This window comes from Capsicum annuum, chromosome 4 (genome assembly GCF_002878395.1).
Source record: "Capsicum annuum cultivar UCD-10X-F1 chromosome 4, UCD10Xv1.1, whole genome shotgun sequence".
Classification (NCBI taxonomy): Eukaryota; Viridiplantae; Streptophyta; class Magnoliopsida; order Solanales; family Solanaceae; genus Capsicum; species Capsicum annuum.
In genome coordinates this window covers 216,954,161-217,098,339 of record NC_061114.1, presented here as the reverse complement: position 1 = coordinate 217,098,339, position 144,179 = coordinate 216,954,161, and the positions used below count along the sequence as shown (strand labels likewise).

Genomic DNA, 144,179 nt, shown 5'->3' with positions numbered 1-144,179 from the left:
CTTGAAATTGAATGCCCTAGGGTTTGTTTTTTAAAGAAGTTTGAGAGAAATTGAAAGTGAGTATTTTGCCCATTGGAATGTTTAATCTCGTGTTTTAGGGATGAATAGGAGTGGGAAAATGACCCAAATACCCCTCTAGATGCAGATTTTTAAATTATTAAAAATGTGTCCAGCGACGCACAAACCGATGCGCTGCGTTGATGGGGTCGACGCGATGGTTAACGCGATGAGGTTGCGTCGGCTCACTGGAATTTGCACTGGGAGCTGGGAAAAATATCTATCGACGCGATAGGTGATGCAGCGCGTTGAGATCGCGTTGATCCACTATTTTGGTCACCCAAACATGTTTCAAACGAGGTCCAAAAAATCTGAAACTCACCAAAAGTAACCTATTGACACAGCTGATCATGATTCAACCTAAAAATTGACATGTTAAGGTCGTAAGGGTCGAAAATAAGTTCATGGAAATATCAAGGCCAAAATAAGTCTAAGTGTCAATACTTAACTTAAAATTTTCTAAGTTTGGGACCTCTTTTCATGCTATAAGGGACTGATCTAGGCTTGAAATTTTATGGGGTCTTACACTAAGATAGAAACTTCGACTAGAAACAAAGGTACTCAGGTCAACTCTACCCAACCTACGGTTTTAAGACAACCACACTAGCCCAATATGTCTAAATATACAAATCATGCTTCAAATGCTAAAAACACATCCCAGACATCAGTTTACATCATAACCACACTACAACTAATCTAAACTACAGAGGGAAAGTAATAGGATTCAAAAGAGGTATAAACATGCTATTTTACGGGTCCCAAGCCCGCATCTAAACTCCAAAGAACAACAATTGAGGCCAAGTCATCCTACTCATAAACAAGCCTAGCATCCATATACACACACAATATATATCACACATCATCTATGAAAAAAAGTAGATAGAAGCCGACCAGAACCCATACTTAGAAAACTTTGCACCAAGCTTTTTTTTCTTCTAACAAACCCAAAACAATCATTAAGTAATTCTCATGTTCCTTTTTACTCTTAGAATGAATCAGAATATCATCAAAAAGTACAATCACAAAAGAATCCAAGCAAGGTTTAAATATCTCATTCATCAAACTCACAAAAGTAGCTAGGGCATTAGTCAGCCCAAAAGACATCAGAAGAAACTCATAGTGCCCATCCCTGGCTTGAAAAGCAGTCTTACGAATATCGTCAGGCCGAATCCTAAGCTAATGATACCTAGACCTCGAATCAATCTTAGAAAATATGGATGCACCTTGTAACTGGTCAAATAAATCATCGATATGGTGCACATGATACTTATTATGAAAAGTAACTTTGTTCAACTGCCTATAGTCTATACATATACAAAGACTACCAATCTTCTTATACACAAACAAGACAGGATCACCCCATAGAGAGGTAATCGGACGGATAAAACCCTTACTCAACAAATCCTGCAACTAACCCTTTAGCTCCTTCAACTCAGTCGGAGCCATGACATAAGGAGGAATAAAAATAGGATGATTACCTGGCTCTAGATCAATATAGAAATCAATGTCACAGCCTGGTGTTATACCAGGAAAATCTGTAGGAAAAACCTCTTGGGACTCACACACCACAGAAACCGACTCAATAGATAAGACCTTTATGAAAGTGACCCAAATATGTGCTAGAAAGTTCAAGCAATCTCTCCCAATTAACCTCCTTGCACGTAGAAGGAAATAAGTTTCATTGGAGTGAGACAATAATCACCCTCCCACTCAAGTCTATCCATTTCTGACATAATCATAGTCATTATGTTAGCATGACAGTCTAATATAGCATGATACGGAGACAACCAACTCATACCCAAAATTATGTCAAAATCTACCATGTCTAGAATCATAAATTCTCCCAAGTTTGATATCCCATAAACATAAAGAACAAGAATGATAAACTCTATCAACAACAATAAAATCACCCACAGGAGTAGACATGTGAATAAGAAAGTCAAGTAGATCACACACTTTGTCCAAACCCACAACAAAATTGACAGATACATATGAGAAAGTAGAGCCAAGATCAAATAGCACAATAGCCACCCGGTCACAGACAAGAATAGTACTTGTAATAACAATGTATGATGCCTCTACCTTGGGCCTTCCTGAAAAACATAGATATGGGCCCCACCACCTTCTTAACAAATCAACCATCTCTTAAAAAAACTTATCTAAAGATGACATCTGAAGAGTAGAAATCTGCGGACCTGCATTCAAACCCTTCCAAAAGAGACAAATTCTCTCCACTTTAGTTTTCAGCAAGTGAGATGCATATCGAGACAATGAATGAAATTTAGCCTCATAGGCCACAACTTACATGTTCCCCTTCTAAAGATTAGCAAACTCATCCCTTTTTATATCTCTCAAAGTACGAGGCACATACTTTGCTAGAAAAAATGAGTAAAACTAAGTCCAAGTCAAAGGAGGAAAACCTACATCCCTACACTCTACATAAGCTCTCCACCACATCTTGGCATCCCTTTAAAATTGAAAGGTAACCAGTTCTACAACATACCTCTCAACCATACCTATCTTCGAGAATAAGAATGAAAGAAATCAGATACCAATTGAAATCAAGTAATAGCACGCAAGAAAGAAGAAATTGGATTTTCCTAGTGTCTTATAGACTCTCAAAGAAAAGTACAGACGTATCCATACCATTTTGCAAGACTCTACTAAACATGTTCTTGTACGATGAGATCGACGAACCTAAGGCTCTGATACCGACTTTGTCACTACCCAAAAGGCCATAAGTGACACCCACACTAATCTTCTTGTGGGAGAACCATCTAAATTAAATCATTACCCAATCACTTAGTCAATATTAAGATCATATTATCATAAAATCAACATAATAACAATAATCCAAAAATAATCATTATTGATACAGAAATCCATCAAACTACTTATTGAAATCCCCAAGACCCTAAAGTCATCGTATAAGAACTTCTAAACAATGACGATGTCTAAAAGAGATATCCAAAAATAAAGTAAATAAAGAATGTTTCATTGCCCAAAAGATGGACAAAAATAAATTGGATGACCCATGGCAGCCTGGAGACGGAGTGGTCGCCCTTGGATCAAGATCTGCTATCAAATTCTAGAGGTGAGGTCATGTCTGAGCCTCTAGAGTATTTTCTGCACTCAACAAAAGAAGAGTATAGGGTAGTATCAGTACAAACCACTATGTACTGGTAGGTATCATAGGCCAGCTCAATTTAATAGCATGTACACAACATAAATCAAATAACAAGTAAATAGGCATCATCACATAATAAATATTCAATGAATCAATAATACAGCACCAACAGGTCGAATAGTGCTCACAAACAGGCCATATAACCATCAAGAGTATCAGCCATACTGCAAACATCCACAGAATCAACACAAATATATACACACGTGCTATGGTACTTATTTTTGCCCAAATAGTCATGACCTACAGGGAACAATCTACGTTCATATACCGTACCGATGTGGTACTACACCCACCATATACATATTCATACCGACATGGAACCTGATCCAACATATACATATCCGTACCGGCATGGTACCCGATCTAATATATACATATTCGTACCGGCATGGTACTGGATCCTCCATAAACAAGTAATATCAATATCAAATTTACACTACCTCACAGCATACAATAAGTTGTACCAAGGTTACAAGTACACTTAAAGTCATAAGATAATTCCATCAAGTAAATCTTCAATAATCATTTGTGCACACCTCAACAATCCAAACATCATCAATTTCAAGCATGTCCGAATACCAATCAACAAGTATCCAATTTATGAGCATACACACAGTTAAATCGAGTCAAAACTCTAATTAAATCGTAACCTACCTCAATCGAAGAATCCAAATGCAAGCTGATTTGTAAACGCCTTGCCCTTCCTCAAAGTTTCGGAACGTTCAAAATCTGGTTATACCACGAGAACCAATGGAAAAAAGTAAAACCGTAAAGCTGCGTGCCCTTCCTCTTTTGGCTTTATGATTTTTTGACTGTCTATATGGTAAATCCTGCCCATTTAAAATCATTCTATTACTAACCACATAATTAAATAAATTATTATTTTGAGTCACTAAATAACTAATTAAATTAATTATTTAAAATACCTAAAACTTTTAATATATCCTCAAAATTTATTCGAAATCCCATAGAAATAAAACAAATATGTAACTTGACTAAAAAGTACGTTCCGGGCCTATTGGAAACATCAACATGCCGAATCGAGGTTTCCTTGACCAAAGATTGACTATGATCAATAATTTCACTAATGACATAAATTACTTTTAAACACTGCAAGCATTGGTACTACCCATCACATGAGTAAAAATTCACATACACCAACTATGGAAAGATCTAAAATAGGAAAGATGAGAAAATTTCACAAACGACCGGGAGGGTCGTTACATTCTAAAATAAAATTTACCACATAAATCACCTAGAAAATTTTAAAATCAAAGAAAAAAGACTCTTATAAAATAAAGCAACATATAAAATTTTAAAACAAAAAAAATGACTCGTATAAAGAAAATTTTACTATTTAAGTCTACGGAAAATTTTACTACCTAATCTACATATAAAGAAAATTTTACTATGTAAGTATGAAAAAATTGAAATAAAACAAAAAATTCTTATAAGATTTGAAGAACATGAAAATAGTGAACCCCAATCCTTAGACATATGAGTTTGCAAAATACACATCCCAGACATGACATATACATAACAATATGAAACACACTTGAAAACATAAAGATAAGACATCATATGCATGTCTAACATTCTTTCATATACAAAATCTTGTTATGTATAAGGGCTGAAATATACACAACTCATCTTGTTTAACAAAGCCATATATATAATGGTGTTATGTATAACATTGTTGATGCATAACATATACATAACTCTGTAATGTATATGACCTGAAATAAACAGCCCAGCAACGTCCGTTTCAATACATATACATAACTGATTTATGTATATGGGTTGAAATAAAACGTCCAACAAATGGCATAACTACAAATATATACATAACTCGCTATGTATCATAGTTCAAAATAACAATATGAATTTACTTAGTAATCTGACCATATACATTAAAAAAATTTAATGTATAAGAAGGCATCTCTAACCCTATACATAGTTATGTATAAGGTGTATAAGGATGAAATAACAACAAAACGCTTTTATATAACAATGTATAAGAATGTGTAATCGACAAAAAAATACAGATTCAGCAATAAATCACTATCTTTGAAAGACGCGATCATGATGATTCTTCACTTTTTATCTTATTTGAAGATTTAGCAACGGGCTTTTTAGAGCTTGTACGAGCAATTATCCTCAACTTCTTCATCTTTAGCAACAAATCACTATACCTTTGGAAGATGCGGTCGTGATGATTCTTTACTTTTTATCCTACTTAAAGATTTAGCAATGGGCTTTTTAGAGCTTATACGAGCAACTGTCCTCAACTTCCTCACCTTGGTAGGATCGTTTCGGTATTTTGATCTATTTTTTCTGAAACTCGGACCAGACTCCATTGTTATGCTTAAGTTTTGAGAATTATGCACGTGCAACAAGTAACTCATAGATTTCTAATTTAGTAAAGTTAAAAAATTTAAGAAATTAAACTAACCTAAAACTAAATTGAAGAAGATGATGATGTTTTATAAGGTTTGTAAATTCAAACGTAGAAACCCCTTAATTATGGTTGCTAAGGGTGTCAACAGACCGGAACCGGTACCTCCGAACCGATTTAATCGAAACCGGTATCGGTAACGACACAGCCTTATCGGTGTATTTTGTCAGAACTAGTACTACCAAAATTTGAATACCAGAATTTTTGGTTGATCCGCACCAGTCCATTGGTTATTAGTGTGGAACAGGATCGGACCGGATCTATACCAAAAAAAATACGTACTTCGTATTTTTCTAAAGTCATGTAAATTATATTATATAATTATAAACTTTATAATTTCAGCATAGATAAATGCATCAAATAAAAGACAAATTTTAAAATAAAATTAAGGTGAATAGCCTTTATATTTATTCAAATTTCGTACATTGTATATTTATTACAAATATTAAAAGAAAATCTAATCTACACAGCCACCTTCTAGGAAGGGTTTTGTTTGAATTAGATCTCTACTCTAGAATCTTATTAATATCTATAAGTTTCATAATATTCTAGGCGTAACTTATCTATTTCTTCGGCGGATAAATTTTTCAAAATTGGTCTTTTTCCTTGTTCCTCCATCGCTTTTATTCCATCATCACTATTTTTCTTAAATATTTCATCTATTTCGTCTTCAATTTGTGGCGGTAATTTTGGGAGTCCAAAATTTCTTCGCTTCGGCATTGATCCAATCACTAAATAATACCAAAATCTTCAAACTATCCTTTTGTCACGCTCCGAGACCATCCCTGGACGTCACACGGTGCTTAGGACCACAAGTGATCCCAAGCTAACCCTTGTACTAGCATATTGCTTGAGCTACTGATTTAAATACATAAAAATAAGAAGTGATAAGTGGAAGAGAAGTCTTTAGTTGAACATAATCACAACAAGACTATTTAAACTGATTAAAACTCTGGTTATAGAAAACAAAACTGGAACCAAATAAATCAACTCTGTTGACTGTCTATGAAGCCTCTACGAATACTGACTATAGGTATCTGGGATATGACCTCCAGCCATCCCTAATCAATACGACTGAATAAAGAAAATAAGATGCTACTCGAACTATGACTGACTTGAGTCCTCAAAGCAAAAGGACTCATCACCTGCTGACTGAAAGCTGCACACTGTTTGATTATGATGTGTGGGCTACAACTGATACCTACATTATGAGATAATTTAGCACATAGACATATATATGGGTCAGTACTTTTGGAATGTACTGAGTATGCAGGGATGAATGTATAAGTAAAACAATAATTGAATATACTCATAGACTTTCAAATAATGCATGCTAAGTGTAGATGACTCGCCTTGAGCTTGAATAAAACAAAGGCGATAAAATCATAAACATGAGTAAGGAAGCATAAGAATAAACTTTGTGAGCCATAACACTTAGTTCTAAAAGCTTTACTTTTTATTCTTTGTTTTGAGAGGTTCTTCTAACCGACATAAACCATGTGAGCTATCATGGAGTCCAACATCTTACCCATGTTGAGGAGAGTTGTTCTACCCTAACCATCGGAATAGAACCTTAACTTGAGTGATCACTATACTTAACCCATAATAGGACTTCAACCTATGGTGGCACGTAGTTTTGGGGCATGTGACCTTGGACTCATACCCAACTCGGTGGTAAATATTACTCCTATATTACTTATATACTCATAATTTTAGAAATCCACCTTAAAATAGCACAAGGTTTGTATAATGAAAACCATATGTGTTTCTCTTTGGTTTAAATCAAAAATCAAGAAGAACAAATATGGATTGCATGTCTTAGCTTAGGATCAAAAGATCAATCTCTACTTTAAGTCTTGATAGAAAAATCATCAAAGAAACTTAAAATCATAGTCTTCTTGAAATCTCAAAACTCATACTTGAGCTTTAGATCATATATACTTAAATTCTCAAAATTTCACAATAGAGCTTCATACTTAATAGTCATCTTAAAATATTTCAACAATCAAGTCAAGATAATGAAATTCAATTCATAATATAAATCTTCAAGTCAAAGTATAAATAGATGAGAATAAATATGCACATCAATACTTAAATCATCTTTGAAATTTTCACAAACTTAAAACAAGATAGTTTGGGTATGAACTCTAATTTGCAATTCATGTAGTCTTAATTTTAAAACAAGTTTTGGGCATAAGGATGAAAGAGTATCCTTGTTCATAAACCCCACATACATTGTTTGAAAGAATACTTGGAGAGAACTTTGAATTTGGAACTTCAACTTCTAGATTCTTGAGAGATGACACTTGGCTTTTTGTTCTTGGGGATGTAGGAGGATTTTTTATTTATTTACTGATTGATTAGGGTTAAGGGAGAGGATTTAATGTGTTTAATACTTCATTAAATTATTTTGACGTGATTAGGGATGGTTTAAGGGTGTGAAATAACTTCAACGCCCTTGATTTAAGTCAAAATAGAGCATTTTTGGCACTGGTTAATGACCTATGCAACGCCCAGCCAATCGCCTAAGCCAAAGTTGGCAGTGCATGGATAATCGCCTAGCCCTGGGCTAGGCGACACATGGATAATTGCCTAGACCTTTTAAGGGGGACGCCTAGCCAATCGCACACCCATTCCAGTAGCCTTAGGCGATAGTTAGGCGACGCACAACCCTTTAAATGGCCATAACTTTTCGCTCAGGTGTTGGATTAAGGCAAAATTGGTATTGTTGGAAAGCAAATTTGATTATCTACAAATTGATAGGTCTTAAGCTGCCAAATTTCATATATACATAAAGTTATACTCATTCAAATCTAACCCTTGTGGAATTGAACACCAAAATTTGGCCGAATTAAAGGCTCTTAGCTCACTTTGCTCTAAGTGACTCTTATAAACATCTTTCCCACCTCATAAACTCTCTTTACACTAGGTTAATGATTATGAAACATGGATTCAAGTATGAATCACGGGACCAAATTTTACACACGCAGGAACGAAGGTCCGATTTCTAGCTTAGAAACATACGGAGTGTTATACCTTTACTAACGAATATCGATGATCTCCGATCATGAATCTTCCTATGCTAAAAGCTTTCTCTGAAGCAACTGAAGAAGCTTGAGTTGCTAGCACATCTTGAACCACCTTTGAAAATTTTGAAAGTTGTCTGGTACGAGTCTTCCACCATGCTAAAAATTGTTGTTCTTCATTTGCATCTCTAATACTTTCCCGATCCTGAGAAATATACACGTCAAAATCATTACTTCTAAAACATTGAATACCAAGTTCTTCACCCATCTCGTCATCTAAATCATCATATCTACGTCTAAAAGTAGGAGGTTCGACCGGCACAATATTTTGTTCCATAACTTGATACAAGTTATATAAACTCCTAGCTTTAGGTACTATGTTAGCACAACAAGTTTCAATTGATGGCTTTTCACGAGGTCTAATTTCTAAATTATAGTAAAATTTTTGAACCATCATCATTAACCATGTTCTTTGTAAAATGGGTTGAATAAAGTAGCAGTCAAATAAATTTGTGGAATAGAAAAAAATATTTTTAAAATTTATCAACCATAGCTTCAATTGCCTCTTTGCAAGGGCAAATTTTTTATATTCAGAAAGTACTTTAGAAATAGCAGTAATAGTTACAAAAACAAAAGAAATAGTTGGAGTATATTGAGAAGATACTGTGTTCATAGATTGATAAAAAGTTTTCAAAAATTTACAAAGTTCTTCTACTTCAATCCAATCATCTTCACCTAGCCTTAAATTAGGATTTAAATTATGAGCAATATAAACTAATTGTATAGGTTCACGATAGACAAGAACAACTTCAACCATTTGATACAGAAAATTTCATCCAGTAGGAACTTCTTTGGAACTTTGCAATATGGATTATCACATTTTCCAAATTGCAATTTAAAATTATCCATTATAGACTTTATTTTATTTTTAAAAATACAACTACAAGCAATTCTAACTTTATAATAACTATTTTCAAACAACTCAACACCATCATGTACTATCAAATTTAAAATATGTGCAGTACATCTAACATGAAAATGATCTTCATACATAGGACATAGTCTAGTTTTTTAAAAATCAACAACTTTCAAATTATTAGAAGTATTATCTAATGTGCATGTCATAGTTTTATCAACAAATCTAAAATATTTCAAGCTATCCGCTATTGTACCAGCTATAAAGCTACCAATTTTAAACTCGTCAGCATATTTACAAGCAATAATTCTTTTTTGAATGTTTCAATGATGATCAATTCAATGAGCCGTGACAGTAAAATAATCATTAGCGAGAACATTATGACCCATATCAGAAGAAATAGATATTCTACCATCAAATTTACTAAATAAGCAATGAAGATAATGATAATGTTCAACTTGAAATTTCAAAATATCATTTTTAATTGTATTTCGTGAAAAAACTTTAAAAGAGGATTATATACTTGTTGAATAAAATGAATAAAACTGGAATGCGAAGGAAAACTAAAAGACAAACTCATAACAGCAACCATTTTCGCTAGTTCTTCTCTATCGATATCTTCACTATATATCGATGATGAACTTGGGCAAACCGGGTTAAACATGTCTAAACACGTTTGAACCATATTACCTCCTACAGATTTCTTGCGTCAATGGTGTACCACCTTTTTTTGCCTTGGCCTTATTTTCTAGACAAATAAATTCTTTATTACATCTCCTCAAATGCGTAGTTAGCAACCCTATTCCACCATTCTTTCCCCCGGTCAAATATTTTATAACTCTCTGGCATTTATTGAAAGTAGAAGTATTTTTTACCTTATCATGCTTCATAAATTTTTTAGGACGTTCGGTACCAGGGGCGGAGCTACATATAAGGTAGGAGGTTCATTCGAACCCCCTTCGATGGAAAATTATATTATATATACATGGTTAAAATTATTTTTTATGTATATATAGTGGATGTCGAACCCCCTTCGGTTAGTTTGTATATTCACTTCTAAATCTCCTTATTGTCAATCCTGGTTCCGACACTATTCGGTACCTTTGGCCCTAGTAAATTCTAGTAAAGGGGAAAGTTATTCACCATCTTCCAATAATTTCGTATTCGGACTAGTGGAGGTAAGGTATCACCTAAATCTAGTTCTTATATATCATCTTCTTCCGGTAAATCTTCCTCAAAATCATCATAACGCCTACTCAGGGTCTCATGGTCTAATTCCATACCGGTACCAACATCGAAACCATTAGGCTGTGATAAAGACTTCACTAAATCTAGGCGGTAATGAACTAGTAGTAGCACTATTTTTTTATTTCTACGAAAAATCTTACCAAAGATTATTTTTTTACCACTACTATTTTTATGGACATCCATAATTAAATTTAAATATAATTAAAATATTAAAAGAAGCAATATAAATATTATAAATCAAAAAATTAATGTAAGTAAATAAATATAGATACTAAAAATAAAAATATAGATATTAAAGTAAATAAAAAGAGATTAAATTTGGAACGTATGCCGTACGTCTGCGTAAAAGTAGACGTATACCAAATGTCAGACTTAAAAGATAATAATTGAAGTTTGTAATATCTTCAAAAAATCTTCAACTCCAACTAATACAATAACTATAAATATTAAGAGAGAGTATTAGAATATTAAGAGAGAGTATGAGAAATTGAGAAATTTGTGAGAAAAAATAATAGATATAAAAGGACATTTATAGTGGAAATTTTAAGGGGGTAGTGGGGTAATTAGGAGGGGGGAGGGGGCACAAAATAGCCGTTGTTGCCCCCCCCCCCCCTCCAACGGTTAAAAATACCTGGCTCCAAAAGAGTCGTTGTCATTTGCCAAACAATTAAAAAAAATTCAAATGGTCAAAACAGTCCGGTCGGCGCCGAAACGAAAATTATCGAAAAATTAATCTGCTCTGCACCGATAAACTTCCCAATCAAATATTTGTACTCTTCAGGATTTGGAAGAGGATCACCAACCCCACCCTTGAGCTTAATGTTTAGCTCAAGAGAACAAATTACAGAAGAGCAAACCATGTTTTTATAGAAAGTCAACAAGTCATGAACAAACTTCCTTTGATGAAACATAACACCTGATGAAGTACACATGATCTCAATACCCAAAAAATAATTGAGGACACCTAGATCCTTAATCCGAAAAGATGAATGAAGAAATGACATAAAAGCAGTAATTTTAGTGAGATCACAACTAGTGATAATAATGTCATCAACATAGATGGCAATATCACAAGAGAATCACCATTACCCTTTTTGAAGAGGGAATAATCATTGAGGGAATTTGTATACCCTCTAGAATATAGTGCATGAGATAGCTTGGCATACCACTTGTGACATCCCAAAAATTCAAGCCAATATTAGAATCATACTTTAAGTTTATGCAAGATCAAACCTCACCTTTTGATAGTTTTATTAGTGATTTAGATATTTATTAAGACCCCAAATAGCTCCTATCTTATAGACAAGTCAAGACATCCATTAGCGATTAAATTCTTGTGAAGTATATAACTATAGTCAACTTCAAACGAGCATAACTTTTGGTATACTAAGAATTTTTCAATTAAAGACCAACCAACAGATATATAATTGAATTATCTTTTCAACTATACTAATTTTGCCTTAATCCAATAACGGGGTGAAAAGTTATGACCAAAATACTAAAGCACTGTCAAAGTTGTCCAAACTACGACTCGTAATGTCTCATTATAGGTCATTAGGAGGGAGTCGCAATCTGGGCAGTAAAGACTGAATATAGATTTCTGAATACGACTCAAGTCACGACTCGTAGCTATACCTTACGAGTCGTGACCAAAGTCGTAAGAACTGCTTCCAGGCGATTTTCAGACGATTTCTAAGGGATTTTTTGGTCTTTTCCCACTCTTTTAACCCTAAAACTACGTCGTTTAAGCCATATTAAGGTTGAATAAAAAGGCAAAACAATTCCAACAATACAACACCAAATTACTCAATAAACACGCGATTTTTCTCTTCCCCCAAAGCAAGAAATTGGGATTTTTCATCTCCAAGTCTTAATCCCCAAACTTCAATTCAAGAATCAAAAGTAATCAGGTATGTGGGGTTTGAGTAAGGATAACCATTCATACTTGTGCCCAAAAGCTTTGATTTTAAAATTGAATTTATGTGTTTTCAATTAGGGTTCATACCCAATTTTCATATTCTTAAATTTACAATATTATCATGCGATTTGAAGTTTGATCTGCACAAGAAATTGACTTTATTTATGTTTTTACTTACATGATTTCATTATGATATGGTTTTTATTATTTTTACATGAAGTTAGAAGAGTTGATAAAAGATTTCAATTTGAACATTGAGTTGATAGTTTTATATGAAGTTTCTATGACATGATGCATGAATTTCAAGATTCAAGAATAAGTTGTTGAGTACAAGAAGGTTAAGCTTATAAGTTTAATTTACAAGTATTGTAACTGGATTAAAGTTTAGTTTTGATCTCATGATCATATTTAAGATTTGAAATCCACAACTTCACCCCATGAGTATGATTTAAGTAAAGGAAGCATAGTCGATTTTCAGTTTACAAACCCATATGCCATTTTAAGGGGGATTTAATAAGTATGAGCATATAAGTATATATTTTGATAGTAATATTTAGCACTGAGAAGAGAATGTGGCTTAGCGCATCCTATTCTCTAGGAACTACGTGCCACCATAGGTTTAGGGGCCTCGCCAAAGAGTGTCCCCACCCTTTTTTCCAATATGGATGAAGTTTAGTGATCACTTTAAGTTAAGGTTCTATTCTGGTGGCAAGGGTAGAGCATCTCACCCCCAAAATGATTAAGACGTTGGACTCCATGATAGCTCACATGATTTATGTCGGTTATAAGAATCTCCCACAATAAAGAATAAAAGATTTTTGAAACTAAGTGTAATGATCACCAAGCTTATTCATTATGCTATATTATTCATGTTTTAAGACCTTTCAGCATTCAGTTTTATTCATGACCAAGGTGAGTCCTTTTACACTTACCATACAAGATTTGAAACTATATTTAGTTTCTATTTTACTTATACATTCATCCTCATATACTCAGTACATTCCAATGTACTGCCCACATATATGCATTTGTAGCTACATTTCTTTATGATCCAGGTATGATTTTAGCCCACACATCATAATCAGATAGTTCATAGCTTCCAGCCAGCAGGTGATGATTTTTTTTTATCCGAGAACTCGAGTCAACTATAGTTCCAGTATCATTCATTATTCAGTCATATTGATTAGGGATAGCTGGGGGTCATGTCCCGGCTACCTATAGTCAGTATTAGTAGATGTTTCATAGACGGTCATTCAGAGTTGATGTATTTACTTTCAGTTTTGTTTTATATAACCAAAGTGTAAATATTTTAAACAATTCTGTATTGAGCATATTCATCAAAGACATCTTTTCTGCTTATTTTTTTCAGATCTATGTATCTTATTCAGTTGCTCACGAGTTATGCCAGTATCATGAGTTAGCTTAGGATCACTTGTGATTCTAAGTGTTGTGTGACGTCTAGGGGTATTTTTAGGGCGTTACACCACTGTGTTGAGGCTCTTCTTAAGGCATAAAGTAACTTCTGCAATTTGCATACTAAAGGAGCAGTAACAGCTTCGAAATCAACAGACAAAACTGAATGAAGCTTCATATAAACCTCCTCATCAAGGTCCTCACATAAAAATTCATTGTTAACATCTAAGTGGAACATAGGACACTTCTATTTCACAGCAACAACTACCAGGGTTTTCACGGTGGACATCTTCACAACAGGTGAAATTGTCTCATGAAAGTCAATACCCTCAACTTATGTATTTCCCCTAACCACCAATCTAGTCTTGTATCGTTCCATACTACCATCATTTTTGTACTTGATTTTGTATAACCATTTTCAACCAATGGGCTTTTTACTAGGAGGAAGAGGGACAATTGTCCAAATTCTATTAATGTCCAAAGCCTCAAATTCCAATCTCATGTCATCCTGCTATACAGGAATAGCAACAGCTTAAGAGAAGTTATGTGATTCAACCCCATCATGTCTCCCAGAAGTAAAAATAAGGACAATAAAAGAGCTAGAAGCCTGGCCAGCAGTGTGTCTAAGATAAGAAGAAAGGGATCAATCTTGAAGGTATTTATAAATAGAGTGGGATCGGGTAGCATGTCTCAAAAAAAGTGGGGAGGAGTGAGAGCGGGAGAAAAAATAGAAGGAGAAGAAGAATCAGGTGATACAGGTGCAGATGGTGCAGAAAAAAAGGGAGAAGTGGTATCATCAAAAGAGAAAAGATGAAGAGAGGGATAAGAAGGAGAAAAAGGTTGAGAAACAACAAAAGGAAAAATATGTTCATGGAAAATGGCATCTCTAGACACAAAACAAGACTTGGAGAATAGATTATATAATTTATAACCTTTCTTCCCAAATAGATAACACAAAAACAAATAAGGGACATGCCTTGGTGCAAACTTGTCCCTGTGAGATGTGGTGATAGGTGAATAGCACAAACATCCAAAGGCTTTAAGATGAAGTAAGTTGTAGGTTTAGAATAAAACATCTCAAATGGACTCTTATTGTTCAATAAGGGGGAAAGAAATCTATTAATGAGATATGTGGCAATCAACCCAAGGAGCCCAGAATCAGAGGAACTAGTGGTAGGTTCTGGAGGGATAGAGACTGCAACTTCAGCATATGCAGCATTTTTCTTAGTACCCATAGACTTAGTGACCTTAAAATAAGGTGGGAAACCACGTAATTTATAGCATTTATCAATGTTATGACCTGGTTTCTTGCAATACTTACAATCAGGCTTGTCTTAGTGGGAGTAAACTCAAAGTTTACCCTTGATAGGAAATAGGAGTTGTTCCTTACAACCCCAGTATCGAAAGAGGTAGACCCAAAAAAGAAATACAAGAATGAAATAGTAAAAACTTGTATTTGTTTCTCATCATTCAACAGTAGGCCATATGCAATAACAATAGAGGGTAGAGGTTTCATGAGGAGAATATGACTCCTAACTTAGGCATAAGTTTCATTCAGACCTAGCAAAAACTGATAAAATTTTTGCTCATCCTCATCTTCTTAATACAAGGCTTTAGCTCCACAAGTGCAATACCTAGCACATTTAGTGGAGATAGATGTTATCTCATCCTAAAGTTGGTTAATATGATTAAAATAAGAGGGAATATCCAGGAAACCTGAGAAATTTGCACAAGTTCCTTCCTCAACTCAAGTACCCTTGCACCATCAACTTTTCCATACCTATCTTCAAGTTCACTCCATACCTCACTTGCAAGATCAGAGTATTCTACACTTCTACTAATTTCCTTATTCAGTAAGTTAAGGAGCCAGGAAAGGACTAGGTCATTACATATTTGCCACTGCCTAGCTAAGGGAGAGTCAGAGGAAGGGCGCACAGAACTACCATTGACAAATTCCCATATGTTATGTATAGAAAGAGTTACCAAAATGGTGTATATCCAGCTAGCATACCCAGTTCCATCAAAAGAGAACAACTACAAGAGAGCCTCCCAAAATATCAGAGGAATGAACATAGACGGGATGACAAGGATGAGTAAAATCATCCTTGTGAAATTCGGTTCTGGGTAGTGCAGTACTGGAACTACTAGGGGAAGAGGAATTTAGAAGTCCATCCATTATATATTACCAAATAGACAGCATAATACCAACACAATACCAAACGTGTAGTCAAAGAGTAGAGTCATAGTACCAAAGGACCAAAAACAATAACATGATCTACGATAGGTTTGTCCACAAAGAAAAGCTATGACACAATAACAATGAGCGGAGAAGAATATCAGGTACTTTCGCAATCGAAAAGATAAACGCTCTTCGTAAATCTCAAGTAAAAATAGAGAGGAATATATTGAGTTACCGTCGTAAACTTTCGTTTCAACAGAATAAATCGAAGATTCAATGCAAACACCAAGCAAACCCTAGAAATTGAACAACGCAACCGAAACAATCAAGCAAAGCTGATCTAAAACAAAACCCAGATCTACCGACGTCTGCTCTGATACCATGTTAATATTCGAAGAACAAAATAAAAATTGAGGAAAACAACGGAAGATAGCAGAAGTCAGCAGAATTTTCTAGAGAGAGATCGAAGAGAGAAGACAAAGCATTTCTCATTATCTGGAAAAAAAAAAAAAAAGAACCGTCCAAGTTTCAAAATATCTTACTACCTATTTATATACATTTTACATGAATCGGGTCATAAGGAGAAAGAAATAATAAAATTATGGGTAACTTACATAAATAACAAACATTAAGGTGTTACTAACTTTTTGATCACAACTTTTCCTAATTACTTAATATACCACTTTTTTTTTTTTTTGGATACATATATTTGGTTTTAATACATATGTGTTTTAATACATTTTACAAAAAATGGTTAGCTAAATAAGGAAATAACAAAATATCCTTAATTGGAGAGTAAATCACGTTTCATCAGTTTTGGAAGCACAATAAACGTAAAAATTAATAAAAAATTAAAATATTCATCTCTTCAAATAATACTCGATTGAAAACTGCAATTTTAACAGAAGTTCTTCATCATGTTTTTTTCTTCTTCATCTCAATTGCACCTCGAACATGGTAACAAAACTTTAAAATTTTCAATTGATACATATGACAATTTGCTAAAATCTGAACACTTTTGATACTTTTATTAGCTAATACTTTTGATACATTGTTGTCCCTAGTTAAGTGTTTTTGATAATCTATACTTCATACTAATATTTGTTGATTTTATTAGATTTGATATATTTCAAGTCTGCTATATGAATTGGATACATTTGTTTGCAAATTTTGATACATTTGAAACATTATGATAGCAGGATTTCATTGTCATGTGTTTACACAACATAAATTTTTTTGATACGGTTTGATATATGTATTTGATTCATCTGTTTTGTATTAGTGTATTTGGCCTTGAAACATGTGTCAGTGTATTTGGCCTTGATACATATAATATTTGGCCTTGATACATATAGTATTTTGCCTTGAAACACATCAGAGTATAGTATAATGTTATGTTTTCTAAATAAAATCTACCATTTCACCACTTGAAGAACCAACAATTTTCTTATCAATTTGGGTAATACCCAAACTAAATGATGGTAAATCATCAAAATTCATAAAAATTTAAAAAAAAAATACAAAAGATGTATTGAAACTAAGATAAAGTAATCTTTCTTAAAATCAAGTTTCACATTTCACTCACTTCTTGAAAAGACTAAGAAAAAAATTCAACAAATTGACTTGAATATCATTTGTAGTAGATGGATGATGGAGAAAATTAATTGAAACTCAAATTTGGAGAGAAGTTATCAAGTATTTTGGGTGAAAATTTTTAAAAATGAAAAAGAGAGATTTGAGGCTAAGAAGTAGGAGTTTGTGCGGTTTTGAGAGTGATCTTATACATATATATATATCAAGGGTAAAAATCCAAAAAGTGTTATATTCTACTTCAGAGATCCCCACGGAAATCTTTTCCAAATACAAAAATTCAGTATCTTCCCCCGAATTAGTGAATTAGACAGGATTCCTTTGTCCAGAATAAGAAGTGGTGGGTCAATTTTTATAGATTTAATCATAAATGTGAAATACTTATACAAATAAAAATGCGGAAGAGATAAAAAAGATGCATGGGTCGTTTGTCTGCTTAGCTAGTCAAGCATGGGCTAATTCGTAAATAAAGAAAGGTTTCACCATAAATATATTTAATTAATTTTCAACTCTTAAATTAGAAAAAAATATTGAAATTTTGATTGCTTCTAATAAGGAAAGGTTTTACGATAAATAGGTTTAATTATCTCTTAACTCTTAAATATTAGGAAAAAATAGTGAAAAGATGATTTTGTCTAAAGCAAGGACTTTTAATGAAGGGCAAAAAAATTCAAACAACATTTCTAAGGCCCTTCACACTTTTAATATAGTAGTTTAGCCGCATGTGCGTCGCACATGTAACTTTTTGACTATTTAAAATTAGATAATTTTATTTATTACGAAGGTTTTTAATGCAGTGCAAAAAGTTAAAAATATATATTTTATTGAAAGCACGTATATATTTTACCATCAGAAGTTTCACGTGGTTAATGGATTTAATATATTGTAGATGTAGATGTAGATGCAGTTGCAGATTTAGATTTTGTGAAAAGCGAAGACTTTTAATGAAAGGAAAAAAGTTCAAACGATATTTCTAAGGTCCTTCACACTTTTAATAGATTATAGATTTGTAATAAATAGATATGTATTTGGTGTGCGTTGCACGTGTGCATCATATCAAGCCATCAATCGAAATAAAATATATATAAAAAAATTAATAATTTATTGAAAAATTGCAATTAACTTTAAAGACCAAAGATAAACAACTTTATGCATTCAGACAAGCGTGGAGTGCTAGTATCTTGATCGTCTCCTACGACGTGAACTATCACAAAAAAGATAATAACAAAAATAATAGATTATAATAGATCACAATCTATTACAAAACAATATGATTAAACCTAAACCTTTGCATAAAAATTCTTCAAAGCCTGACCGACTATCTATCTACCACCTGTAAACTATACAATAAAATAATACAATAATCGAGATATTAGAACAATACTATTAAATTCTAACCTTTACATAAAAATTCATCAAAGTCCGACTAAACATATATTTATCACCTGTATAAAGCAAAAAAAACTACAGATAGTAACAAAACAGAAACTACAATAATCGATATATTAGAACGATATTATTAAACGTAACCTTAACGCAAAAAAATTTTAAAGTACAACCGAACATTAATTATCTACAATAGAAACTTGAACAGAACAGAAACTGCAGGAAAATAATATGATAATAATTGAGATATTAAAACAGTATGATATAGACGACACCTTCAGAGCTCATCCAAAAAGTAGGTATAAAAATCTATAATCTATATCTATATCTATCTATAATCTATAATCTATAGTATATTAAAAGTGTGAAGACCCTTAGAAAAGTGATTTAAACTTTCTGTCCTTCATTAAAAGACTCTGTTTTACACAAAATGTCTTTTCATTATATATTTTTTTATAATATTTAAAATAAAGAGTCCAAATCTTAAAATATAAGGTAAAAAATTATATATGGTTAGAATTAGGATCCTATTTAGGTATGAGACACATCTATAAAAGTACATAACTTTCGGAAAAATTTTACAATATGGTTATGATGTATCATTAACATCAGTTGAAATTGCTTACTTCTATTCAAAGCTTTCTTTTTCTCGGAACAAAAGTGAAATTACTTTTATGTCGAGGGGAGGGCTGGTTTATAGTGTTGGCACTGCTGGATAAGTGATGATCTTGTAATCTATCCCTGAAGTATTATGCATCACAACATAATAATATTGATTTTTTTTCAATATTGTGATTTAATATGTTGTTAACCTTTTTATTTTCTTTTTTATAGTTTTAACTTTTTGGGTTCACGAGTAGGTTGGTATAATTAATTTACATTATATGTCGTCTTTACATTTAATTTATCCTCCTCTCCACAGTTATAATTTTGTCGACTAACCTTTATTCCTTAACTTTTTATTGCCGAACTTTTTAGCTTTTCTGTTGTGTGATTTGGTTTTGCTTTTTTATTTTTTTATTTTTTTGTTATGTGATTTGCTTTTGCTTTTTAATTTGTTTTTTTGTCATGTGATTTGATTTTGCTAATTTTAAATTTCTTTTCTTTTCTTGGATGGTTATTACATATTGTTTTATAATACATCGTATTGTGTCATCTATAATCTATAATTTATAATATATTAAAAGTATGAAAACCCTTAGAAAAGTGATTTGAACTTTTTGTCCTTCAGATAAAACTGTCTTTTCACTATTTTTTAATTTATTATTTAATTATTTATATTATATTAACTAGACTCATAAAATATATAGGACTCCTAAAATATATGGAAGGAGAATCAATTAATATCTTCTTTTGTAGCATAAAAAAATACTCCTAAAATAAGATTCTATTAAGGAAATACTTCTATAAATATTGAATGCACGTTAAACTAATACTGAACTGATTAGTTGATATGCTTACCGCTTATTTGAAATGCTTTCGCAGTTGCTACACCTATTATATTTGTTACTTAAGATGTGATTATCATTATCGTGATAATTTTATCGTTATTTATAGAAAATGTTATGTTTGACAAGTGTTTTGCTAAAGTTAGAAATATATAGGACAATTTGGTGAGAACTAAAATGCATTGTACTGTTTTGAATATATAGTACTTTTAAAATATACGAAAGGAGAATCAATTAATATTTTTCTTTGTACTGATCAATTAGAAAAAATACTCCTAAAATAGAATAGAAAAATATCCCTAAAATAACACTCTATTAAGGAAATACTTCTATTGAGATGCACGTTATTAAGGAAATACTTTTATAAATATTGAGATGCACATTAAACTAGAGAAGAAATCGTTTTACCTATTGAAAAAATATGATTGATGTTAATTTAACTTTTTCATTGTTTTTGTAACATAATAGAATTCAACGTGTGTGTGTATATATCTTTGTTTTCATTCAAGTCATTCTTTAGAGTCAAAATTTTCACTAGGACAAGAATTGTTTTCATCAAAACTGAAGTTTTGTGATCACTATTGTATTATTTTGTTTTAGTTTACAGGTTGTAGATGAATTTACAAGTGGTAGATGAATGTTGGTCAGCTTTGAGGAATTTTTTTAGGTAAAGATTAGGTATAATTGTATTGTTTTTATATCTCTGTTTTGAGATTTTTTTTGTGTCAATGTTAAGTTTAGTTATATTATTTTGATATCTCTATTATCGTATTATTTTGTTATAGTTTACAGGCGGTAGATGAGTGTCAGACGACTTTGAGAAATTTTTTGTGTAAAGGCTAGATTTAATTATATTGTTTTGATGTCTCTATTATCATATTGTTTTGTTGCAGTCTACAGGTGGTAGATGAATGTCGATCAGCTTTGATAAATTTTTTTGGTAAAGGTTAGATTTAATTAATTAAATTCTCCAAAAGATGTTGAATTTAATTGTTGTATTCATCTTTATTATTTAAACAAATATCTTATTTAGTGTAACGTTTAATTCAATAAAGTGGGGTATACGCGTGAAGCGAGTACACCTGAACTAGTATAGTTGATGTTATTACATAATTGTAGGGGGAAACTCAATTTATACAAGCCCAAAACTTTTTTCTCCAAAAAAAATTACCAAACTACGGAAATTTTTAATTATTCTGTTGCAAAAAGTACAAAATAAATTTCAAATTATTTATGGTAGTATACATTTGGTTATTAATTTTTAAGGTTTAATTAACATGTATGGTAGTATTTAGACAATTTGTTTAGGTTTAGCAAGTATTTTTCCGAGAATTTTTTTGTTTTGCCAAAACATGTTAGATTTTATTTTACCAAAAGCAAAACAATTATTATATGCAAAAATCCCTTATAACTCCTAATTTTACACAACATCTCTTACCACTTTTTAAGAGTCCTTATTTATTAATTCTCTTAATACCTTTTTGCCATATTATTCTTTTTTATCATATATTTTAGGACTCCTTAATTTATAAATATATTTTCCTCTTATAATATATTTTAGGACTGTTTAATTTTAAATATTATATGAATAATTAAATGACAAATTAAAAAAATAGTATAAGAATACAACACCCTAGTGATGCTATGTTTCATCGAATATAATCGTTTGGCCATGAAAATTTTTTCTTTTTTACGGAAAATTTTTCCGAAGTTGAAAAATGTGGTGTTTGGCCATGAAAATTGTGAAAACAATTCCGAAATATTTTTCTGAAAAGGGAAAACAGGTTTTTGGTGTTTTCCCAATTTTCCAACTTTTATTATTATTACACATAACCCCAATCTTTTAAATTTTTACATAAAACTCTCCTTATAACTATAACTAACTACCAACAAACAAATAAAAATAGGTTTTTAATTATGTCTTTGCTCTTTTCAATTATATTTCAACGAAAGACCATTATAGAAGTACTAACTTCACATGTTGTCTTTACTTGTGTATTCGTAGAACTCCTCCAGCATGTGGTGTTATGAAGCATTTAAACAAAAAAGTCCCGAAAACTGCTGCCAAGAAGTCTCAAATGTATGGCTACCTTTTGGACCCAGAAAAGCGAGGCTTACAGCTTACACAATAGAGCAACTTTATACTAATTATACTTATTCAATCTTTTCACACTTACATTATAATGTGCTGACATTGCAAGCAGAGATCTTCAAGTACTGCCCGATCTTCCAGAATTTCAATTATCGCTCAAACTTGACGACTATACATTGTCAGAAGCTAATTCAACATGGGATAGTGAAAAGTGGGATATACCTGGACAAAGCCTCAAAGAACATCTCAAAGATTGTGAAGATGGGGTAGAAACTGAATAACACATTTGGCATTCAACATTAATGTTGTCTTGTCTTGAAATATTTGTACATGTTTTTTTAACTATAGAAGTGTTGAGCAGAACTGCAAGGTTCAAATTACTTGCAAGTAGAATCAACACTTTGATAATATCTTCTCATGTATTATGCACTCAATGGTTAAGACAAATTAATTTCGATTTCTTTTTCATTCTCAAAATTGCGATTGTTTCCCCTAGTTGTGGTGTTTTTTGATACCCTAAACAACTTATCCTTCTGTTTTGGTTTGCTTAATGAGATTGATAAAGGATTAAATTTCCAATTGTATTATTCAATTGTAATATTTCAATTGGAAGTGTCTCTATATATAAGAATCACTTGTATGTTAGTAGGTAAATTTTAGTTGGGTGATTTTGATAGTTTGTAAAAGTTGGGGCATAAAATCATATTTAAAAAAGTTCTTACAAAAGTCAAAAAAAATAAAAATTAAAAAAATACATGGCCAAACACAACTCCAATTACAATTTCAACTCCAACTTCAACTCCAACTCCGAAAAATTTTAATTTTCATGGCCAAACGGCTACTCAAGTTTTCTAGCTTGCATTGAATTAATATGAACTTTATGGCGTTACGGTTGATGGTTTGCAGTCGATATGCTTGGGGTCCTTTGAGTATGTTTACCAACTTGACTAAAATTGTAGAGTTGGCATTGATATTGTATTAATGGAAAGTAGTATATATATAGATATAGATTATAATGTATTTTAGGACTTTTTAATTTTAAATATTATATGAATAATTGAATGACAAATTAAAGAAAATAGTAAAAAGACGGTTTTGTCTATTGCACAGATTTTTAATGAAGAGCAAAAAGTTCAAATCACTAAGGTGCCGTTTGGTTTGCGGTTTGGATGTAAATAAAATATAAGGTATTTTTATAAAATTATGGACAAGTTACTAAAGTATGTTGACATTCTCTTTCTAACTTAATACATGTTTAATTATTAAATAAAAAAATATTTTTATATTTAGCTAAAAATATTTGAAAATTTAATTTTTTAAAAAAATATAATTTCACTCTCCAAATATTAATGATACTAAATAATAAAAAATGAGAGTAATTCTTTTTCACATTTTTTTATGATGAATTTTTTTAACAAAAAATGAGATTATTAATATTTTATGGAATTTAGAACAAAATAAGTAATTTAACAAGAAATATTAGAGATTCATGCACATTTAAGAAATATTTTATTTATGAATATATTATAAGTTAAATTTATTTGAATAATTATTATGTTTATTTATACATTTTAATTTCTCTAAAAAATAATAAAAATGTCGACTCTATTGTTGAATTACATATTTTAAATTAAATATTTTTTTAATCACTTAAAAATTGATATTTTATATATCAATTAAAATGAATTTTAATATTCTATATTTTATGAGTGATATGTATTTAAATGAAGTGACATAAACAACAAATCATTTTTTACTTTAATAAACTTAAGTTGAAATTTTTTATTTCAAGCTAAATAAGATGTAGTAAGATTTTTTTTAAACACACACGGCATAATCATGGGAAGACACACGTAAAAAAATTAAAGCTAAATAACTAATCCTATCACAACTTATCCCAGCATAACTAATCCCGGTACAACTTGTTTTCAAACCAAACGACCCCTAAGGGTTTTACACATTTAATATATTATAGATTATAGATATAAACTATAGATATAGATTATTATATATATTATATTATTATAATTATTATTATTATTATAGATTATAGATATAGATATAGATATAGATTATCGATAATGATGCTTAAGTTTGATTATTTGTGTAATTTTTCCTAAAATTATCGGACCAAGCCCATTACAATAACAATAGCTCAATGGCCCAAAGCATTTAGTCTCCAACAGTATGTAAAGTTCACTTGGACAAAAAAAATTATTCAAATAAAAGGGGGGGAAAGGGAGAAGATAAACTTTGATTTTTCGATTACTGAATTCCAAAAATAAAAAAAATAAAAATAAAAATAAAAATATATATATATTACTGTACTATTAGACCGAAACAAGGAAAAGAATGACAAAAACAGAAGTTATTTCAGCAAAATAAGGAAGAAGAAGAAGTTGCGGATATCTCCATTATTTTATTGTAAACTGATTAGCAACTTTCTGGTAGCAGCAAACTGAAAAGCCTTTATACTTGGTGTCCAGGTGCTTGTTTTATTCTTGTTTTTCCCTAAAAATTCATGCTAATTTTTAATTTTGCTAGTGTTTTTCTCAATAGGCGACCTATTCTTTTTTATATATATGAAATTATTCTAGTGAGTTATTCTTTTCAAAAAGGGGATTTTATTAATGTGGTGTGGAAGCTGTAGTTTGTGTTCAATATATAGACAAGTGTGAATTTATTTAGTTGGAATTGCTTTCTCTATTCTTAAGGGATTATATGATGTCTTCTTTGTATTTGCTTAATTAAAAAAGAAAAGAAATATGATGACTTTAAGGGATTGTGGAATGTTCACAAAAGGAGCTTAGGTTGATAGAAATATCACTAGTTGTATTATGAAATACTTCTGTAAACAATTCTGCATTTAGTGGCCACTGTTATGTTAGGGGTTACAAGTTTGACAGTTCCAATAGGTTCGAAATGTGATGTATAACTTAGTTGGATAGTTTAAACGGTTCTGTAGCATTTTGGACCCTTGAGTAGACCAATATAGGATTGTGCAGATAGTGGTCTTCTGCGCTGCATTCTATATGCTTTCTTTATAAAAAGGGCGCACTTTGTTGTCCTTTAACTATGATCACAGTTTTTTAAGCTCCCTCGTTCAATTGCAATACACATATATACACACACGTTTTGGACAAGATCTGAATCGGTCATATTTATTGAATTAAACTATACATGGGCAAAGATAGCAGTGTTAACAAATCGTCCTCTCAATGGAAACAAAATGCAGGCTGAAATTCTTCTTCCTAGCTACTTGAATCGCAAATCATTCAGCTTGTTGTGACGTTCCCTGCTTCATCCTCAACACTAGAAGCAAAGATGGTAGGTGTTTCAGTCCATTCGCTGTGAATACAATTACCTTTTTGTGTAGTTTTGCTTCGATCATAGAGATTGATGGTTGATACACTTTCTTAAGATTCAGAGACACCTTTTTTCAGCTAGAACTCACACACTTTTGGGTGGCAGCTTCTTTGGTATACACATGTTAAAATTCAATTTCTTTGGAATATGTTTGGATGGGGAGGGCACGATTTTAAAAGAGCTAACTTAAGCATCGCAAATATGACAAAGCTCTTTCTCTTGAAATTTGAATATTTGACCGGTGAAGTATCGGGATTTATTAGTTAATACTCAATCGAGTAGTTGTGAACAATGATTCTGTAATACTTTCAACTACCAATTTCATTTGAGTTTTACATGATTAATTAACCTTATCTATTTCGAACATCAACATAATGCAGATCGCTACGCTTCAGTATCAAACGGATGAGTATCAGCACTGTTCTGTTACGAAGAGACATTGGCTTCTAAAGTTGTAAGTTCTTGAGATTCCTCTTTCCAGCTCCCTCCTTACACCGATAGGGAAGACAAAGGAATATTTATTCAAACTCTATTTGCTCCACAGTTTAATTATCACTACAACAAAAACAGCCTTTAGAGGCAGTTAATATTCACTTTAACTAAGAGTGCCAAAATTTTTACCCGCATTAGTTAATTGCCATTGGATCCAATGTCACTATAGACTTTAGGGGTATTTACAAAGAGAGCTAAAATGTAATTGTCACTAGTAAGTGCCTCTAAAAAACATATGTAGCGGCTATTAAGCTATTGCCATTAATTAATTGCCGCTAAAGATCAATTTTGGTGTAGTTTTAGTTGCTTTGAACTAATGTATGGATACAACAATAACAACATAATACCCAGTGTTTGGAAGATTATAAGTTACAAATGCGCTCTCGATGACACAGAGAAGGAACAAATTGTTTTTTTAACTACTCCTACTTCTGTGATTTCGTGTTTTTGAATGCAAGTAGAAATTAAACGGTTGACCTTACGAAATTATTAGTTCATCACATATGTTATGGAAGAGGGGACTCTTAAGAAAGCCCTACTTAGAGGAGTTCACATATAATCACTCATTTAACAATTGTTATTTCGGAAGTCACTATCTTTGTTAAGGAATTGAAATCAAGATGAAAGATGACTTTCTGAGATAATATCTCTTAATTGAGTGACGAGAAATCAATCCCTTATTCAGTGATCTAAATCCCCTACATAGGGTGGAATCTAACTACGATCCTTCCTCTTTCAGGTTGTTCTTGAGACGAGCATTTATCTTAGCATATAACAGGTGCAAACCGTGGACGACGGCAAGTGCAGAGATGATGTGCAGTCAGAAGGAAGCTATGGCGGAAAGGTAAATCATAAACCATTAGCCATGATTTTCCCAGATCAAGGTTGTTTTGGGGACGACCATTTATCTTAGCATATAACAGGTGCATAGCGTTGAAGCTTGCCCTTGCTGGTCGTCAGACGATAATTGCAGAGATGACTGCCACGGCGGAAAGGTAAATCATAAACCATTAGCCATGACTTTCCCCGATCTCCCAATTGCTATAGTTTAAGGATTTTCCAATGAACAGTTTATATTTGGGAAAGCAAAATAAGATCGAAATGTTGCCTAACTTTTTGCAGTTGGACAATGAGGAACTGCAATTGTTGTGCAACTGAGCAAGAGTTTGAAGAGGAGACTAAGACCTCATGCTTTACCAAATTCAAAGTACCGAAGTGCAGGAAATTGCATATCTTCAGCAAAAAACGTACTGAGGTAAATTGTAAATTATAATTACGCTTCTTTTTCCTATTTTCAGTTTCAAAGCTCTTAAGATTTGGCAGCGGATGTGCCTAGAGGATAAAGTTTTGGACTGAAAGTGTCTTTCCATGTAACATTATTAAAAGAATTTCGGCAGTTTCGTAAATAAAATTTAAGAGTTTTTATTTGAGAATATGAATTCATTCACTTTTTTGCTAGTTCCATGGACAAAAAGAAGTTTTCTTGAGAGGTTTTACAATGGAGCAGCTTGAAGCAATAATCACATCCTTCGAATCCAAGGTAAATATAAATTATGATTACGTTTCTATATCTTCATAGAACTTTTTCAAAGCACTTGAAAAATTCACAAAGCTTGTACTTGGAAGATAAAGTTTATAACTAAAGGTGCTTAACCACTTAAAATTAAGCAATGAATTTCAGCAGGTTCCTGAATCAAATACCAATTGTTCTTTATTTAAGTTTATGGTGTTAATTTACTTTTTTGTTAGGCTCATGGTCCAAAAGAAGTTCTAAGGAAAGATTTCAATATAGAGGAGTTTCAAGCAGAAATGACATCCTTGGGATTTGGGGGAGTTAACGAGCATTTGAAAGATGCCATTTGTAAATTAATTGTCCCTCTACATGCCTCGGACTTTATCAAGAGAGTAAGCTTTTTTACCAAATTATATATATTTTTGTAGACTCGACTATCTTACTATCAAATGTTTGACAGTTGTTTTAATGAATGAAAGGATTAGGATCCAACCGAAAAAAGGCCTTATTATTCACGGACCGCCTGGAGCAGGAAAAGCACTGGTTGCAAGACGCTTATCGGAAATTCTCAATGCAAAAGTGAAGGTTGTAATTTTAAGGAAGGTCCTTTATCTTGTTTTTCACTACTGACTTTCTGCTAAACTTCTTTTAATTTTTTTCTAGATTGTGAGAGCGCCGGAGATCATAGGAACTCTTGTAGGATCAAGTGAAAAGAATCTGAGAGATGTTTTTGCTCCATCAATCAAAGATTTTGAGCAAATGGGTAAGAATATGATGTCCCCTGTGTTTCTAGTTTTTCCTCTTTGTTTTTTTACAGCAGCAACAACAATAACACCTAGTGAAATCCCACAAAGTGAGGTAGGGGGAGGGTAGAGTATATGTAAACCCTACCTCTACCTCTGGTGGAGAGGTTGTTTCCGAAATATTCTAGGATCAAGTGAAGCAAATCAAAGTAATAATGGAAAGGAAGAACGGCAGTGAAGAAAGACATAACTAATAGGAAAGCAATGCGTAGCTTATATTCAAGGAACTGTAACATCTACAAGGTGTGATCATCTAAACATTGTAAACAACATATGATAACAGATTCCAAAAGCGAAAGATTACATGAATAGGCTACCTATTAACCTTCTACCCTTATCCACGGCCTCCACACCCTCCTATCTAAGGTCATATCATTGGTAAACTGAAAATGCGTCTTGTCCTATCTAACACATTTGTTGATGATTATTTCCTTCCAAAGTGATCTTCTTTTCATTAAATATCCGCAACCATTTAGACAACAAACTCTAGGTATGAAACAAAATGAAGAGGTTGCATAGTTCGCCAAGTATCACACTGGAAATATGTTTGTCTTGTTATTAATTTTTAGTGTCTCTGAAGGTAACGTATATAATGCTTATATGTTGTTGTTTAGATAGTAGATATGTTTGGTTATTTGATGATACACATTGCTTCGTTAGGTGAAGAAAGTCCTGTTCATGTAATAATATTTCAAGAAATTGATGCCATTGCAGGGGTAAGCATTTCCTTCATGCTTTGTTTGATTCTTTAGTGTGCGCGCGCACTTCTGTTACTGTTTAACTTAAATTTGGATATTGACATCAGAAAAGAGGAGCAACCTCGGTGACTGATAGGATTGTGAGCCAGCTGTCAACATTGGTCTGCTTCAAAACCCTTTATACCTTTCAGCTCCCCTAATTATGTGAACTACTTTTGCTTCCTAATTTATATATGATTGTCCAATTGTGCTTTGGCGAAACTAGGTTGATGGTTTTAACAGACAAACCAATCTGTTGGTTATAGGGACAACTAGTAGGATTGAATTGATTGATGAAGGCTTATTGAGGTATACATATCTCCAACTATCTCTCGTAATTTTATTGATTTTCTGTTCATATTCTATTCCAAATAGTCTTGAAATGGAATGTTAAATTTTGTCTTGCCCTCTATCCATATGTGTATATGTATATTTTGTATATCTTTAGTTGACATATCTGGGTGTGTGACTGTAGACCAAGGCGATTTGAGTTGCTCTTGTGAATAGATCTACCAGATGAAGATGCACGGTTGAAGATTCTGCAACTCAACTCCAAAAGGATGCAGGGCCGGATCTTTTTTGATAACGACATAGACCTTTCGGCCTTAGGTTAGTTTCATAGGATGCATTATTGTTTTTGTGTCCTAAGATTTGGGAACTGAATATTTAAGTCTTGAGACTGAATAAACATTTGATGCGCAGCTTCTACAACCCAAGGATTTACCAGAGTCGATCTTGAGGGTCTGTTGCATTGGCTCGTAATGTTGAAGGACGCATGTTCAAGTAAGAGGATATTCAAATTAAGAAGGTTGACGTCGAAATTGCCCTTAAAAGAGTTTGGTGAAGAGTCTTTGAAAAAGTCTTTTGAATAGGTGAGAGTAAAAGATTATTTTAGTGAACAGTCGATTCCCATCATTCTCAAGAATATACTCTTTTGTTAATTGAGCTATGAGTTCATAAGTTTTCTATATCTTTTTGATTCTTTTATTGCAAATTGCTGGATTTTCATCTTGAATCAGTTTAATTGGATGGAGTTGATGGTTTAAGCAATACGTTTTGTGGGTTTGAAATACAAATAGAAAATAAAATTGAAGAACTAACAATTAGAAAATACTTTTATACGTTATATGTCTATATACTAATTTAGCCAAATTCATCCTGTTTAAAAGATAGTATTGAATTTAGCTACTGCGGCACTATACTAAAGCTTTTATGCGTGTGGTCCGGAGAAGGAACGGACTACAAGAGCCTGTTATACGCCCTTCATCTAACATTTCTGCAAGGGATTGGATCCACGGCTTGAACCTATGACTTCCTAGTCAGATAACGTCAACTTTATCCATTACGTCTAAGCTCCCTTTAATATTATAATACTTATTTTTATTAAGTGAATGTTTGCATTATTTTAACGTCAACAATTAGTTTAGAAAAAATATTCTTTTTGTTTATATTTTTTATTGGTGAGGCTTGACGCTATTACGCGCACACTAAAGCTAGTGCCTAATTAGAAATTTCAAAATTGTATACATCTTTTGTACAAATACAAAATTTTAACCAAAATATAACAATTGGCAGTTAATTTTCCATATTATAAATACACATAAAACATGCGTATTCCTTCTCTTTCAATTTATGAAATTTTTTGCGTTTGAGATTCAAAATATATAAATAAACTTTAGCTAGTACTTTAAAATATATTTTTTATATTGGCATGAGAGGAATTAGAACATAGTACTTTCGTGCTATTGAATATTTAAAATATTATGTTGATTTTATCCAATTTAGCTTTAGAAATTAGTTAAAATTGAGGATTTGGGTGAACTGCTCCAGCTAAATCAGCCCACGGATTATGGGAGCAGAATACATAATTATTCTTATTAGGACTCTTATGTGCTAACTCCACGAGATTAATAATTATCTTAAATCAGGAGATATAATTATCTCAATCTACATGAGAATTAATAATTAGCACATAATTAGAGTCCTCATACGTAGTTGGTTTTGTCAAGAACTCTACTTGTGTACATTGTTGATCTTGCCTAATTAATAAATTCTTCTCCAAAAAGAAATATCATAATGGATATTGTTGATGGAGGAAAAAAAAGTTGATGCAGCAGTGGATCACATTTCCAAATTGCCAGAGCCACTTCTGCAGAAAATTTTGTCTTTCCTTCTTGTTAAAAATGCTGCACGAATGGGCGTATTGTCCAAGTCCTTTTATAGTGCGTGGAGTTCCCTCTCTTACTTAAATTTTGGCGATATTTTGTTCTGTGACGAAGGTACATTCCCAAAATTAGCACAAATTGTGGATCAAACTCTAGCAAATCGGCAGGAGCATAAGGTTACAATACAAAAGTTCTGGCTAATATTACCACCTAGTTGTCTTATTAGGGGTTATCATTTTCGTAATTGGATAAAGACACTCGTGGTTTGTAAAATCAAAGAGTTGACTCTAGATGTATGTATAACTGAAAATGGTTATGGTACTCTGCCTGAACCAATCTTTGATGCCAAAGAACTAGAAGTTCTTGAGTTACGTGGATTTAAGCTTGAATTGCCCCGCGATCAATATGACATTGTAAAGTTCGTGTCATCTTTAAGTGAGTTAAACCTCACTGATACATTTTTGGGCGAGCAATTTTTTCGAGCTTTATGTGCAAGTTGCAATTCTCTGGAGAATTTAACTTTAGATGCATGTCGAGGCCTAACCAGTTTACAAATTGCAGGACCTTTACCCAAATTGAAGAGGGTTTGGTTGAATTTTTCTGATGAAACCAAAATGCTTCGTATTGTAGCACCTAATCTTGAATATCTTCACATTAGGAGTGATCCTTCGAGTCTACTACAAGTAAATGGAATAACTGATTGTAAAGCCTTGAAAATTTTGTACTTACATAGTGTGGGTGTCAAGGACCAAGATCTCGAGGGCATTTTTGCAAGTCTACCCAATCTTGAAGCATTGTACTTATTAGGTTGCGCAGCTTTGAAGAAATTGAAGATTTCAAGTGATCGTCGGCTTAAGTGTCTTTTATTAGAAGGGTGCCTTAATCTTTCTGATGTTGAATTAGATACTCCTAATTTAACAAGTTTTTCATGTGGTGCATGGTGTGATAATGGATTTCTAACACTCAAACTGATCAGTGCTTCGGTTTTGCTAAAAGTTGAACTCAAGTTGTTCGAGGGATCAGAAAGTACATATGATAGACGTTGGTACTCAAAGCTCGTGAAATTTCTTGACAACTTCAATCAGGTGAAGGCTATTCACTTAAAGTGCGACACCGAAACGGTGATAGTTATACCAAAAAACATGAGAAAAAAATTGGTTTCCTCACTCTATGGTACTGATGGCTTGCATATAGAATTCGAGAAACTTTATAAGAATCATTACTCAGTTGGGGAAGTTCTTGATAGTTTGCTTTGGATTTTTCCTCAATTGGACACTCTATCTTTTCTAAGGGATAACTTAAAGAGTACCCTCAAGTTTATATATGATGATGATTCATTTGAAAATGAGAAAACTTGTACATCACTACTTTTGAAACGTCCGAGGCATAGAAAGTTGAAGGATGTCAAAATGGAAAACTTTGAATGTACAGATCAACAGCAATTGAGAGACTATCTTTCACGCAGGAAGGGACGTCGCTGCCACATCTGTGTGGGATCCGCAAAAAAGGCATAAAGACACACAACTGACAACATTTTTGAAGGATGCAAGACACGAACATAGAAGGTACATCACATATGCCTGACGTTTCCCAAGTAATGCAACCTTTGAGCTCTCAAGAAATACAGCCTTAATTTGAGTCCAAGAGATGTTTACTAGTTTCATCAGTTTTTGTGTCCTAGTCTTATTCAACTAATTTTATAAATTTGCCTTATTGGATGATGCATGTACTAGGAAGTAAGAGATTATTGAAACATTCGTTTTCCATGTTATTCATCTTGTTTACATTAGTGATTCTCTGGTTTCCCTCGGTAAGGTTTACTATCTTACTGCATCACAAGTTATATACTGCATTCACTCCTCCATCTATTAGTATATGATCCAATCACGATATCATAATGAATAATCTATGTTCAAATTCAAATCATTTATCGAGACCATTTATTCCTATTTACATTTCCATTCTGCAGACTCTGCTTATTTTACTATATAGTTTATTATAGGACGAAAAAATGCATTCTTTAATCGTTGCAAATATTGTTTATATATGCCATCATCTGGAGTATGTCCTAGTGGGGATAATAGGCCGATTTCTTATTTTCCTCTGTTCAGATGTGATGGGCTACAATTTTCTAATAGGTGAACTTCAAGATGGTTATAGTGCTGTCGTGTGGCTTGAATATCATTAGTAAAGGCAATCCATTGCACTAAAGCTCCCTCTATGCATGAGGTCCGGGGAAGGGTAGGACCACAAGGGTTTATTGTATTGCATTTCCGGCAGAAGTTGTTTTCCATAGTTTGAACCTATGACCTTATAGAGATATCAAATGGGCATGTAAGACTACACTAGGATGAGTAAAAATGTCAACAAACAGGCCGTTTCATAACTTACCCACAAGGGTTTATTGTATTGCATTTCCGGCAGAGATTGTTTTTCATAGTTTGAACCTATGACCTTATAGAGGTATCAAATGGGCATGTAAGACTACACTAGGATGAGTAAAAATGAAGTTGAGTCAACAAACAGGCCGTTTCATAACTTACCCAAAGCTTGCTCTAGTTTTACCTTACATAAAATAAAAAAATATTAGGACCCCTAATTACCATTTTTTTAATTGAAATTTCAAGTAATTACCCAACATAACAATAGCTTTCAAACACATAGTAGCAACTAAGGGAATATGGTATTTCCTCTATGGAAAAAAAAAAATAGAACTCCATGGACAGACAACACCAACAAAAAAGAGTAAATCTGGCTTGGGAAATGATTTTTGACTTATTTTGGTGGAATGAATGATAATTATGGTGGATTTTGATGGTGGTTATGTGGTATTTCCTTGTGATGGAATGATTGTATGTCGAGTGTATGTCAATCATTGATTATATGTACAATGGCATAAACATGAGATACAAGTAATATATCATAGTATGTTTGTCATGTATATCAGTATATCACAATATGTACATTGACATACACATGAAATATAAGTGACTACAAGTGATTCATCACGGTATGCTGTGTATATGCCGCTTGTATCTCATATGTATATCATTGTGTGTTATGTATATTATTTTATAGACACTGATACATAAGACATACAAGTGATACATGTATACGTCAAGGATCTCGTATATGTATTGCATACATATCATGTATAACAATAAGTGAACTAGGAGAGGAAGTTTTTGAAATCATGAAAGAGAACTCTAATAAAAGAAACAAAAAAGCTTTGTTCCTTCTCAGCTCACGCGGTGAGGGAGAACGTGGTTCAAGGTCTCATGCATCATCACGCAGTTTGTTCCTTTTGAGCTCCAAGTTGTTGATGTGTTCACCAAGCCACTGACAAAAGCTCATTTTCAACTCTTTCGGACTAAGCTAAGCTTCGCGAGTGCCACTGCCCACCTCCTTGGTAAGCTTTACTAATTTTTTGCATCACAAGTTATATATTGCATACATTCCCTCATCTATTAGTACTATAATCTATGTTCAAATGCAATCATTTATCGCTGCCATTTATTCCTATTTAGATTTGCATTCTGCAGACTCTGCTTTCTCTCTCAGGCATAATCTATTTTACTATATAGTTTAATATAGGACGAAAAAACGCATTCTTTAAACGTTGCAAATATTGTTATATATGCCATCATCTCAAGTATGTCCTAGTGAGGATAATAGGCCAAATCTTTCTTATTTTCCTCTGTTCAGATATGATGGGCTACAATTTTCTAATATGTGAACTTCAAGATGGTTATAGTACTGTCTTATGGCTTGAATCTCGTTAGTAAAGGGCAGTCCATTGAACTAAAGCTCCCACATAGCGTTGGGTCCCTAGAAAGGCAAGACCACAACGGTTTATTGTATTACATTTTTGGTAGAGGTTGTTTTCCACAGCTTGAACGTATGACCTTATCGAGGTATCAAAAGGCATGTAAGACTACACTAGGATGAGTAAAAATGAAGTTTAGTCAACAAACAGGTCGTTTCATAACTTACCCAAAGCATGCTCTAGAAATAGGACCCCTAATTACCACTTTTTTAAAAATAGAAATTTCAAGAAATTACCCAACATAATAATAGCAAAACGCATAGCAACCAAGGGAACATAAGTATCCATTGCTTTTAGGCTTTAAATTTGATAAACCCAGTCCCTTTCAATCTCTTCAATTGTTTCTCACCCTCCATTTCCTCAACAAACTCTCTATTCCTACGTCGTCGTCTTCCTACGAGGTTATATGGTATTTCCTTGTGGTGGTATAATTGTATGTCGAGTGTATGTCAACCATTCATTATAGATATAGATACAATGACATAAACATGAGATGCAGGTAATATACATTATAGTATGTATGTCATGTATATCAGTATATCACTATACGTACATTGACATACACATGAAATATAAGTGACTCAAGTGATTCATCACAGTATATGTCGCATGTATCTCGTATGTATATCATTGTGTGTTATGTATATCATTGTATAGACAGTGATACATAAGACATACAAGTGCTACACTTATACGTAAAGGATATGCTATATGTATTACATAAATATCATGTATACGATAAGTGAACTAGGAGAGGAAGTTGTTGAAATCATGAAAGAGAACTCTAATAAAAGAAACAAAAAAGCTTTGTTCCTTCTCAGCTCGCGTGGTGAGGGAGAACGTGGTTCAAGGTGTCACGCATCCTCACGCAGTTTTTTCCTTCTTAGCTCCAAGATGTTGATGTGTTCACCAAGCCACTGACAAAAATGAGCAACTCTTTCAAACCAAGCTAAGCTTCGCGAGTGCCAGTGCCCACGTCCACCTTGAGGGGGAATGAGAGAGATACACGAAGCAGGTTAGTCACACATGATAACTAAACTAGCCCTAAGCGCAATCTAATTCATAATTATGTATCCCTGGTATATTGTTAGTTGTATACCAACCATTTCACGTAAGAAAAAGATACACCTTGGTAGGACTCTTAAAAGCCGTGGCAATGTATAAATATACCTCTCTATGTAATGTAAACCCAATGAGAAAAGCCCATTATTTCTCTCTATGTTTCTGAATATTTCTACAACAACCAATTTCAAATTTCCAATGCCAGAAAATTTTATTCTTACTAGATAAGGATGTTCGTGCTTTGCACAGGCCCAATGTATAATTTTATATATATGTATGTGTGTGTGTATGTATATATATATATATATATATATTAAATTAAATAAATAAATTTTAATATACAACAATATCACTATCACGGACATATCATAAGATCCTAAATGTATGTTTTATACAACCATGGAAATACTATACTATTGGATGCTCACATGACGTTCACATGTTATAGTGATTGTTGTCTATTAACATTGGTACATATGCATTTATAAATTCTACAATAGCAGGCATTGTTTCCACCCCAAACTATACAAGAAAAGTCTAAGCCACACCTAAAAGATATAAGTGACCTATTACACACCTAAACTATATAAAAGTGATATTATTACCTCCCCGCTATACTCATTCTAAGACGCATTTCTTACACTCGTTTTAGGCGTGTCCAGCCTTTTGAATAACAAAAATAAATGGCTAAAAACATTAAAAGTACATCACTTTTAATTTCCAACGGATCTATTCTTATTTAAGCCAATTTGGGGCTCAAAACGAGGAAACCCTAATTTCCAAATTTGTCTCTAAAAATTAAATTGAAGATTATTTGTTTGAAGAATTGCTGACTAAATATTTTTAATCCTTCGATTTCTTTCTATATTGATGATTATTTTGTCTTAATTTTGATGCCATTTTCATAATTTTTTCTTCCCTCAAGTGTTGTTCAACGTCTCTTAAAACTTGTTTTCTTAATCAAGATACTTTAATGGCTAAGATAAGTTTGAGTAGACTTTGTAAGCAAGAAGAAGATCATAAGTTGGACGAGGTTCGATGCAAACATGGACATCTTTTGCCTTTGATGACTTCATGGACCTCAAGAAATCTGGGTAGATGATATTGGACTTGTCCTTACTATGGGGTAAGTGAGTTTTTTCTTCAAACATTGATCTTGAATAATGTATACGAATCTAATTGCTTTCATTTTAGAATGCTAGATCATACGAGTTTTGGCTTTGGAAGGATGATGCTATTGATGAACGATCGAAATTTGTTATTCCTAAATTGTTGAAAAGAATTGGGGAGCTTGAGGAAAGAGTTGAATTTTCGATAAATTGTACATTTTATGAACAGAAAATAGTTGATGACAAGACGACTAGGACAATCAAATCTGTGGAGAGCAAAATAGACATGAACAAAATAGAGTTGCGAATGGACAATCTTCAGGATGATTTGAAGATGATGAAGGCAAATAAGAAGAAACGGAAAATCAAGTTGGCTAAGTCCAAGAAAAGGGAAAAACAACTATGGACTACTCTCATTTGTGTATGTATTTTGGGTGTTAGTTTTCTATTTCAATTCATGATCTTGAAAGGAGCTCCAAGAAGACTGCCATAAACTAAGTTGCTTTGTTTTTGTTATGTTTTAAGGGGTTGGAATTTGTATCAATTATTAGGTGTTGCCTTACACAAAACTGCCAGGTTGTGTAATTAAATTATTGTGTAATAAAATTGTAAGGTTGAACTTGACAGTTTTGGCTTTCAATTATTAGGTGCTACCTTAGACAAAACTGTCGGGTTGTGTAATTAAATTATTGTGTAATGAAATTGTAAGGTTGAACTTGACAGTTTTGACTTTGTTTTCAGTGGTTCTTTATGTTGCAATTTGTATACAACATCACAACACTAAATGCAGTCACAGCTGCTGCACAAGCACAAACACAAATTTCAACAACATCACAACACAAATTTAACATTAATAAATGCAGTCATAGCTGTTGCACAAGCACAAACACAAATTTCAGCAACAATAAACTTACAACTGCATAATCATTAACCAAAAATGAGTGTAATTACATCTTGTTGTTAAATACATTTGCAAAAAAATCAGTACTATTAAACTAATTACAGTTACAAAATGCAGTCAAAGTTGCCACCAATAAATTATTCGAAAAGCAATCACAGTTGCCAACATCAATGAACTACTAAAAACAGTCTTAAATGCAGTCACAGCTGCCAACCCAGCTGCCAACATCAGTGAATTATCAAAAACATAGTCTTAAATGCAGTCACAACTGTCAAGATTTATACAAGTGGAACTATATAAATGTGGTCTTAAATGTAGTCTACACCAACTTCTCATAGAGATTGAACATTGAAGCTTTCTTGATTTAAGCGTGCAGCCTTGGACCTTGTTTGCATTTGTTTTTTGCCTCTCATTTCTTGTAGTTGCCTGAAGGTCATAGCTTTTTCTTCTTTCAATTTTACACCAGTTTTTAGTGTATATCTGAGATTTTCAATCACAACTACTGAAGACTTGGCAATTTTGAATCTCTCACTAGGCATTCCCGGCTATTCGAATGAAGAAAGTGTTAACTTTAGTAAATAAAATTGTAGTAAATAAAATTTAGATAGTAAAGGGACCAAAAGTAAATATAGTAGTAAACTTACATTAAGAATTGTGCATCCACTTTGTGTGTGAAGTAATCTCATTCCAACCATTCTTGGTCTGCCAACACACTAAAAAGAAAGAAAATAAGATATTTAGTATAAGGTAAGCATAATTAGTTCACAGCACTGCCAAATTAAATAAAATACCTTTTCTGTAGAATTTTTTGGTGGTCTACCCCTTCCGCTTCCAGTTGAACCTCTCTCTTTTTCAATAGTAGGTGTTGCACTTGGACCTGCACTTGGGACTGCACTTGGGACTGCACCAGCAGATGAACTTGGGCCAAGATTTGCATTAGTGACAGCAGCAAGTGCACTTGTTGGACATTTTCTTTTGTTGTGACCCTTGCTATGGCAAGTGCTGTATGAAATCTCAATCCCCATCTTGGACAGTTTTCCAATTATTTTTTTGGTTTCACCTTCTTCTTTCTTTCTATTCTTTCCAGGCCTACCTGGCATCTTACTAACAGGAGGTGGCATAAAAGAGATATTCTGTGATTGTGGTCATATCTTCATATTCAAAACTGATTGAATGAAGAAACTATATGTGTTCATGTAAGTTTCTCTATTGTACCAGTGAGAGTATAGTTTACTGGTTTCAGTTTTTTGTGGTGAAGAGCAACCACTGCATGAGGACAAGGTATACCCTTCAACATCCATGCTCTATAACTACAGTATTGTCTAGAAAGATCCACAATATGCCTATATCCTCTATCAAGCACCTCATACCCTATATTAAAATTTCATTCTATGTTGCACTTCATAGACCTTGTTGTATTATTATTTAGTGCTTTCATATCCATTGGAGAAATATCACTAATCCAAGTATCACAAAAATTCCTCACTTGTCCCATTCTTTTCATTATTTTTATCCTTATCTTCTCCAACATTGTAATTATAGTCTTGTGCCTAGCTCCTAATATCCATGCATTAAAACATTCTGACATGTTGTTGTCTACAACATCACACTTTGTTCCAAAGCTAAAGTAAATCTTGCTCCATCTCTATGGATTAAAATACATCAACTTATCTATTATTTCTTGCCTCTCCCCCAACATCTTCATATAACTAATGTTATCCCTAAGATTATCCTCCAACGTAGATCTTTCACACCTTCAAAAATATTTTTTCTTCTCAATACCTTTACGTATAACATCTTTTGACCAGTTTGCAAGGACATGTCTTGCACACATTCTATGTTCAACATTTGGTAAATATTCAATTACAACAATTTCTAATCCCTATAACAAAAATAGAAACAGAAACAATTACAACATAAACATAAACAAAAATAAAAACAGAAGCAAAAACAGTAATTTTTTACCTTTTGCATGTCTGTTATCACTGTCAAATTCGTCTCATCTCCCAGATGAAGATCTTCTTTTACAATCCTGATAAACCAACTCCGAGTGGTTTTGTTTTCAATCTCAACCACTGTCCATGCCAGTGTGAACATTTGATTGTTACCATCTTTACACACAACAACTAATAACTGCCCTTTTGTCACTCCTTTTAAAAACATCCATCCAAACCAATGCACTTCCTACAACCAGCTAGGAAGGACTTCTTTATTGCGTCAAAATATATGTAGAAGCCTTGAAACATTTTTCTACCATCTTCAAATGTTTCTTCATGAAGCTTCACTACTCATGTACTACCTAAATTTAATCTTAACAACTCATCTCTATAATCTAAAATTATCTCAAATTTCAGATTATAGTCACCCATCAATTTTGCAATAATCTTAGTTTTTGCTCTCCTACACACTGTTCATCTAACATGTAAATCCAGTTCCTTCTTAATAAGCAGCTGAAACTCAAAAATTCTAATATCGGATTGTTCCTTTATCGTCTTATTGAAGTGGCTGGCTAAAAACTTGGTATTACAAAGTTTGTTCCTATTGATAGGATCACACTTATGAACTAGATTGTAGGTCTTCACAACAAAGTTCATGAACCTAGAATCAATGCTAGCATAAAGAAGCCATGGACAACCAGTTGTATACCTAACCCTTACCCTTGTAGGTTCATTAATACATTTTTCAATTGCAACATGTTCAGCAACAACATATTTAGTAACAGCAGCTCTAAATTCATTAACATTTCCAAAAATAAGTCCTAACTCCCACACAATTTTCTGACAGTCTGAAATATATACAACTCTTTTAACTTTTTTCCTTCTTCTAGCTTTATCTCTATTTTCAACGTGTTCAACTTCATCTTCTTCTTCAGTTACATCATTTGAATTAGTTTTAAATCTGACAGCTTCATCAGATGGGTAAAAAGGTTTATCACCAGCTAACTTACCGTCCAAACTATTTCTATCACCACCTACAGATTCATCATAGCCAATATCTGGTTCCTTTCTTTCAGTTCCTAACTTAACATGTTCAGGAATTACTGGTCTATCTCTCCTCTTTCTTTTTTTTCTTTTCCTCTTTTCTTCCCTAAGACCTCTTAACTCTTCATCCATATATTTATCCATATCTGTCCCAAATCTCTACACTTCCATCAATAAATTCTACATCTGAATCTATAACATATTCAAAATATGCAACATGTGAATTAGTAGGAGCAGCAGTAGAACTACTAGGAGCAGCAGCTATAGGAGAAGAGACATAAGCAGTAGATTGGTCAGTAGGAGGAGAAGAGACATGAGCATTAGGTTGGACAAAAGAAGAAAAAGTATGAGCAGTGGTTGGACAGGAGGAGGAGAAGAAGTATGAGTTGCAGGTTGGTCAAAGGGAGGGGCATCTTCATTATTTTTAGATGTCATGTCAACATTCTCAATGTCACTTTCATTGTCTTCATTAAAAAACACGCAACTTTTTCCCTCCACATGCGCTTCCCCATCGTTACAAATTCTAAAAAAGATGGGGCCAACTCAGGTTCACTAATTATGTGACACACAAAAGCTTTCAAAACTTGGTCATTACCCAATTTCTTTGAAATGTCAATTGTGTCCTTGTATGACCTAATTTATTTTAAATTAGAACACTTAGGCAGTCTAACATATAGTAAGCATTGTTCCGGATTATACCCTAAATACCTTACACAATCCCTAAATTCAAAATAAGACAGCTTATCTACATCAACATCTAAAAATTCAGTAACTTGTCCACCCTCATATCTTTTTCCTTTTTTTCTCCTTCACCTTACCCTTATTAAATTCGCCACCATGGTAAAATCTCAAAGTGATCAGTTCAAAACTCACTTTATAAACCTGAAATCATTGACCACAAAAATACAATAAAGATACATGTCTCACAGTACACAAAAATAAAAAAATTATAGTATTTATGCAACAATTACAAGTATCACAGGTTATTTATCACATATTGAACCTCACAGCTCATATTGTTACAGATTGAATCACATAAATAAACTATAACACATTAATTTTAAAAATAAATTAAAGACAGCAAAAACCCCTAATTCAAAACCCTAGTAAAATCAAACAATTATAAATGTCAAGGGTTATATGATCACATATTAAGCATCTAAATAGGAATAAAATAAATTAATTTAGACAGATTAAATACGGCAAAATCCTAACTCAAAAAACCTAGATCTAATTTAGGAATGAAAATAAATCCTAGATCTACTATATTTAGGAAAGAAAAAAGCTAACATTTTAACTGAAAATCAGTAGTTTCTACATAAACGATCGTAACCCTTAGTTTTTATCCTAAATTGTACCACGTCCGTTGAAATCAACCGAATCAACTTCAACTGAAAAGAGATAAAAAATAATTTTTGCTTGTCAACAACAAAAAACACAGCAAAATTATTGTTTATCTTTTCTATCGGGTTTAAATTTGATAAAAAATTGAAAAGAAAAAAGAGGTGAATTAATTTTCTATCGGGTTTTTGCTCTCATCAGATGACTTTTCATTTGAATAGATGTTTTAATCAGGTTAGGGTAAAATATGAGAGTTAGGTCGGGTTGGATGGGTTAAATAGATGGGTTAAAAGAGTGATAGGATCGGGTTAGGTTTTTAATAAAATAGAAAAATTAGATTAGACACGTGGCACCACAAGAGAGCGAGCGGAGTGCACTCCACTCATTAAACTTGGGCATGGGTGTCGCAGGGAGGTAATAATATCACTTTTATATAATTTAGGTGTGTAATAGGTCACTTATATAGTTTAGATGTAACTTAGACTTTTCTTGTGTAGTTTTGGGTGAAAACGATGGCTTTTTTCTTCCTTCCTATTGTGTTCAATCTATTGAGCATTCATGATCAATACCTGTTAAATTAAATTTAATGATTAAATTAGTTTAGAAGTTCAAAATTTAAATATAAACACTTTTTTTCATTGAAAGAATGCATCTCTTTCCAACCATGATTTACAAATCATGATTCACATTTAGGTGTTATCCTTGAAGGATGTGTTGAAATTTCATTCAGTACAGATAATGATAAGACTTTTTTATTCAAAGAACACAAACATAAAGCTATTAGGATAAAAGTTTCAATTACCTATGCTAATGTGAACTATCTTTGTGAAAAATCAACATAAATAAGAAGGTATTTTGATGTGACTCCGTGAGGAAAGACAACATATTGTTTATAATTTAATAAAAAAATTAAATAAGTTGTACTTATACCACACGGTCAAATATAGATACGGACATGCAAATAGCTATTACCGAAGAGATGAAACTGCAAAGTAGACATTTAAAGACATATATATTAAATTAACTTTTAAATAATTATGCAAAATATTTTAAAGAAAAACTTAGCAGATCGTAAAATTAGGTATGATAACTAAAAAGAACAAATGATAATGGTTTGTCAATACTCAATAGTATAAGGACCAAAGTTCACATTTTGGTAGTAATAATTAAAGGCTCAACTATTTTCAACATATGTACATATCTACCCCAAACGCTGAGTATCTAATCCCTTCAAATCTGCACTCCCAATAGCCGAGCCTCCGTCGTGCCACCTCTTTGACGTCGTTTATCTATTTCTCCAAAAGCCTAAACTCCATTTTCATTTTTGTTTCAAAATTCAGCGAAAATATCGATGTCAAAGAGTTCGAAAATACTTCAATGCATTAATTTTTGTATGTGTGTTACTATCCAAGATGGTCTTCAACTAATCGAAAAATTCATGACGTTCAACCAACACATGAACCTCATTCTCAAAGAGCAAAATACATAATACAGATAATTTGTTTTACAAACACATACTGAAATTAAATTAAAATTATTCATTCTACCAAAAAAATGTATATTTACTAAGAAAATCTAGAAAATTATAGTTTGTTGAAGGAATAAATAAATGTCTGAAAAAAATAAATGAATGAGAAAGTAGAAAAACTTACATACAGATATATGAGAATCGAGAACTGATGAAAGGAGGTTATTGTGTAATACGAGGACACTTTTACCTATTTATTTGAGCCATCTATTCTATTCTAGAAATGTCAATCTAGAAGCTAGAGCCATTAATTTATTATTTTTTATTCTAGAAATATTATCTTGTAATGTCATTTAATGTCCATGTGGTTGAAACTATAGTCGCATAGATAGATACTATTTGTTTGGTAAAGCAATAATTCCCCAATCCTACTCCCTCCGTTTTATTTTAGTTGACTCTTTTAAAAATATTTCTTTCAATTTAGTTGTCCATTTAATGAATTCAAGAGGATTTTAATATGTTCTTCCAATAATACCCTTATCAATAAATGATTAAACGAATTGTATATGCTCAAATTTATATTTTCAAAGTATAATTAATAAGGCTCAGAAGTAGTATAACACTATGTTTTACTTTGTCGTAACGCCTGTTTATGAACATGAGCACTGCTTGATGGATGTTTTTTGTAGTTTGTTTTTGTAATAACTTTTTCATTACATGTTTAAGGATTTTGACATTTACTTTCTGCTCATGAAAGTCCTAAGCCGTGGGCCTATCGAAAACAACCTCTCTACTTCACCTGAGGTAGTGGTATAATCTGCGTACACTCTGCCCTCCTCAGACCCCACTATGTAGGAATACACTGGGTATGTTGTTGTTGTTGTTATAATTAAAGAGGTTAATTTGGTAAAATAGACCCCTAATAATATTTTTTCTTAATGGGTGTGTCATGTCCATAAGGGTCAACTAATACAAACGGAGATGAGTATTTTATTTATCGCCATTTCATCGGACACAAAATTTAAGAAAAAAATAATAAATTCATAAGATTTACAAAATTGTTAAAGTCACTTTAATGTTTACTTTTTAATTGTCTTTTCTTACTAAGTGAGAGACAATAAAATAAAATGAAAATAATGACATAAAATGGTTGTCAAATAAGAAAAGCTGACTTTTTTAGGACGAATTTAAAAGAAAATGGTTGACTCTTAAAATAAAATGAAAGAAATACTCCCTCCGTTTTATTTTATGTGACGCCATTTGACCGGACACGGAGTTTAAGAAATAAGGGAAGACTTGGTAAAATTTACCAAATTATCCTTTATCAAAAAATGTGTCAATATCTTTTTTCTAATTAAGTGAGACCAATAAGGGTAAAAAGGTAATTGTGCCTTTAAAAAGTTTCCAACTAAGGAAAGGCGAAACGTATTTTGGGATGGATTAAAAAGGAAATGATGACACATAATTTGGGACGGAGGGGGTATAATTTTTGACAGATTTTTTTGACATTTATTACATACAATGAAATAGATATAAAAATATATGCATATTGTAATGTGCATGTGGTTCAGCCATAGCTACATGACGAGATATTCACATGTGGTAGAGAAGTAGAAGCATGAAAAGATATTTCTATACAATTATTACAACAATAAATAGATATGAAATATCAAACATACCCTTAATTATTATAATAGATTTGAAATTCTAAAACTACCATTGGTCGTCCTCAACTCTCTTTTCTAAATAGTAGAAATTCGTGCCTTAATTAATTTTTTGATGCCATGTGGATTTTGTAATTTTTTTGGTTAGTGACACATGATTTTTTAACATATTTTTGAATATTTTACACATGCCATTATTTAGGGCTATTTAATAAAAAAAAATACACACATTATGTATTACATTAGATCAATGAATACAAGATGTGTGTCATTCATCACTTATGTCTTCCATGTCATAATTGAATTACACTTTACACATATATATACATTATGTAGTGTAATTTGTAAACATTAGGTGTGAATAAGTACTAATCTGGCCATTTCCACCCAAATGAATTTAGAATGTAATATAAGTGTTGGGTACGATGTAGTTTTGATTATTGATAAATTGACAAAGTGATATGAAACATGTCAGTCAAGCTGGTTCACAGACACACTGTCTCATGTAGCTGAACTTGTAGCAAAATCATCGATGATTAAAGACAAGGGTGGAAGAAATCAAGAACCAGATGAGTGGTTAATTTCGATAAACTCAAGAAAATAAACATATAAGAAGTTGAATTTGATTCAAACACTTGATGATAAAGGGAAAGCAAGTTGAGTTAAAAAAGGAGTCCTATGAAAAGAAGGAGTTTCACCTCTGAGCATATCCTAAAGAGTCCTGTGTGTAGAAGGAGAAAAATTTTGCAGATTGAAGAAGTCTACACAAGATAGGAAACATACTAATTGAAGGACTTTTTATTAGATCAGTAAAGTTTTTGATGGCTGACACATGAATGGACCATGTTACTTGATCTGGTCCAAGCATAGGAAGACAAGTTTCAGGTTTCACTGATAGATACAAACAAAGATTGCTTAAAGTCAGGAATGAATGAGTGAACCAAATTCTGATATACTCAAGTTACTAATCACGTGAGAAATTGAAGAAGTTGTGGTTGAGTAAAATACTTGAAGATAAGATGATTTACAGAGTTAGAGTTTGACTACAACACTAAGGTGACAAGAGTTGGAATTAAAGAAGGAGTCTCACCTGAAGTAGAACTCTATGCAATGAGAGTTCTGATTAAAAGGGGAGTTTCAAATAAGGAATGACTCTTTGGAGAGTTGTGCTTAAATAGAAGATGTATCATTCATAGTAACTTGCACACTTACAGAGATAGAAAAGGCTAAACACGAGCAAATTGAGAAAGTTCATATTTGATGGAATTCTGACTGAAGATTCAAGTGCTGCCAGTACAAAGGAACAGATTGATGAACTTGTTTCACAGGATTAAACTTTACAGTTCATGAGTTATTTTAAATGTATTGTTCTTATTGAGTTATAATTTATTGCTTTCCTAGATTGATTGTTTAGAAACAATACTGAGATGAGTTAACTTCAAGTTTGGGATAGCTCGAAGTGGGTTCAACAGTCAAGGGTGATTGTTGAGTTATAGGAATTACAGTTTATAATTTCAATTATTGAGTTATAGAAATTAGAGTTTATAATTCCAGTTATTGAGGTCTAAGAATTAGAGTTTATAATTCCTAGTTGTTGGTTACAAAAGTTTTGTAATCAATCGTTGTTGAGGCTCAGAGTTATTTAGTGAAGTTGGGGTTAAATTTTGTAGAGGTACAGGTCGTGGTTTTTTACACCTTTTTGAGCCGGGTGCTTTCCACATAAAAATCATTGTGTTCTTTTTTTTCTGTTTTACTATTTTCTTGGAACACATCAGGCAATCCATTTCATCCATAGGCAACTCTTACGTTAAAGTCACTGATCAGTAGGACACGTACTCTAACAAGTGGTATTAGGGCGAGGTTGTCTTAAAAAGGGTTAACACCTAAGACAAAAATCAATATGATTAATTCCGCACCACCTTATGGTTACAGTAAAGGTCAATCTACTATTAGACCTCTACTCTTTGATGGTTCTCACTTTATTTGGTGGAAAGCTAGGATGGAAATATTTCTTTAAAGTCCAGATTATGAATTATGGTACAGAATTATTGATGGACCAACAATTCCCATGAATATAGTGGATGGAAAACAAGTTAAAAAGGTAAGGAGTGAATTCACCCCAGAAGATCTTGTTGCACTCAAAAAGAATGCAAAAGCCCAAAACATTTATGTTTGTGGTCTTGGTCCAACCGAGTACAATAGAGTGTCTAATTGCAACACTGTTAAACAAATCTGGGATGCATTGGTGAATGCACATGAAGGCAGTAGTCAAGTGAGAAAATTCAAATCTATATTACTTTTCACTGAATATGAGGCTTTCAAAATGGAGAAAAATGAGTCACTACAAGAAATGATAACTAGGTTAAATTTGTTGGTAAATGAGTTATCATCTTTAGGAAATATTTTATCTACTGAGGAACAGGTAAAGAAAGTCTTGAGAGTCCAACCAAAGTCTAAGTGAAATGTCAAAGTTACAGCCATAAGAGAAGCTAAGGATCTCACTAGAATGTCCCTTGATGAGTTAGTTGGAAATCTGAAGACCTATGAGATGAACATGGAGGATCCAAATAGGTCATCTGAAAGCGATTAATCAGATGATGAAGAAGATGATAAAACTGCTCTCATGGCTATTGGAGATTGGGACATGGAAGATTATGATGCAAACTCTGAGGTAAGTATTCTTGAACTCAAAGAGAAGTTGCATTTATTTTCTAAAATGAAACTTGCTTCTTTAATGAGTGCTTTAATTGATGATTTCCAAGAATTAACTTCTGATAGGGATGAGTTATTCAACAATCTTGTAAGTCTCAAGTTTGATTTTATTGATCTAGAAACTTGTAAGAACACTGTTGAAAAGAAAAAATGCACTCTTAAGGAACAGGTTAGCAGACTTGATTCATCAAACCTGACCCTCAAATTTGAAGTTCTAAAACTGTCTCTTTTTGAAAAAAAAAAAAAAAGGTCAAGTGTGAGGAACAAGAAAAGATTGAGTCAAAATTGACTAAGATTAAACATAAATACCTTTGTGGAAAAAAAAGGTTAGTCAACTAAATCAAGAAATTTCTAAATTAAAACTTGATCTTGAAAGGGCTAATAGATGGACACATTCTTTAAGACTTGTTCATAAGCTAGGCCAAAGAACTTATAATGAAAAGATTGGGTTGGGCTTTTATAAAAGTTCTAATGCTATTAAAGATCTATGTTATAGTTGTGGTAATCTGGGACATCCAACCACTGAATGTCCAGTTGCAACAAAGATCAAATCAAGAAGCATAAGCCTAGCAAAAGAATCTGGTTCTATGTTAGCACAAGCTAACAAGAAAGTCAAAACTGGTCAGAGAAACAGGTCACATAACATGTTGCCTCGATGGGCTACAAGGAACCTCATACATTCTTTCTCTTATAAGAAAGAACCCAAGCTTGTTTGGGTTTCTAAAGTTAACCCCTAATTTGTTTTGCAGGTGAGAGTGAAAGGAGGCAAGCAAAATTAGTACATGGATAGAGCCTGCTCGAGGCATAAGACTGGAAACAAATAAAGTTCCTTCCACTTACCACATTTAAAGAGGGAATGAATCTTTTAGAGATGGTAAAAGGAGCACCATTACTAGATTTGAAAAGATTGGGAGAACTAAAACAAAAACCTTTTTAAAGATGATCAGATTTGGAGTACTCGTGCAAGGGGGTAGCAAGGGAGATTCTTTTATAAAAAATAAAAAAAATGACAGTGAAACTGATGAGCATGCACAGGAACACGTTATACTACCTGGTCCAACTGTTGTACAGACTGAGGGCATATTAACAGGGGGAACAACAAATCAAGAAATTGATGCATCAATAACAACAACACAAGCTGCTGATAATTTTGTTGGTAGTTCATAAGAATTGGTGTTGACAAAATAATCTTGAGATATCTCATGGGAATCAATAGCTTGAGACTATGGTAATCAAAGGAAGGCACATTTCACTCTTGAGGGCTATAAAAATGTTGACTATGTGGGTTACTTCATTGACTGGAGAAGCACCAAAGGCACTAAGTAGAGTACATTTTGAAAGGAATAGGTTAGACTTGGGGATGATTAAAATTGCATCAACTCTCCTCAATGATTGACTAGAATAACTATTTTTTCTTTTAATCCTATTAGCTAAAATATTATTCGATTCAGTCTTGCATATTTAGTTGTGTGTCCCAATTTCAGATTTTTGACTTTTCTAACCTAATTTTGTATTAAATTGTGCAAAAAAATAGGTACAATCAAGTAATGTGATCACAAAGTTCTTCTTATCAGGTATGCTCTACACTGACATAAGCATAGGTTGTCTAAGTTGAAACAGTTGAGTACACTTATTTCATTCCTCATACTTCATCCTCCCCTTGTCCTATGATGTTGATGAATTGGTTGACCAAATTTTCTTTGACTCTCTCCAAATGGTTGTGTACAAATGTGTTAATTCTACACCAAAAATTCCTTCTTCTCTCTCAACCAAAATATCAATTTGTGTATCATGAATTTGCCAAACTTGATCATCAATCACATGCAACATATGTTTTTGAAGAATGAAAAGGGATATGCTCTCCCTTTTAGTTCCTAATTAGCTATTTTTTGGAGGACTTCTCAATCCCAGTTCAGGTTTAACGTATAAAACAACAATGGATGTTCTTTAACAGATGAATCATGTTGCCCTACCTATTTCAATAAGGAGGGCTAACACTTATTTGAAATAATTGATAATAAAGAAATGATTTAGCCGAGAAAAAAAATTTGAGCTAGAAGCTGCACAAGACAGTGATGAAGTAGAATAAGAGGTCCTTAAGGCTAGGATCATGACTTTGAAGCTTGACCTTGATTGATAGAGGGATGAAAATATTGAAGTCATTCGTCAATTGACATAGTTGATATCACATGTTCCACCTTCCTCATCAGCTCCTCACTATTCGTATCCTTAGCCATGTTCCACTTTTATACCATATTTTTTTTATTAATGCTTAGTTGTTTTGCTTTGTTCAGTACTAGCTTAGGTTTAATGTGGAACATGCTCTGCCAGTTAAATGAAATGGTTATCATTGCTAAATTGACTCATAGTTTTGCTCTCTTTAATACATTACTATGTTGGATAAAGTCTTTGTCTGGTTGTTTTAGTGATAGCCCCAATGGCCATGAATAGCATAAAAAATCACTTTGGCTAGTATATTATTATATTGAAATAGTTTTCGATGATGCCAAAAGGGGGAAGATAAGAGGGTTTGCAATATTTATAACCCATTGACTAACTTGTTTCATTCTAGTGTTTTATATTTTAGTGCCTACAAGTGAAGATGTTTGAATGCACAAAGACAAGAGGTTTGTAATCATCAAAAAGGGAGAAGTTGTTGGGTACGATGTAGTTTTGATGATTGACAAAGTGATATGAAATATGTCAGTCAAGCTAGTTCACAGACACGCCGTCTCATGTGGCTGAACTTGTAACAAAATCATCGATAATTAAAGACAAGGGTGGAAGAAATCAAGAACCAGATGAGTGGTTAATTTTGATAAACTCAAGTAAATAAACATATAAGAAGTTGAATTTGATTCAAACACTTGATGATAAAGGGAAAGCAAGTTGAGTTGAAAAATGAGTCCTATGGAAAGAAAGAGTTTCACTTCTGAGCATATCTTGAAGAGTCCTATGTGTAGAAGGAGAAAAATTCTGCAGATTGAGGAAGTCTACGCAAGATAGAAAACATACTAATTGAATGACTCTTTGTTAGATCAATGAAGTTTTTGATGGCTGACACATGAATGGACCATGTTACTTGATCTAGTCCAAGCATAGGAAGACAAGTTTCAGATTTCACTGATAGATACAGACAAAGATTACTTAAAGTCAGGATTGAATGAGCAAGCCAAATTTTGATATACTCAAGTTACTAATCACGTGAGAAATTGAAGAAGTTGTGGTTGAGTAAAATACTTGAAGATAAGATGATTTAAAGAGTTAGAGTTTGACTACAACACTAAGGAGACAAGAGTTGAAATTGAAGAAGGAGTCTCACTTGAAGTAGAACTCTACGCAATGAGATTTTTGATTAAAGGAGGAGTTTCAAATAAAGAATGACTCTTTGGAGAGTTGTGCTTAAATAGAAGATGCATCATTCATAGTAACTTATGCACTTACAGGGAGAGAAAAGGATAAACACGAGCAAATTGAGAAAGTTCGTAATTAAGAGAATTCTGACTGAAGATTCAAGTGCTGCCAGTACAAAAGAACAGATTGACGAACCTGTTTCACAGGATTAAACTTTACAGTTCATGAGTTAGTTTAAATGTATTATTCTTATTGAGTTGTAATTTATTGCTTTCCTAGATTGATTGTTTAGGAACAATACTGAGCTGAGTTAACTTCAAATTTGGGATAACTCGAAGTGGGTTCAACAATCAAGGGTGATTGTTGAATTATAGGAATTAGAGTTTATAATTTCAGTTATTGAGTCATAAAAATTAGAGTTTATAATTCCAGTTATTGAGGTATAGGAATTAGAGTTTATAATTTCTAGTTGTTGGTTACAAAAGTTTTGTAATCAGTCGTTGTTGAGGCTCTGAGTTATTTAGTGAAGTTGGGGTTAGATCCTGTAGAGGTACAGGTCGTGGTTTTTTACATCTTTTTGAGCCGGGTGTTTTCCACGTAAAAATTATTGTATTCTTTACTTTCTGTTTTACTGCTTTCTTGAAACATGTCAGACAATCTGTTTCATCCATAGACAACTCTTACGTTAAAGTCATTGATCAGTAGGGCACGTACTCTAACAATAAGGAAAAGAAAAAATCTAGAGCAATAAGAACATATAAACACAAAATTTCACCTCATACTCGATTTTAATCCAATCCAAAATTATCTCATCTTTCCAAACTCTTAACACCTGGGGTCGCTTGGTAGAGTGTATAAAAATAATGCTAAATAAGGTGTATTAGTAATGTTTGCATTATTAATGCAAGTATTAATAATACTGGTATTATTTATGCAAGCATATTTTTTATACAACGTTTGGTTTGATGTATTAAAGTTAATTTATATTTACATAATTTTTATAAAAAGATGTTTGTTTACCAAAATACCCTTCTTTGTACACTCTCTTTTCAACGGGTAGAAGGAAATACAACCAACATTAGCAAGTAGCACCAAGCAGAGGCGGACCTACATATATTTTTGGGGTGCTTCGGCACCCAGTAAACTCGACGCAGATTAGATATAATTACATAAAAAATATACGAAAATAGGTATAAAACATATAAATACACCCATTGAAAAAAAGTTGGTTGGGTGCACTGACATTTAAGTTGATCATAAGCTTCTCCACTAAAGGGACGTTCGGGTTCGAACCTTGTTGAGGTGATTTTTTATTTTTTTTTTAATTTTTTAATTTTTTAAGCACCCACAATCCTTAAATTCTGGATCCGCCACTGGCACCAAGAGTACCCCGAAGGAGATGTTTTTCATCTCAGCTAAAATTATTGTAGCAATTTTTTTCTGGTTTAAATTTTTCTTCTTCTGATTTGAAAATGGACAATTCATTTCTTTTCTTGGTGTAGACAATAGACTATCATAGAAAAAGAAGGAAATGGGGAACATAATATGACAAAGAATTCTCTCTTTTCCATGGCAAAGTACAAGAGAGAGATCAACTTCTTAAAATGGTGGGAATTTAGAAATGGAAAATGTGATAATGGTAAGAGAAAAAAGTGAAAAAATATTTTGAGGGATAATAATGTCATTTAACAAGTTAATGCATGTATTTGGAGTCATTGTATTGCTAATACATAGAAAATGGTGTGTATTACTAACACATACCTCAATACATAATAGATTAGTTATACATATGCTAAAAAATGTACCAAACAAGGTACTAACAATACACATTAATTAATGCATGCATTAGTTTTCCAATACACTCTACCAAACGACCCCCTAATGTTTCTCTATCACTTTGACAAACCCTATTCCCCAATACGTAGTATGTTGGATATCGAAGGAAACAAGGAATATTTTTTTTCCTTTTTTAGTTTGATAAAATGTTTGAAAAATATTTTCTTTAGAAAAATAAGTTCCTTAAAAATGAGGAAAATGACTTCTTTAATGAAAGTAGGGAAAACAAGCTGCATAAGTGACATTCTATGTTTATTGTATTCTACCACCTACCCAATGCTGCCAACCTCTACCTCCGACAATCCCACCACTCTCGAGGCCCCATAATCTAGTTTTTTGCTAGATTACATATGAATGCTCTTGAAATAACAATTTTTTCTTACTTACCAAAACACTAGAAAATAAGCAAGAGATCAATTTATTTTCTATAAAACATATTCCTTCATACCAAACACACCCCTAATGTTAACAAGTCCTCTTTTTAACTAAAATGTTTCAATTAAAAAGAAAAGGCGAAATGGTCTCGTGGACCCCTGTACTTATTCCCGTTTGTAAAGTGGACACTTCTACTTAGCCTTTTGTCATTTAAACCCCATAATCCATCAAAATCCAATATTTTGAACCCTTCTTATGCGTATGTGACATTAAATTGCTAAATTGGCAAAACGCGTGTCTACACGCATTTTTTAAGCGCGTGATTCAGTATTTTTAATTTAGAAATATTTTTAAAAATTTAAAAATAATAAATTTAATAAAAGAATTTAAATTTCAGCCCCTCCCCCTAACAACCCAACCGCTTCCTCCCCCCCCCCAATCTAGCATTCTCATACCCCGTGCCCCATACCCCCCAGCTCGTCCAACACTTTTTCCCATCTCCTTCCCACCTTCCACCCCCGTCCAGCACCCCAACCCCGTCCCTAACCACTACTAACCACATGCAACAAAACCACCACATCACGAGTCAACCATTCCTCCTCCCCCAGCTACCGTCGTCGTTCCACCACCACCACAAACGACCCCTTTCCCCTTCCCCCTCCCACCCATCTAATCCACTACCACCACATCAGCCAAAATCTCTCTCCATCCCCCCCCCCCCCCCTCCATGAATTTTATTTTAAAAATAATTTTTTAATTTATTATTTTATTTTTATTTAATGATAGAGATGATTTTTTTTAAAATAATGGTAGAGATGAATTTTTTTATGTTGAAGTTTTTAATCTATAATATATATAAAAAGTGTGAGGACCTTTAGAAAAGTGATTTAAACTTTTTGTCCTTCATTAAAAGTCTCAGTTTTAGACAAAATTGTCTTTATCCTAATTTTTTTAATAGATAAAACTTAAAATTCATTAAAATTTGGTTATTAAACCTTTCCTTATTGAATTATATACCTTAAATATAGGCTTTTAAAATCAATTAAAAATCTTTAGAAAAATTTTAATTGGAAGCTCGGCACGTTAGTACATAAAAAGTACAACTATAAGCGTTATATGAACTTTTTGAATTAATTTTGTATGGAAATTGCTAAGTAACATCCAATTGTATTTTTAATTGATAAATTATTTTTCAAAAAAATAAAAAATAAAAATTCTCTGTTATGTATGTTTAATATTTTTAAATTAATATTTAATTATTTTTATAATATTTAAAATTAAGAAATTCTAAATATATGGTAAGAGACAAAATATATGTAGATTTTTTTAGAAGAATTAACAATTGATGATTTTTAAAATTTGTGGTGAGAAAAAAGTTTAGTTTAAAAATTAAAAGTTCTAAATTTATGATAAGATTTTTAAATTTTCTCCATAAGAAAAGACGTTAATGAAGGAAATATTAATTTTTATTTAATGTCACTCATAAAAGTGATAAAACCAAACTCAATGATACCCAATTTTCAATTAGAAAGTACATACGTGATTCATCAAAATTTAAAAACAATATACATGTAATTACTGAAATTATGGTTATAAAATTTAGGAGTTTGTATAATGGGTTACGTGCTTACATATGTCCCAATTATTTTGATCACAAAGCATGCATTCATTCATAATCTTTCTTCCCAGCAAGTCATATATCTACAACTATTCTATGTTATATATCATATTTACATTTAATTTATGTGTCTAGCTTTTATTCCTTTACTTTTTATTTTCTTGCTGAAATTTTTAATTTTTTTTAATATGTGATTTGATTTTGTTTTGTAATGTATTTCTTTTTTTTTACTTTAGTTTGTTTGAATGATTGTTACCTATTGTTTCATAATGCAACATATTGTATTTTATTATATTGTATCATACTGTATTGTTTTAGTAAATACAATGTTTGAATAGATTGTATCATTTTTTTTCATTACTAATATCATACATCGGCAATTTTTTATAGCAATCGTAAACAATTCAAGCTTCCAATGCAAAGATGGAAGCAAGAATAAGAAAGTTATTCAATCCGATCAATTAGAAGCAAGATTAGCTCATCATATTTTGAGGACATGGATGATGATCTAATGAAGATCCAGATATGCTTAAAATAGTGGCAAGACTACAAAATATAGTTATATATCAAAAGGAGAGAGACATCTTAACAAATAGTTTTGGGTTGAAGTAGAATTAATCAAATATGTATCTGTTGAGTGTCTTGAAATCATATAAAAATTGACTTTATCTCTCTCTTTTTTCCTTTGTTTAATGATGACTTCGATTTGATTATGTAATTTAAGTATATCCACTAGGTTTTTTCTTTTTATAATTTCTTGTGTTTTCTTTCAGTTAAAAATTTTTTAATTGAAAAATTGAATGAAATAAGCAATTTTGTCGTTGAATGAAGTAACTAAAAAAAAACAAGGGTTTCATCTCTTTCTTTCATTTTTCTTTATTTTAATTGTGACTTAATTTTAATTATGTTATTTAGCTATGTATATTTTAGTATATTATTCATTAATATTGTAGTTGAATTTTTAATTCAATTTATTTGTTGAATTTGAAATATAAGATTTTAATTAAGTGTTGAATCTTGATATGTGGAGCTTTTATTTGGATGATGAAGTTTAGGGTTATAATCGACTCTTTTAATTTAGAGCTTACTAATTTATCAAGTACATTGTTTATGTAATATGCTTTGCAATTGTTAAATTTATTTATTTTGTAACTCAATTATATTGCTTAGTAACATTTATGTAGTTTTTTTAAAGTTATGTGCTCAATGATACAAGTTACACACGTAATAATTTGCTCACTTCATATACATAATGTTATTATTAATATGGTACACACGTGCAACGCACGTATCCTATGCTAGTTATATGATATATAGGAGAAATCTCAAGTCAAAATCTCATCGTCGTTGTTGAAGCTTTTGATTTTATAATATCAATTATGAGATTTTATAACTTTGAATCGTAATTTTATGATATATAAATTCTGATTTACATTATAAATTGATTAAGTCATATCAATATGATATAAATTGCTATTTAAATTTTTTAAATAATGATGGAAATGAATTTTATTTTAAAGAATAAAATTTTAATTTATTATTTTATTTTTTGTTTAATATTATTGATTAATAACCCAACAAATTAATTAATGAATATATTATGACATATCTGTGACGTGAATATGACACGACATTTTTTTAAGGAGAATAAGCCACACACATGATCGAAATGGTTCAAAATGTTCAATTTTGATAAGTTGAGGGCTCAGATAACAAAGGATTAAGGAGAAGTATCACACTTTACAAACACAAATAAGTAAATGATGTACGAGACCATTTTGTCAAAAAGAAAAGTACAAAGAAGAACTAATACGTTTAAAAATCAAAATTCCCCACTTTGGACCTGGATTTCCGGCTTAATATCCACTAATTCAATTTCTAATACCCCTCTCTCTCTCTCAAGAAAGTTACCAATTTATACTATTACTTTACTTTAAATTAAGGGATAAGAGTGAGTGATAACCAGCTGAAATAGGCAGTTGACGATTGTCATGTGTGCTTCTAATCGAGAGATCATTTTATAATTTTATAATTTTTTTAATTAATTAGTTTATTTTTATTTTTAATTTGTTATATCTTTAAAGATTACTTACAAAGTTGCCTAATTTAGTACAACCATCAATCAAAATTCAAAATACATGTGACCCTTTTCCTATTGCCTATTGGTGTGTACTTTTTCACCTGCCTAATAGTGATTAGGTACAATAACTTCGTCACCTTTGTAAGTTTTTTATAATTTAGTTACTATTCTAATAACCCTGACATATCCCCTCACCACCCTACAACTATTTATTATTGGTTTCCCTAGATAAAAAAGTGACCTAAAGATCTTATAAGTAATAAAAAGTATATAAAGTTAACATATTGTACAGAATCTAATTTTCCTCGCACCAATAAATAAGATCTTTATACCAAATGGGATTCGAATTTCACTTTACATTGTATACCTCGGTTGACATGAGAGAGAAGGAAATATCTTCATATATTTTTTTTGTTTTTTAAAGTTGATTTGGAAGGCAAACGACTTGACACGTAGCACGTGACAGGTAGGCAGGAAACCTCTTCTTTTACATTATAAAATATAAATATTTTGAATTACAGTAATATTAATTCCTACTCCGGTATCAGTTTTCCATTTTAGAGAATAGTTGTTCATCTGATTAAATCAAAAAAATTACTAATATTTACTATATTATTCTTACATTTAATTCTCTTTAAAATTATAAATACTGTTTGTAAAATTCTGAAATAAGTTATCAAAGAGTAAACTAGTAAGATTATTTTTCTAAATTTTTTTAATATAAATGTAAAAGGAAAAGTTAATAATTAAAATGAAACGAACATATCTCTCTCTATATATATAAACGCAAAACTAAAAGTAAGACAAGATGCTACGTGGCAAGATATTAAAAATTCACGTGGCAATTTTTAGGACATAACATAATAATGTTGTAATAAAAAATTTAAATTAAAAAATATTAAATATTTGAATCAAAAGATAGAAATATTTCAATTTGAAAATACTAGACTTTTTTTAAAAAAGATTTTTCATTAGCTTAAAACTAGGAACTTAAAATTATCTTACTATTAAGAAAATTATCTTTTTCAATGTCATAAAATATATTTAAATATTAATTAAAAGATAATAATACTAACACTAATAAAAATAATAATATATTTTTATAGAAAAACGTAGCAGCAACACTTTAAATTTTTTTGGAAAACATAATAGTAGTATTAGTAATGATAATTGAAGTGGTGGAAATAATAATAATAATAATAATAATAATAATAATCTCTCTATATATATTAGAACTTGATTTTACATTAAAGAAATAATAATAATAATAATAATAATAATAATTACTAAATAAATAAATTGTAGTTTTAGCAGTAATAATATGTTGTTCGGGTAAATAGTAGTTGTAGCAATAATAAGAGAATAATAATAATTTTATAAATTACAGGATAAGTATGAATTTTATTTGAAAAAAATCTAAGGATAAGGATAAAAAAAAACAAATTGATCTTCTTATAAAAAAAATTGATATGATATGATGTTTAAATTGAATTTGTATTGGAATTGAATTCTAATTTCTTAACTTCTCATATGTTCGTAGTAGTAATATTATTATTATTATACATATACATCTCTCTCTATATATAGAGAGAGAGAAAAGCAAAACTAAAAGCAAGACAAAATGTCACATGGCAAGATATTGTCATGTGACAATTTTTAGGGCATAAAATAATAATGTTGTAGTAAAAAATTTAAATTAAAAAATATTAAATATTTGAATCAAAAGATTAGAAATATTTCAATTTGAAAATACTAGACTTTAAAAAAAAAAAGAATTTTCATTATCTTAAAATTAGAAACCTATGTGGGAATACACTGGGTTTGTTGTTGTTGTTAAAACTAGAAACCTAAAATTATCTTACTATTGAGAAAATTATCTTTTTCAATGTCATAAAATATATTTAAATATTAAATAAAAGATAATAATACTAACACTAATAAAAATAATAATATATTTTTATAAAAAAACGTAGCAGCAACACTTTTATTTTTTTTGAAAAACATAATAGTAGTATTAGTAATGATAATTGAAGTGGTGGAAATACTAATAATAATAATAATAATAATAATAATAATAATAATAATAATCTCTCTATCTATATATATAGAGAGAGAACTTGATTTTATATTAAACAAATAATAGTAATAATAATTACTAAATAAATAAATTATACTTTTAGCAGTAATAATATGTTGTTCCGGTAAGTAGTAATTGTAGAAATAATAAGATAATAATAACAATTTTATAGATTACATGATAAGTATGAATTTTATTTGAAAAAAATCTAAAGATGAGGATAAATAATTACTTGATATGATATGATATGATATTTAAACTCAATTTTTGTTTCTATTTGATATTTAAAAATTACAAGATTATTTGATATGATATGATATGATATGATGTTTAGATTTAAATTTAAATTGAAATTGTATTGGAATTAAATTCTAATTTCTTAACTTCTTATGTGTTCATAGTAATAATATTATTATTATAACTATACATTAATTATAATAACAATTTTAAATATCAAATAGAAATAAAAATATAGTAATAATACTGAAAAATAAATAAATAAATAAATAAATAGTAATTATAATAGTACTAACAGTAGAAGTGGTAATAATAATAGTAGTAATAACGATCATAATATCATAAAAAATAAAATATAAATAATGTTAGCAGTATTTCTCTAAGTACGAAAATATTATTAGTGTCAATAATAATACACTCTATTATATTTGAATACATTTGATTAAATATTAATAATAATAATAATAAATAATAATAATAATAATAATAATGAGTGAAAAGAATTAAAAATATTTAAATTTGAAAATATATTATCCTTTATTAGAAAAAAAGATTTTAATTAGCTTAAAAATAGAAACTCATGGTTAAAGAGTTCTAAATGAACTTTTACTCTTTCATGTATTTATCTTTTTTAAAATTCAAATAGATGCTGTAAAACTATCTAAATATAACTTATTTACATATTAAATTAAAAATAAAAGTATAATAATAATACTAATAATCAATAGTAGCATTAAAGTAGCAGTGGTAGTGCGTAGTATGTATTGTAGTAGTATTAGAAGTAATAATAAAATAATAATAATAATAAATGAATAAATACTCAAACAATCACTATTACATACGTTGTATAAGCAGTAAGTTGAATTTAAATACAAATTAAAAATACTCCCTAATTATTCCACTCATAAAGATTATTGTTGAATTTAAATTGAAAATCAATTATTTGGTTGTGAATTCTTCTTTTTTATAGCAATTATAAGTTTTTCCTCAATTGTTTTTTAAAATTGATATTTATCCTAATTAATATCTTAATTAGTTAGTTTTTTGAATTTAAATTTAAATAAAATTAGAATTGGAATGAAGTTCTGCGGCTTAATTTCTACTATATATACTTCTACTGTAATTTATAATGCTAAGCTTTCTTTTTCTTTTTGTTTTATTAAATTAAATTGATCATTGGGTTTATTCATGGATTTATTTACTAAACTCTTCATATTCTATATTTTTTATTTTTTTTAGCACTTTAACTTTTTATATGCAGATGAATGATATATGGTGGTATTACATGCTAAGCTATTTTTCTAGCTTGAATTCAAGTAAGGAATATTTTTTGTTGTGATTTTGTTCATTTGATTTTTGATAAAAATAAATACAAAAGGTTATATTGATTATCCTTATCACTTTTTCTTTAATTTTAGTTGCTGGTGGTGAAATATTTATTATAACTTTGATGTGGTATTTATTTCTGATGCTTATTTTTCTCAAGAAGTGTTTTATTATATTCATAAATTTAAGATTCCAAAAAATTTCATTAATATTTTTCACAGTAACACTAGCACCAACAATAGTAGTGATACTTCTTGGTAAAATCTAGAAATGTAAAAGAGTTATTATTTTTAATTATTATTTTATTTGTTTGCTTGATGAAAAAGAGCATATGTTTTATAAATATAAGTATTTAATTTGAAATGAGCATCTTTTAAATTATGTTAGGAAAAGTATGCAAATTGTAAAATAATCTATTTAATTGATTTGATTTATTTTGCCTTTCCTTGTCATTGTAGTAATATTTGATATATATTCAAAATTAAGATTGAATTGTTTAGTAGTTGACATATAAATTATTCATATATTAAGATAAAATTATTTTTATTGACGTATTAGATTTTTTGTATGTGCGTTTGAATTCTATCTAAAATTATTTGAATGTGTTTGTATAGATTAATTATATAACTAATGTAACATGTACATGTTTATTTACTGTTTTACTCTATTGTATAAACACATGTTGAATATCAATTTTGACATAAAAATAATTAACTTTTGAGATTTCGTATACTGTTGAGGTAACTTTGAAATTTAATGAATTGTTTAAATAATATTACGTCAAAATTTTATTTTTCAATAGAAAATTATGTTTCAAAATTAGGCAAGGTAATAAGTTAGTAAGATATTAATTAAAAATAGCACACTTATGACTTATTTAAGAAAAGGGGTAGGTAGATGTATGGTGAGGATTTGAAGTTTAATTTAAAAATCAAATAAAGTAAATAAATGGTATTCAAAAATATTAATAACAAATTTAGATATTTTAAAAATTGTGAAAATAAATAATAAAAAGGACATAGATAAGGAATAAGAATTTATAATGTATTAAAGAAAAGTAGCTGATAATTATATTAAGTTAAGTGACATGCTAAAAAAGTCAAATATTAATATTATATTCGTTACATACCATTCAAAATTGATATTGTTTTCTCCGTCTCAAAATAGTTGACTATTTTTTTTTTCAATTCTACCTTATCATTAATTATTCTAAAATTAATGAAGATTAAATACGAAACATAATCTTTTTTAAATAATTACATGATTGTTTTTACACATATAGATTTAGTTAGAGATGAGAAGGGGGAGAATATTAACAACCTAATATTTTTTAATTGTGATAGTATAATAAAGTAAAATATGAAATTTAAATCTTTTTGCAATTACATCATTATTTTTCCCGTATTGTTTGGTTAGGGGTGGGTGGGTGGAGATTAAAATTTTTATCTTATTTTTTATTTTAAAAAATCGAGATTGGAGAGGGGGTAGAGTTTTTTTTTAATGTTTATTAAAAAATAATATGATAGTTGAACCTTTTTTTTTTAAGATAATGTGAGTAATATGATTTAACATGGTCAAGCGAGACATTTCAATATGAAGCGATTAAAAATAATATTTTAATATTATCTGCACATCACACGGGGTACGTATACTAGTTATTATTACTAGCTAGTTAGTGACCGTTAAGCCTTCGTGCTTTTGTTTCATTTATATGCACACCATATATTCATTGCACACATTCGTTTTCAATCCGTCTCAAAGTATGTTATATTTTTATAATTAAAAGTAATTTATTTTTAAAATTTTTATTTTATTCTTGATGAAATAATCTATAATCACGTGATATTTAAGATTAATTTTAAATTATGCATTCCAAAAGAAATTATTTATAAATTTTACATCGAATTAAATAATGTCACATATATTGAGAAGGTGGAATAATTTTTTATGCAAAGGAAAATAGTGACACATGTTGAATTATGACTTTTTGGAGATCCAGGGTTAGAGACCTAAACATAAACTTGGTTGTAGAATAGAATGTAGTGTGAGAATACGTGGTTCCTTTTTTATATTTACACGCGTTAAAAGCTTATTTATTAATCTTTTTAGCCTTTAGGGCAGTATAGGTTTGGAGAAGGATCACGTCATAAGAGTTTAACTGTATAAAATTTTATATTATCTTATATTTCTGTGGGACGGAGCTGGTATATAATAAGGGAGTTTGACAAAATTATATTACTTATATATATGATGATTTATATATATATATATTATAATATAAGAGATATTAAATTTTCTTCGGCTAGTTCGTGCGTATATTTTTAAACTCATTTAATGAAAATTCTGACTCTGTCATTGTATGCAAGAAGTTGTTTTCACAACTTGAATTCATAATCTTTTTATCACGTGACAACAATTTTACTAATCACTTGAAAATTGCCCTTCAGCTTACTTTCAGAATATTGATTCGAGATAATTGTAATACTCTATCAATCACCTAAGTTTATTTTTAATCGTGCCTTAATTTTCAAATGGATGCTAAATCATTTTTGAACTGTTTTTGTAAATTGCCGCATCATTTTACATATTTTTGAATGGACTACAAGTCTACAGTTTGTCAATGCCATTTTTTAGGTGCCATTTTCACCCAAAGAAATCTAATGAAATAAGATAAGGAAAATAAAATATATAATAGAATAAATAAAAAAACATAAACACACAGCTTCATCTCATATGGGATATGTTTGGTAGTAAGAAATTTTTTCTTTGAAATAAGTGAGTTACGTGTTCGGTAATCAAAAAACTATTATTCCTAAAAATTTATAGTATATAATAAGTAGTCGTTTGACTATGAAAAATATTTTCTTTTTTCCTGAAAAATTATTTCACTTTAGTAAAAAAAAATGTATTTGACCATGAAAATTTCAAATACAATTCCGAAATTATATTTGGAAAAGTGAAAACAAGTAAAATTTATTTTCACTTTTTTACTCATACTTCTCTCACAAAATTTCAAAAATAATTTTAATTTATATTCACGGCCAAAAACAACTCCAACTCCAACTCTGAAAAAATTTGATTTTGATCACCAAACGGGCCTTAAACACAACAAAATATTATGGGGGTGATATATAGTGGTAGAGAGGGGGTTCACGGGGTGACTAGAATGGGGACGGTCAAAAGTTTAAGGAATGGGGGCCTTTGGTTTAGTGGGAAGTAGATAACAATTTTAAAATGTTACTAATGAATGCTATATATATATATATATATATTTTTTTTTTTTAGCTCCATTAGAAAAGTTCTTTTTTTCTCATTTTGAAATGAGGGTCATCAAAAATAATTTTTCTATTTTCTTAAGATAGAGATAAAATTTACATATATCCTATCCTCCTAGATATAATTTACTCTTCACTTTTTTTTGGGTTCTTTTTCTTATTTTCCAAGAAACATTTTGACAAATCAAATATATTTAATAATATTTTTTGAAAAATACTTTTCTTTATTTAACACATACCCACACATTAAAGGCAGATTCAAAAAAATTGAGAATTTTTATAATGATCTTAAGCCAATGTAATAATAATAATAATAATAATAAAATTTATATATCTTAAAATATCTATAAATTTTAAGCAGAAATATTGAATTTACAGCAGTTCCGCCCCTCCCACACAACCATACTCTATTCATGATTTCATTCCCATGCAAATGTATCTTATCTTTCCCCAACACGTAATGTTTCCATATCCACTTTAATTAACATGACCTATTACCTTAACACGTAGCGTAATCAATTAATCCTCCTTTAAAACTAACACGTTTCAACTATCCATTGGCAATAACTTACCAATTCCCCACACTTTTGGCCTCGATTTCGGATTAATCTCCACGACTCCATTTCTATAATAATTATGTACGTACTTGTTACTGTACTAGTCAATATTAAATTCTTCATCAGTCAAAATATATGTGTATATATATCCCATGTGACTCTTTTCTTGTTGGTTTTTACTTTTTTCACCTGCTTAATTCTAGTCTAATAGGTAGAGTTGGTGACTTCGTAGGTTTCACCTATTTATTTAAATTTTGTTTGTTCTAGTAACCTAGACATTTCCCCCCACCATCCCACAACTTTACTTTTTATTGTTGGTCTCCTACAAAATAAAGTAACCAAAGATCTTATGCCACAAGGGGTCATATGGTAACCGGTGAGAAAGTAAGTTATTTACATACTCCCGATTTACTTTTTTTTTTTTAGTCCGTTTAAAAAAATTTTCTTTTTTTTTGATAATATTTTAATTTTAACTTTTCACGTGACATATTTATGATCACAAAATTAAAAGATATTTTGGTATATTTGATACTATTTTAATTTAAGGCCACAAAATTAAAAAATCTTCTTTATTTTCTTAAATTTTGTGTCAAGTTAAAGTAGGTCATTCTTTTTGAAATGGAGAGAGTATTGAATTTTGTATAAGTAATCACGTTATGTACCATTCTTTTGCTATGTATAAAAATTTAATATGCCTATACAATGTTTTATTTGTAATTGTAAAAATTCATATAACTAATACAAACGAATATAAGTTATAAATAAATTTATATATTATTTTAGGTAGAATAAAAATAAAATAGTAGCAACTAACATATGAATAATTAAACTCAAATTAACTTATTAGTACATATACATAAATTTTCTCATAACTAATTTCAATATTACTAATAGTTATATACTCCAAAGTAATTATTGAACAACTCTCCAACAGTGGCGAACAAAGTTAGAATTATTTTTTGTATATATAATATATGTTTAATCCCCTTCAACTAGTTTATATGTGCATTTTCGAACCTCCTTGATAAATATTTTGGCTCTAATACGGCCTCCAAGAAATTAATTATGTACAAATCGTACAGATTCTAATTTTCCTCACACCAATAAACAAATCTTTATACCAAATGGGATTAAACTTTCACTTTCTGTTGTCGCTCGATCGACATGAAAGAGAAAAAAATATCTTCTTACTTTTTACATTTTTTAATTGAGTTGGAAGGCCAACAACTCGACACGTCGCATATGACAGGTAGTCAAGGAACATCTACTTTTCCATATAATATTATATTACTCCTGTTAAGCTTTTGTGTTTTTGTTTCAAATGCAATGTTTGGAGAATAATATTGACAATTGTGACTTGTTGGAGCCCTCATGGTTAGAGACCTAAACTTCTACTAGTTGGGTGTACAATGTAGAGGGGAACTGCGTGGTTCTTTCTCATATTTACACGTGGAGTTCTTAATTACGTAAAAATTTGGCTTCTCGAAGAATAGATTGTATGACGGATCAGGTGGGGCAGCTCTTTTTCGTTCCTTCAAAAGTTTGGGTATGATATCACGGAGTAAGAATTTTCATAAATAAAGATCAAAATTAAATATATAAATTAATTAAAAAAGTTTAACATATATATATATATATATATATATATATATAAAATAATTTTAATCATGTATAATTTTTATCAAAAAAGATTCGAATAAATTCCTTGAATAATTTAACAAAAATGTGAAAGAGAATTATAAAATGAGGAATTAGACCCTTACTAACAAACTAAGAATTTCTTATGAATAAAAAACATAATATCCAATTAAGCAAATAAAATTTCCGAAGTAAGGTACGACTCGGTTAAACGACTTGGCTTGTTTTCCCACGCGCTTTTGTATATCATGGTGCAAATGTACGTATACAAGTTTATTAATACTCCCTCCGTTTTATTATAATAAATGAATTGTTGAATTTTGACACACAGATTAAGAAAAAAATATTAAAGACATAAATTTAACATAATTTTTCATTTTTTACTCCCATAAAAAAGTTGATCTTGTAATATCTTTTCAAAAGTTAATTGATTGTCAAATCATAAGGGTAAATTTAAAAAAAATTTCAATGATTCACTTATTTTGAAACATCAATAAATACTCAACAATTCACTCATTTCAAAACGGAGAGAGTATTACAGTTACAAATTCATTCTTTTTAAATATAATAAATTTAATAGTAGGTCAAAGCACCAAAATAAGAATATAGAAGAGAGATAAAACGATAATAGATTTAGTCAAAGTTTCAAGATAATTTGTTGGTGCATCACCAAATATCTTGGCGCTCTCGCTTGCCCCAGTTCCCACACAAAATTTTCCAATATACCAAATACGCCCTTCACTTAGTCTTTTGACTAATCAAGTTCATCACACATATTTAATAGTAAATTTATAAAATTTAAATTCTTGATTCATCTTCGCTTATTTCGGGTTGTGAGCACAAAAAGAGGTGTCTGTTGCTGCTCGGTTGCAGGCAACGAAACAATCACTAGTGGAGGGGTGGTGGAGACTGGAGTGTGGTATTTTTAGGTTTAGAATTCAGATTAAAAGCTTATTTTTCTTCTTGTTCGATAACCAAAAAATCCTGCACGAATTAATTAGTTTAATCACCCCTCCCTTTGCATACATGAAAAGGTTACAGAGTTTACAAAAATTTTGGATCATTATTATGTTAGGTATACGTTGAGTCATGTAATACTATACAGATAAAGATGGTTTCAAATTTAATACAGTGAAATATTATCATGATCCATTAGCAATACCGAGTTGAATTTACACACACTCAATATGCAACATCTGTCAATATTTTTACTGTCGTATATATAAATTGATGTATACAAAATATATTCTAAAATATTAATTAAATTTTATATAATTTGAATCTAAGAAAATAAATATATTTGAATCTCACAAAAAATGTCACATATTTATAAGATGGATAGAGTAATATATATACAAATTCGTTTTTGGAACTTGTAAGTTGCCTCTACACGTCTCTGCGAGTCTAGATCTCCAGGATAAAGTAGTAAGAAGTTCAAAGTTATATGAACATGACGTGTTTGTTTGGTTTGGTAGCTGATTAGAATTACCTAAATATATATATATATATATATATATATTAGTTACGAGAGAACATATTTATTAATTATTCTATCTTCAATATAAAATATTATATAAATTTTGAAATAACTTATATATGTATTAGTAATGTAGATTTTTAAATTATAAATTAAACACTATATTAATTTTTATATAAAATTAATATCTAGCTATCTATATAACCAACCTTTAAACCAGCTATCAAACAGAGTCGTATGATTTCTTTAAAAATAAGATAGATAAAATATAAAGAAGTAAATACTCTTTCATTTGAAGAAAAGTGACCTACTTTCTTTTTTAGTTTGTTTAAAAAAGAATGACATTGCCTTTTTTTATAATATTTAATTTTAATTTTTTATGTGACATATTAAGATCACAAATTATTTTAATATATTTGATATAATTCTAATTTAAAATCATAATATATATATATATATATATATATATATATTTTCTTAAATTCGATGTTAACTCAAAATAGTTCTAACTCTTTTCGGCCAGGGGGAGACAGAAAAGGAGTTCGACGAGTAGGATTTCATTCACATAAAATAATGACGAGGTGGCCTCATTGAAACAGCAGCAGGCCCAAGAGAATCACATAACCCGTCAACCCATATACTATGTCCCAATCTTGTTGGGAGAGGGTACCCACGCACCCCTCACCCCGCTTCCTCAATTTCACAACCCCGACTATATAAGGTCCTCCATACACCACACAGATATTTTTACATGCCTTCTCTCTCTACTCTATTCCCCTCTTTCTCTCTCTCTCTACAATGCAACTTGTGTTACAGGTACGTATTGTACATTTCAATTCTCTCATCTGCCCTTTGTGCATCAAATGCCACGATAATCAGATCGAATCATCCGATTAATTCTTTATGATGCTTTGAAATCTCAGCTACTACTTGTTCTCGCGTTTTTCATGGTGTTGATTCATACACCTGGTTTTCCTGTTTGTGTCATACGCTTTTCCGTTTTAGCTTAATTATTCTCAGTTTTCTTAATGTCTTTTTCGAAAGCCAAAACCATTCACTCTTTCTTCCGTACGGATTTTGCTTTTCAATACTTTTGCGTCACATTGTTTTTGTACAACTTGTTTATCGTAATCAGATTTAAATTGCTATGTTTTTTCTTTTCTCCTCGAATTTTCAGACGATAAGTGTTTGGAAGACATGGCATGTAATAACTGCGACCCAGCATTGTGGAAAAGCCGTGGCTTATTATCTCAGGTGCGCTATACTGATGAAGACTAGAAGCATCTTATATTAAACTTTTAAAGTAACGATTAATTTGTAAGTTATTTTTGCTTACTGGAATCTTTAATATTGCACCAACCAAATAATGCACAAGTTATGTAGTGATTAGTTTTGTTAATACGATCTAGGCTCTAACAATACATAAAGCAAGATTTTATGCTTGGATTTTTTTTCCTAATCCTTCCAACCAAATGACCCTAGTATTTTATGGCATGAGTTCATTAGTTAAGTACGATAAAAACAAGCTTTGGGTGCCTGTATGGTTTAATTTTAGTTGTCGTTTGGTAGTATGTACAATAATAGTAGTGAATATAGCATATATAGTACTCCCTCGACCTACTTTCCTTTTTAGTCCGTTTAAAAATGAATGACTTCTTTCCCTCTTTAGCAACATTTGAATTTTAACTTTTCATATGACATGTTTAAGACTACAAGATTGAAGGACATTTTGATATATTTGACATATCTTTAATTTAACATCACAAGATTCAAAAATCTTCTTTATTTTCTTAAACTCCGTGTCAAGTCAAACTATTTTATTCTTTTTTAAATGGAGGGAGTATTAGTAATGATGAAATTGGTTATAGTGAAATTGTTTTTTATTCACTGTTTGATTTTGGTGTATACAAGGGCAATGTTGTCTCTAAACATACGTTAAAAACACTACTAGACAGGGGTATTAAGGTTGCATTTGGTTTTATTAAGATTAAGACGTCTGAATCTGAATGCATATTTGAATGATTAAGATGTTGTTTTCAAATCTGAAATTTGAATGGTTAACGACTATTTGTTTTTCAATATCTAAATATGCAAAATTTATTTGTTTGCATATATAATAAAAAATACAATTCATATAAAAATAATTATATATTAGAAAAATATTTGATTTAATACAATAAAATTATTATTTGATTGAAAAAAAATATTTGTTATTAGTGATATTGGAGATGATTTGTAATGGTAGTGGTGGTGGTGATGATTGATGCTAGTAATTAGTAATGTTGGTGGTGATAGTTGTAATGGTAGAGATGTTTGGTATTGTAGTGACTGTTATGATGGTGACGATTGATAATAGTAGTGGTAGTGATGTGAAGTTGGTTGATGTTAGTAGTTGGATGTGTTGATTGTGACAACTTAAAAATGAATGCATGATGGTTGACGATGTGTTGGTGGTAGTTGGAGATATTGTTAGTTGTGATGGTGGAGATGATTATTAGTAGAGATATACTGTAGTGATGATGGTGGTTAAACTGGTGGTAGAGGTGGCAATACCGGTGATAGTGGTGGTGGTGGCCAAAAAATGTGTGGATGCTGATGATATGTTAGGGGTAGTTAGCGGTGATGCTAGTTGTAATAGATGAGTCGGTTAGTAGTTGGGATTGGCCGATAGTGATTGATGATGGTGGTAGTGCTGGTGCTGTTGGCATTGACAGTGGTGATAGTGGCGGATATAATTAAAATAATGGAGGTGGTAGATATGGTAGCAGCTGGAAATAGTGGTTAAGTAGCACTTATAATTGTTAATGGTGGTTATGATGGTGGAGGTGGTTGGTGGCTAAGTTGCTCGAACTCTCAAAAAATGTTGCCGCACCCGTATCGGATCCTTAAAAAATACATTATTTTTGAAGGATCCGACATACACCCGTAGATATTTTTTAAGAGTCCGAGCAACTTAGGTTGGTGGTGGTGGTGGTTGGTGGCAGGGGGGAGGTTGATAATGGTAGCGGTGACAGAGGTGGTTAGTGGTGGTGACTGATGATTATGAATAGAGTGGTGGTGAATATATTTCCAACACAAGAATACCTCTTAATGATTAAGATTTAATAACTCGTGGTCTCTAGGACCATTTTTGGTACTTTTCTGGACTTATTTCCACTAGTCTCGGTATGAGTTATTAGCTCATTTCACGGTTCATGCTATGGCTCGTGGATTTGATAGAAAATTATCAACTTTTTGCGTTGTACATTGAGTTGTAGTACCTTAGAGTTACACTACTTTGGGGACTAACTTTTCGAGTCAATCCATGACTTGTGACTTGACTCCATGAGTCGTGGTATGACTCGTGGGGCACTGGAGCATGAAGTTTTCATCTAGTTTTTTGAGCTAAGTGTTGAAATCCAGGGCTAAAGATCTGAGGTGTTACAAGTAACTTATTGCTTCTTCAGCAACTGCTATGGATGCCATAATCAAATCAAAACATGCCTAAATTGAAATACAATTGTAGAGTTTGAGGTTTCAATTTGATGATATTTCAGTGTTTGGACTACAAAATTAGTCAATCAATACTGTTAAGTGTCCTCCCATAGGCCTCTGGCTTCTATTCATTTTTTTCACAATAAAAATACAACAACAACAACAACATACCCAGTATATTCCCACCAAGTGGGGTCTGAGAGGGTAAGTGTACGTAGTCCATACCACTACCTCAAGTATGAGATCAAGAGACTGTTTTCGATAAACCTTTGACTCAAAAGAAAATAATCCAGACTAGAAATAATAAAAGGACAAGATACAATAGAAATCAACATATCCAATAATACCATATACAAGATACACCAAGTAATATCATAAAAGATACCACATCCTAAACTCATACTAATCTTCTACCCTAATCCGTCTCCTCCACAACTTTTTATCTAGGGTCATGTCCTCGGTAAGATGGAGCTGCTCCATGTTATGTCTAATCACCTCCCTCCAATATTTCTTCTGTGTACGTCTACCTCATTTGAAATCATCCCTAGCCAACCTCTCACACCTCCGCACTGGGGCATCCGTGCCTCTTCTTATCATATGACCGAACCATTTCACCCTTGCTTCTCTAATCTTGGCTTCTACCGAAGTCACTCCCACCTTATCTCGAATAACCTCATTTCTAATTCTATCTTTCCTAGTACACCCACATATCCATCGAATCATTCTCATCTCTGCCAACTTTATCTTCATCTTCTGGATATGGGCCTTCTTAACAGGCCAACACTCCACCCGATACAGCAAAGTCGATCTAACCACCACTCTGTAGAACTTGTCTTTAAGTTTAAGAGGTACGATTTTGTCACACAAGATCTCGAAGGCGAGCATTCATTTTATCCACCCCACCCCAATCTGATGAGTGACATCTTCGTCGATCCCTCAATTCTCCTGAATCATAGAACATAGATACTTGAAACTATCTCTTTCTTATTGATAAAATGAGTATTAAGCTTAACAACCACATCGGGCTCATGAGACACCTCGTTGAACTTACACTCCACATATTCTGTCTTGGACCTACTCAACTTAAACCCTTTAGACTCAAAGGTTCGTCTCTAAACCTCCAATTAGCATTAACTCCACTAAGTGTCTCATCAATCAAGACCACATCGTAGGCAAAAAGCAAACAATAAGGCACCTCATCTTGAATTTGTCGCATGAAAACATCTATTGCTAAGGCAAAAAGAAACAGACTAAGTGTCGATCTTTGGTGTAAGCCTATCGAGACGAGAAAGTGCTCTGAGTCCCCTCCCTGGGTCCTAACCCGAGTCTTGGCTCCATCGTACATATCTTTAATCGCGTTAACATACACCATAGGTACACTTCTAGCCTCCAAACACCTCGAAAGAACCTCTCTGGAAACTCTATCTAAGTTGATAAATGCCTTGTGCAAATCCTTCTTCCTTTCCCTATACTGCTCCACCAATATCCTAACGAGATGAATGACTTCAGTAGTCGAGCGTCCTGACATAAATCTAAACTGATTTTTAAAAATAGACACAATCCTCTGCAACTTCAACTCTACCACCCTCTCCCAAGCTTCATAGTGTGACTCAATGACTTGATACCCCTATTATTGTTCCTGAGTGTCACCCTTATTCTTATACAACAGAATCATCGAACTCCACCTCTATTTGTAATAAGAGTGGACATATGATGTTTCAAAAATTTAACCTACAGGTTATCGTTAATAATGTTAACGTATTTCCTAAGCAGTTGTTGGAATTTTCAAGGCAAGAGTTACTTTATGCTATTTGTCAGTTCACGTCATCCGTAACTTCATTAAGACAGTCAAGAACCCAAATGGAAAGAGACATAAGAGCAAATGGGAAGATACCTTATCAGGTACAGGAGTAGTGCCTGCTTCTTCTTCAACTCCCATTAATTTGTCTGCACTTCCACCACCATCCATAGCAATCTTTTTATCTGCAGCGCCGTCAATTCTGTTAAAAGCTGCCTCGGCAACACCAACAGGAGCAGCTTGAAGAAGAACATCACAAGGCGGCTCTGGGTCCAAATCTATCAACCTAATCCCCTACCTATACCAGTACCACTCGGTCTTTCACGTGTTGTCCCTGAAGGCCCCTTTCCTACCGCTGTTGCATTACCCTTTCCTCTTCCTTCACCACTTCTTCTTCTAGTAGTTCTGTTCTGAGTAGGCAAGACCAAGTTTTCCTCTTGGCCAACAGGTTGAGGGGCAGGCTGGAGATCACCTAGCCATTTTGATCTCCTTGGACTTATCGTTTCAATCTTACTAATAGTGGCGATAAAAACAAACTGGAAAAGTGATACTAACCCAACCGAGGTTGTGCGCTGATAATAAGTCTAACATATTATATCTACTGTTGATCCTGACTTACCAAAAGACTTGGATACATTCACTTTGTTATGAGAATCGACTCATTTTACTTGAAAACTACTTTACATAATGAATTATCTTATTCACCTCAATGACATTTCTATTGTATTGTTTCAGTTTTTCGTAGTTTTCTGAGGCTCTTTAGTCCTTACAAGTTACAAGTATAAACTGCGTATGGATCATGTTGTTTTCTGTTATCTAGTCAACCACTTAGAACAATTCTTACATGTTACATACCTACACTATCAATGCATAAATTTCTAGACTAAATGTGTTAGACATATGTTCATGGGACATTTCTACTATTAGATATTTCCAGATAAGTAAATTAGCTTGGTCAAATACATATAGTGTAAGTACCAAGGTTGATATTAATAAATTGGGTGATATGGAATCGAAATTTGGATACTGATAAAGGAAAAATTATTTGTGCCCTTATTTTTGAGAAACCGCTTTGTGTAACTTAAAGTAACTAATGTCCACCATTCCTGAAAGCACCCTTAAGTTCATTGTTCTATTAAGTGGAAACCTTACCATTACAGTACTAAACCTCCGAAAGAGTTGGCAAGGATTTGCTCCGAGAATCTTGAAATTTTGAAATAAATAAATAAGAAACTTAGACCCAAGATACAACATATTAGAGAGACAAATTTGACCATATAACTTCTAATTCTTTCACAAGTAGATACAACCTTGAACTTCCCCTCAAGAAATACATACAGAAAAATTCATAAGCAATATAGAGGTTTGGGTGGCTAAACGAAACAATAATTAATTTTGCACCAGAAATGATGTATATATGGGTGTACATGTAGATATATTCTCATTCTTAACCAACATCTATTAGACACTTAAGAAGAGGTTGTTATCACTTGCCCTGAGACAAAGCTCTCCTCATGACTCATATTACTGATCTTATGAGTTGTGTGAGAAATAAATGCTGATCTGGATGCAACAAAAGGAGTCTTTCTGCAATAGTTTAACGCAGACCTTCATTAGATGAAGATGATCCATATACTGATCAAGAAAATTAACATAATTGAGCAGCAGTTGAACCATTCTGTTTTCATAAAGGATTAACCGATTAAGTAGAAACCAAACGAAATAGAAAAGAGTTAAATCGTACCTTGTAATCCTGCATTGAAAAAGAAGAAAACAGAATTAATGAGAGGTTCATAAACTAAAATCCCTATCAATAATTTCTTTAAGGTAGAAACTACATCCTTTTTGGTAATAACCTCCATCAAAATCCCTAATGTAGTTTGTGAGGGAGAAAAGGAAGATCGCATTTTTTTTTATGTTAAATGATATTGTGTGGTTGGTAATAATAAACATAATTAATGGATTTATATAACAGTAAATACAATTAATAAATTTATTAAGACAATTATAAGAAAGAAATTAAAATGAGAAAAAAACTTAAAAAAATAGAAAAATAAATAAATCACAATCCTAGTTTTAAAGACATGACACACCTGCATACCTCTAATCCTTTATATATATATATTTCTACTATATAGAAGAGGTGGTTTCGACCATCTCTTATGTAATTACCATAAAACCTTTCTATTCTGACTTAATTACATATCATATCCCAATATATAATAATTTCATTATTTTATTATAATGATTTAAATATTTAATATATTCTATTAATTTATAGTAATTAACTATAACTACATATTGGAAGTAAAATTTTTTTATTTATTTAATTGGCTATCATGTTCAAAACTAATTTGTTACCACAAATCACAATAATTAATAATTTAAAATATTTAAAAGATATATAGAAATTTTATTGACTCATTATTTTAGCAATGCCACATAAATTGAGATAAAAGAAAAAATACTACAAATCATAATAATTAACAACTTAAAATATTTTAAAGATATATAAAAATTTTAATTGACTCTCAAAATTGTATCGGAGCCACATTAATTGAGACATAGGGAGTAAATATATTAAATGATAATTACGTAAAAATTATTATAAATAACAATAATTAACAAGTTAAAATACTTTTTTAAAAATAGATAAAAGTTCTATTCAACTTTCAAAATTTTATTGGTGCAGCATAAATCATGACAATAAAAAATTATCTTAATTAATTGCAACTAAATATTTAAAGTAAATCAATTTTATTATTTTAATTGACTTTTATATAAAAAATTAATTTTTTTAATTATTTATTTATTTTAGTAAATTTAAATTTTAAAATTATTTTTTTTCTTATATAGAAATACTAATATTTAAACTTAACTTAAAATTTTTAAATTACAAAATTAATAAATTTAATTTAATAAAATAAATTTCTAATGAATATTTTCTTAGAATTTGTGTTGGGTCAATATGTATCAAGTTAAAAAGACATAAAGAAAAATATATAGTAAAATTTTATTATTGTGAAAGATAAATATAATATCATATTTTACATATGGAAATATAGCATCCCGTATTTAATTAATTTACTATTTCGGTGAATTATCGATGATTATTATTGGATATAATAAAATTATATTAATTTTTGTAGTAATAACATAATCAGTCGCTCTTAATTAATTATTATGAGTCATCTAGGTATTGAGAAAATAAATAATATTTAATGAAAAATAAAATAGACATAAAATAAAAAATTAACTCTTAATGTTTTAAATTAAATTTTAATCTTTCAAACGATGATTTTACTATACCACTCCTTATTATAAGTTATTTATGTATTAGAAAACGAAGAATAACAAAATGATATGTCAACATAAAATATTTGATTGATTATCAAAATTATATTAGTGCCACATAAATTGGGACGAAACATAAGAAGATATAAAACAACATATATTATTTAAAAATGAAATAAAAAGTACTGTAAATAACAATAATTAACAAATTTTTTTGAAAAATTGACTGATTTTTGCTTCAGTTGCTTCAATCGTGATTTTAATGCACAGTGATGTTTAAAGAGGATAAAATGACATAATGATATTTAAAGAAGATAAAATGTACGTAGTAAAATGTGAGAAGAATAAAGCATAAGTAAATTTTATTACTATATTATAAAGAAATTAAAGAAAAGAAGTATAAAGATTATTTGCAAAAGATTTTTACAAACTAATTTAAATATAAGTAAAGTAAATTTAGGTACAAAAAATGTGTATCTTCACAAATTTGCTACCAAACACTTCGGCCTTTCTTAACATTAACAAATTTTCTATCAAATATGTGTAGCCATCTTTCTCAACTTTTTACAGTTCCTCAATATTAATTAATATTTTTCTGTTTTAAAAATAAAATAAAGAAAAGAAAATCTCAACATTTGCTTCTCTATTAAAAAAACACTCTTTTCCTGTGTTAAAAATAATAATTAAATAAAATAATAGCGAATTTAAGGTGTGTATTCTCTTTATCGGATAAGTTTACATGATTCTTAATCTTTATGATATTGAAAATCAATAAACTGTTGGATATTTGATTTAAGCTATTTCATCAGATTTACGCCTCTTCTTTTTTATATTTTTGATTGCAAAATTCAACAAGAAGGTTAAAAAAAGGTTTCAATTGTGATGTCCTCAGCTCAATCATACTAATGAAAATATTCTACTGCTCAAACTTTTTACTTCAAGATAAATCTTAAAACTTAAAAATTGCAATTCACGTGTTCTACTGTTGGAGCAGTTATAGCTGACTGAGGACATTACTCTGGATACAAAGATATGTAAGAAAAACATTAGGATAGAGGGCTAAGGGTGTGGTTGAGTTGTAATCAGTAAGTAGGGAAATTGTGATGTTCTTTGTTTGACAATGTATTTTTTTGTGGATGTTGTATTTATGATGTTTTATCATATTATATGCTTTTGATATTTTTGTATACTTCCTTTTATCTTGAGTCGGAGGTCTATCAAAAATAGTTTTAGAGATAGTGATATGAACTATATATACTTTATTTTTTTTCAGACCCCAGTATGAAAATATATTGAATTTATTATTATTGTATGTTCCATTGTTAGATCGTGCTAAAAGGGGCTTTGCACCTTTAGTATATATAGATATTCTAAAATCTGATTGCGGATAGAAAACGCTTCAACAGACTTGCACCTGATGGCGGCTTAAAATATATCTCGTGGGGGCCATCCCAATTTTCCCCTTTTTTTGTTATTGTTGTTATTCCCTTCTCCAGTCATTTGCCCCTCTTCCAAACTCTCTCGTCTCCACGTAACCTACTCTTAAGATACTGATTTTTTGTCGGTTTCTCTTTCTGCTGCTAACGCCAAATTGAATACTTTCCTTTCATTTCTTACTGCATCCTCCTTCATCTTCTCCTCGGATTCTCCGATTTAAGTGTTCGATCACTGCATGATGAAATCGCATTCCTTGTTTTTTCCGTCGATGGCACGGTGGTGGTTAAATTCACCATTTTTCGGTTTGGTTCCTGAAAGAAAAACAAGTATTTTTAATATCATATACGCGTCTTCGTTGCTTAATTCAATATCGTAAGCTAAATGAAATTTTCACCTTTGCTTTTAAAGTCTGACTGTTTCCATTTTCGTCATATAATTTATCGCAACTTGCTGATTGGAATCGTTTTTCGTTTTCCCTTTTCAATTTCCTTTGCGGAACTTTGTGGTGGGCTCTTTCCGGACACCACACATAGCGATAACTTTAGTGCACCGGTCTGCCCTTTTTAAGCTCTTGAAACATGTGGTGTGCAATCTATGGGAACATCAAGCTGCATTGCGGAAATGCAGTTGCTTCGTTTTTCAGGTGCATAATGATGTTTCTCTCATACTCTAATTAAACATATGTTTTGGATTAGTTTCGAATTTATTTATTTATTTTGCAATTTTTTCTGGTTCGCAAAGCTTGTTTGCGAGCTATTGGAGTTTCGTTTGTTAACGAGATCTGGTAGCATATTGTCTTACTTTTGATGTTACACTTTGAAGTACTGTTGCAAATTAATTTCACATCTGTATTTCAGATAGCAAAAAACCAGAACTTTAACGTTGCTCGTGAAATCTGTGCTGGCTCCATATTTGTTATTGCATGTACGCTTTTCTTCTGTTTGTTTCTTTTTCGGCACTAATTCATCATAGTAGTTCAAATAATAGCATGACGAAATACACATATATAACATTTACTTTATGTTATTGTGTAATATTAGAGGTTTAATATTGCTTCCTACTTGTATGGTATAAATCTTAGTGGTGCTGTCTTATGGCTTCTCTTGGGGAAGTGTCATGGTCTGGATTTCCTCTTGTTGATGTTGTCGTTAATTTCTGTGTTTTCGATCTACAGTATAACTACACACCATCATGTAAAATACAGATAGCTAATACATGATCAACTAGATTTTTTTTTTTTCATCACCAGATTAATCGCCTCCAGTAGAAGTTGCACTGAAATATCACTTGGCGACCAAATTAAAATCTTGTAACACCATGTTAACTGTTACTCATGAATGTATTATTAAATGTTAACTAGCTTTGTCCCTCTAAAATAGTTTAGATCATATTCCAAGCAACTTACTGCATGAAATAGATTGGCTAGCTTACCGCCTTTTTTTTTATTGTATTTGAGCATTGCACATAAATTGAGGATTTTTTTCTAGAGACTTGAGAATTCATCTTGCATAAATGATTCCTTTAGTTTAGTCATATTCTCTTATGATTGAAGTTGAGGGATTTGTCCATACTGAGGGTAGAATAAAGAGTTGTAGGATTGAAGGATGATTGTTTTATGCTGTATTGTTTCTTATATATTGCTTAGGAGATATCTGACCAACTAGCATTGCAACTTTATCAATGCTCTTCCGTTTCAGTACTTTACAATAAGAAAGGTTTTTTAGACCATTATTTAGTAAATCATGCAAGTCATTTTCCACTCCTCAATGTGAACTTGTTTCCGTACAAAATTATTGATATCACTATTTCCTTTAACTGATTAGTGGGTTGTTTGATTTAATTTTGATTAGAAAGATCTAAGAAGTCATATAAATAAAGTTGAGTTGCGATAGGATTTATAGATGAATTCATATTAGGATTTGGATAGGTTTTTTTATTACAGATTGAATTACTTAAGATGAATTCATATTAGGAACCCACTACCACCCTCCATAGACCCCACTTGTGGGATTCACTGGATATGTTGTTCTTGTTGATATGGATACGTATTCTAGACAAACTTGTTGGTGACCTCACTTTATTTACTTAGATAAGAAGACTGATTAGTGGACGCATCTGGTTTTCTGAAAAAAGAAAAGAAAAGTTAGCTTTCGAGTTTGCCCTTTGATTTTCCCTCTTTTGGCTAGTAAATCATTGAGTGTGTTGTTGTTGTTGTTGATATAGATAGGTATTCTAGACAGAATTGCTAGTGACCTCACTTAATTTACTTGATAAGGATATTGATTCAAAGCCTGAGTGGACACATTTGGTTTTCTGAAAGACCGAAAAGATTAGCTTTTGAGTAATGCCCTTTGTTTTTACCTCTTCTAGCTAGTAAATTGGTTATTGCTAATGCTACTATATTTTCTTTTTTGGTTATAATTAAACGTCATCTTTTACTATAAATTTTAATCTTTTAAGTAACAATATGAACAACATTGAAATAAGAAAGATGGGAAATATTCGCCTTGAATTTTTCTTTCCAATGTAAATATGTAAAAGTGGAAAGTAAGTAGGTGAGGGCGTGGACGTTGCCAAGTGGATGAAGACAGGGATCCACCATGCACAGGTTCAAACTGTTGTTTACCTGTAATTTCAAAAAATACTTTTGTTAGTGTATGGACTATGTTCACGACATAGTACACACATGTGATAACTCTTCAAAGTTTTGTTTTTTGAACAAGAGGGATGGATCATGAATGCTTCTATCTTTCAGCTTGTTGAATTTTGAAGTTTGAGTGATCATACTATATTTGCTGTATTTGTCTCTAGCTCACTAGCAACCTTCCACTTAAAGTTATGAATCACAATAACTGGTTCTACCAAAATGCTTTCTTATGTTGCCTCCTATTTTGGTTACTGACCTAAGTTTACTTTTGTGAAGGTTAGGGCAGAATGTTCTTATAATTTGTTGCTTGAGATATTACATTAGACTAATAGTTTGAAACATTAAGAGAAGTGCAGTATTTTACATTTAGGTAGAAATAATATAAAGTATTTTTAAACTTTAATTTGGTTGTTGGTCAAACAAAATGGTTGTGGGTTAATAATAACATAAAACATAACTTGAAGAAACTTGTAAAATATTAAGTATTAAAACATGTAAATATTTCTTTATCTTTAAAAACCACAAGTTATTGAGACTCTTTTTGAGTGTTAGATATTCTTGGCACATAAAAGATTCAATAGTTTTTGCAACTGGTGAGTTGTAAGGATTCAGTAATACTTTGTTTTTGTTTGTGTTGTTTCAAATTACTGGAAACGTGTTTATACTGTTAACAGCTACAAAGTGTAATGAATTTAGCGTACTTAAATTTTGTTAGATAATTTTTAAACCATAATTTTGTGCTTCTCGCATTTAACACAAAACTTCAGCAATAATTAATGGTCTACTTCTCAAATTAACTTCACAAGTACTGTTCCAATTCAAATTATTGAGAATATCTTGTTCCACTATTACTAACATTATGTATATTTTGAACCAAATCTGATATATAAAAGCTAGTTCCTTTTCCTAATCATTTTAAGGATAGGGACATCAATTATTTTCCTATCAAGCATACTAGTATTAGAGAAAGTGATTCTCATATAGGCTATATGTCTGTTTCCAATTGCCATTGACGTTGTAGAAATTATATTTTGATGGTTTTATGTAGTATACATAAACAATTAAATGAGATATAGAGGGTGATACATTATTTCAAATTTGTTATAACAAAAAGAAGTGGCACTTTTGATAAGCAAGGGAAGGATTCGGGATGTAACTCATAAACTATTAGGAATGTAAGTTGATTGATGACTAATGTCACCTTATGTAGACGGTTGTAAGACTAATATGCCCCGTAGGTTTTTTGATAGGCAATTAAAGTTTAATAGAAAGAGGTATCAAGTTTTTTTTCTTTTTTCTTTTGTTTTTTTTGATAAGTGAAAGAAGTAATAAGGGGGTTTAAGGCATTGTATAGTTAATTATTTATAAAATTTCACAAATATATATTGGAAGGTCTTAAGAAAATTCATAACTGACATCACATGTTTATCTACTCAATTTAACATCTATTTTCTTTCTTATACAACCGTGGAAACAAGTAAATTGACAATAACTCTTTAATATTGTGTGCTTTTATGAACTTAGACAAGGGAGAGACTAATTAGAGATTGAGAAGAAGTTGAGATAAAGGAAGTGAGATTTAAGAGAGTTAATAAGTTGACCGGTGATGATGGTTAATGGCTTAGCCACTATTCTATTGGAAATCAAGGCATGCCTCTTTAGAAAGTTTGATAACCTTTTGTTTTACACAATGGAAAGGCATATTTTTGATGGTAGGACAAGCTTATGTTGACAACCATAGTGGCAGAAATTGAGATAGGACCAAGTTTTTAATGGAGGTGGGATTAAGCCTAAAGAGGGAGTTTGGAGAGTTATGGGAATCTGAGAAGGAAAAACAACAAAACTTTTGGGGGGTGGGGTGGATATTTGTTGCTTAGAACTCCAAAACTGTAAAGGAATTTTAAAATTATTCGGCAGGACTCTTCAAGTTGGTAATGAAGAAAATCTTGTGGTTTCTTAGCATTTTTATTTTAACAGTTCGAGGAGATAAAAATAAACTCTTACTTGATGAGACAATGATAACATAAGTGAGTTATGAGGAAAATATGAGAGAATTGAGGATGGCAAAAGCAAAAAATTTTAAAGAGAATTTAGAATGCGATTTATGTCCCAATAAAGTAAGTTTTTATATGCTAATTAAATAGAAGTTATGATCCATATGGGGCGCATAGGGAGGGGCAGATAGGAAAAGGAAGAGATAATTAGAGTGGGTGAGTGGAGTGAATGCCTACAGTATACGGGCCATTGTCAAGATGGGGTTGAATGAGTGAAATATATGATTAGTGTGCTTGCAAGAAAATGAAAAGAAAAAAGTACTAGAGTCAGTTATCAGAAGTGCGTGAAAAGTAGCAGATGCGTGAGAAGTGAAATGATACAAACACCTAAATGTGAGGAGAGAGATTCCTCAATTGTTGTAATCTTGGAAACTGTGGAGAGTTCAAGATTAAAGGGTCGGCAAGTCAGGGTCAACAATGGAGTTTAGGGAGGGGATGTTCCTAATGTTTATCCAAATTGCTCCTTCTCTGCTAATATTAAGCCCTATACTGATTTTGTAAATTTTAGCAGAAAAAGGAGTAAAGCCTTACAATTGTAAGGAGGTAGAGATGTTGGAGGGAGTACCATATTTGAAGGGCTCGTCTTTTTGTCTGGCTAAGAAGTTGAAGCGGTTAACATATTATTTAAGAAGATAGATTGGAGATTTGATAGGATAAAATCTAATTTGGGAACTAATGAATGAATTTGGAGAATTGGAGAGAAAGAGAGAGGGGGCGTAACTTATTGGGAATAATTAGAAAGGATGAGGTAAAAGGAAAATTAGCTAACATGATGGTCACTCAAGCATTAAATGGAGATAACATTGAAGGATATTGTGGTTTAAGAAGGTGACTGCAACATAATTTTTCCCATTTGTTAGCAATTGCCAGTTGGTTGGAGAGGGAGTTCTTACTTTAGGAAGTTTGAGGGTTTACTATTTGTGCGGGGAGGTAAATCTCCAAGCCTTGAGAAGTAACAATCTTTTCTTCCATATAAGTTAAAAAAGACCTCATGAATTTGCTAAAGATTTCTACTCCCCTATTACATTTGAGAGAAGCTTTAACACAACTAATAATCACACTAATTTTGAAGGTGATTCCTTTTATAGTTAAGAAGGTCTTATATTCAACAGTGTCAGCTTCTCAATGTGCTTTCATGGAAAGAAGACCTCAGATTCTACAATGTCAACGTTTCAAAGTGCTTTTGTTGAAAGAAGGCATATTAGATACAACTTTGATACCGGTAAACTCTAGATTAAGTAGGGAGGACCACCCAAGTTAGATCGATAAAAACATACAACCATGGACTTTCTAGAGCTAGAGATAAAGATAGTGGGTGAATTTACTTTGTTATACCCACTCCTAAGTTCTTAGTACAGGTTAACGAGCCTCATGCTTTTTCCAAAAGCTCAAGAGGTCTATGACATGGTGACCATTTATTTCCATGTCGTGATTACTGTTATGGGAGTGGTCACCAAAGCTAAATATACAGTAGCGATCAGGGGTTTCCTGAGATCCTTGTAGGTTGACTGATGCATGGAAGGAAGGCTGAATAGCTGTAGAGGTGTTTCATGTTCTATTTGCAGATAACAGTATTGTGTGTGTGTGTATATATATATAAATAAATATCTATATATATATATATATAAATATATATGTGTATATACATATATATATGTGTGTGTGTATATACATATATATGTATACATATGTATATATGTACGCACATATGTGTATATACATATATATATATATATGTGTGTGTGTGTATACACACATATATATCTATATAAATATAGAGATAATGCATCAAACCTCCCCCCTCCCCCGAACTTGTTTTTCCAACTTACTTTAGCACTTAAACTAACCTTCCATTTATTTACCCCCTTAACATCTTTGGAGTGAATTAATTTCATCCCTTAATATATAATACCACTCTCATGAGGGAGAGTGAATCACAGTCACTGATACGTCAGCGCCACGTCGGAGCCACGTAAATAAAGTATTTTTTAAATATTATATATATATATATATTTTTAAATATACATAAAATATTTTAAAAATAACCCCACACCCATTTTCCATCTTCTTCATAACCCCCCTCCCCTCCCCCCTCTCTCCGTCCGCCACCACACCTGCACACACCCTGTCTACCCCAGTCCACCCCCATACTGCCACACCTGCACACACCCTCATCCACCTTCGTCCACCCCTCACAGCCACACCTGCACACACACGCCATATTTTTTGGCAAATTTTCGCCGGAAAACCACATTACTACCATAAAAAAATACCATAAAATAGTGATAAAAAACTCAACCACCTGGTAAATTCGATCAAATCAACACCAAATTTTCTAAAATCAACAACCAAACATTCAAATCATGTCAATTTTTTAATTTTCAAATTCAATTTCATTTCTTTTTTTATTGGGGATGAAGGAGGAGAAATTGGAGGTAGGGGTGTGATTTGGTAATTGGAGAAGTAATTGGGGTTAGATTTTAAGGGGGGGCTGGTGGTGGTGGCTGGCGGTTTGGGAGAAGATTAGGATGGGATGGGGTTGGGGGAGGGTTAGAAGAAGGAGAGAAATTTTTCTTTTTCTTTTTCTTTTTTTGTAATATATATATATATATATATTAGTAGGCATTTTAAAAATAAAAAAATAAAAATTCACGCGTTTTTTTTCTTTTTTCTTTTAAATGCCACGTCAGCATTAGGGTTGGAATTAATTTACTTTAAAGATGTTAAGGGGGTAAATAATTATTCGTAAAATTTAAGTGGTAAACTAAGTTGTCGTGACAAGTTCAGGGGAGTTTTGATGTATTATCTCATAAATATATATATGTGTGTATACTCATATATATGTGTGTATATGTATGTGTAGACACATATATGTATGTATACTCACATATATATATGTGTGTGTGTGTATATATATGTGTGTGTGTGTATATATATATTTGATTTTTGATAACCTTGGTGTCTAAGCCACCTTACGTGCACCTCGACTAATTCCATAGGATACTTGCCACCCCCACCAGCAACAGGACCAGGTAACTTTGTCCACCAGGGCTGGAACAGATGGAAAGAAATCACCTAGCGTTTGTTTCTATGGGCTAATGGTATTGCATATTTTGTTCCCAGGCACATCAACTCTGCTACTTATTAATCCCATTATAGGTAGCTCTAAGTTTGAAGTTAAACATAAAGTGTGAAATTAGTCTAGTGAGCAAGGAAAATAACATAGAACAACTAAGTGAGATATGAGATCCGTACTGTATATTTGTATGGTTGGTTCCCTTTCTGTGAAATTACCTGGAAATAATGCTACTTTTTTAGTTCTTATTGTCTTTCTATGGTGTAAATAGTAAATCTATACGAGTATTGGATTATACTCTTTCTGCATATCTTTCAGGACTAGAGCTTTATGTTGATGTGTTGTTTTCTCTTTTTCATTGGACATTCCTTTTTTATATTAATTGTATTGAAGTGTCATAATTTCCTATTGTTGTTAACCTAGTCTCATTTTGAAATGGATTTATAACTCATAGATTTGGTGGCTAGTGGGCTGTGTTGGCACTTTGGTAAATGACACATCAGGTGGTCCTAGTAGAGCTCGTCTAGATTCCATTCCACAAATAGTCTTGGATTGTGATGGAAAACTTTTAGTGCATTCATTTAATCATATATCCCTGTAGAGTGCATCATAGAAGTTCCAATTGATCTTATATATCATCTAATACTTCCTTTGTTTTTAGTATCAAGGTTAAAATACCAGATTTTCAGTATGGATTTAGACATAGATTGTTCAAATTTTTGATATAAAATTTACATATTTGGAAACCGCAAAACAGGTAATGTTGGTCACGAAAGTTAATAATTCAAAATATTTAATACAACACCAACATATCCAGTGAAATCCTATAAGTAAGACCTCAGAAGGGTAGAGCGTACACAAACCTTACCGATAGCTCGGGGAGGTAGAGAGGCTGTTTTCAAAAGACCCTCGATTCAAGTGTAGCCAATGTAGGTACAAAAAGAAGGAAATAGTGAAGACAATAGAGCAATTAGTAAGGGAACAGTGCAAAGGCTACCAGGAAGAAACAATAATCAACTACAAAAATAGTGCGATAGTCGAAATACAATAAACAATAGACTATAATAGATAACATAAAGCATGGATCAACTCCACCTCAACGGATAAACCCTAAACTACCATACTACGGCTAGTGCACATCAAACGCAACAAAACTACAACAACAACAACAAACCCAGTGTATTCCCATCAAGTGGGGTCTGGGGAGGATAGAGTGTACGCAGTTCATACCGCTACCTCCAGAGAAGTAGAGAGGCTGTTTTCGATAGACCCCCGGTTTAAGATAAAGAAAAGTAGACCAAAGCGTAATTAAATAAGAAGCAAGATAGATGGCATAACATGACAAGGAATAAGACACATAAAAATAGAAGTCAGAGCAATAAGAAGTAAACACAACAACACTAAACCCACAAAAAGAAAGACAACACTCCTACCCAACTAATCTTCTACTCTAAGGGGCTGTTTGGTTTGCGGGACTAGAGTCAATAATCTCGGGATAAAATAATAATCTCGGGATAAAAATGTAACTCACTCGTTTGATTGTAAATATTTGGGATAACTTATCCCGGGACTATTTTTCTTTGGTATAAAATTATACAAGGACAAAAATACCCTCATTTTCATTTCTCTCTCTCTCACACACACACATATATATATATTTTATATATATTCATAAATAATAAATTATGTTTAGTTAACGTATAATATATTCATAAATAAATTATATATATAATAATAATTAACGTAAACTGGTAAACTGTATAATAATTATGTTTTGAACGTATAATATATATTATGAACAATATAATATATTATGAACATAAATATATATTATGAATAACGTATAATATATTCATAAATATATATAAATTAGATATTCATAAATTTTGTTTAATTAACGTATAATATATTCATTAATTATGAATATAATATATTACGTAATTACGTAATATATAACGTATAATTTTATGAATATATATACGTTAATTATGTTTAATTATATATATATATATATATTATGTTAATATATTTAATTATAATATATTATGTTAAATTATGTTAATTATATATAATTTAATTATATATAACATAATATATAACGTAATATATTCTCACACACATAAATTATGTTTAATTAACGTATAATATATTCATAAATAAATAAATTTTGAACAGTTTACCGTTCAAAATGGTTGTAAAATATATAAATCATGTTTATTTATATATTTTAATTTCTCTAAAAAATAATAAAAATTTTTAAGAATGAATATTTAAAGCTTAAAAAGAATATATATATATATATATATATATATATATATATAAAGTTAAATAAGATAGAGGGTATTTTGGTAATCAATCAATTTATTCCAGAAATTATACCATGCATGTTACTTTGAATATAACAAACCAAACACTCAATAAAAAATAATCCCAGCATAACTAATTCCAGTATAACTTATAATCCCGGTATAATTTGTTTTCAAACCAAACGACCCCTAATAGACGCCTTCCACACCCTCTTATCAAAGGTCATTTCCTCAATATCCTAAAGTTGTGGCATGTCCTGCCTAATAACCTCTTCCCAATACTTCATCGACCTACCTCTACCTCTCGTCGTACCTACTATTAGATAATGAAGGGTCCGTTTTACTGGCCCAATATTACAATTTTAAATATATTTTTCGGTATTTAATTAGTTTATCAAAAAAAAAGTTAAATTAATATTTTTAAATAAATACGATAGAAAATGATAATAGAGATCACACTTTAAAAAAACTATATCTTTTATTTTTATAAAATCAAATAATAGCTTATAACTTATTTAAATTACCCTAATTAAAATTAAAATATAATATGCTAAAATGCTTATTTTAACATCAGGTCAAACACATTTTGTTGAATTAAGTAAGTAATTTTAATATTTTTATTTTTCAATTTTATTTTAAATTTATATAAGAGGATAAGTTCAAATTATAAGTGTCAGTATATTAACATTTTTTTATAATATCTTACGAGCAATATTTTCTTAAAATATGATCTTTTTACCTAATATACTATATAAAAGTAAATAGTGTATTTATAAAGGAAATAAGAGATTGTTCTTATCCATATAAATATATCATACATTCATTTTTAGAATGAAATAATATAAAAATACTAAAGATACATTATTGGTAGTTGAAAATTATCTTTACAAAAATAGAGCACAAATCAAATTAATATTAGTAGAGTTAAAATTTTATCAAAATGATTAAAAAAATATGCCATTTAATGTTAGTTTATAGTTTTTGTATATGCAGGTTAATTATCTATTATATCGTATCTCTTCATTCCTTTTTATTTGCTCTATTTAGGTTAGACACACTTTAATCTCTTACTCCTATAAAATTAAAAGTAATTTTACTAATATACCTCTAATTAAATTTTATATCGCTTTCCAAATCACAATGATTACATTTATTGAACAATGGTATAATATAAGGATTTTGTTCAAACTAATCTTGAAAGACTAAAGGAGCAAATATTAGGAATATAAGCACAATCCAAATGGAGCAAATAAAAAGGAATGAATAGAGTATCATATATCTTATTTTTAAAATTACAAATCTCTATTTTTATGAAAGCTTACATATAAATATATTTATATAAGATAGTAAAAGTTTTTTACAGTGACCATTTAATGTACTTCAATCTTTTTTTTTTAAAAAAATTATCCTTTAAGTATCTGTTTTGCTAGTTGACAAGCACAACAATTGTGATTACACCTATAATCTATAAGTGAATACAAAAATTGTGCGTTCGAAGCCTTATATGAATATTACATACGTAATCTTTTTCATTTCTAGTAAAATATTTTTTGACTGATTTAATTATATATTTTGTAAAATTATTTGATAATGAACAAAAAAGTATCTTTAAATAGGTTGACAACTTTAATTTTAAACCATCAAATGCACGTGTGATAGTATTTTTTGAGCAAAAAACTAAAATATTTAAAGCTTGGAGTATTGAAAATTTTGTCGGAGTCAGAATTTTCACTTAGACAGTTTAAAATATAAGAAAATAAATATATGAAGAAAAAATTCAATATTTACCACATATAAATAAAAAATAATTTTAGTTCTATATAAACAACATAATATTTCGTGAAAGGAGATTCAGATTATAAATTTAAATTTATCTAAAATATTACTTAGTAAATATTGTGATTGAATAAGTTGGGACTTAGAAGTAAAAATGTTGTTAGCCACATAATGACTCCACTGAGAAACTGTAGACACATAAGATAAAAAAAAGAAATGGCTAATGGAGTTCTTTGTTGATATTACTATTGACTAATGATTGTACCATTTAGATGTGAAATGACAAATATACTCTTGTCGTCCTTTTAACTCACTTCTAAATAATAATATAATATATAATATAATAATAATAATAATAATAATAATTAATAAATAATAATAATATCCAACCTCTCGCACCTCTTCACTGGGGCATCTGCACCTTGCGTTTTCACATGTCCAAACTACCTTGCCTTTTTACATGTCCAAACTATCTCAATGGATTTTTAAAAAAGGGTCATTGTTGAAGAAAAACCTCGACTCCCAAAACAGTAATAGTATCCCATATTGTTAATGTGAAATAGGAAATATTAGGTTTAGAGGGCTCTCTGGTAAATGTGTCAGTGGAAGTATTAGGTTTAGAGTGATAGAAGAAACAAAGTTGATTCTTTTGTTACTGATATAATTCAGTTACAGTTGCGTTGTTAATGCAACAAAATTAACTTTTTTTTACCATATTTTTGATACAATAGATTTGCATGAAAGGAGGGTCTACGATAGGTTTGATACAATAGTTGGACTTGACCTATTTGTCTGCTAGGAGGGGTCTACAAAATCATCTCTAAAATCATAACTGAAAGGCTCAAAACAGTTACTGGGAAATTAGTGGATGAACACCAGATGACTTTCTTGAAAGGTAGACATGAAAGGTAGACAAATACTGATGCATCTCTCCTAACTAATGAGTTGGCAGATTCAAGATTAAATAGAAGAAACCAGGGATCCTACGTAAACTGGATGTTGAAAGGGTTATGACCGTGTTAATTGACATTAGCTCGTCAAAATTCTGAAAGACATGGGCTTTGGTAGTAGGTGGAGTAAATGGATCAATGTTTGAATCTTAAGTGTGAGATTCTCCCTCATTATAAATGGCAACACGTAGGGTTTCTTTCAATTTCATAGGGGCCTCAGATAAGGGGGATCCTATGTCACCCTTTCTGTTCTTGCTAGCCATGGAAAGCCTGAACCACATGTTTAGGATAGCCAATACCAATAGGTGGGTGAAAGGTTTCAATGATCAGACAGGTAGATGTGAAGATCTAGAAATCCCTCATCCGTTTTATGCAAATGATGCCCTAATTTTTGTGAAGTAGAGTTAAGTTAGATCAGGCACTTAAGGGCCATATTAAAAATTTACGAAGGAGTCTTAGGCCTTCATGTAAACTGGATGAAGATCCACATCTTTTCTATCAAACAAATTGGGAATTTGCCAGATCTTGCTGATGTTATGGACTGTCAGGTGGATTCCTTACCAACAAAGTATCTGGGGGTGCCACTAGGAGCTAAAATAAAGAACTAGAGGTGTGGAGTGGAGTGTTGGAAAGGAGTGAAAAATTGTCTGGGTGGAAAAGTCAATACCTCTCGTTAGGTGGCAGATTAATTCTTAACAAGTCGGTACTTGATGGACTCCCAACATACATGAGCCTTTTCCCTATACAAAGAGCATTGAGAAAAGAATCAACAGGGTGCGGAGATCCTTTTTATGGCAAGGGAACGAGGAAAGAGAGGCTATAATATTGTGAAGTGGGAAGCGCCAACCCTCAGCAACCAGCACAGGGGCGTTCTTGGTCTGAAGAATCTCAGGAAACAGAAAATTCTCTTATGCAAAAATGAGTATGGAGATTTTGCTCAGAGGAGGGGCCACTTTGGAGAAGATTTGTAGCAAGGAAGTATGGTTTACTCACTCCATGGACAACTGAGAAGTTTGGGGGCACTTTTGGATGTAGTGTCTGGAAACAGCAACATCTCAATTACCGTTGGAAATGGTTTGAAAACTGATTTTTGGAAGGAGGTGTGGATTGGAGAAAGCCTGAGATACTCCTATCCACAGTTGTATACCTTAAGTCTACAATGGAATGCCAAGGTATTCCAAGTTTGTAGTCAACAAGGATGGCACTGTAATTAGTGGAAGTTGCTAACCTAGTGGAAGTTTTGAACTCAGCCCCAACTCTATCCATGAGGTCTGATAAGCCTTGATGGAAACTACACAGCAAGGGCACGTTTTCAGTTAAATCATGCTACTGGGAGCTCGACAATATACATACAATGCCAGAGATATGGCCTTGGAAGCTAGTTTGGAGGACCAAAAGCCCTCCAAAGGTAGCTTGTTTTGCTTGGTTGGTATGCAGGAAAGTTTGTTTAGCTCACAAGGCGTTACAACAAAACGGTTGACGGATTTGTTGAAGATGTGTCTTGTGTCAGCAGGAAGTAAAAGTTAGTGATCATTTATATCTTCACTGTAAGGCAACTAGAAGCTATGGAACTTCTGTGAATATTAGCTGTTAATTGGGTGATGCCTAAGACAACATTGGAACTTCTGAGTAGCTGGAAAGGTATTGGTAATAGAGAAAGAAAAGAGCACTGGTGGAGAACTATCCCAGCTTGCATATGGTGGTCACTCTGGAAAGAAAGGAATACAAGGTGTTTTGTAGGTCAAAAGACTAATTTACAGGAGATTAGAATGAATTGTATAAGTCTTTTGTTTTTTGGTGTAAACAAACTCTAGTAGGGGAGTTAGTAGATTTAGTTCACTTTATAGGAAACTTGTAAAGTATACCTTTTGGGATGTGCCCACCACTTTGTGGGATGTAAGCTTCTAATTCATCATTTGTTGGATGATGAATGTTTTGGTGTGAATATAAAGCTACCCTTTTCAAAAAAAGAAATAAATAAATTTGCATGAATCAACTGTGAATATGGACTTATAGTAAATAAAATGGTTATGATAGACATCAAAGCGACAAGTTCATAAAACTGTTGATGTACATATACATCTTTTGTTTCTATGCTTTTGAGCAAATGTGTGTGCATCAATGGATTCCTAGTCTCTAACATATCACCATGATACATTTTCTTTCTCTTTCTTTCCATTTTGTAGAGTATATATATCTGCCTCTCATATTTGCTTGAGTTTGTGCCTCTTATATGAAGATGGTTCAAGCAGGGGACGGGTATAGGGCTTTGAGTGTGGGTTCCCCGAAACCCAGTAATTTTTGCGCACATTCAATAATTATACTGAAAAATCTATTAAATGTATAAGAAATGTGTTGTGAACCCAGTTACCAAGTAGGCTCTTGGTTCAGCGGTAGAAATGGAAACCACTTACGTTTTTCTGCCCTCCTTGTGAGGGTTCAATTCCCTTGGGCACTTATAATAAAGGTTTTATTTATTTATTTATTTATTTTAAATTTAAGATTTCTGGGAACACAAACTTCAAATCCTCTGAATTCAAGCCCCAACTCCTCCCCAGTTGTACTTTACTACTTTTTTTTCTGCCAATCTCCTTTTCTGAGAGAATGCTAAGTTGAGTTTCGGGAAGTAATATGTCGGGTGAGCTTAAGGTTTGTGGCTCACCTACCTTAAGAGATGCCACATTTTCGGAATGGTTGAAGTGGGTTAAAACATTTATAAAGTTCAAAAAAGTTTATGAAATTCTATAAATATGGGAAAAGAAAGCTTGGTGATTTGACTTCATACTATATTGCAATGGAACCTCAAACTGGAACTTTAGGCAGTACAAATGATATTTAGAGACAAGTCCACTATTTCAATGCCTCTCCTGTCAATGGAATAACTTATTAATGAAATACTATAGCTGATAAAAAAAAAAATATTAATGCGATGGTTGTAACAATGTCTACTAGTATATTTACCTTTCTGTAGTTTTATTTATTTAGACCCTCTAAATACAACAATATAACCAATATATTCCCACCAAGTCGACCCTCTAAATAAGATTGCACATATTATGTTGCTAAAATTCTCACGATGTCCTTCAACAAAACCATGATTGAAGTTAGCTAAAGAATCCAGTGTGTGTGTGTGTGTTCATATATAAAGACATTTTGGAAAATTTCTGATCTGGTTACTTCATTGATGAAAACTGTTATTTAGCTGACATATTGCAGTAACACTAGCTGGTCCATTTGTTCTTCTTGAGTCGGGCCAATTCCTTGGAAATTGTTCGATTATGCAACTCTAAGAGCCTTACAACACTACTTAGAGATGAGAGAATAATCTTCATTGTTATCCTCATGCTAGTCCATGTGGAACCTTTTGTCCCGCTCTTTTGTTTCTATTTGTCTTGAACTGAGAAGCTTGACCCCAAAGGAGAGTGTTAGATTATGTCTTGTATTGTCACTGCTTGAAATTACTGTTGCTGCCATTAATGAGCTTTGGTTGTAATAAACGTTCTTACCAGTTTTGGTATTGGCATTGTAAATGATGCTCTATCGTGCTGATTATTCCACTAAAATCTAAACCGAACCTTCTCTTTTACAGTTTTCCGGGATTTCCCAAATAAATGGGATCACATTCCCTGTTGTTAATATTGCATGCTTGCAGTTTCTTTGTTCAAACAGAAAATTTAAATTTCTAGTTTTAAATCCATTTGCCTTGTCAATACATAGTACCTGATGTAATAAAGTTTGATAACTTCCATGGAGTTTTTGCCTTTTTAGTTTCCTAATCTTTTTCACTACTTGATATTCATGCATTCACTATTTCTTTACAATGGTAACAGTTATTCCTTAATTTATGTTCTTGTAAACTACATCCAGATAGCAACTGAGTAATGTTTCGTGGTAAAGACTCTACTCCTTTTAGATGACTATGTTCTAACTGTGTATGCTCCAAAGTAATAGAAAGTTGACTCTACTCCTTTTAGATGACTATGTTCTGCCTGTGTATGCTCCAAAGTCATAGAAAGTTTTGTCTAAATGGATTTTATGCTCACACACTTGATTCTTCCATGTTAATTTAAGTAGGCAATCCATTGCTGTATAAATAAGTAATTTGATGAGACTGTCTTCTGCAGTGTAGAAAATTTGGTTATTGATTGTGCATGTCATTCATGTAGGTTAAGCATTGAATTGTGATCCAAAAATTTGTTTACGAAGCACTTGCTGTCAGTTTTAAAAAGAAAAAAAAAAGTGGTTACTGTCTTCAGCAGCAAAGAATGTTTGTGGAGCATGCTTCATGTATTATCTTATCATCCATTCTGAAATTCTGCGAGGAGCATACTAATATAAATTCGTATTTTATCCTTTTTCTTTAGCCTTTGAATGCTGAAGTTCGACATTAGTGTGAAATGACTAGTTTGTCCCTGCTAAAAACTATTGCATGCAAAGCATGTCGATGCAATGTTGAGGTATGTCTTACTTTAATAAGTTGCTCACTCTGCTCTGTACTGTTTGCTTGTGTTGTATTTCTCAAGGAATTTCTGTGAGGAGTTACTGTTATGTATTACCTTTTTCTGCTTACATTTCCTTGCTCCCACCCCTGTTTTAAGTAGTCAACTATTTATAGCTATTTGGGAATGTCAAATCAAGTACAATCCTAGTAAACAGGCATACACATCATAAGCATGAAGTGCCAAAAACGATAAAAGAATTTTAGAGATACTGTGCCAATGTATTCTTTTATTTGTTGTTATCTTGATTTAAGTAGCTGTGCTAAGGGTTACCTTGCACTCGTCAAACTTGATGTCATTTACCATATGAATTGAAGACTTTTTCTTGCATCTCTGGGTTCTATATCATTACTACAATTACTAATTAAACATAGCTCTGTAAGAACGGGCTTCTTCTTCAACACGAGAGCTAAAAACTCTTATGAGTCTGGTTTTCACTGCTAATGCAGTTGTAGCCTGCAGCATTTTCCAGTAAAACGCTAGTCAATGATCAAGTTAGTGAGTTACCGTTGTGCTTTCAGATGAAGCATATGAATAAGAAATTACCCCAATTCAGAAGTTCCTGATGTCTCATAGTTCTGTTGCTGTGGCTGGCTAAGCTGGAGATGAACAGGCGCGTGAGGGTCCTCATTGATGCTTAAACCATTTGAAGCCAGGGAACTTCTGCGCACTCCATTTGCATATCTATTTCCATAAACCTGGAGTTCAACACAATATAGAAACGATTTGCTGGAGTTCTAAGCAGAATGGTGAAACTCTTTCACTTGGTATAAGAATACAAAAAGAAATAACTGATCTTGAAGCGTACTAAAAGCTTTTAGTGATGTACATGGATACCTTCTTATACAATTCCATATTTTCTTGACGAATTAGGTTTACCTTCTTATATAGGTCCATGTTTTCCTGATGGATGAGGGTTCCCTGCAAGGGAAAAAAATTGATTTAGTGTCTTGAGAATTTATCCTTCTTAGAATAAATTGATTAGTCGGTGGGGTTTATGTTGATTGACCTTTCGGTTTAGTTCTTGTATCTCATCAATCAGAATTTCGTCCTGTAGACATATGGGGTAGTGTTAGTTCGTTTTAATTCAATTAGTATAGTGAACGTTTGATGGATCTGGAAATTTCATACCTTTCTCACACGAACACCACGGAGACTCACTTCCAGTTGGCTCTCCAAGTTCTGCAAGTCTATGACGCTCAGACCAGAAAGCTCTTCACCCATCATTTGTCTGTAATGCCGAAATAAACTGTTAAAAGACATGTGACTCCAAAAGAAAAATTGACATTTGACTGTCTGGATACGATAGTTGGTTTTTAAAGCCTACTAAAATATGTCAATCGCGAGCTGGAGGTTTTTTCTGAAAGCAGCAGCTGAAGCACCCAACTTGGTGCCTTTCTTAATGTGTAGTTGATAGATGGCTCAAATAAAGATTCTGACATTTATCACCATAAGAAAGTGTTACACGTGTTAACAGTTCTTCCTTTTTATCAAAGATCAAAATAGCCTTGTCATTCCTAATTAACTTCATCCAAAAGAAAGGGTGGTATGCTTGCCAAAACAATTAAGGAGAAATATTCCTTTCTGTACCTTACCAAACCAATGTTGGATGCTTGTCACTCAACTTGTAGGGCATGTATTATCCCATATAAATGGGAGCAAAACTAGGGAACATAGTCTTATAGTCTTACACAAAAACAATATCCATATGCTTAGATCATACTCAAATATAACTATGTCAGACATCCAAAAACTAATTATTCCATTGAAATTACAATAGTTTTGGTAGATTATAGTAACTAATTAATGTCCACTTCAATTTAAGTGTCTTTTCAGGCTATTTCAAAAAGAATGTCACCTTTCCTCATTTGGTAAGTTTTAAATTTCATCATTTCCATTTTACTCTAATGGCACTCTCTTGTAGGAATGACATGACATTTTATAGACCATGATGTTTTAAGGTTTTCTTTAAATAAATATGTTATACACACCTTTAGTTTAAATGATAATATTGGAAGTCTTATATGAAACAAAGTATTGTGGAGTGCATAATTAGTATTTCTTGATATTCTTACTTACAAAAAGAATCTTTCATTCACCGGGCTGCCCTTCAGAGTATTTATTTCTTTTTTGATAAGTGAGATTTTGTTACTGTTATAACAATCCGGAAGTTGCCTCAACAAAATTATACAATAATAAAGTATTATATCGTCCATCCTAATTTGCTTTGCTTTGCTTTATTTAAGTTTTGCTCACCATACCTATTAAAAAGAATTAAATTGTGACATGTTTAATATTTATTAAGGCAACATGTGGACTCAAATGTTGACTTTGGTAAGTTAAACAATAGTTCTCTTATTGAAAAAAACTTTTTTCCTTGAGCCCGAAGCCTTTTTGAAACAACCTCTCTACCTCCCAAGGTAGAGGTAAGGTCTGCATGTGCTCTACCCTCCCCGTCTCCACTTGTGGGATTACGTTGGGTATTTTGTTATCGTTGTCCCTTATTGAAAAAACATCATAGGAAACTAAGTTGTCAAAGCTAGAAAGAATTTTCTCAAGTTGAGTAGTAAGAATTAGGAAGTAGAAGGAATAAGTAGAAATAAGAGGTACTTGAGCTTGGAAATTATGAACAAAATAGAGACGATGATTCCTTTATATAAAAACAAGGGTGACATTCAGAGTTGCAACAACTGCCGAGGTATTAAGTTGTTAAGTCACACGATGAAGATTTGGGAGAGGGTGGTAGAGCGAAGGTTGAGGAAGATTGTGTCTATTTTGGAAAATCAATTTGGTTTTATGCCTGGTCGCTCCACGACTGAGGCAATTCACCTTGTGCGGAGACTGGTAGAACAGTATAGAGAGAGGAAGAGGGATCTTCACATAGTATTTATCGACTTGGAGAAAGCGTATGACAAGGTCCCTAGGGAGGTTCTTTGGAGATGCTTGGAGGCGAGGGAAGGTCCCGGTGGCGTACATCAGAGCGATTAAGGACATGTATGAGGGAGCGAAGACTCGGGTAAGGATAGTGGGAGGAGATTCTGAGCATTTCCTGGTCTTGATAGGGTTACACCAGGGATCAACTCTTAGTCCGTTTTTATTTTCTTTGGTGATGGATGTGTTGACGCGGAGTATACAAGGCGAGGTGCCTTGGTATTTGCTTTTCGCGGATGATATAGTTTTGATTGATGAGTCGCGACAAGGGATTAATGATAAGCTGGAGGTTTGGAAACAAATTCTGGAGTCTAAAGGTTTCAAGTTGAGTAGGACCAAGACGGAGTACTTAGAGTTCAAGTTTAGTGACTCGAGGCAAGAGGAGGTGGTGGAAGTGAAGCTGGATTCTCAGGCGGTTTGTAAGAGAGATAGTTTTAAGTATCTCGGGTCTACGATTCAGGGAAACAGCGAGATTGATGAGGATGTCTCTCACCGTATAGGGACAGGTTGGATAAAATGGAGGCTCGCTTCGGGAATTTTATGCGATAAGAAGGTGCCCCTCAAGCTGAAAGGCAAGTTTTATAGAGTTGCAGTCCGGCCTGCTATGCTGTATGGAGCGGAGTGTTGGTCGGTTAAGAATTCTCATATCCAAAAGCTGAAGGTGGCGGAAATGAGGATGTTGCGTTGGATGTGTGGAGTCACAAGGGCTGACAGAGTTAGGAATGAAATTATTCGGGAAAAGGTTGGGGTGGCGTCAGTGGAGGATAAAATGCGGGAAGTGAGGTTGAGATGGTTTGGTCATGTGATGAGGAGAGGCACAAATGCACCGGTTCGTAAGTGTGAGAGGTTGGCCTTGGAAGGTTTCAAGCGGGGTAGGGGTAGGCCGAAGAAATACCGGAGAGAAGTGATTAAACGTGACATGGAATAGTTACAGCTGACCGAGGACATGACCCTGGATAAGAAGTTATGGAGGAAAAACATTAGGATAGAGGGCTAAAGGTGTGGATGAGTCGTAGTCAGTATTTAGGTGGACTTTATTGTCCTTTGTTTGGTAATGTAATGTACTATTCTTGTGGATGTCGTACCTATGTTATTTAATCGTGTCCTATGTTTTTGATGCTTTTGTTTACTGCCTTTTTATCTTGAGCCGAGGGTTTATCGGAAACAGCCTCTCTACCTCTCTAGAGGTAGTGGTATGGATTGCGTACACTCTACCCTCCCCAGACCCCACTATGTGAGAATAAACTGGGTCTGTTGTTGTTGTTGTTGAAAGGCAGAGCTCGATCCAAAATTTAAATTTGATGGGTTTAATGTCTGTTTTTTTATGATACGCATTACACTTTTGAAATTTATCAGTTCAAACTTTATTAATTTTTGGAATCTTTGTGATTTTTCACATATAAATCTATACTTGCTATTGAAAATACCGGGATTAGTTGATCCCGGTAATTACAAGCTACATTTGCTACTATTGAACAGTTATATTGATATTCTGGTAAATCAGGTGTCATTTATTTGATATCACGCCAAGTTGGTGCCAAAAATTATTTGCATTGAGTGAGGGTGATTAGATTAACGTTTTTTATATTGATATTCTGGTGTAATTTTCTCTCCTTTGCATTCTTAAGATATGTAACAGTTGTGATCTTTTGGATCGAGGATCTTTAAGTAGAGCAGTGGAGGAAACATTTCATTTTCCCTAGTAACTTTGTTGATGAAATTAATAATATACGGATGTTATAGGAAAATTCCAATGTAAAAAAGTGTGTAAAAGACTAAAAGTAGAGAATCTTATGCCATTACCCCACACAGAACATTCGGTCATCAATACTGATTGTGCTATCGTACATGCTCCAAAAAACCCTACACCGCTTTCGTAAATACTGCTTTCTTGCACATGAAGCACAAGTTTCCATGTAAGAATGCATGCCTCTTAAATACTACCGGGATCCTTATTGAGTGAAGTTCCTATTTTTAGTTTTTAGTAGTTTATTACACTTGAATAAGACATCTTTCTGGCCTTCTCTGTTTGCAGATGTCCTCCCATAAATGACATCTTTGCATGAATGGTAATCCAAGAAATAGGTCATATTAAATTCCCCTCATTCTCTATAATTGTGGAGAACTAACTGTTAATGTCTTCTGGCCGAAAGTTTAGAAAATATTCAGAAAACTTAGCACAAATGAAAAATGACTCTACCCTTTTCTATTTCCAGAAATTGATTCTAGTTTCCTTCCCCCGTCCCCTCTTTTTAAAATTGTGATTTGGATAGGATCTCTCCACATTTTCCCAATATCCTCCAGAGTTGCTCAATACATTGTAAATATGATTGATCCTCATTATCCTATTTGATTACATACTTATCGGTAGTAAGCTCTTCCCACAACGGTTGAGTTCCATGTGGAACCCCCAAACTAAGTTTCCTAGTGGAATTGTATGAACATTCTAAAATCTCTAATTCGTAAAGATATCTCCACAGCTGTTTAACCTTTTGCCATGATCCTTGGTACAGGCCATATGGATACATACTAAAATTGGTAGATTGGAAAAATTACTCTTTGATCAACATTAACTTTTTATACTCTTTTTAACTCTCAAGATTAACTTGCATGTTGCAGTCCTTGTAAAATCGTACTGCTATAGACAAAATTGAATATATAGTAAGTTGGCAGATTAAAGCAAATTCTTCTTGATCAGTGTTTGTTTCACTTTTTCAAGGGGTATTTTATTCCACCAGCTTTTTTGTTCGATAACTGTGATGTTCGGGTCAGCTTTCGTGTACCTCGACTAAATCCACGGGACACCTGCCACCTCCCACCTCCCACCTCCCACCACCAACAGATGTCAGATACCTCTCTGCCCATCAATGTTAGAATAGATGGAAAGAATCACCCCGTGTTGCCTCTGCTGGGATTTGAACCCGAGACCTCTGGTTCTCCACCCACTTTATTGACCAATAGGCCACACCCTTGGGTTCTACCAGCCTGTTAGTCTCTTTTGAGTCTCGACCATCAGTTTATTTATTTCCCAATCCTTGGTAAGTCGAACCCAACAGTAGTCCAGATAAGGCATTGGATAGGACCCAATACTGCAACTAAAGATCTCTGTCAACTATTTAACTATTTAATGTGGTTCACTTCATCCGTTAGAACATTCTCATACTCAAGATCAAGCTTAGAGTTCCTTGAGACACAGTGGGATCTGATTTGCTTCGGTGTCATGTAACACAGACATATCATGTGCATACAGTAGATAATACACCTGTAAGCTATCTTTCCTTCCCTGCAAGCTGTGTGAATTACCACCATAGGTACCTTGTCATTACTGCCCATCTTGTTGAATGCTTCACTGATGGGTATGAGCAGTTTGAGTGCAGTATTGTTAAAGTCTCAATTAAGGTGCACTTAATTCTTCAAGCTTGGTGATGTTTAGGTTGTGTGGTTTACCTCCCGTAGTTGTTAACATAGGTGTTAATAAGGTGCTTGACATGTGCATCTTCACCTATGAGCTATGTATTTAAGAGAACAGCACTAGACAAAAATTATAGTTTACAAATTGATATATTAATTATTAAAGAAAGGTTATGACTGAACTTTTAGTTATTGGCAATAAGAAATTTGAAGTTTAATGTGAGAAATGTAGCCACTAAAAACTTAAAGCTGCATCTTTTGCCTAAATTGGAAATATATAATGTTTTTTAGCTTACTTGCCATGACTTTTGCTTCACATATATAGCTTATCCATTCTTTTGTACAAAGATTTATTCCTCTTTTTGTGTATCGTTGCATTTTCTTGCATTACATTTGTTATCACGAGTGCTTTTCTTCATTATAGCCCATACTTAAAATTGCACTTTGATCTTAAAATCTGAACAAATTTTAGCACATTTTGCTTTTGACTACTTTGGTAAGGTGGTGATCACTTAGCCATAGAGCTATTGAGCTTGATTGTGGGTATCCAGAAGTTGATCATTTTTTGACATTAAAAAGAAAAAGTTGATCACTGTTTTCATCTTTGCCATCCCATGTTCTCCATAAAAGTCCATATAGCACCTGTTTACGTGTCATCTACCTTTTCCAGTCTAATATGCACAGTGCTTGTGTCTCTCTACTCTTATGTTCTAGCCCAGTCACTATATAAGTGCTTGTGTCTCTCTACTCTTATGTTCTAGCCCAGTCACTATATAAGCTCCTTATATAACTTAAAGAGTAGATAAAGAATATTTTAAGAATCTAATTGATCAAACACTTCTAAGCATGAAAACTTCAATGGGGTGAAACATTTTGACCTTTTCGATGTAGGAATTCAATATATATTACTGGGTACTTTCTTCTAATATAATATTTACTTAAATGTCTTAAAAACTATATTGCAGACTACCTAATTAATGATCTCAATTTGAGAAATTTTATGAACTGCTTAACATGCAAAAGAGTCCTTATGATTGTGCTATAGGTCATTGAATAAGTTATTTGTGGAAGCAAGAAATATAGTTAATAGGACAAGAAAATTTACCGGTGATTCTCTTGCAAGTTTTGTAGTTGTTGCCTTAGCATTGCCGCTTCCCTTTGCCAAAACTGATAACAAGAAAACAAATTTTAATACATTTTGGATTATCATAGGAGGAACTACCGGATATTTCTGCATGCTTTGACAAAACTAGTAGTGAAATCAATAGCAAACCAAGTGTAGATGTAATGGGTTCTATTTAGATTAACATAGAGTTGTTCCCCTTCTCGTGGTCCGGGAATTTGATCTATATATTCATTCTCAAAAGAATTAGATCCATATATTCATTCTCAAAAGAGTTAGATTCATATGTACCCTCAAGATTATGTATCTTTTATTTATGAGACCTTTTAAAATATGGGGAAAAAATGAGAGTGTTAATTCCCAGAGGTTGCACCCTGCCAACAACAACAAGAACAACATACCCAGAGTATTCCCACAAAGTGGGGTCTGGGGAGGGTAAAATGTAAGCAGTCTATATCACTACCTCATATGAGGTAGAGAGGTTGTTTCTGATAGACCCCCGGCTTAAGACATATAACAGTATAACAAGCACACAACAAAATGAGATAACTCACTGCTAAGTAATAAAGGAAATAAGAGATCCACAAGGTAATGCTATAAACTATTTATCCAAAATCATAGACATCACCGAAACACCACGAACAAGAAACTCTAGGCGTAGATACAACAAAGCAGTCTTCCCTACTATAACTGCCGAAGTCCTATCTGCTAACCTTCTACCCTAAGCCGAGTCCTCCACACCTTTCTATCAAGGATCACGTCCTCTGTAAGCTGTAACTGCTCCATATCATGCCTAATCACCTCCCTCTAATATTTCTTCGGCCTACCTTTAACCCCGCCTAAAACTATCCATAGCCAACCTCTCACACCTCCGTACAGGAGTACCCGTGCATCTCTCATTACATGCCTGAACAAACAACCTCACTTCCCGCATTTTGTCCTCCACAGAAACAACTCCCACCTTCTCTCAATAATCACATTACTAACCCTATCTTTCCTGGTACGTTCACACATCCATCGCAACATCCTCATCTTCGCCACCTTCAACTTTTGGATGTGGGAGTTCTTAACTGGCCAACACTCCGCTCCATACAACATAACCAGTCGGACCGCCACTCAGTAGAACTTATTCCATCTTAGTGTTGAGCTCCCATCTATCTCACTAGTTAACATAAAATACAAATATTATTTCCCTTTGTATTGACCAAGGATTGGAAATCCTGGTTATGAATCCTAGAATGCCCTGCTTGAATCTATCTTAGTGCATTGTTTGTTGTTTCTGGAAATGTTGTGTTTGGTACTCTTATGGTTGTCACTTCTCTTCTCTAAGATAAAAAGGAAAAAGGAAGGACTTGTTTTCTTTTACTTTGTGGGTTAAATAGAAGATACTTCTTGTTGGTTGATCTGTTTTAAGAAGTAATTTTTTTCCAAAACAAGAACATGATTAATTAGGCAAATGCAAAAAGATCATCAAAATAAACCTTATTGATATCTTTTGGCTTAGAGACAATTATATTTTGAAATAAACTTTCTAGCCTTGTAGACGTGCTGTCAATGCTTGTTTCTTGATTGCCACATTGATAGGTTTCTCCTGTCTTTTGACATAGATGGGAATTGTACTGTTGTTTTTGACAAATAAAACTTGGAACTCATTTTTGCTCCTAGTTCATACTAAGATTTGGAAATCCTCCGACTCAGGCTGAAAGTTCCATATTAATGGAAGGGGATTCAAGTTTTGAACCAGAGTAGATAATGTAAGAGCGTTAAAAATACTCTTAACAAAATGAACATCGTTGGTGTGTCGTGAATCATCTGCTTTCTTTATAACCTGGGTGTATGAATCAGTTTTCACGCACCTCAACTACTTTTATGGCTACCTACTACCTTCCACCATTACAGGTACTGGGTAATTCTGTTCTTCAAGGGTTGTATGGATGGGAAGAAATCACCAAATGCTTTTGTCTCGCTCGGAATTGAACCTAAGACCTCCCACTTCATTCCCCACTAAGCCACACTCTTAGGTGCTCGTGAACTATCTGCTTTCTTGGGTGGCTCTTTGACCATTGTCTTTCCTATCTCCTCTTTCCCAATGAAAAATGGGTTTTATCATAAAATTTCATTGATGCTCTCCATTTGATCTGTGGAGAGTATTGGATTTCTACTTTTGTACATACTTCGACATTTAGGAATAGAATACGATTAGAGTCTAGCTTGATTAGGACACATTAAGGTGTTGGCCATGAATTCAAGCCAGATTGGATTCAATTTGTCATTTTTGTGAAGATATTGTAAAGCTCATCCTTGATATTTTGTTGTACATTTCTCCTGCCAACTTGTGAGGAATGCTTCAAACCAATGTGTTGGATAGTTTTTCAATGGGGATTTAAAGTTTTGAAGTAACGAGATTGCCACATGGTGCAAGGAATCATTTTTATATTGTTGCTTCCTACCATTAAGAATTTTGTTCGACATTATGCTATTAGGGATGAATCTTTTGACCCAACATAGGCTATTGGTGATGGACTTGGGCATAAAGAAGGGTAAGAAGAGTAGGGGTGAGAAGGGGCGACTGAGAATTAAGTGGGGCGGCCTGACGCCGATGAATGCGTGGGAGATTGGGGAGAAGTTGGCAGGTATGAGGGTGTGGGAGTGTAGGGGAGACATAGATGGTATGTGGGGTAGGGCGGCTAGGTGCATTAAGAAGACTGCTAGTGAAGTGTTGGGTACGTCCAAGGGCCAGGCCGGTCACCATCGGAGGGATTGGTGGTGGAATGAAGAGGTAAAGAAGAAAGTAGAGACTAAGAAGGGGGCGTATGCAAAGTTGATTGAGAGTAAGGATGAAGAAGAGAAGCGGGTGTTTAGGGAGGAGTACAAGTTAGCGAGGAAGAGGCTAAGCTAGCAGTTACGGCTGCTAAGACGACAGCGTTTGAGAGCTTGTATGCAGGGTTAGAGGAGAAAGGAGGGGAAAAAAGGTTGTTTAGGCTGGCTAAGGCTAGAGAGAGGAAGGGCCGTGACCTAGACCAGGTGAAGTGCATTAAGGGGGAGGATGGTAGAGTGTTGGTGGAAGATGGTCACATTAAGAAGAGATGACAGTTGTATTTTCATAGGCTCTTAAATGATGAAGGGGAGAGTTATTGAGTTAGGTGAGCTAGAGCAATTAGAGGAGTGTCGTGATTTTGGTTATTATAGACGTTTTAAGGTGGAGGAGGTCAGTGAGGCTGTTCGCAGGATGCGAAGGGGTAGGGCGACGGGACCTGATGAGATCCCCGTGGATTTTTGAAAGTTTTCTGGCGAGGCTGGTTTAAGGTGGTTGATGGATCTATTTAACGATATTTTGAAGTCGGTGAAAATGCCTGAGGCCTGGAGATGGAGCACTATGATCCCTCTGTATAAGAATAAGGGTGAAATTCAGAGTTGTAACAATTATAGGGGTATTAAGTTATTGAGTCACACGATGAAGATTTGGGAAAGAGTGGTCGAGTGGAGGTTGAGGAGGTTAGTGTCTATTTCGGAGAACCAGTTTGGATTTATGCCCGGACGCTCTACGACAGAGGCAATTCACCTAGTGCGGAGACTGATGGAACAGTATAGGGAAAGGAAGAAGGATCTGCACATGGTTTTTATCGACTTGGAGAAGGCATATGACAGTCCCTAGGGGAAGTCTTTTAGAGATGTTTGGAGGTGAGTAGGGTTCTGGTGGTGTATATCAGAGCAATTAAGGACATGTATGATAGAGCTAAGACCTAGGTGAGGACGACGGGAGGAGTTTCAGAGCATTTCTTGGTCTTGACAGGATTGCATCAGGGATTTACTCTTAGCACGGTTTTTGTTTTCTTTGGTTATGGAGGTGTTGACGCGGCGTATCTAAGGAGAGGTGCCCTGGTGTATGCTTTTTGCGGACGATGTGGTTTTGATTGATGAGACCCGGGGAGATGTGAATGATAAATTAGAGGTCTGGAGACAGACCCTTGAGTCTAAAGGGTTCAGGTTGAGTAGGAGCAAGACCGAATATTTGGAATGTAAGTTTAATGGCTCGAGGGAGCAGGACGAGGTGGTAGTAAGGTTGGATTCTCAGGTGGTGTGTAAGAGGGATAGTTTCAAGTACCTCAGGTCCATGATTCAGGGGAATGGTGAGATTGACGAGGATGTCTCTCACCGGATTGGGGCGGGATGGATGAAGTGGAAGCTCGCCTCGGGAGTGTTGTGTGATAAGAAGGTGCCGCCCAAGCTTAAAGGCAAATTTTACAGGGTGGCAGTCCGCCCGGCCATGTTGTATGGAGCGGAGTGTTGGCCAGTCAAGAACTCTCATATTTAAAAATTGAAGGTGACGGAAATGGGGATGTTACGTTGGATGTGTGGTCTTACAAGGGGGGATAGGGTTCAGAATGAGACTATCCGGGAGAGGGTTGGAGTGGCTTCGGTGGAGGACAAGATGCGGGAGGTCCTTTGAGATGGTTCGGACACGTGGTGAGGAGGGGCACAAATGCACCAGTTCGTAGGTGTGAGGCTTGCTTTGGATGATTTCAAGCGGGACAGGGGTAGGCCAAAGAAATATTGGAGAGAGGTGATTAGGCGGGACATGGAGCAGTTGGACATGATCCTAGATAGGAAGAGCTGGAAGATGCGTATTAGGATACAAAGCTAGTGACTATTAGGGTAGGTAGGGTAGGGCATTACTTGTTTGGTGTATTACTCTTGTTAGGCTACCTTGTTGCATGCTGTATTACGAGTGCCTACTATTCTTTGTTTACTTTCTATTGTAGGGGCGTTTTTATGTCTTGCCATCTTGTTCCATGCGTTTTTTACGGTTGTGAGTACTTATCTTATCTTGAGCCGGGGGTCTATCGGAAACAGCCTTGCTACTTCTCCGGAGGTAGTGGTATGGACTGCGTACATCTTACCCTCCCCAGACCTCACTATGTGGGAATACACTGGGTTTGTTGTTGTTGTTGTTGTATTATGCTATCAGGGATAAAACTGTAAGCTTTTGTTGTTTTGGAGGCCTTGAATTTGGTGGTAATGAACTTTGATGTGTGGTACAGTATTGAGGAATCAAATTTGAAGTTCTGGGAATGAGTAATTATAGCTGCCCCAAAGAAAAAAGTAATTACAGTTGCATTGTAGATATCTACCATATACTTTCATGTGCTATTCAAACCCCCTGGCCATAATTATTCTATAATTTGTTTTTAACCATTCTACAGGTGGAGCAATCTATGGGATTTTTACTGCTGGATCTAGCATTGGCCGATAAATGTTCCTACTTCTGAAAAGATAAAACAGATAAGAGTTGTGCCATTTAATAGGTGCACTAGACTGATTTTCCCTCTTCATATGCAGTCTCTACTTCATAGGAAGCGTGTTCCCTCATTTACCATCTCCTCTTGTATCTCCTACTATCAGATTGAGAGATGTGAAAGAGAAGAAAGAATTGATGCCCAATGTTATTGATGGTATTCAACCCATAGGTTGTTGCTTGTAATGGTTGTGATGGGTCCGACCTAGACCAACATAAAGTAATGATACTCCACTCTTCGGATATATACATCTGTGTTGAAGATCTAATCTAATCCTAAATATCAAAGAGTCTACATTTGTGGTCCAGTATCATTTCGTTTCGACGCTCTGGAGATACTTCATGGATCTTATTCTCCTTGCTTGTGAAAATTGGTTGAACACGACTCCTCTAACATGCTCTAGATTTCATGGTTTTTACTTATGGGTATTAAGGGAGGAGTTCAGAGTTATTTTAAAATGCTAAGGTGGTAGTGTTAACGTGTCATTTGACTTATTAGGGGAAGGAAATTGGAAAACTATCTTCCATGTCTTTAGTATTTTGGCATTAACAATTACGGAGTACTATTGTTGATTAATTATCTCCTGGCACTAACGAGGGTCTATTGTGTGGAGCCTTCCTTGCATTTCTGCCAGAGGTTGTTTCCACGGCTTGAACCCGTGACCTCCTGGTCATATAGCAACAACTTTACTAGTTACTCCAAGGCTCCCCTTCCTATAAGACTTCTTAATCCTGTGATCTTAAGCTAAAGATGTGTTGTAATGTACCAAAATGCCTTTAAATCTTGTGGTCTCAAAGATGTCATGTAGGATGTTGGAGTTAAAGAGTTACTAAATATAGAAAACAACTTTATTTCTGAGACAGACTAAATAGGAAATTAGGACACATAAACTGAAGAAAAGGGAGTAGTTGCTTTTGTTAAGAATAATACATCAGTTGGTGTGGTTTAGCTGCACACTGGAGAGCAAGTGTATCCTTCAGATAAATATTTAGGCTCTCTAAATGTTGATCATGTTCAGTTTGCTTCATTTTAGTAGATTGATACTATGACATGTGCTGAAAATTGGTTTGAAGAATGGATTTCGTGTGGGCTCAAAGATCCACATTATAGGAGTCCAATCACCTGAAGGCTTAAGGATTTATCTGGTTATAGTTCTTCAATGTTGAAGGGAAGTGGAAGATACATTTTCCTGCTTCTCGTACAACCAAGCCATATCATTGTTCTTAGGCTCTTGTGTTTGCATATTTTTCAGTGTTTCTTAAAATGTTAATAACATGCGTCACGACCCTACTGGGGCTGGCATACACATGTTTTAAGAAACTGGTCAAGCACAAAAGTGATGTGTCTTGGACACTCTTTGGAAAGGTTAGGTTCTTAAAGGGTTGCCCGTGTTGGTGAAGTGTGTCAATAGGATTTGCCGTAAGGTCAAGGTGTAAACTATATATTTTGCTGATGGAATTGCTTATGTTCTTGATATATAAGATTTATTCCTAAAAAACAAAAACTATGGGATTTGCCTAGATTTCTTTTTTGTATTTCTTATAACCTTTATAAGAGTTATAAATCGAACCTAATTGAAAGAGTTGTACCACTAGATTTCTTAAAAATCGAACCAAACCAATAAATGTACATTATATTTAATTTGGTTTGATTTTAAATAATAAAAAACTCGACCAAAATTGGTTTGGTTTTAACCAGAAACTACCCAAACGGAACCATGAACAACCCTAATGGCAGTATTTACCCCTGAGCAGATCTTTGTTATGTCTTAAATTATGGTGGCCTATGCAGTCTTATTATTAAAAAGAGTTAAAGTGCTGCTTCCATGATCAATCTTACCAGGACATATCCAAAAGCTCCTTGCAGCAGCTGAACTGATAGGGCTGTCCAATGAAAATTCCCTGAACATAGAAATGATCTGGGCTTATGCAGGGAGCTTTCCATTATATCGTAGACTAATCTACACTGCTTCAGTTTAACATTAATATCAGGGCGTGTAATTTCTGAACACATTAAGGCCCAATGTTGGGTCCTCCAAAACAGCCTCTCTATCTCCACGAGGTATGGTAAGGTCTGCGTAGACTCTACCCTCCCCAGACCCCACTTGTGGGATTTCACTGGTATGTTGTAGGACAGCCAATGTTCTCGTGTTTTACTCCCATCACATTTTGTTTTCGTATGTGCCTGAATTGCATAATCCCTGTAATACTGATCTGTGAAGAACGAACTATTGTCTAATGGGAATTTTTATTCCTTTCAGTTTCTTGAAACATGAAACATGCGTCGGACTTCTGTTTTCCCTTCTGCAATTGCAAAGAAGGATTAGAGATTGATCCCGAAATACTGAACAGATGACATGACAAACAGAGGTTAGAAAGGTGGATACCTTGTGTGGAGCAGTGGTACCTAGAACCTAGTGCTATCCATGAATGTCATTATCTGCTTAATAATGACAAGAGAGACTTTGTAGAAGTTAGGTGCAGGTTAATACCAGCTGTCATCTTGGTAGAAATTTGACAAGAGTTGACTGTGCCCTAGCTGACACTTATCAAGAAATGGGCTTCACCGGAAGGAATCATTACCACCTCTACCACAAATTGAATCTCCTTGTTGAGTTGGCATGGCTTAAATGATTAAGATTCAGAAGATTTAGTTCAAGATTTGATGCTGGTTAGAAGAGAGGGGGGGGGGGGGGGGGAGCAGTCTTTGAAGTCCATCATATTAGAACTTTACCCACAATAATAGAGCCTTTACGCTGAGAAGGTAATGTAAAAGAGGGTCAAACTTTTTATGTACAGCAGGATTGGGCAGGCTGCATCCTTGAAGTTTATAATAGTGATAGTCAGTGAAAAGGTAGCATGTGGTCTATTTTCCAATCACATGACTTGTTTACCCCTCTAAAGAGCATGAAAACCCTTTGTTGTTTTACTCTTGCAGGAAGTCAGGCTGTCTCCATGTAGAGTCTTTTTTGCGTTAATATGTAGAGTGTAGTGGTTATATGAAAATTGTTTAGCTGATATGATGCAATATGCTTCGAAGTAATTGTGTACTATAAGACGGTTCTATCTCTGTAGGTCCTGATTTATTCTTTTATATGACCTCTCTCCAGTTAAAATCCTAAATAGTTGAAGTTGCAGTACATTTTCGGTACATGCCGGATTGGTAATACTGGTGGAATACTTAGCTCCTGTTCTCTGTCAATGTATTGGATTGCCCCTGGTTCATAAGGCACAACTTTAGATGAATGTTTCTATTTTCTAGTAAAGCATCGTCCTTCCATCTTAGCTATTGGTTTTCAAACTTTAGCCTCCAGTCCAGCATCTTCAACCGGGGCAAGACCGACCATTTGGACAGACATGTGTAGAGTATGGCAGAAAGGCAGGGGAATGAGGATTCAATTGTACGAAATCCAAGCCAAGGAAAGTGAAGCTGAATAAGGCATCTGAGAACAAAAGCTTTCTCAGAAGGCAACCTACTTTAATAAATGTACCTTATATTCTCTTCCTAAACTGACAAAATGGCAATTTGGGGGTGTAGGATACTACAAACTTAGGACCAGGCTAATGCAATCTAACCAGACCTTGCATAAATTTAGAAGTGGCAAGACTGGAGGACCCATATGGTATCTAAATCTGGATAGTGTAAATTCGGTAGATAATTATCATATTGATAATCTAACCATCCACTACCCCTCTTATTTTAAGATTCTCCACCCAATGTTTGACATTCCATTCCCCTTAATAATAGGTGCAAGTATCTTTAAATCCTTTTCACAAAGAGGTGTAAACAACTGTACAACATAATCCATGCATGTTGTATAAAGAGGAACAAATAGAGGTACTGTTACTGAACTTTTCTTGTTATAGGAGTTGAGTCAAACCTTTGTTACAGGTTTAACACCTGATTGTTTCTGTTTCTGTGAATAAATTATCAAAAACAATGTCTGGACTTTTATGTTGCGCTATACTAAAAGCAACCAGAATAATTGACAGTCATCTGAAAAGAATTGCTGGAATAGTGAAATTCGCCATGAAAGGTAGTATTATTTCTCACAGACTGTTATCGACATAGCCAAAAAAGTCTCCCTTACAGCCCACAGGGAAAAATATTTTTAATTTAGGGAGAAGAGATATGGTGACACAAATCTCTAGGATATCATGTAAGCTTGAATAAACAGTTGAAGAGTAACAAGAAAATCCATTGGGGTAATTGCTGGAAAAGCCAGAGACAAGTGACCGGAAGAGATCGTGCTGTTGGAATGGTTGCCTGAAAGAGATCAGTGTGGTGCCTCAAATGTTCTCTAGAAAGAAATGTGGTTCCTGAATAAGAACAGTGCTGGCTAAGTGAGAGCTGAAAGTAAGAATGGTACTGCCTATTTTGATCGTCAGAATGGGCCGACTAATAAAATCACCAAAGTTATATTTACTTTGGATTGTATAAATTTCCTAGAAGCCTAATACGCGCTATACTTAGCAGGAGAGAAGACGAAGGAAATTCTTGTTGGTGCTGGTTGATAATATCGAGAGGGCTGCTTGTATAAGGAAAGTTTTTTGTTTGTAGAGTTTCCTATTATTTATGATATAATCACTAAGAATATTTTCCATATTATTCTTAATGAGCCTCTTAACTTTCATCTATAGTGTAATCACTAAAACTATTATCTGCTATTCAATTATTCTGTTAACTAAGAGAACTTTGTCCAGAAATCAGCTCACCATGGTAGAGTAGATAGGCGCATTTTGTGCGTCATAGCTTAGCCTTGAACCTTAGATTTTATGCTGTTACTCCTATTCCTCAACTACTCAACAATTCCCTTGGTATTTCCTAGATTATGTTCAACGACGTGAAGTGGTTATGATAGAAACCTTAGTTATGCATATTTTTCTTTGACATGTTGACTGCAAATATACCAGTGAAACTTACCCTAACCTCAGAAGTTGGAGATGCCAATTGATGATTCTCCTCCTTTGTTCTGTTGTATCTTTCAATCACCGACTTCATGCTGTCAAAGTAAATATATTAAGAATTGTCTTTTTTGCAATTGAGCAAATATCTTGGAGTAGCACAAAGTTGTTCTGTTTTGTTTCTAGTGTTGTCTATACATACATAAGCTTTAAATTGTATTGTCTACTTATAAGAAAGGACTCAAATAGAACAAGCCAGGATATATCTTTTGCTGCCTCTTATTAACCTGATGGCTGCAAATTCTGGTATTTGATTTCTTTTTCTGTGTGTTTTCAGTTGAATGGACTTGGGAGTGATGGCATGCAAAGCCTTTACAAAGTGACTGATACTGTCTTTAAGGTAAATCTCTGAAGTTTTTTTGCTCCTTTTACTCTAGTTTCATGCACCCATCATCAAGGTATGAATTGACTCATAGTTGTGGCTGTTACGTTCCAACTTTAATCAAAACAAGGGAGAAAATGTCGAACTTGCTCTAATGAGCATATTTAATCTTGTTATCATGAACACACGTTATTTCTGTAGGCATTCTCTATGGTGCTTCTAAATTCTATACTAGTTATTGGATTTTGATCCAGTGATACATAATTGTCTAGACATACAACCCGACTTCTGACAAAGAGAGTAGCCTGGGAATATTTCAGGATGAAACCCAAATGCATGTAGCCATGTATAATGGTCCAATATTCAGGTTTTCCCTTATTAAAGATTGTATAGTTTATTCATACTCCAATCTGTCAGCCTGTCTCAGTTTTCCAAAATAAGATTCCTTGCAATACCTTAACATGTGACTAGTATAACATAAATGCATGCAAGAGAAAAGATGCATAAGGGTAACTGAGATTGTAGTTAAGGAACTAGCAGTAGGTGGTTGGGTGAAATAAGGCAAGTACTGTGATCTGAATATGATAAAGACATCCAGCCCACTGGACAAACTTTTTCTTTTCTCTTCTCCCATAAGATTGAAATAATTGTTTAGTGGTAGAATGGTAGTAGATAAAATAATACTAACAACAATTACACATCAACAATAGTAATTTGTTAGCCACCAGTAGGTAATGACTTAATAAGAAATGCTTCATGAAGTGATGATAGAGAAGATGTGTTTAAACTAGAATGGACATGCTGCAAATAAAAGATGGCCGCACTAAACGGTTGAAGCTGCAAATTTCTAGGGGAATTTGCTATTTCACTTATTTATGTACAACTGAGGACTGTATTGGGTCATTACTCACCCCTGTTTTGGGGTGCTGAGTACATGCAATAAATGGTTTTCTTTGTGAAAGTCCCCTAAGTGGCCGCCTCTGATTTCTTGAGATTTGGGTTTGAACCCAAAATTGTTTTACATAATTGGGAATGGAACTGACTTTCCAGTTGAAGTATCTACAAGTTGAGCCAAATTGTTGTACCCAAAGGTGTGGTCTAGTGATCAATGAAGCGGGTTGAGAACTATGAGATCTCAGGTTCAATTCCCACCGGAGGCGAAAACATTAGGTGATCTCTTTCCATCTGTCCAAGCCTTGGTGGACAGAGTTATCCAGAATCAGTGCTAGTGCTGGTGGGAGGTAACAAGTACCCCCTGGAATAAGTGGAGCTGCGTGCAAACAGACCTATACACCAAACAACAACAACAGCATACTCGGTGCAAACAAGAAGGGCAGCTTGGTGCAGTAAAGCTACCGCTATGCGAGGTGTCGGGGGAAGGGCCCCACCACAAGGGTGTATTGTACGCAGCCTTACCTTGCATCTTTGCCAGAGGCTGTTTCCAAGGCTTGAATCTGTAACCTCTTGGTCACATGACAGTAACTTTACCAGTTACTCCAAGGCTCCCCTTCACTCGGTGCAAATAGACCTGAAAAAAAAGTCAACCAAATCGTAGTTCTAGTGCCACAATGATAGTTTTGCAAACAAAATGTGACGTGGATTCTGTACTTTCTTTCACCTCTATAACATTACATGCATTCCCTTCCTCTGTGTATATGACAAAAGGATCTTTCTTCTGGTTTTGTCAATAACATGTTTGAATGTTATGAAAACCCTGAAGCAAATTAAAAAACAGGAACACAGACATGCCTTGCGTGAGAAAACTTAGACATACCCTTTCCCTTTCTTTGAGTCATTTACTTAATATATAGGAAGTGAGTCTGAGCCAAGACGCAACTTGAAGTGATTGTACTTTAGAATCTTCAATGTTTATTGTTTCTGCTGGGAATTTTAGTATTGTTGACTTTTGTACTAGTTATCATTTCAATTTAAATGGTTTTACAGAGGTATAGATGCTACAAGATAGAAAGCAGTGAAAAAAAGGGTGCGGTCTGAACATCAGTGTTGTCACAAAGGGGAGAAGGGGAAACAAATCAGAAAATAAAGGAAGATGTTGGGCCAGGTAGATATTGAAGGCCATGAGACAAATACAAATGATGTGTAAGGTTAGTTAGATGGTGTTTCATTCAACATAATTCTTTGAAAAAATCTTTAATGCAACTCATGTGGCTTTCGTCACCTACTACTATGTCTTGGATCCAAACAGGTTGGGGTAAGGCTATATGAATCCACACTTCTTCATTCAAGCTCATTTCATATGATTTTTTTTCTTCCAATATGCCTCATCTCTACCTAAGTCTACATTGATACCAATCATTTGTAGGTACATTTTGAGACTTCTTTCCATGTGATTTTAAGTCTACCCGTCTCTTTTTAACACCTTTACTTACCTTCATTTCATATCTACGAACCAGTGTAGGTCGGTGCAAAATATGTTCTAACCATCTCAAGCGACCTTCTCGCATTTTATCCTTAGTAACCCAACATCAATTGCCATATAACATTGTTGATCTTTTAGTTGTTTTGTATTACTTAACTTTTACTTTAGGCATCCTTCAATTTTAATATGAGTAGCATTTCAGTTATAATTACATTCTCTTGAAAAAAATGGAAGGGGAGCCTTGGAGTAACTGGTAAAGTTGCTGCCATGTGACCAGGAATTTACGGGTTCAAGCCTTGGACGCAGTCTCTAGCAGAAATGCAAGGTAATGCTGCGTACGGTACACCCTTGTGGTGGGGCCCTTCTCCGAACACTGCGCATAGCGGTAACTTTAGTGCACCAGGCTGCCCTTTTTTTTTCCTTTTGAAAAAATGAGCCTAGCTATCTAAACTATTTGCATTTTAGCTCTGCAATCCCGTCCACACTCACCTCAACTTCTTTCTTTTCATGCTGACGAAACCTACAATGCATGTATTAATCTTACTTCTACTTATCCTATACTCTCTAAGGTGCTTCCCACAATTCAAGCTTTTGGCTGATACCTTTGCTAGATTCGTTAGTTAAAATGTACCATCAACAAATGACATGCTTCACTGACTTCATCTTGTATTATGTTTGTAAGCTTATCTAGACTAGGGTAAACATGTAGGACCTCGATTTCCTTGGTTTAATTTTTGTGGGAAACCCCTCTATATCACTTACTACTATTTTCACACCAGTGACGAATCCCCCGGATATGTCCTTTAGGGCATAACGTATGCAACTTTTAGATGCTAGCTAGAGACTCAAAGAAGTGGACAAACCTGTAGGCACTCATGATACAAGAATAACAAGTAAACACAAGAAAAGACACAAAACATACACCAAAATCAGTCCACAAGCTAAGATAGCCGAGGAACCCTTTTGGTGACCTCTCTCGGATTCAAAAACACAACAAGAACACTATGTAATGAGGTCTCTAACACCTATTTTCCAGCAGCAACCCAAACTATTTTAGCAACAAGATAACAATAACAACAATGTAGTAACAGTAACACCTCACGGGTTGGAGTACAAAAACAACAAACAAACGATTACAACAATAAAATGGATAGATAGTTAGACAAGTGAAGGTATAATCTTAAGAACCTAAGAATTTGGTGGACTCTTGGACCCTTAACACTACACGCGACAAACACCTAACTTCTACGTTGACACAAGAGGAACTTTACGTTCTCTAAACACCAACGTATCAAGCCAACATCGCAACACAAGTGATATCCACACTTGGAAAGCCCTAGTTACAGTTTGATGGCTTTTCCAAGCCCTACAACTAAAGATTGAACTTACAATGTCTCAAAATATCATTATTGAACAAACTAGAGAAATAAACCCTAAGAGGTTCTACTTATAGTACTTTACAAAAGAAGACAAAATGACTACACTACCCTTAATGAAAGGGTGGCCATGGAATGCATTTTGGGCAAAGTGAAGTGACCAAAATTCCCTCAATGAAGATGACCCAAAACTATGAGCCATTAAGTGTCCAAAACCGTGAAGCCTCAAGCCTTCAATGCCCCAAGCAATCTTCCACTCACGGCCTTGATGAGTAGTATGCTCCATGGTAGGCTCAAAACGGGTCTTTCTTGCATATATTCGTGCCCTCGGGGTGACCACGTCTTGAGCCTTTAGGTGATGGCCTCCAATCACCATTGAAAATATCATGAATAAAAAGAGGGTTGAGAGAGGTGTTCCACAAGTCAACTTCAAACAAAGGATTCTCATGCATGCACTTACTACTAGTTTCAAAATCTCCACTAGGAGTATGCCCAACATAAGAAACACATAAAGAAGAACTAGATGGAATTTCTAAGCACATATCACCTTCTCTTTCACAAGAGTAATCCTCACATACAAACAAACCATCACGGGCTGCCCAAGGACCGCAATCAAAAGCGTCTTCACAAGGACAATCACGACTCGGATTTTCTAAACATTCAAGCAAATCAAGATCATCTTCACCCAGTTGATCATTTTGCTCACCCTCACTATTTGTTGGCAACTCTAACTTAGACTCACCTTGGTTGTCACAAGGGTTTGGTAATGGAACCGTAGTCAAGTTATAAGTGCTAGCACTAGATGGACACAAATCATTCTCACGAGGAGAATCAATTTCGTCATCTAAAGGATCAACTAGTGCTTGTGTACCTAGACTAACAATATTAAGAGTATCACAAAAAGGAGACTCGAGCATACTCGGCCTAACAACACAACATTCTAAGTTCATGGGAATGTAGGGAATAGCGTTTTTACCTCGTAGCTCACATGAGCTACGACCTTCCTCTTGATGCGTGTCCGAGCAGCCCCTTTTGACCTACCATACGATCCAATCTTACATTTGCCATAGCTAGGTCTCGGGACATAGTGTCAAGGTAGGCCAAAATGACATTGGTGGCATTGTTGTCCATGGGTTGAGAGGTTGAAGCCGCGGGTTCCCTTGTAATTGTACCTAAAAAAAATAAAAAATAAACAAGCCTACAAAGCAAAACAACCTCACCACACTCACACTTGATCGTCTCACACTTGGATTCACAAGTGTTGCAAGTCGGCTCGTAGTTCGTGATGAGTCGAGGGGTGAGTCTACTCCTTGGTCGGAATGGATTCTTTGTTTGAAGACTTAAGGAAAGTAATGTCCGAACTTGAACCAAGAAGTACTAAGATTTTAAAAGCGACAAAAGCACAAAAGAAACGTAGACACGAAAATGGATTCAAAGGACTAATTGACAATCTAGTAGGAGTTTACTAGTTTGTTAATTAGTTCTAGGATCAACTAAATGCAACTAAGAAACAAAGATTAGAAGCTAAGAAATCTAAAATTTGAGCTTAATTATGTTGCGTGAACAGTAAAACGTGATGATGTGGCAGCCACGTAATTGGTCACGGTCCCACACAATTTTTAATCACAACTTGAAGCCTTTGTCTTGATACAATTTAGAATGGAAGAATTTGTGTTTTGGTGGAAAAATTCAAGAATTTGAACTTTTTCAAATTCAACTCAAAAAGGTGAGACTTGACTTGTACTATTCCCACAAAACAAGGTCCTTGAAATATGGAAAAGTGGTGGACAAGTCTTTGAGGTGATGTGTTCAAGTATATTCACCAACTTTTTTTCAACTTTATCTTACACCTTTTTGAATCTATGTCATACTTTATATTGGTCAAAAGATGTCAAGAGGTGAAGAACAACAAGATCTCAACAACAATTTCTCAAGAACACCACCAACATTCACCTCCAAGTCCACAACAAATTGCAACACACGGCCAACTTTAAATTTACAACAACAAGGTCAACAACTAAGATCAAAACTTTAGATCTAGACACTTTAGTGTTGGTGAGAAAGAAACCAACACTAGAAACACTCAAGACAAGTAAAAATCTCGGCCAAGACACAACAATAACACAATTTCGGCCAAGAACACAAAACAGACAAATTTGATTCTTTTTCTGGAATTTTCAGGGTTTTTTTCAACAATTTTTTTTTTGATTTTTTTTTTTACTCTCAAGCCCAAGATTGATCTTGTTAGAACAAAATCAAAGATGACTTTGATACCAAATGACACAAGAATAACAAGGAAACACAAGAAAAGGCACAAAACATACACCAAAATCAGTCCACAAGCTAAGATAGCCGAGGAATCCTTTTGGTGACCTCTCTCGAATTCAAGAACAGAACAAGAACACTATGTAATGAGGTGTCTAACACCTATTTTCCAGCAGCAACCCAAACTATTTTAGCAACAAGATAACAATAACAACAATGTAGTAACAATAACACCACCTCACGGGTTGGAGTACAAGAACAACAAACAAACGATTACAACAATAAAATGGATAGATAGTTAGACAAGTGAAAGTATAATCTTAAGAACCCAAGTGGACTCTTGGACCCTTAACACTAACACCCGACAAACACCTAACTCCTACGTTGACACAAGAGGAACTTTACCTCCTCTAAACACCAACGTGTCAAGCCAACATCGCAACACAAGTGATGTTCACACTTGGTAAGCCCTAGTTACGGTTTGGTGGCTTTTCCAAGCCCTACAACTAAAAAGAAAACTTACGATGTCTCAAAATATCATCATTGAACAAACTAGAGAAATAAGCCCTAAGAGGTTCTACTTATAGTACTTTACAAAAGAAGAAAAAATGACTATACTACCCTTAATGAAAGGGTGGCCATGGAGTGCATTTTGGGCAAAGTGAAGTGACCAAAATGCCCTCAATGAAGATGACCCAAAACCGTGAGCCATTAAGTGTCCAAAACCGTGAAGCCTCAAGCCTTCAATGCCCCAAGCAATCTTCCACTCACGCCCTTGATGAATAGTATGTTCCATGGTAGGCTCAAAACGGGTCTTCCTTGCATATTCTTGTGCCCTTGGGGTGACCACGTCTTGAGCCTTTAGGTGATGACCTCCAATCATGTTTTCAAAAATTAGGGTGGCCATTTGACTTGTATCAACTCATCACATGACTTTTACTAAAGGCGGATAGATATTGATGCAATATTGGTAATTGATGAGTGTGCTCAAATTCTCCGCCGTCAAGATTACTCCCCTCACGGCTAACCAAATAAATAAACTTTTCGAGATACCTTGTGATCCATATCGAACTGTGTGGAGAAGTTGATTCCTCCCCAGATAGGAGTTTCTCATAGTAAGATTAGATTTTACAGAGGAAACAACACTTCTCCCCCATCTCCATACATCAACACTATCCATAAGAACTTTTTATTGGTGAAGCAATCTAGTCAAATTTTGAAACTCTCCAACCTCCCAGTCTACCTTCCTGCGAAATCTCAAATCCCAAAGAACTTCTCCCCCTTATATACTCCATAACTGATGGACTAACATCTTCTTTTAACCAGAGATGTTATACATATTAGGAAATGTGGTTCGTAAGATGTTTCTCCACACAACCGATGACCCAAAATTCCACCCTACTCCCGTCTGATTAATCAACAATGTGTTCGACTCGTTTCCAAATATATATGATATCTGTATTCCCTGTGCCAAAAAAAAATTGAAAAGAAGACTGATGTTTTAATATAAGGAACTTTATGTGGCAAGGAGATAGAGAAATAAGAGGTGTTTTAATCTTGTGAAATGGAACACACTTACTATTTGTAAAGTGGAAGGAGGCTTGGGCATAAGAAACTTAAAGCAGACATAATTCAAATTTACTTATGAAATGGTCATGGAGTATAGTAGGTATGATCTAGGAGAACAATCTGTATTGTATGAGGATCATCAATGAGAAGCATGAGTTGGGATGCACAAGTGTATGGAGAACCATCATAGGTCTACCACCTTCTTTCAAAGCAAAAGTCAGTATTGAAGTGGGGAATGGAAGAACTTCAAGATGAATGTATTTTATTTTTCAGTTTTGGTGTAAAGAAAATTTGACAAATACTTCAAACCCTATTTGGAAGTTATCCTTCTAGGAAAGAATCAACAATACTTTTTTTTTTTAAGAATTGTAAATTTGGTACCCAGCAATACCCCTTCATGCTGAAGTTTATAATATTTGGTAGCTTTCTCAAAATAAAAGCTAGTGCAATATACAATCAATTGAACAAAAGGTTTTTGTTGCCCTATCATATTAGTAAAACTTAGATGATGCTCCCAAGTATCTCTTCATTTCCTAGGGGATCGTCACAGACCAACTCTACCCGTGGCATACGTATATTGTTCTAATATTCACTGCTCATGATTGCAGGTCAGTGCAGGCGCAGCATACATCATGGTAGCGCATTAGCTACCCATGACTCAGGTGTAAGTGAAGATAGATACCCCTAAGTTAGCTCTTCCTCATCTCTCCCCGAACCATGAGAACTTTTGAATGAACGGCAACTACAAGAGACAAAATGAAGTGTCGGATCAACTAGCAAAATATTGATATAGGATGCATCATGATATAATACATTTTACTGATTCTCCTTTGTTTGTCTTAGCTTTCTAGGCGGAGGAGCTAGGAATTACTTATTACTTATGGTCTTAAACATGTAATGAGATTTCAATGATACAAAACGTGTCATTAAGGGTATAAAATGACACGTTTTAATTAAATTATTCTAAATGTAGAAATGAGTCGTTTTTCCTAATGAACTGCAAGGGAATATCGTTACATCAAATAAAATATAGAAGGAATAATAACTCTTATGTTTGTAGTTATGAAATTTTGATCGAAATTTGTCAACTGAGGGTTCGAATTAAATTTGTTTAATTAATTACATGTTAAAAGAGAATGCTAAACGCCACCTGATGGAGTTGAAATTTGAAAAAAGTAGCTTAAGTGCCAGTACATATATAGGATTATCCCTAATTACACATTTTTCTAAATTGGTCATCTTATTTACACAATGGAAGTATTGAATGTATAGATTTTGTATATTTGTGACTATACATATAATAAACATTCCTATAAATATACATATAATATACATATGTATAAATTTTGTATATTTTGGTCATTTCAATAAATAAGTTTAGTCGAATTGTGCATATTGGTTTGAGTTTCCAACTAATTATTCCCCTTCTTCTAGGCCAAAGCTTGTTCATGTTAATTATAGTTGGTAAACTCACGGTAGAACTATTTCAATATACGTATACTGATGTAAAAGTGACAAAACTCACATCTCAAGTATTGGTGGATTAAAACGCCCATGAGGAGCTGATGCGCCTTTTATCCTTGCAAAAACTAAATTAACCATTCCATATTAATGTGTAGAAAATGTAATTCACACGGCTACACTTATCGGTTCAAGGATTGCAAGTCGACTATGCTTGTCAAATATTGTCACATCTGAGAAGCTTACAACTTACAACAACTGCTTGTCAAATATTATCACATGTGAGAAAATATTTTAAAATAGATTTGGAAAATACAAAAGTGAAAGAAGCTCTATATAATAATACCAAAAAAAGGGAAGAACTAACAACAAACTAGTAGATTACCAAAGCTAAAGAAACAACAGAAATAATAAATTGAAAAATTAGATAAAAATAATGATAATATTGAAAATAAGAAGAAAACGGATATGGTGCTCCAAGCTAAAACCCTGCTCTCCGGTATCTTTCAACATTCTACCCTAACTCTTGACTCTCATGATCTCCTATCTGGGGTCATGTCCTAGGTGAGCAGAAGATATGTTATGTCCAGTGTATGAACACTTCTCAATTTCTTTGGCTTGCCTCTACCTCTCTTTATACCTACCACTCCAACCTCTCGCTCCTCATTGGACATTTGTGCTCCTCCTCTTCATATGTATGAACCATCTTAGTCTCGCTTCTCTCATTTGTCCACTACGCAGATCACTTTCACTTTGCCCTGTATATTATCATTCATAATCTTGTCTCTCCTAATATACCAGCACATCTATCTAAGCATCTTTATTTCTGCTACTTTCATCTTCTGAATATGTGAGTTCTTGGTTGGCCAACACTCTACTACATAAAACATAGTCGATCTAACAACTAATTTAAGAAGGCACAATACATAAACATGCCTTTTAACTTGACCTCAAATCACATCTATGACATCCAACTTTAGGTGTATACAAGTAGACACTTAAACTTGTATAAAGTTGAATAAGTAGACACATAAGTCCTATGTGGCGTCCTATAAGTATTATTTTTACATAGAACGTGTGTTTGTTTGTTCAACTTTATACAAGAATAAGTGCCTACTACACCCAAAATTGGAGGTTGTAAATGTGATTTGATGCCAAGTTGAAGGGCATGTTTATGTATTAAACCTTTTTAGAACTTGTTTTTAAGTCATGTGAAACATTCTTATCACATAAGATACCAAATGTGAGCTTTCATTTCATCCACACTACTCCAATATGATGTCTGATATCATCATCTACAGTGCCCCACTTCCTTGGATTAATATTGACCTAAGATACATAAAGCTTACTCTTTTAATGATGACTTGTGTCAATCCTCACTTACACATACGCCACATGTGATCCGTTACTAAATTTGCTTTTAAATACTTTATTTTGGTGATACTCAACCTGAAACCTTTAAACTCTAACTCTAAGGTCTTTCTCCAAACCTTGAGCCTGGCGCTAACTCAACTGCATGTCTCTTCAATCAATACTATATTAGCTGCAAATAACATACTTCATGGTACCTTCTCTTGAATATGTCATGTCAATTCTTACATCGCAATGCCGAATAAAAAGGGATAAGAGTTGATCTTTATGAAACCTCATCATGGATGGAAAATATTTCCAATCTCCTTCTACTGTTCTTATTTGGGTCTTGACTCTATTGTACATGTCCTTAGTCACTCTAATGTATGTCACGTGCACATCACTAAACTTTAAACATCTCCATAGAACCTTCCTTAGGACTTTGTCATTGCCTTTTCTAGATCAATAAACATCATATGTATATCTCTTTTTTTATTCTTATATTGCTCCAACAATCTCCTTAAAAGGCAGATCACTTTCGTAGTTGATCGCCTTAGCTTGAATTCGAATTAAATCTTGAAAATTGACACATCCTCCTTATTCTCATTTCGACCATCTTCACACAAACTTTTGTAGTGTGACTTGTTCTTATACAACACGATCACTATACTCCACCTTAATGCATCTAACATGTGAGAAGCTTGTAATAAAAAATAGAAACAAGGAGATATTCAATGAACTTCTCAAACTAAATTATTTGTAATATATATTTCTAGAGACAAAGAAATATAAATCTAGAACCCTCATGAAATTATACAGTCCAAATTGAATGTTTAATTCTTAGTTCTATAACTTGATAACTCTAATATATCTCTTCTATGTATTTTAGTTTGGAGATATTTTGAACCAATTGAATTAAGTAAATGTTAAACTTTTATATATGGACCAACTCTAGATGGGTTATGTTTAACTTGGTACACTACTGATTTTGGGAGTCTCTTAGCCCTGACAATCTCTTTTCATTGTGGATTCTCCTTTTTATTGAATTTTTATAACCATTTTAGCGACATACATTTGTTGTGGGTGGAGAGGTCTCTAATATATCTAGGTGACCTCCTAAGTTTTTATTCGACCGCTTCATTACTTTACTAGAGATTGAGATGAGGGACATAAATCATGTAGGAGTGTTTTCCAACACATTATTGATCAGTGTCAACCTGTTACATATACTATTAATCATGCAGCTTAGTATGCTATTATGTGTCCTTGTTGTAAGACTTTTATTTTATTTATTCAGATTAATAAAGTCTTAATTTAACTAGATCATTTTATTTATATTTGTGTCCTTTACTTATGAAGTAGACGATTTTGTGTATGGAGTTTTATGACTCATGGACGAAAGAATAAATTGTCGATTCTTATAAGTTATAAAATTATGTCAACAATCAAAGATGAGGTTGGATAAATATATTGATAGTTGTAGCATAAAAATAAATATAATTTATTCTTGATTATGGGAATAATCGCATTCCAACTTCCTGTGCTAGTACACTTTATGTGTATTGAATGGATCAAGGAAAGATGATTATTCATCTTCTGAATTTTGCGAACAACATCTTTGAATCATTAAATGTACTTATACTTTTAATCTTAATATAATTATTATAATCAATGTAAGTTGTTCATTGTCTTGATTTGTCAAAAGGATAAAACTCTTTTGTGAGTTAATATGTTCCCGATAGGTTGATGTTGACAAATGATATATGATATTTGTGAAGTAGTAATTAGTTGATAGAACTCATGTCCCAACCACGAGATTGATAATACTCCTTTATGATAGTTTATAATTTTTATGAAAACCCTGTAGGTAGATTTTAAATTCGTCACATAAAATAAATTAAGCGTATGAATAAAGGATTAAACTAATCAATGAATTAAATAGTCCGAAATTTAATTCAGTTGATTCGTATTTAAGATCTTAACATGAGGAGTTAAATAAGATTTAATGGACAAATTTGAAATTATACGAAGTATAATTATAGATTTTTAATGAAATAACCTATAATTAATTATGATAAGTTAATTCATTCATTTTGTGAATTAATATTATAATTAAAAGTCTCATTAATAAAATTTGTGGTCCCTGTTATGGCTGATTAATTAATGAACTTGAGAAGAAAGAAATTGATTTTGTAGAAGCAGAATCCTACAGGGTTTTGAAAAAATAAATTGGTCTTCAGAAGGAAAGTGGCACTCGTTTTGGATTGGGTTTTACCCAAAATTGTGTGGAAACCTTGAACATGAAGAAATCCTACTCATTTTGGGACAAGGGTTTTACACCCTAAAAAGTGGCTATAAATAGGACTCTTCTCCTCCATATCACCCTTTCTGAGAAGCAATACTTGCCCACACAAGTATTTCACACTCGAAGATTTTTAAGGCTATAACAGAAGATTGCAGACCTGGAGAACGCCTTGGACACTCTGTGTAATAGCTTCAAGAGGTTAATAATTCGTAACCTAACTGATAACTACGTCATCTAGATCTATGAAACTTTATGTGATCCTCTTTGTTTGCTTCCGTTGTGCATGTTCTAACACATCCTCCCATAAACAAATATTGTCTCTCCCAAGAAACAATATTCTTTTTAAAATTTTCATGAATAACTATGTCTCATACCTCCATTGATTTAGGTTTTGCACCAACTGATAGCGTAAGATAAGTGATAGGTAAAGCAGTAGTGCCACAACATAGAATTCCAGTCATCCAGATTTGTGTCTTCATTGACATGCAAAATAAATTTTTTATTATCTGCTTGAAGACCTAAAATAGCTTCAAAGTTAAATTACAAAACTAAGACCTTTCTGCCTTGCGAAAAATCTAGTTGTCATCTGCTTGAAGCATATGAAAAATTGAGAGTGAGTGCGCAGAAATGACCCCAATTTGGAAGCTCCTAATCCATTCAAACATCTTGGTGAGGCTCAATTTTTATTTCTCCATCTTGTTGAACCTTTTCCCCAAAAATATTGATAATAGAAATTTTCATTTGATGTCAAACTCTAGCAAATGATATATATTTTTGAGCACGTCTAACTTTTTATTATTCCCAACAAATTATGCTAGGATTCATGTGCAGGAGCATCCTATGTACCGAGTTTATTAGCCTAGCATTCCATCAGGATTGTAAAGATCGAAACGTGTTTATGTTGATATTTATCTAGAAGGACTTGTTACCCTTCTCTAGGTTTTGATGGTTAACTTCTGCATATAAATAGATGACTCCAAGTGTGTTCGATGACATTCTGACACTGAAAAACGAAGGAATTCAGCAAGTTTTACCACCAAAAGGGATATTAGCAAGCTCAGTGAGAGGAAAAGAAGGTAAGTAGGGGAGAGAATTCGCAATAGCTCACCAGTTGTAATACACCTGGTAATGGAGAAATTTGGGAAATTGAAGATGTGATACCACTGTAGTTTGAACACAAAGATGAGCTGCTAGAAAAGAAAATGAAAATCACTGTATGAATGCAATAAAAGCTCATAAAGCTCAGCAAGTTGTTTGGAAAAGTCTTCAAAGGACATGAAAAGAAGACTCTAGAACTACTTATGCAAATTGACGGAAGCAGACAAGCTAGACAAATGAAAACAAATGTGGATATCAGGAAAAACAAAGGCAAGCGTATGCAGGAATTGAAAAAATTGATCACCTTTGATGTCAAGTTCAAAAGCAACGGGAGCAGAGCAAACAAAAAAGGGGGAAAATCAAACTGATCAATGAAGCTCAAGATAGTATCATGGAATGTGAGCGGGCTAAACAACATTGGGAAGAAAAGGATAGTCAAAAACTAATTATTGGACTGGAAAGCAAACACTGTTTGCTTGCAAGAAACAAAACTAGAAGGAGATTGCCAAGATCACTTCAATCAGATTGAAGGAGGAAGATAGTCAAGATTTGCAACCCTGGAAGCTAAGCTAGTGGAATAAGAGGGGGTTAATTATGACATGGGATTGTAGAGTATGGAGGGGTGAAGTACTGCAGATTGGTGCATACTCTTTAACCTGGATATATGAAGCTCTTCTACAAGATTTCTCATGTTACATAACTATCGTGTACATACCAAATTGCAAAGTGGAAAGAAGGCTACTTATGGGATGAACTAGGAACTATGAGGTCTAATGGATGGCCCTTGGGCAATCTTTGATGATTTCAATGTTTGTAAATTCCAAGATGAAAAATGAAATTACAGTAGGAGATCCTCAACAATGTTGGAATTCTCAAATTTCATTGAGGATATGGAGCTAGCTAACACACAACTTGACGGTGGAACCTTTACATGTTTCAAAAGGGACAACCTAGAGGCTACTTCAAGAAAAGATAGAATCGTCTTCTCTCCTGAATAGGATGAGTGCTTCAGAAACATTAAGCAAATTCTATTACAGAGGTTAATAATACCTGACCATGTATCTACTGAACTTTATTGTGGTAGTTGGGAAGTGACAAAATCCTATTTTAAGTTTCAAAATTGATGGTTGACATCTAAAGGTTTTGTGGATAAGGTTAATTCTAGTGAAGTTCTTTTGAGTTTACTTAGGGGCCTGATTTCATTTTAGCTTCCAAACTCAAAGCACTCAAAAAAAAGCTTAAAGAGTGGAATAAGAGTGAACAAGGAAATTTGAAACTGCAAAAATGTAGACTGATCAATCAAATAGCCTTTGATAGAGGAGGAATCATCTAAGAAGGCTGAGACTTTCCTATAGTAGGAAGAAGTTTTGAAAAATTGAAAAGATTGCCTGGAGACAAAAATTAAGGGCCTTGTAGTTATAGGAGGGTGAAAAAACACCAAGTTGCTAATGCTCACAAGAGGTACAACTACAGAGACCAACTTGATGTGCAAGGAGAAACTGTAACAGAGCCAGCAAGAATAAAAACGAAGATAGTAAAGTTTTATAGAAAGTTATACACGGAAGAGGAAGAGTGGAGACCAGCAGGAAATATAAGCAATTGCCCTACCATCTCAAAAGCAGAGGAAGCAGCTTTACAGGAGAAATTTGATGAACAAGAAATGTATAATTGCCTTAAGCTGTAAGCAGTAGACAAAGTCCCAGGCCCGGAGGCTTTTCATAATTTTTATGTGTTTGAAAGAAGCTTCAATGCTACTTCCATAGCTTTGATCGCAAAGAAGAAAGGGGCCAAGAAAATGAAAGATTTTAGACCAATAAGTCTTGTCGGAGTTTCTACAAATTGATTTTGAAGGTACTAACAGAAAGGTTGAAAAAAGTGGTGAACTTTTTAGTTGTCTCTCAACAGATGACCTTCATTAGAGGCAGACAAATAATGGATGCAATTTTGATTGCTAATGAGGCTATGGATTACAGAATTTCACAAGGGAAGCCAGGGATACTATGCAAACTTGATATTGAAAAAGCTAATGATCATGTCAATTAGGGGTGTGTATCCTAGAAGTTTTAGGGCAAATGAGCTTTGGTGCTAAGTGGATCAACTGGGTGAAATATTGTATTTCTATTGTGAAATTCTCAATTCTTATTAATAGAGGAACTGAAGGATTTTTTAATGCTCAAAGGAGGATCAAACAAGGTGACCCCTTGTCTCTCTTTTCTCTTTATCTAGGTAATGGAAGGGCTCAATAGAAATATTAAGGTGGCCAACACTCATGGTTGGATTCACGGCTTTGAAGTGGTTAGAAACAACAATCAAAGGATGGAGATAACCCACCTTCAGAGTATACTGATGACACCTTAATTTTTTTTGTGATGCAGAAGAAGCACAACTGAAATTTTTTAGGGTGATTTTAGTCTTATTTAAAGCTTTATCAGGTCTCCACATTAACTGAAGAAAGAGTCACATTTACCTTATTAATCATGTGCTAAACATAAAACAACTAGCCATTATACTAGCAGGAGAAGTGGGTTGTCTTCCCACCATCTACTTGGGTATGCCTCTGGGAGCAAAGTCAAAATCCAAAGGGATATGGAATTCAGTTCTAGAAAAATGCAAGAAAAAACTCTCAAAGTGGAAGTAGCAGTATCTATCCATAGTGGGGAGATTAACTCTAATAAATGCAGTCTTACATGCATTACCTACGTATATGCTATCACTTTTTCTTATTTCATCAAGTGTTATTCAGAGAATAGACAAGATCGGAAGGCCCTTCCTTCAGTTGCAAGGGAGCAAGGAGAAAAGAGCTTTTTATCTAATCAAATAGACGTACATCATAAGAAGCAAAAAACAAGGTGGCCTTGGCATTAGGAATCTGAAACATTGGTGCAAAGCTTTGAAAACGAAATGGCTATGGAGATATGCACAAGAACCCCAAACTTTATGGGGCAGTGTCATTAGAAGAAAATATGGGTAGCCATACATATCCTAAATCTTCTTATCCTCCTTCTGTCTTGGTAGCCATACATATTGAAATTAGCCTTCTATTTGTTCATTTCTTGCCATGAACCACCATAATCTTTAAACACCTTCATAACCCTCTTGACTGACCTCTTATCCTTAGGGGTGAAGAAAATTAGATTATCAACATAAGAAAGATGGTTAATGTTTTGTCACTTTACTGCTCATATTAAAGTCATTATGATTGCTCTTGTTATCAAGTTCTTTTAGGGCTCTAGTAAGGGCTTTGCAACTGTGATAAAGAAAGCAACAAATAGAGGGTCCTTTTGTTTCACCCCTAGGAGGAGTTAAAGAAGTCATAGGATGTACCATTTTATGATAACCAAATATTAATTGTTTGACAACAATTTGTAGATAAAATTTATAAAGAACGGATCTTAGGCCTGACCCAACCCCAAAGGTAGCTCATGAGGGAAGGATTTTCCAAGTCCATATAAAGAGTCTGATAGCTCATTCCTTTTTTGATGTGGGATTCTTAACACTCGTTCACACACCCAAGCCTCGTTAACTGGAGCGTCGTCAATATAATATGACGGCCTAACTTCGGTCGAAAAGAATTGGGATGGGCTTGACTCTGATACCATGATAAAGAAATGGACTTTGAACCTAACTCAACCCCTAAAACTAGTTCATGAAGGGAGAATTGCTCAAGTCCATGAAGGGAGACTAATTGTTCATCTTTTTTCAATGTGGGACTCTTAACAAAATCAACCATCATTTCTTAAAAAACAATTACTGGCTCATGACTGCTATAAGAAAGGTCCAGGAGATCCTGCATTAGATATATTGTTGAACCTGCATATAATAGGGGTCATTCTGATAGATAAATTCTTTGAAATAATCTTATGGGTTACATTACACAAACTGATTGGTGTCATTCCCAAGAATTCTATAAGAGAGATTACTGAAAGGAGAGTGACAAATCAACCGAGAAATGCACTATTGAAGTAGGCTATAACAAAGATCTCCTATGTAAACTAGAAAAGATATACATTGAATCTATTAGGACCAGATGCACTGTTAGGATCCCTTTTATGTTATTATGGTTAAGTTCATAATATGTGTGAGAAACCATTTATTAGGTATTGAGGCTAGAAGTGTCTTTGGTCTTGAAAGGCATGATACATAAACATGTCCTTTAATTTGGCCTTAAATCATAATCATATCTGTGACCTCATGTTGGTGTATATGCATTTTATTACTAAATTAATATATTAAGTGCATATGTTGGTGGATATAAATTGTGTATTATGAGTATTGTTACTTACATTTGTTAGTGAAAGAATGTGGTCATGAGTTTCTTGAAACTCTTGTAACCACTAAGTCTTTATTTGCTCATTATACTATGTAATTATGCTTGTAACTCGTGTAACATCCAACCATTCATGTACCCACTTTACTACCCCACATTCTTCCTATTCAATACAAGGGTTGATACCTCACCTATAAATAGAGGCGATCTTGCATGTACGAAGAAATATGATAAGAAGAAAAAGATGTAAAGTAAAGTGAAAGAGAGAGTTGAGACAAAGAAATTATTCTAAGTCTTTAACTATATTCACTATACAAAGAGGGTAAATATATGTTGAAGGAAGGTGTTCTTATGGTGCATGGAGCTTCGGACTCTTCAACTAATCCGGAGTTGTTTGAGTTGTACATCGTTGATGGGCTGTTGTATCCCGGAGGGAACAAGTCACGAGATATATTGCTGGATCTGTGTAGATTATGCCAGAAAATGAGATATCTACACCTCAACCAAGAAGAAGATTATTTTATTTTCTTCACTTTTATTCATTTTATTTTCAACTGTAATGATTATTGTCATTTGTGGTATATTACACCAACACCTCCAACTTTAGGTGTGCACAAGTAGGCACTTAAACATGTATAAAGTTGAATCAGTAGACAGACACACGTCCTATATGACATAATACACATAGGACGCCATGTAGAACAAGAATTAGCTATGTCGGATGTCACATAGGACATATGTGTCTACTTGTTTAATTTAGTACAAATTTTAAGTGTCTACTTGTGCACACTCAAAGTTGAAGATCATAGATGTGATTTGAAATCAAGTTAATGGAGAGGTTTATGTATTGTGCCATATTGAAATGAGCTTAATGGATATCTTCATTTTCCATCCTCCATGTGCCTTGACAACATTATTATCAAGGGCCCATGATATGTGCCAACATAGCATATATCCCATTAGTTTCTGATAACCAAATTAAAAACTCTTGCTGTGCATATAACTGTCCTCCCATTACGAGTAGTTTAAGGATGTGAACAAAAACAAGAGAAATAATTGTATAAATTGTATGGTGACCATGCATCTCTACTGCATGTGCTACTGCTAATTACACCAATATACTAAGCTTACCTCACCTTACGTTCATCACTTCATCTAATGCTGGTCTTTAAGTACACTTCTATGAAAGTCTGCCAATGTACATAGATACATCTCTACTAGATGAACAATAAGAAGTTATATTAGTTCTATTCGTTATTTCATGAAAACTTTTGTAATGCTCAACGTATTAACACTAAATTGAAGTTTCACCAAGTCCAATTAACCTCAAATCATACATCAAAGCTTTCAACAGAACCAAGTCCCCAAGTAATAATAAGCCAAGCAATTAGCCCATAACAGTTCAATAGCAATGGTACTCTCTCACACATTAAACGTGGTAATCTCTTCATTATACACCAGCTAGCATCATTCTATTCATTCAATTACCTTATGCATAACTCGCTATCCACACACTTTCTCGCCTAGTGTGCTCATATACAAGACAGTCACATTATAACAAACAGAAAGCGTGCAGTAAAATGAAGCATCATTTCGAAGTAAACAAAGCATTTTGAACCATAAATATTAGCATCTATAATATTACCACATTATTCAAGCCAAACTCACAACTAAAATGCAAAATTGGTAGGTGAAAAACTATTAAGCACACAGATCTCGTTTAATACACAAAAATAAAGCACTAAACTTAATTCATAAATTAATAAATATAATAACATATAAACTATAATATAAAAAAAAAAAAAAAAAAGTTAGCGAAATAGCGAAAAAGTACCTGGTATTTGAGTATTCATATAGTTTTCCAGTACTGGAGAAGATAATGACTCCGACTTCGGCATCGCACAGAATCGCTAACTCCTTGGCCTTCTTCAACAATCCATTTCTCCTTTTCGAGAACGTTACTTGCCTGCTCGTTGAATTATCGATCCTCCTTATCAATATCTTTCCTCTCCCCATCTCCGATCTCACACCGCACTACTTTCTCTCTCTACAAATTCATTCACACACACAGGTGAATTCACCTTGCTGCTGAATACTCGACAACAACAAGAAAGAGTACGAAAAGTATACGAAGACTTACCAGACGAGGAAATTGCAGAAATAGGAAGGAGTTTTTCGAGGGGAAAAAAAAAAAAAGGAAGAGAAAAAAATTGTTGTTGAAGAAGACAAAAGGAGACTTCACAATCAGTATTGTGATTGAATTTGGCTATATAAGGAAAGTGTTGTTCTATATATGAAAAGGGTGAAGCGCGTTGGTGGGTTGGGGGTGGGGTGTGCATTAGGGCGTCTAAAGAAAACCGCTATTAATCCTCGGGTTTATAAAAACCAGTAGTGGTCTTATGTTACTTATGACACGTGTCGGGTTGTGATTTGTCAGGTGGTTTAATATAAGGTCAGAGTCGTACGAAAAGTTTCGTCATTCGTATAGATTACTGACGCGTGGCTGTCTGTCTAATTTAAATATGGAACTTCCCACTTTAGGAAATACTAAACTTTTATAGAACTAGAAGTTGCATACTGACGGATTTGCCCTTTCTAGATTTGGATGACTAATTTACCCCTTTGGAGTTAAGCTGATAGTGGAATGATCATTTCATATTAATCGCTGGTTCTACATATATTGGGCAATTTCTATTTTGGGTGTGGGGGGAGATTTAGACCCGTTACTATTGGTTAGTTTGTTTCATAGATTAAATTATTTTACGATTATAAACTTTATATAATTATTTCTCTTTAAATGTGAGATAAAATAATACCAAGTTGGATGGGATAAGGTGAAATAATATTTAAGATTAAGTTTGATATTAGATTTATAATGTGTTTGGTTAACCATTTAAATTTATCTGAGATTAATTTATATTGTCAATCAAACACAATATAAATTTTATTAACTTAATTTTAGAATGTCTCACTTTATCTCACGTATCAAACGACATCTATGTTATCTTTGAGCTCAAAGAGGGCACATACTATGTAAACTTATGCCCCTATCTAATTTAACACTTGAAATTTTTTCCATTTTTGATTGGAATTTGCGTATGGTTCATATGCACTTTTTGAGGATGTTAAGTCAAGACTCTCTTATAGTATGATGGTAGGGCAAAGTGTCAATCCTTACTGAGAACAATATTTCCTGAGGGTGAATCAAAGGACAAAGGTTATTAATTATAACTTACTGATTCACCAAAATTCAGTAGCTTTTGCTCATATTTTGTATGTGTATTAAAAACTTACTAGTAGCTTTTGCTCATATTTTGTATGTGTATTAAAAACTTACACTAAATATCTATAAACATTTACTTGTGAATCCAGTTAATATTGTAAATCAATTTGAGTTCATTCTTGAAACCTATAAACTTCAAAATTTTAAGTACATCTCTGCCTAGGCGATGTATGTTACGTTCATAACATAGGGCGGGCTGATGAATGCACCCAAGGTGAAAAGATTAGTAGGGGAGGTTGGAAATTTTCTGAAGAAAATATACATATCACACTCCGTATTCAATTTTCTGAAGAAAATATGCGTATCATAATTACTGGCCCATCTAACTGTTCCAGAGAGAGAGACGGAGAGTATAGTGAAAAGAAAGGTTTTGGCAATTATAATTTGCTAATTTTGCTCACTTTTTTCAGATCTATGGGGTCTTTGATCCAATTTAAAAGGTGCATGCATGTATCCCAAGCTTTTAATTTGAACTTCTTTGATAATATATATAGTTAAAAGACTCGTCCTATGCGATGAGATTTTGTTTTCCTTTTATAAGATTTTTGGCGTGCTTTCCATTTTCTTGGGTTTTCTTTATTCTCTTCTAACTTCAATAAAAAGAATCATAATTTATCCAAAGATTTAATCAAGAAAAAAGTATACTATATGAGGAATGGGATAATATAAAGAAGCAAACTTTTTTGTTCCTTTAACCAAAATGTGCCATAAAAGGGTCCCTCAGACAAACAAGCTAATGGGATCTCACGTGTCAACTGTCCAACTTGTACTCTTCACATTAATAGTACTGTCCTTGTAATGCTTTCTGTTCTTAGATTTCAACTTACTAAATAAGGAAATCAACTTCTAATTTCAATGGTAAAATGTCCTTTCTTTTGTCTCCTCCATTTCTCTATCAAAGTGGAATGTAGAAAAAGAAAAAAATAAGAGGACAAATGAGGCAAGACAAGGCTAGAGAGTAACAAACAATAACAACATATTCAGTATAATCTCATAAATAAGATCTGAAAAAGACCTTATTTTTATCTCTATGAGGTAGAAAGATGATTTTAATAAGACCAAGAAGAGATGAGCATCAGTTTGAATAATAAGTAGTGGATATACATATAATAATAGATTATTTTGTACAACCAACATAGAAACGTGGTATGTGCATGAAAATAAAGAATATTTCTGTGAAATAATGTCCTTTTATATGACGATGAAGTTTGATAAAATAATGTCCAACTAGCAAATTGTACTTCTATAAGTTATAAAAGCATAAAATTGGCACTAATATCATTATATGTTACTATTTTATTATATATCAATTCACAATGCAAGATAATAATAAAGAGTTGTAATTTATGTGATGAGTGAGGTCTAGAGATCAGATTACACGTGAAAATCATAGTCAAATACTATTGGAGACAACATTTTTGTCAATCAATTCGTCAAAATAAGACATATTTATACAATGTAATTGGACTTCTAAAAACTCTTACACAGGCTGAAGAATAAGTATATGTTCCAACACGTCTTTAATTTTGAAATAATTTTTTATGCCCTTTTCTTCTTCTTAAGAAACCAATTAGAAGTTAATATGAAGTAACTACTGTATCTAGAACCAAGTTCCAATATATTGGTTGAATATTATAAGCTGCATATTTCTTAATGTTGATTGATTCAACAGAGTCATTTTCCAAATGCTCCATTGCTGATTTGCTTATGCTGGCCATGTAGATTGCTTTTTGACTCCATTGATTTTCAATTGTAATCGAATTGCATAATTTCCACGCTTTTGTCAAGCTTTTTTCTTTGTTTTGTTTCTCACTCGGTGTCTAGTATCTGCATAATGCATTGGATCGGAGCTCTGACTAATCCGGATAGCACATGGTAGGGTTCATTTTGGAGTAAAGGCTGTCAATACGATTTTCTCCATATTCAAGGCTCGAACTCGAGATCTCTGATTAAGGGCGGTATAGTTCTACCACTACATCACAACCATCGCTTTTGTCAAGCTTGATTAGTCAATGAAGGTAGCTATCAAAAGGAAATAAACGAGTATAATAGTCATAGTCATACCAATAGATTTGGAGTTCAACATTATATGTGTACCAATTAATGTATGCCTGAGATCAATGCATGGTAGATTTTACCCTTATTTAGGTAAGTGAGTTTTTATATGTAATCAATAATTAAGAATAAATTAGTAAAAATATTTCTTACTTTTCAGGAGTGATAGTAGCATGTTACCTTCTTTATTTTTATATTTTTGATCTCTCTGTTCTATTTACTTAAAACACAAATGGATAAATTAATAGTAAGAAATAAGAAAAAGCATTAGGGAGTCGTTGACCATGCCTTCATGTCGTGAGGTTTTTAGTTCCAGAAATATTTGCGTTTTGAAATATGCATTACCTGATCAGATATGATTTTTAATTATCTCCCATAAACCAGTAATTAAACCCTTTTCTAGACTCCCTCAGTTCATTTACGATTTTCTATTTTGGATGGACAACAATATTTGTTCAGTTTATAAAATTAATGAATAATTTACTATTTCTATCCATTTTACCCTTAGCGTTAAATATAATTCATTATCTATTGCATTTTTCAAAGCATTAAATTTATTATATCAAAGAGTAATATGGTAAAATTACCTCTATTATTTATTTCTTTTTAGTTTTTGTGTCTAAAAAAAATAAACAAATAAAAATGAACTGAAGTACCTATGTCTTTGTTATAAGTTGTCAAATCTTTTTTGCTTTTTCCACGTACCCTCATTCTTTTTAGAGTGGAAAATAGAATCCTTCATATTGGTTTATTTCTATGTTTTTACTTCTGGGTTCACAAGTCCCAAGTAAGCATTTGATAAGTAAATTAGTAAATTCCAAAAACAAAATTACTATCTGAGGTTTATTGTTATTTATCTACTTTTTTATTAGCATAGGAATTAAAAAAATAATAATAGAAATAATTTTATCATATTATTCTTTGAATGTAATAAATTTAATGTTAATGCATTTGATAATGAATGGTATTTAATATCAAAAATAATTAAAAATAGTTAAATTATCTATTGATTTTATAAACTAGACAAATATTGTGGGACATCTCAAAACAAAAAAAATTGGATAAATAAAGAAGGGCAGAGAAAGAAAAATAAACATGGTAAGAGGAGCCTTAAGTAAGAGTATAATATTTGCCCACGTTGCTTATGGTAGGACAGTTGGATTTCATCATTTTTAATCGAGGTTTAAATTCGAGTCGTCCTGTTTCTCAAATTTGAGTTGTCCTAGAAGCAAAACAAAAATTGTTGGAATTAGAATTCCAGAAATGATGAGCTGCATTAATTCAAATTTAGTCCAGTCTCAATGCAAGAATTAAACAAACGGATGAAAAATTAAAAAAAAAAAAAATCCGAGCAAAACTTTAATTTATTACTAATGAAGACACAATTCTAGATAGAAAAATTTAAAACTCAAGAATCGGGGCGGAGGGTTAGTAGGTTGGCAAGTATCATCGTCCCATTTTTGTGGAAAGAGGTATGAGGCTTGCCCCACTTCCTAGCTCCAATAGTATGTAATAGTAGTCACATCGCGTCTTATTTCTCAATGTGTATTTTTATTTATTGTTTTATTTACTTTATATTTTGTACTTATATAACTGTCTTACTTTCGAGCAATTAGGTTGCTGGCATGTAATTAGGAGGTCACGGGTTCAAGTTTTGGAAATAGTCTCTGACAGAAATGCAAGTTAAGGCTGCGTACATATATCCTTGTGGTGGGGTCCTTCCCCGAACACCGCGCATAGCGGTAGGTTTAGTGCACTGGACTGCCAGTTTTTTTTTTTTGGTTGGTCCGATTAAAAAAAATTAAACCGAGGTTGGGAAAATCCTCTCTACCTCACAAAAATAGTGGCCGACGAGGTCTATATACATTCTATCTTTTTCAAATCCAACCACTTGTGAAATTGCATTGAATTATTGTTTGTATTATATTGCTACTGTTTCGTTTTCATATTGTTCACATAGCTGAACGTCGTTATAAGTTTAATTAATTGTTCACTCTCAATATGCATGGGAGTTGGCTGACCTACCGCATGGACCACAATTTTGATAGAGGCGACTTTGTCATTCCTCTGATAATATATAATTCTCTTATCTTGATCTAAAAAAATATATTACATACATATCCATAGTAATCTGATCTTGATCATGTTCATTATTACTTTAAAATTGTTTTTGCAATCACTTTCGCTGTTAAACAAAATCATATTGATCACGCAATGTAGCTTTTATTGTTCCTTTGATTACATATGCTAGCTAAGCTTCTCAAAAGCTAGCTCGGACTCTTCACTTTTGATGTTGTATTTGTGTTGGAATCTCTCAACTTTTTGAGGAATTCACCAGTACATATTGATGTTGATATTTTTGAAGAGTTCAAGTAACATAGCTAAAAAGTACTATTTTTTTGCTAAAAAGTATTTATTTTAAAAAGTTAAGAGTGTTTGATCCATTTTTCAGGGAAAAAAAAAGTGGCTTTTACTAGTAGCTGAAAAAAATAACTTTTTTTTTTAATTTGCAAAAAAAAATAAAATTTGGAGCTTTGATCAAGCATAAACTATTATTCTAATATTAGTAAAAGTACTTTTAAAATTGATTATTTAATCAAACATAAACTATTGCTCTCCTAAATTTTTCGTTAATAAAAAGAACTTCTAAACTAAAAAAAAATAAAAAAAATTGATCAAACTTATTAATCTATAAAATAAAAAAAATTGATCAAACTTATTAATCTATATTTATATTTATATCTATAATATATTAAAAGTGTGAAGGGTCTTAGAAATGTCGTTTGAACTTTTTCTCCTTCATTAAAAGTCTCTACTTTAGATAAAAATCATCTTTTCACTATTTTTTTTTAATATTTAATAGTTGAAAAATAATTAAATATATTAATAATAAAACATTTCCTTATTAGAATTAATGACAACTAATATTTTTTTCATCAGTTTAAAAATTCTAAATAAATTAAATTTGATTTTAAGAAGATTTAAAAAGTCTATAAATCTACATCTACAATATATGAAATCATTAACCACTTAAAACTTCTGATGGTAAAATATATATATGTGCTTATAATAAAATATATGTTTTGTACTTTTTGCAGTTCATTAAAAACCTTCATAATAGATAAAATCATCTAATTTTAAATTTTCAAAAGTTATACATGCGAGACACGCACGACTAATCTAATATTAATAATAGTCTGCAAAAGAAGGTGTGCCCCATTCTATTTAAAAAGATTATCTTTGAAAGAGGTAACAACGTTTGCAAAAATGCCTTTTGTGTTTTTTAATTGCTCAAGGGACTATAATTCTTAGTTGGCTGATCCCACGTGGGAATGATTACGTGGACCAATAATGTTCCTTCTTACCACTTGAACCATATGGCCTTGAGCTAAAATCAAGGGCTGCTAATTAATTAATTAATTAATTAAGTCGTATTTTTGATCCATATCATTATAGTATTGATTCATTAAGGTAAGGTTTGATGAGTTGAGAACATGAGGTATTTCATCATTCATACTAGTAACCATGAAATTATAAACTTTGAAAGTTGAAATTCCAAGTTTTCTTCTAGGAAGAAGATGAAGGAATTGGCTAGATTGGAGATGTCCATATATTGATGATATGGGTATTGTTGCAAGAGCGTGTTGGCCAACATTCGACATAGAATTCTTTAAATTCTAGAGTTATTATGAATAGCGTTCGCTAAATATCTGATAAAATTTTTAAATAATTTAATTTTTAAATTGTCGATTCGTTGGTGAAGTTACTTAATTATCATTTTTTGTGTTGTTTGGAACTAATAGGGACTACTTTAGCTAGAAAGAGCTCAAGATATGTAAGACAAATCTTCTAATTTAAAATTTCCTATTTTTCAAAGTAATAGATTTCTCTCAATCCGACATTTTCATATTTTGTGTCTCTTGTGATCCTACGTATTGAAGTTGAACTATGTTATTTAACTCGTGTATGGTTCAAGTATAATTTAATTCAAGAATTTCCTTTTAGCAAGATGTTTATTTTAGAAAGTTAAGAATGTTTAGTCAATTTCTCAAGATAAAAATAAGTGGTTTTAAATAATAGAAAAAGTTGAAAAAAAATAATTCTAGAAACATTTTGAAAACCTAGTCAAATAAATTATATTATTTAAATATTAGCAAAAACATTTTTAAAACGAATTTGCTACACATGAACTACGACTCTCCAAAAATATTGTTAGTTAAAAAACAATTTTAACATAAAATATTTTTTAAAATAAATAAATTTTAATAGTCTTCACTTTTGAGGTAGTGGAGACTATTAAAAGTAGGGGTGTGCAAAAACCAAACCGATCGATAAATCGAATCAATAAAAATGTTATTGGGTTAACGAGTTTTTATTGATTTTATAAAAAAAATTATTGGGTAAACAGTTCGATTTTGGTTTTAGCTTATTGGGTTATCGGTTTAGTTATCGGTTAAACCGATAACCCAATAAGGATACATTAAGTTATTATTTTATTCCTATTTGTGTTATATATATAAATATTTATATTACTAATATATATATATATACACACACACTACATATTCACAATTCAGAGATTCACAAAGTATTAACCTATTTAGGGCAACAAAGGCTCAATACAAAGCTCGGGTATTGTCGTATTGGAAAGTTTGAAGCATTTAGTAGCTTCCAACAATTAGGATTCAGTTTTTTTCCAAACTAACATTCAATTCAAGTTTGAAGATTCTTGTAAACTAAAACGCATTGCGTATGATTTCGACGGTAACTAAGATTTCATTTTTTTTATTTTAGTTGTTACTATTTTTATTTTATAAGTATTTTCTTATTGGTTAAACCGAAAATCGAACCGTTAAGCACCAAAAACCGATAAATCGAAAACCAATAAGAAAATATCTTATTGGTTGGTTATTAGTTTTGCATATTTACAAACCGAAAATCGATAAACCGAACCAATAATACATAAAATTGAACCAAACCGACCGATGCACACTCCTAATTAAAAATGGTATTGACTACGTACACATATCCTTCCCAGGCCCCGCTTGATGAAAATATATTGGATATGTTGTTGTAGTCCAAAAGAAGGTGGGCCCCATTTTATTTAAAAAGATTTGTCTTTGAAAGCTTTGTTCATTAAAGTATCTTTGTTAATTAAGGAAGTTTGTAAAACGCACTTTCATGCTTTCTAATTGGCTGGTGCCACGTGGATAAAATTACATGGACCAATAAGATTCCTTCTTACACATGAACTATCCAAGGCCTCAAGCAAAAATCAACAATATTACTTGTTTTAGCTGATATATGATATCTTACATTGAAGCTTGATTAAATTTAAATTTACGCTGAAAAGCTTCATATTGGAAGGCAAGACGTTTTCTAACAAAGACTAGGACGTTACGAGGGATAGTTGAATCTAAAATCTCTGATTAAAAATGAAAAAATACTTATCAATATATCATAATTACCCTCGTTTGTCAGATTACTTAAGGTTCTTTCCACCTATAACAAAATTAAAATAAAAATGAACACGTGTCAGTCATCAGCCACATCACATATAGGACCACAAGCTAAGACAAAATGTATATCTTCCAGCACCAGCACTAAACCTAAAAGTGTTTTTTTTTTCCTTTGTTTGTTATAAATTATATATAAGTAATCAGTAATATAACAAAGTGGAGGAAATTGTAGTCCTTTAATTTCATTTCTTTGTAAATTAAGGCTATTTATAGTAGCCAAAAATACAAGATATATTCCACCTTAAGAGGTGGAGTATTACTTGGCAAGAAGCAAAGCAAAGAAAGTCACATCACTTACACATGGCATCCATATATCTTAACACTCCCCGTTGAATGTTCATGTAAAGAAAAATCTATTGAATACACATTTGAGTGTTGTCTCGTTAAAAACCTTACTAGAAAATAATCCAGAGGGATAAAAATCTTGGTTAAGAAAAAAAGAGTACAACGCGTATTCTTACTCCCCCCTGATGAAGACCCCAATTCAACGGTTCAGTCTTCACATCCCAATCTTATTTACCATTTTCTCAAAGGTTGGAGTTGGTAAAGATTTGGTGAACAAATCTGCTGAATTATCGTTGGAACGTATTTGTTGTACATCAATATCGTCATTCTTCTGGAGATAGTGTGTGAAGAAGAACTTTGGCGAGATGCACTTCGTTCTATCTCTCTTTATAAAGCCTTTTTTTTAAATTGAGCTATGCATGCTGCATTGTCTTCAAATATGACTGTGAGTATCTTGATATCAGACTTCAAGCCACGTTTCTCTTTGATGGAATGTATCACTAATCTCGGTCATATGCATTCTCTACTTGCCTCATGAATAGCTATTATCTCAGCATGACTTGAAGAAGTAGCAACGATAGACACATAGCCTGTTTGAGATCTCGCTTTATGTGGTTCAGATAAATAACATGTCGCTGCATGACTAGCAAAATCTAAACTATCTTTGTTAGTATAAAATAAACTCATATCAATAGGCCCATT

The 144,179-nt window shown here is 32.9% G+C and overlaps 3 protein-coding genes across 39 annotated transcripts; 2 read left to right on the top strand and 1 right to left on the bottom strand.

Annotated features, from left to right (window-relative positions):
* The first annotated feature begins 25,197 nt into the window (after positions 1-25,197).
* LOC107853398 (vesicular-fusion protein SEC18) lies at positions 25,198-30,921 on the top strand. Of its 2 annotated transcripts, XM_016698386.2 has the most exons (10): positions 25,198-25,401; positions 26,151-26,242; positions 26,662-26,735; positions 27,513-27,617; positions 27,697-27,768; positions 27,896-28,028; positions 28,233-28,313; positions 28,523-28,678; positions 28,766-28,871; positions 28,950-28,986. In XM_016698386.2, exons 2-9 carry the CDS (start codon positions 26,240-26,242, stop codon positions 28,769-28,771), a joined length of 630 nt encoding a protein of 209 aa, XP_016553872.2. In that variant the 5' UTR covers positions 25,198-25,401; positions 26,151-26,239; the 3' UTR covers positions 28,772-28,871; positions 28,950-28,986. The 2 variants fall into 2 exon arrangements, with proteins under 2 accessions (XP_016553872.2, XP_016553874.1); XM_016698388.2 differs by lacking the exons at positions 25,198-25,401; positions 26,151-26,242; positions 26,662-26,735; ... (2 more) ...; positions 27,896-28,028; positions 28,233-28,313 and adding exons at positions 29,750-29,805; positions 29,895-29,948; positions 30,053-30,135; positions 30,302-30,435; positions 30,529-30,921 and having other exon boundaries at positions 28,527-28,678; positions 28,950-29,049.
* Positions 30,922-69,420: 38,499 nt separating this feature from the next.
* On the top strand, positions 69,421-133,226 carry LOC107853402. Of its 32 annotated transcripts, none has more exons than XR_007054662.1 (10): positions 69,425-69,721; positions 70,083-70,159; positions 78,466-79,280; positions 79,442-79,551; positions 79,766-79,832; positions 96,082-96,174; positions 108,886-108,987; positions 114,220-114,282; positions 116,209-116,369; positions 122,463-133,226. XR_007054662.1 is itself a non-coding variant. In XM_047411064.1 (7 exons), exon 7 carries the CDS (start codon positions 99,125-99,127, stop codon positions 100,073-100,075), a length of 951 nt encoding a protein of 316 aa, XP_047267020.1. In that variant the 5' UTR covers positions 69,421-69,721; positions 70,083-70,159; positions 78,466-79,280; positions 79,442-79,551; positions 79,766-79,832; positions 96,082-96,174; positions 98,042-99,124; the 3' UTR covers positions 100,076-100,895. The 32 variants fall into 32 exon arrangements, 5 of the variants coding, with proteins under 5 accessions (XP_047267020.1, XP_047267018.1, XP_047267021.1 ...); XR_001669759.2 differs by lacking the exon at positions 78,466-79,280 and adding an exon at positions 108,724-108,784 and having other exon boundaries at positions 69,438-69,721; XR_007054663.1 differs by lacking the exons at positions 78,466-79,280; positions 108,886-108,987 and having other exon boundaries at positions 69,421-69,721; positions 122,463-127,168; positions 127,789-133,226.
* LOC107853400 (MADS-box transcription factor 27) lies at positions 96,426-134,684 on the bottom strand. Of its 5 annotated transcripts, none has more exons than XM_016698392.2 (9): positions 134,476-134,684; positions 134,170-134,382; positions 113,902-113,980; positions 103,664-103,725; positions 97,348-97,447; positions 97,226-97,267; positions 97,054-97,137; positions 96,763-96,914; positions 96,426-96,672 (listed from the first exon to the last, which is right to left on the bottom strand). In XM_016698392.2, the coding sequence occupies exons 2-9, from the start codon at positions 134,349-134,351 to the stop codon at positions 96,657-96,659; spliced, it is 717 nt and encodes a 238-aa protein (XP_016553878.2). In that variant the 5' UTR covers positions 134,352-134,382; positions 134,476-134,684; the 3' UTR covers positions 96,426-96,656. The 5 variants fall into 5 exon arrangements, with proteins under 5 accessions (XP_016553878.2, XP_016553880.2, XP_016553879.2 ...); XM_016698394.2 differs by having other exon boundaries at positions 97,096-97,137; positions 134,476-134,637; XM_016698393.2 differs by having other exon boundaries at positions 113,908-113,980; positions 134,476-134,637.
* Between the last annotated feature and the right edge of the window lie 9,495 nt (positions 134,685-144,179).

Coding starts and splice junctions, on each gene's coding strand:
- LOC107853398 (XM_016698386.2), top strand. Junction 27,769..27,895: donor ATGACTGCCACGGCGGAAAG/GTAAATCATAAA, acceptor AACTTTTTGCAG/TTGGACAATGAGGAACTGCA. Junction 28,314..28,522: donor TCACATCCTTCGAATCCAAG/GTAAATATAAAT, acceptor CTTTTTTGTTAG/GCTCATGGTCCAAAAGAAGT.
- LOC107853402 (XM_047411066.1), top strand. CDS start 99,125: ATGACAAGGTCCCTAGGGAGGTTCTTTGGAGATGCTTGGAGGCGAGGG.
- LOC107853400 (XM_016698392.2), bottom strand. CDS start 134,351: ATGGGGAGAGGAAAGATATTGATAAGGAGGATCGATAATTCAACGAGC. Junction 113,981..134,169: donor TATGAATACTCAAATACCAG/GTACTTTTTCGC, acceptor TTACTTTGACAG/CATGAAGTCGGTGATTGAAA. Junction 97,448..103,663: donor AACTTGCAAGAGAATCACCG/GTAAATTTTCTT, acceptor TCGGCATTACAG/ACAAATGATGGGTGAAGAGC.